Consider the following 104,706-nt stretch of genomic DNA (forward strand, 5'->3'; position numbering starts at 1 on the left):
CGAATTTTTTTGAGGTTGCATGATAGATTTCAAATCTCCCAATATTTCACACAATCCAACTTCAAACTTCAGAACATTCAAACTGAGATTGTAGTCTTTCTAAGCTTTTGAGATATCTGAATTACTAACAATATCTTATTTAAAACCAAATTTCCATAAACCATACACCAATAAACATAAAATAGATCAATCATAGAAATTCAAGTAACCAAATACAACTAGTTGTGAATTAGTTAGATGTTTGTCTTTCCTTTCTTCAGACAAACCATGTATCATAACTCGGTATATTTCAATGTTTCAAATTGGAAGGGCATAAAAAGAACAATAATCGGATGATAGATAAATTGTTAGAGCTAAATAATTATTCTTACTGATTTGACACGTGATCATCGTAAAGATTTGAGTTGCACTCGATCATACATTATAACTTTTGGGGTAGCAACTAATTGATCTATTTATTTAAAATACGAGTATTATAATCCTGGTCATTTTCCACAATGTTGTTTGACCATTCAGTTAATTCCCCCGTATCTGAACACCGAGCCGTTGTTGGTAGATCACAAGTGTCCGTGCAGAATGTCATCGTAGCATGCCATCTACTCAAACAGTACCGTGCCCAGAAACAATTAAGCGCATGCCCTGCTTCTTTTAATTACTAAATATTACAAGTAACCAATATTTTCTTAATCGGATCGATGATTCGAGTGAAGGGGCGTACATAACGGTGCGCATGTCGATATAATGGGAAATGTCTCTTCGTTCGAGGACGTACTCCGTATGGCAGCCGGGACATCCGGTGTGGAGCTGGGAGGGGATAGGATCTACTAAGATATTATGAAAATGTCGGAGAGGATAAATATTCGGGTTTCATTCGGAACAAAACTACTTGTGTATGATGGAGAAGATGAGGAATCTTACAGTTGCCAGGTGGATGATGCTTGAGGAATCTTGAATAATATGCAATTTGACAAAAAGAAAGTTTGGCTAAGAGACATGAAAACATTCTTAACAATGAGTTGATGGGGTTACTCGCTTTCATGAGAGCGTGCAAGTTTCTAATTGTTAATGCAATAATAGTCTCAAATCTCGTAATACAATGGAATAAAATGTTTTGCTCTATTTTAAGAAATTCCATATATTTTATTTTGTTGTATTTTATATATAAAAAAATGGGCCTTGCCAGAATGAAAACAAAAAATTCAAGAAATACCTAATTATTTTTTACTGTGACTATCTTAAAGGGCATTCATGAATATGTGTTTCACTACATTAAAGTATTCATGAATGTGTTTGAAAATAATGAGAAGAAATTGAGTGGATTAACCAGAAAACGGGAGTCAGTGTCGGAGTCATAAGTGGAGTTGATCTTGACCTTGATGAAAAATTACCAAAAAAAAAATAGTTTGACGGAGAGATTTCAATTCTCGATATTTATATCTGAAGCAAAATGAGTGAAATTCAGATGTACCCGTTCAGGGCGGAACAAATTGAACTTAGAGTCAGTGGTGGAGATCTGGGCGGCAATAGCGAGTCACCGGTGGAGTGGATCTTGACCGAGAAATAAAAAAAAATGATTTATCGAGAGATTTCAATTATGTTTAGATCTGAATTATCCCTCAACCATGCTTGTGTTTGAGAGAGAGGGAAGATTAATCACATCTCAGCGGTTTGAGTAAATATTCACTCATAACTTAAGTGAATCAATAAATTTATTTACACAAACCCCCCCCCCCCCCCCCCCCCCACCCCACCCCACCCCAAGAACATTCTTGAGATATCCGTATCTCCTACTCTGTCCACTTCTAATATTGCATTAATTTTATTGATGTAAATGAACTTATTTCGCAATTTGTGATTCTAGAACAATTTTTTTATGTAAATATTTATGGTATTTATTAGAAATTCATTTTGCGTTTTATTGATTAACCACTTATTTTGGGCCTACTTTTACCTTCACAATTCAATTATTATGGGCTTTAAACAACATTCAATCCCCCATCCAATTTTATTTTTTCCATGTTGGGCTGTTGGGCTTTAAACAACATTCCCCCATCGTTCTGATTCGATTCCATCCTTCACTGTTCAGCCCTAAACCAATGTCTAATGCGGAATTCATCAGGAAATTGTTGGAGGCTGCGGCGGCAGCAAGAGGAAAGAATGCGAAGGAAGCCGCTGGGAACATGTTGAAGAAGGAGGCGGCCACGTTCCAGTCGGCTGCGAATCTATTTGTGAGTATTCATCATTCTTCAATATATTAGCTACTGATATAAAGAACTTCGAACAGATCACATAAGCATCTCCATATCAGGGACGGAGCCACCCCAAAGGCTCGGGTGGGCTCCAGCCCTTGCTAAAAAAAAATTATGCCACGATCAGTGACTCATAAGAACATTGCTGTGATATTTTCGGAAGCGCCTGTGGTCCAAATCTTCTAATTACTCCATTTCTTTAATGAAACAAAATTGTGACTATTTGAATGACATGTACATATATTTTATAATATATATTCTCTATCCAAATTTATTCTGATTGAATACACTGAATATAATCAATTCATTTTCGAAGAAATATATATCTCTAATATATAATATATATATATATATATATATAAACCATGTGATCTATAATCGTTCGCAGAAGCCTCCTAGTATAATCTATCATTAATTTTTGTTACACAAGGTTATACGTATAAGAATAAGAATACGCTGTTGTATAAAAATTAAGGGTCGATTAAATAGTGTAATAAGAATTATAGCATGTAGTGGACTTGGTTCTATTCATGACAAATTAAGTCTTGAATGATTGTAAATTTCTCACGTATATGTATAACAGTCTCGCTCAGCTACCGCACTAAATTACTATCAATTCAAGAATCACAATATTCGTACGACATCACCACGTCTAAAATACGAGAATCTAAACGGCTAAATCCAAGATTATCGAAGCTGTGATTTGATAAACTCGACGCTACACCACAACTAAAATTTCACACGGCTAAGCGGCGAAAAATAGAAAAGCATTCCGCAACGCCGAGAAATGGGCGTCACATGTTAAAGAGACATCGCAAGAACTTTGATACGTGAGATCATACCTACTCTTAAAGAAAAAGTAGGAAGTACACCTATTTTGTACAAAACTCCCTTGAATCCAATTAATTTTTTAAAATTTATTATTTCTATTATCTTTGAAAATAAAAAATATCATAATGTGTGTAACATGGCTAATTAATTTTAAATTACTGAAGTTCTTGTGTACATAAGTAGTTCCGTTGTCTTGCTGTAGATCTGGTTTATTCAATTGCAAAGGAATCAGTTTGATTGTCAAACTTATGATTTCTAAAGACTTTTTGACTTTTGATACATCTGAATCCAACTCTTAAACAAGCAACCCTTGTTTTGTGAAGTTGTCTGTGTACAAAAGTAGTTCCGTTTTGCTGCTTTTGACCTCATGTTATACAAGTATCGCCGATGATAAGATTTTATGAACTAGATTAGGTCTCGTCCACCTCTTCAATTGAAATTGGCACCTAGTTTGAATTTTAAGAACGAATTATAAGCAGAAAACAAGGAAGAAGATGTCGAACATGATTCGAGCTAGCAACCATGGTTTGCCAAGCATGTAGAGTCGTCGCCCTTCACTTATATTAGTTAAATAAATAGAGGTTGGATGGATGCACTTCTTGCTAGCTTTGTTCATTAAATTTTGGTTACGGGTAACACTATTCTTGCACATACAAGTGGTTGTAAAAAACTTGACTAACAGCTTATTACATGTAATAATTCATCCCACAAAAAGGTTTACATGCATAAAGATCCTAGGGATTGATTTTGGATTGAAGACTAAAATTAGTAAAAGAAGATATACGTCTATTTCAAAACTATATCTTTTTTATCCTATCTCCTACTCTCTCCACTTCTAATATTGCATTAATTGTATTGATGTAAATGAACTTATTTTGCATTGTGATTCTAGAACAATTTTTTATGTAAATAATTATGGTAATGATTAGAAATTTATTTTGCGTTTTATTGATTAACCACTTATTTTGAGCCTACTTTTACCTTCACAATTCAATTATTATGGGCTTTAAACAACATTCAATCCCTCATCCAATTTTATTTTTTCCATGTTGGTGGGCTTTAAACAACATTCCCCCATCGTTCTGATTCGATTCCATCATTCACTGTTCAGTCCTAAACCAATGTATAATGCAGAATTCATCATGAAATTGTTGGCGGCTGCGGCAGCAAGAGGAAAGAGTGCGAAGGAAGCCGCTGGGAACATGTTGAAGAAGGAGGCGGCCACGTTCCAGTCGGCTGCGAATATATTTGTGAGTATTCATCATTCTTCAATATATTAGCTACTTATACAAAGAACTTCGAACAGATCACATAATCATCTCCATATCAAGGATGGAGCCACCCCAAAGGCTGGGGTGGGCTCCAGCCCTGGCTAAAAAAAAATTATGTTGTGCATATTTACATTTTTAAAATATATTTTTCTACATTATGGCATTGAAATATAATTTTAAAAGGTTATTCGAGTTGCGATCTAGGAACGGAGACCGAGGGCTGAAAAATAAAAAATATTTTTATTAAATAGTTTTTTTAATTATTAAATCCAAACTCGCCAGCACTTCCCTCCACCGACCACCCCCGTCGCCCGCCGCCGACCAACGCCGATAACCCCCTCCGACCCCCGCCGCAGACCACTGTCGGCTGTCCCCCGACCACCCCTGCCGCCCGCTGTCGACCACCGCCGGCCGTCGCCTGACGTCGATCACCCCCTCCGACCACCCCATTCTCCTGCGCCGCGGCCGCGACCGATTACCCCCTCCTCCTACCGCCGCCGACCGGCAATCACACCGCTTGCCGACAACCACCGCCACAAAAGTGGAAGTGCAATTTCTTCAATCCACCGACCACCCCGGCCGCCCGCCGCAGACTCCGCCAGCCACACGAACGAGGAGAATCAGTCCGAATCACCATCTCCAAACACGCGCATGCAAGCACTCTTGAGAGACTCCTTAGATGATGCAAATGAGGATGCTTACATTTATAGACAATAATAAGCAACAAACAATGGAAAAACTTCATGCACTTTCGGCCAGGCAGCGAGGATGCAGCATCATAATTTCAATTGCTCATAAACTGAGATGACACAAATTTAATCAATAAAAACAAAAACCTTATTTCTCAAACCGGTAAAAGCAGCACCAACCACAAATGCACCTCCTACGTCATTAATAATGTCTCTTTTCATCATGTATTTCTCGAGTAACTGCTCCGCCCCAACAAAGAGTCCACCCGTTCCATCACATAGCAACCATTTTCTTCCAGTTATCTTCGATATGCGAATCAGACCAGAAAAATTCATCTGTTCAGCAGCCAAGAGAACCCATAAAATTCCAGGAACTAGACAGTAGGTTGCCCCCTTAATCGATTTCGTTATAAAAGTCCATTCGTCTTCAGTTCGCCTGTGTTTCCTAGGATCCATAACGCTACAACGTTTCCAAAGAACGTATAACGAACACAAATCAATCCATAGATTCTCAATTAAATTTAAAGGTCAACACGAACCACATGCACGCAAATTATTAAATTCTCTTGTATTTTAATTACACAAATTTAATCAATAAAAACAAAAACCTTAATTCTCAAACCGGTAAAAGCAGCACCAACCACAAATGCACCTCCTACGTCATTAATAATGTCTCTTTTCATCATGTATTTCTCGAGTAACTGCTCCGCCCCAACAAAGAGTCCACCCGTTCCAGCACATAGCAACCATTTTCTTCCAGTTATCTTCAATATGCGAATCAGACCAGAAAAATTCATCTGTTCAGAAGCCAAGAGAACCCATAAAATTCCAGGAACTAGACAGTAGGTTGCCCCCTTAATCGATTTCGTTATAAAAGTCCATTCGTCTTCAGTTCGCCTGTGTTTCCTAGGATCCATAACGCTACAACGTTTCCAAAGAACGTATAACGAACACAAATCAATCCATAGATTCTCAATTAAATTTAAAGGTCAACACGAACCACATGCACGCAAATTATTAAATTCTCTTGTATTTTAATTACACAAATTTAATCAATAAAAACAAAAACCTTACTTCTCAAACCGGTAAAAGCAGCACCAACCACAAATTCACCTCCTACGTCATTAATAATGTCTCTTTTCATCATGTATTTCTCGAGTAACTGCTCCGCCCCAACAAAGAGTCCACCCGTTCCAGCACGTAGCAACCATTTTCTTCCAGTTATCTTCAATATGCGAATCAGACAAGAAAAATTCATCTGTTCAGCAGCCAAGAGAACCCATAAAATTCCAGGAACTAGACAGTAGGTTGCCCCCTTAATCGATTTCGTTATAAAAGTCCATTCGTCTTCAGTTCGCCTGTGTTTCCTAGGATCCATAACGCTACAACGTTTCCAAAGAACGTATAACGAACACAAATCAATCCATAGATTCTCAATTAAATTTAAAGGTCAACACGAACCACATGCACGCAAATTATTAAATTCTCTTGTATTTTAATTACACAAATTTAATCAATAAAAACAAAAACCTTACTTCTCAAACCGGTAAAAGCAGCACCAACCACAAATGCACCTCCTACGTCATTAATAATGTCTCTTTTCATCATGTATTTCTCGAGTAACTGCTCCGCCCCAACAAAGAGTCCACCCGTTCCAGCACGTAGCAACCATTTTCTTCCAGTTATCTTCAATATGCGAATCAGACAAGAAAAATTCATCTGTTCAGCAGCCAAGAGAACCCATAAAATTCCATGAACTAGACAGTAGGTTGCCCCCTTAATCGATTTCGTTATAAAAGTCCATTCGTCTTCAGTTCGCCCGTGTTTCCTAGGATCCATAACGCTACAACGTTTCCAAAGAACGTATAACGAACACAAATCAATCCATAGATTCTCAATTAAATTTAAAGGTCAACACGAACCACATGCACGTAAATTATTAAATTCTCTTGTATTTTAATTACACAAATTTAATCAATAAAAACAAAAACCTTACTTCTCAAACCGGTAAAAGCAGCACCAACCACAAATTCACCTCTTATGTCATTAATAATGTCTCTTTTCATCATGTATTTCTCGAGTAACTGCTCCGCCCCAACAAAGAGTCCACCCGTTCCAGCACGTAGCAACCATTTTCTTCCAGTTATCTTCGATATGCGAATCAGACCAGAAAATTCATCTGTTCAGCAGCCAAGAGAACCCATAAAATTCCATGAACTAGACAGTAGGTTGCCCCCTTAATCGATTTCGTTATAAAAGTTCATTCGTCTTCAGTTCGCCCGTGTTTCCTAGGATCCATAACGCTACAACGTTTCCAAAGAACGTATAACGAACACAAATCAATCCATAGATTCTCAATTAAATTTAAAGGTCAACACGAACCACATGCACGCAAATTATTAAATTCTCTTGTATTTTAATTACACAAATTTAATCAATAAAAACAAAAACCTTACTTCTCAAACCGGTAAAAGCAGCACCAACCACAAATGCACCTCCTACGTCATTAATAATGTCTCTTTTCATCATGTATTTCTCGAGTAACTGCTCCGCCCCAACAAAGAGTCCACCCGTTCCAGCACATAGCAACCATTTTCTTCCAGTTATCTTCAATATGCGAATCAGACCAGAAAAATTAATCTGTTCAGCAGCCAAGAGAACCCATAAAATTCTAGGAACTAGACAGTAGGTTGCCCCCTTAATCGATTTCGTTATAAAAGTCCACTCGTCTTCAGTTCGCCCGTGTTTCCTAGGATCCTTAATGCTACAACGTTTCCAAAGAACGTATAACGAACACAAATCAATCCATAGATTCTCAATTAAATTTACAAGTCAACACCAACCACATGCACGCAAATTATTAAATTCTCTTGTATTTTAATTAACTGTTTTTAATTGCATTAATTAATTATGTTGTGCATATTTACATGTTTAAAATATATTTTTCTACATGATGGCATTGAAATATAATTTTAAATGGTTATTCGAGTTGCAATCGAGGAACGGAGACCGATGGCTGAAAAATAAAAAATATTTTTATTAAATAGTTTTTTTAATTATTAAATCCAAACTCGCCAGCACTTCCCTCCACCGACCACCCTCGTCGCCCGCTGCCGACCAACGCCGATAACCCCCTCCGACCCCCGCCGCAGACCACTGTCGATCGTCCCTCGACCGTCCACCGACCACCCCTGCCGCCCGCTGCCGACCACCGTCGGCCGTCGCCTGACGTCGATCACCCCCTCCGACCACCCCATTCTCCTGCGCCGCGGCCGCAGCCGATTACCCCCTCCTCCTACCGCCGACAACCACCGCCACAAAAGTGGAAGAGCAATTTCTTCAATCCACCGACCACCCACGCCGCCCGCCGCATGACGCCGCAGACTCCGCCAGCCACACGAACGAGGAGAATCAGTCCGAATCACCGTCTCCAAACACGCGCATGCAAGCACTCCTGAGAGACTCCTTAGATGATGCAAATGAGGATGCTTACATTTATAGACAATAATAAGCAACAAACAATCAAAAAACTTCATGCACTTTCGGCCAGGCAGCGAGGATGCAGCATCATAATTCCAATTGCTCATAAACTGAGATGACACAAATTTAATCAATAAAAACAAACACGAGATGGCACAAATTTAATCAATAAAAACAAAAACCTTACTTCTCAAACCGGTAAAAGCAGCACCAACCACAAATGCACCTCCTACGTCATTAATAATGTCTCTTTTCATCATGTATTTCTCGAGTAACTGCTCCGCGCCAACAAAGAGTCCACCCGTTCCAGCACATAGCAACCATTTTCTTCCAGTTATCTTCAATATGCGAATCAGACCAGAAAAATTCTTCTGTTCAACAGCCAAGAGAACCCATAAAATTCCAGGAACTAGACAGTAGGTTGCCCCCTCAATCGATTTCGTTATAAAAGTCCACTTGTCTTCAGTTCGCCCGTGTTTCCTAGGATCCATAACGCTACAACGTTTCCAAAGAACGTATAACGAACACAAATCAATCCATAGATTCTCAATTAAATTTAAAAGTCAACACCAACCACATGCACGCAAATTATTAAATTCTGTTGTATTTTAATTAACTATTTTTAATTGGATTAATTAATTATGTTGTGCATATTTACATGTTTAAAATATATTTTTCTACATGATGGCATTAAAATATAATTTTAAAAGGTTATTCGAGTTGCGATCGAGGAACGGAGACCGATGGCTGAAAATTAGAAAATATTTTTATTAAATATTTTTTTAATTATTTAAAATGTGGATGATGCTTTTTCTTATTTTTGAAAATAAGGGTTTTGAGGTGATTTTATACGCCGGGACGTAAATTTTATCGGTGTTGGTTTTTCAGCAAATATACGAGCTTTTTGACAACTCGGCTAATAAATTTACAAACTTATTTTCAAAACTATTTTAATATCTTAATTAAATTCTAATTAAGACTAATGGACCTAATTGGTAGGCATATTAGGCTTAAGCCTTGATTAGTAAATTAATTAGTATATATGATATGAAACCCCCCCCCCCCCCCCCAATCTACATCATAAACACACGGCCACACACTCCAATCAAACTCAAACTCTCCCCACCCCCTTATACACGATACACACACATATTGGTTGAGAGGACAAAATAGAGAGCTTCAAGGATTTATCAAACTTACGCCCTCCTCTTCGTCGTTTTTTTCTTCAACTTTTATTCGTGCGTAAAATACGCAAAAGCACGCCATATTCTCCTTTTACTCATCATCACACCATAGTATTTGTTTATGCATGATTTTTGAGAAAAATATAGCACACAAGATAAATTTTCGTAACTACATGCTTATGGGTTCTAAATTAGTGTTTTAAATTTCCAAATTCATGTTTTATATATGTTAAAGGGGTTGTCATTATCAGGACATGATTAGACATTGTTTTACATGAATATAGAGTCCTAGAAACACACAAAAATGTGGGAAATCATGAAACATGAAAGCTAGAACCACACTTGGCCTGTTGTGTCTTGTTGGTTCACGGTTTTGGGAGTACAAAGCCTGGGCTGGTTTGGTTGGTTCCAAGGATTAGCCAAGGTCACAAGGGAGTCAAGGAAAGAGTCCTAGCCATGCTAGGACTCGAGCTAAGGGGGTGGGATGAGTCCTTGACAGCAAGGACTCCTACCCGAGAGAAGCTAAGGGGGGGCACGCAAGTTCTGAATTTTGTGCAGGCTTGTGGCTCGGTCCAGGGGGCCTGGGCTGGTCTAGGTTAGGTCCTTAAGGTCCTAGAAGGGTGCTAGAATGGTTGGTTCAGGGCCTGGTTGGGTTGGCTAGGTCTTATCAACAGAAACATGGAGTCCATGCTAGGTGGGTTTCTCGGCCATTCTTGCTGCTGCTGGTGGAACTTCGGTTTTGGGGCTTGGGGTTGGCCTGGGCTTGGTATGGGCGTGTTCCAGGGTGGTTAGGGTCAGGTTGGATCGAGGGTTAACCAGTTGGAGGTGTCCTAGTTGGCTAGGAGTATTGGGGAAGGGAAGGGAGTCACGCTCACACGGGTGCAGAATGTTGGGCCAAGTTTCAGAAGTGTTTTGGGCAGGCCAAGGCTGGTTTTTCGAGCTGAGATTGCACAGTAGGGTTCGTAGGTGGGTTGGCTCGGGTTTGGCTCAAGGTGGCTTGGGCGTGGCTCGAGTAAATTAGGAGATGGCTCGGTGCGTTCGTCGATGTGTCAAAAACGAAAATTAAAAGACTAAAATTGAATCCATTGGTCCACGGGTGTGGCTCATGATTTGGAAGGGTAGAATAAATAATAAAAATGCTATGTTTAAAATTTGGGATTAAAATAACGAGTTTTGGATTTAATCGTCTCACGAAACGCTAATTAACGAGTTAATTGAAACACCTAGTTTTAAGCTTTATAAAATTATGAAAAATTAGATTTAAGCTTAAATAATTATTATAAGTCTAAGGTTTCAATTTGGGAATTTTATATTAAGGTTTGGTTTAATTCGGGATTAAAACACATTAATACATCACATTTAAAGATTAATTTAAAAGTCCTCGATTTAGTCTAAATAAAAATATGAGAAAATTCATGTAGGCTTAAATAATTATTTGGGACATGTTAAAGCCAATGAAATTAAGAAAAAATTAAAAATGTGAAATTTTACGTTCAGGGGTAAAACGATCATTTTACACCTACAAATTTGTAAACGTCATGGCAGTGACCTGAATGCTGTTTTATGTGCTAATATAATTATTTTCAATGGTTATGAATGTTTATGGGATTTTATATGTTAAAATGATTATTTTAAATGTTGTTGGAATTTTATATATTTAGGGATTTTTATGACGAAAGATTTATTTTAAATGTTTACGGTTTAAAATGTCAAAATGTTATGTTTATGATGTTGAAATGTTTGTTTAAAATTTTTATGAATTTTTATATGTTAAAATGTTATTTTTAAAACGTTTATGGATTTTGTGTTTGATGATGGACATTTAAAAGACATGTTGCATGTTTGGTTTAAATGAAAAACTTTACATGCATGTTTAAATTTTATAAAGTCATGATAATATGAAACGTTGAAGGAAATGAAGTAATTGTGGCTAATACGATGATATGTTGGAGATATCGTGACGGTTATGGTCTCAGTGGGAGCCCGACGATCGTGTTTTCTTGGATACGGATATGAATATGTATATGTATACGATGATATATTGATATGTTAATACGTAAGTCCAATGCCCAGTTGACTGGTGAGATGTTGCTGGTGTCCCCGCCGCCCAGTACTGTGGTTACCTGTAGATGGATCCATCGCCCAACACGTAGACGTAAACGTAAATGAACACGAAAGTTACAATTAACGATCTGAATTCAACGAAAAGAAAAAAAGAGTATGTATATGTTGATGATAATATGTATATGAATATGTTGAGGATGATATGAATATGTTTATGAAAAAGGATCATGAAAATGTTTTAAAATTTATGCATCATTGATACCCCCGGATTGAGGATGGGATCGGCCCGCTCTCAGTAGCCCATCTAATTGAGAACTCGGCATTCAGAGAAGCGCGGGAGGTCATCTGGGAGGTCATCCCAGCCGACCTCCCACAACAGCAGTTCCGTCGATCGGGGAGGTACGCCGAGCTCCCATGCCGACCTCCCAAGGTCATCCCAGCCGACCTCCCATAACAGCAGTTCCGTCGATCGGGGAGGTCAGCCGACCTCCCACGCCGAGCTCCCTGGCCGACCTCCCAAGCCGAGCCGACCTCCAAGAAGGTAATATCGGGGCGATTGGAGATCCTCTGCCGAGCTCCCGAGCCGAGCTCCCATAAGGTCCTGGCTTCAGGCGGGCTCATACCTACGAGAGCTCTTACTCAGATATTAAGCGCGTAGCCCACAGAGATCAAAGCCCAGAAAGGTAAAGCCCATTAAAGATCTAATTAAATCTGGCACGATATCTAAATCAAATCTGGGCAAGATCTAATCAAATCTTCCGAAGATTCTGAAGATCCTAATCTGCCAAACTAGGACTCTATTGTTCTCCTATAAATACCAGGTTCCGTTCATTGTTTTATTCAATTCATATATTCACATTCTCTCTGCACACACATTACTCTCTCTCAGTTTTCTGTTCTCTGACTTGAGCGTCGGAGGGGCTACGCCGGAACAACCTTCCGGCCCCCTTCTAACACTCTTGTTTGTGTTTCTTGATTTCGAGGTGTTTGATCCGAGCTCCCAAAGTGAAGATCCGACCTCCCAACCACCCTTCGAAGGTTTGAACCGAGCTCCACCAGTGAAATCCGACCTCCCAATGAACATCACCGATTTCAGCAACATCAATTGGCGCCGTCTGTGGGAAGATTGAGCAAAGACGTAGACGTGAGAATGCAAAAGGAAATTGGGTGGAAGAGCTCCCAAGCATGCTATGGTCGTACATAACCACTCCGAAGATTGGCATCAGGGAGACGCTTTTCAGCTTAGTTTATGGAAATGAGGCAGTGCTCCCGGCAGAGATGACGAAGAGACCTCCCGAGTAATATTCTATGATGAACGAAACAGTGAGAGGCGAGCAGCGGACTTAGATTTCTTGGAAGAAAAGAGGGAAGCCGCGGCCATAAGGATGGAAGCTTACAAGAGACGCACAGCCCAATCGTACAATAGGAAGGTCATTCAGAGGAGCTTTCAAGTGGGAGACTTAGTTTGGAAGAAGGTTCAAGATGTGGACGTGGGAAAGTTAGATCCAAGATGGGAAGGACCATTCAAGTTGATGGATAAGCTTAGCTCGGGTGCCTACTACTTCGAAGATCTGGCAGAGAAGAAATTGAGGAGGCCATGAAATGCTTACAACCTCCACAAATAACATCACATAGATATTACATCTTTAATTTCTTTTATTCTGTCAGTTACTTTTGTAGAAAGGACCTAAATATTTGATGCTATATTCAGTTACATTATTAAAATTACATTTTTTTCTTTCAAAATTATTGAAGCTTACACGGGTTTTCACCCTGTCTTACAGGAGCCCATAGCTCACCTCATCTTGGTTACGCCAAGTTTACAAGGGTTTTCACCCCCAGTCAGTTCAGGAGCCCAGAGCTCAGCTCATCTTGGTTACGCCAAGTTTGAATAGGGTTTTCACCCTCATGAAAATGTTTACGAAAATGTTTATGTTTAAAGTTTATGCATCTTCATGTAAACGATATTTTAAGTACAAGTATTTTTCACTGTTGTATGTTATCTTTATATGTAGTACTCGTTATCAAAAATATAATGTGTTGAGTCTTTAGACTCACTAGGTGTGATTGATGCTGGTGATTATGATAATAATGTTTTTATGGAGGTCTTGATGGTTGACTTCGCTGGATTGAAGGTGCACATAACCCGAGGAGCGACGTTAATTTTCCGCACTAGTTATGATTCTTGATTTTAAGTTATGTTAAAGATATTTTTACGATTTTTATTTATGTTATGAGAGATTTTTGAGAGGTTATAGTATGAGCTATACTTTTCAAATAATGTTTTTAGGTTGGTAAAACGTTGACGATTTTATGCTTTAAAATATTTTCCTTTGGATTTTTAAATGTTAGTTGGATGTTTATTTTTAAAATTGTGCAAAAATATTTTATGCATTGTGTAAGTGGTTGGCCAAATTTTATGAGGGTTTAAAAAAAATTTCTAACACGTTTTAAGAAAACGAATAACAGATGTTTCATAAAATATTGACAGACTTGCAAATTAGAGACCTGCATCAGTATATTACTTACAAGCAAACTACGGCCTCAGCACATCTAAAATATTTTCGATAACAAAGAGAACGATAATTACAGCGGCTGAATCCAAATCACACTAATCCTTTTAAAAAACGCAGAATCACTCCGCAATGACCGACCGATATCATTTCACAGTGCCATGAAAATGTCGTCAAACGTTAAAAAACTAGCAAATAATGGAAAAAAATCTGAGCGTAACAATATTTTCTCGCAGTATACTAGCAACAAATTCCGCAACACCAAATCTAAAATACGAGAAAATCAAAGGTTAAATCCAAGAATATCAAAATTGTGATTCGATAAACTCGGTTGATCAGTTCCTGCAAACCATGAATTTCACAAGGTAGGAAAAGGAAGGACGCTCACCCGTTTTCCACCCGGAATCCCTGATCGATTGTGACTTGTGAAAGAAGAAAAGGCCGGATATATTTTGATGCAAAGTGTGGAAAATCCACGAATAAAAAAATAGTACAGATCGGATTAAACCCCTGTTCCAAGCATCATCTGAGTGTTATCCGAAATGACATAAATATTTTTTAAAATAATAATTATATTCATACTATTTAAAATTTAAATATATTCATTTAATTATATCAATTAATTTTAAATAATTATCCACACACTTATATTGATTAATTCTAATCATTAATTATATAAAATAATATTTCATACATAGCACATGTGAGATGCTTGATTTTGCAAGACATATATCAGATCCGATCCATGAAAAAATATTATTTTTTTTATGTCAAGAGTATTACGTTTTACTGTCCGTATAGACTGAGTCGATATGTCTCACATATATATTATTATTTTTTATGTCAAGAGTATTACGTTTTACTATCCGTATAGACTGGGTCGATATATCTCACATATAGATATATGTGGTCAGTGGTGATGTGACGTTTGTGTGTATAGTGTTATAATATCATCATTTCTAATGAAATTGATTAAAATTATCACATATAAAAAAATTGTAAAACTGAATATTTAATAATATAAATAATTAAAATCATAAAATATAAAAATTAGATTTTAAAAAATATTAATTTTTTCGCATTGAAACTGAAAAAGTAAGTTTTAAAAAATAAACCACATAATAGACTCTAAACTAATTTTTTAAAAATGAAATGTAAAAAATGACACATTTAAAAAGAGAAACGGAAAAAGATATATTATGATTTTTTTAAGTTAAAATTTAATTTTGCAGTAGCAACACACATACCAAGTCTGAAGAGCGACTCCCACTGGAAATTGACAGATTCGACACCAATGCACACTGCCGTCACTCAACATGTGGTAAAGGGTCCGTCCTTTGATACATGAATATTATAACTATCTGATTTAGTTATCATATCTTGATTAAATATAACTATATTAACCTTGATAATTTATCTGAATCGGGTATAGCAAAACTATGTTACATTAGTAGGGTAATGCACAAACCGACATAGCTTGTTCATCGAGAAAGATATAAATCATCATTAATCTAGTTTTACACACATTTTTTCAAATAAAACGGAACACTCACTATTTAATATCTCCCTCACAGTAAACTCAATTGCAAACATGCTTAATCATGTATTAATTATTGTTTCCTCAAAGAATTAAAAACCTCAAAAAAGTGACCGACGTGTTTGTGTTCAAATTTTAAATTATAATTGTTGCATCATTGACAGCTCTCATCGCTCACTTGAATAAATCATATGATGAAAATAAAATCTACTCAAGTAATTTCACAACATAAAAAGATCCAAAAACATAAGCGGCCAGGAAGGAGTTAATCCGGTGTCTTGAAACAAAAAGTAAAAAAACGAGAGTAAATTAAGTACGACGATCATAAAACCAAAAGTGAAGAGGGAATGGATCTCAACACGACTATAAAATAATTTCAAGCTTCTAAGCATCAATCTAAAATTTCAACATGATTCTCACATCAGAACTAGAGATGACAATGAATCGCATCTGAGTAAGATTTAATCTCCCTCAGCAACTAGAGATGACAATGAATCACATCTGAGTAAGATTTCATAGTCAGAACTAGTTAACATCGGGACTATCTTGGAGATATCAGCCTATCGATGAAAACAACAGCCGTAGCAAATGTAATTCCTCCAGTTATTCCCATTGAAATGCTCCTGTCTAGACCGCATAACGTCATATCAGCCAAAATATACAAAAATTCAGTATCGCTTGTTTGATATAATTAAAGGAAGGAAAACGGCATATTCCAGAAATTCTTATTGAAACAAACGAAACTCGTTGATGAAAATAAATTTCAGCAGCTGAAGGACATCCTCACATACAAGCCTTCACACACACATATTGCACAAGATGTTGATTTGGTAATACATAGGTTGCAATCTGGCTACCGAGATAAGTAAACTCAAGAGCAAATCCTATGCTTTTTAAACTGTAAAATCGTGAAATGTATGTGATCACCAAATAAGAGAGGCTTGGTCAAGTGTTTTAAAGCTAGCTAAGAAAATAAAATCCATCAGAAACAACACCAAAAACAAAGGTGTGTTTGTCTGTGATAGCTGATGGGAAAATTAGGTTCGTTAACGTAAAGAAGTCACAGATGAAGCTACAAGAAACACACCATGCCTGATTGCCTTAGTCTTTCATAACATTTAAAATGCTTTCATTTTAATTTTTACACTACAATGAATACGGAGTGCACACTCACTAAAGTCATGTGTGCATAAGTATCAATTCCAAATAACCAAAAATTCATAAAGCCACACGAACGAGGAGAATTAGTCCGAATTCATTGTCTCCAGACACGTTCATGCAAGACTCCTGAGAGACTCCTTAGATGATGCAAATGAGGATGCTTACATTTATAGACGATAATAAGCAACAAACAATCGAAAAACTCCATGCACTTTTGGCCAGGCAGCGAGGATGCAGCATCATAATTTCAATTGCTCGTAAACTGAGATGACACAAATTTAATCAATAAAAACAAAAACCTTACTCATCAAACCGGTAAAAGCAGCACCAACCACAAATCCACTTCCTACTTCATTAATAATGTCTCTTTTCATCCTGTATTTCTCGAGTAACTGCCACGCCCCAACATAGAGTCCACCCGTTGCAGCACACAACAACCCTCTTCTTCCAGTTATCTTCAATGTGCGAATCAGACCAGGAGAATTCATCTGTTCAGCATCCAAGAGACCCCATAAAATTCCAGGAACTAGAAAGTGGGTTGCCCCCTCCATCGATTTCATTATAATAGTCCCTCCGTCTTCAGTTCGCATGTGTTTCCTAGGATCCATAACGCTACAACGTTTACAAAAAACGTATAACAAACACAAATCAGTCCCTAGATTCTCAATTAAATCTTCCATGCTAGGATAAAATATTGACAGACTTGCAAATTAAATTAGAGACCTGCAGCAGTATACACTACAAAAAAACGCTCCATTTGACGACGGTTTCATTCAAATAGTCGCTAATTTAGCGACGGTTTTTCTTTAACCGTCGCTATATAGCGACGGTTGTTTAAATAACCGTCGCTAATTGGATTAGGCGATGGTTTATTTAAAACCGTCGTTTAACTAACGACGGTTTTAAGTGAACCGTCTCTATTTATAGCGACGCTTTTACACATACTGTCGCCAGAAATAACGACGGCTTTTCACAAACCGTCGCTTACTTTGATAAGCGACGGATGACGAAAAGCCGTCGTTATTTGTGGCGACGGTAGGAAAAAATACCGTAGCTATATATAACGTCGGTTAATATAAACCGTCGTTAAAACCGAAAATAGCAACGCTTATAATAAAACTGTCGCCATGTTTTGCGACCGTCAAATTTAAACCGTCGCCTATTTAGATCGGCGGCGGTTACACATGAAACGTCGCTACTAGCGACGTTTTATTAAATCAAAGCGACGGTTTTAAAATAACCGTCGCTATTAACAAAAATTCTCTATAAATTGCCGCGTCTTCGGACACTTTTCTTCACACCTCTCCTCTCCCTTCACTCACATTTGCAGAATTTCTGCTCTACTTATTTAAGTTTTTTAGGAAAAATATTAAAGTTACTTTTTTTTTCCTGGTTATAGATTTCTCCCAGATAATAACAGTGTCTCGAGATTCATATCACGACAGTTCAAACTTCAGACATGTGACACCGGCTATTCGTGGAAATACGTGACACTTGAGCAGCGCCAGTGGTACTGGGAGCAGTTTTGCGTAAGTTTTACAATCACATTTTTCAATTTGCGTAAGTTTTACAATCACATTTTTCAATTTTTATTAAATTAATAACTTACTTAGATAATAAATATTGCAGTTGAGGTATAGATGGTCGGAGGCCATTGACGCTCAGGTACGGGCGTTGTGGACCCATAACATTGCCATCATATACCGACGGACCATTCATGGCTGGAGGAGCAAGAACAGGTATCCACAGTCGGTCCCGCAGGAGAGATGGGCTTCTTGGAATGCTGCATGGCAGCAGGAGGATTGGCAGAGCAGAGCCGCGAAAAACAAGGCGAATAGGAACAGCGAGCCTGCAGGGACTGGTACAGGGACGTCGAAGCACATTGTAGGTGCGAAGACGTACAGCGCGCACGGGCAGGATCTGGTATTTCTTCTAGTTTAATTATTCTCAGTTGTATATGATCATATATATATATATATATATGTGTGTGTGTGTATATTTAGATCTCATTACTTATAAATGTTAATGTTTTACAATTATTGAATTTATTTTAGCGAGACCGTCATGGCAGAGATCCAACTTCATGGGAGTTATACGTTCACACACATCGACATGCAGATGGATCTTTCGTCGACACACGATCCTGCATGATCCACGTAAGTTATTTAAATTTACTTATACTCGTTAATGCAACAATATATAAATTCGATTTGATTCATTTCTATTCATCATCACAGGAGGAGATGGAGCGGTTCATGGCTGAGTCGGTCACTCCCTTCGATGGATCAGAGCCTGAAGTCCCCAGCCCGCAGTCGGTAAACGACATGTTCAAGAGTGTGGTTGGGGGGAAGAAGAAGGGGAGGATGTACGGGTGTGGGTCCATGGCCAACACCTTCTATCCCGACGAGATGGCTCCGGGGCGACGTGGTGGGTCGTCGGGTGTCGATCGATCGTCCGATTCTCAGGAGATGGCAGACATTCGCCAGGCTCTAGACCGGTCGTTACATCGTAACGATGAGCTTTGCGATACGGTGCAGACTATATCGGCGGAGAACGTCATGCTGAGAGATCGCATGACGTCACTAGAGGAGCAGGTCCGAGTCCTAGTTGCAGGCATGTCACAGGCAGCTACTGGGCATACGTCAGGAACTCGGGCGTCTGTACCCGACACTTCTCACAGGGGTCGATCCCGAGCCCGTGGCGCGTCAGTTGGTCAGTCTTCTCGTAGGTACAAATTTTCACAGACTTATATTCCTCCGACGCAGGGGTACGGGGAAGACGACGACGACGAAGACGACGACGACGAAGACGACGACGACGAGACGCAGTCACCTTAGATACTGTTTTTTGTGATTTATTATTATGACAGATGTACAAAACAATTTCTTCTTATTTTTGTTCTAATAATATGATTATGTTTTTTAAATTTTGTTTTCAATAGTTTTTAAATTAAACATCACAATGTATATATTTTATTTAATTTAAAAAAAATTGTAAAATAGCGACGGATTCTTTTGAACCGTCGCTTTATATAGCGACGGTGTTGACAATACCGTCGCTAAATAAAGCGACGGGTTGTAAAGCACCGTCGCTATATTAAGCGACGGTTGAAATCCTAAACCGTCGCTATAGGAAGCAACGGTTTACACATAACCGTCGCTTAATATAGCGACTGTTGGAAATAACCGTCGCTTAAAATAACGATGGTTAAAATTACACCGTCGTTATAATTATAGCGACGGGTTTTTTAATTTCATCGTCGCCCAAAATGGCGACGGTAATCATAATGAAAACCGTTCGCCATAATGGTCACGGTTTCTCAGATTGCAGTCGCTTAAAAAGGCGACGCGGCCCCAGGTTACGGTAACCGAACCGACGCAAAACCGTCGCTATAACCAATTGGCGACGGTTTTAGCGACGGTTTTTGACCGTCGCGCTAACCTCCGCGTTTTTTTGTAGTGATATTACTTACAGCGGCTAAATCCAAATCACACTAATCCCTTTTAAAAAACGCAGAATCACTCCCGCAATGACCGACCCATATCATTTCACAGTGCCATGAAAATCTCTCAGACGTCAAAAAAACTAGCAAATAATGACAAAGAATGGAAAAATCCGAGCGTAAAAATATTTTCTCGCAGTATAACTAGCAACAAAATACAGCAACACCAATCAAAGGCTAAATCCAAGAATATCAAAGCTGTGATTCGATAACCTCGGCGCTACACAACAATATTTCGAGCCGAAATGAAAATCATATGTTAAAGAAAAAATGCCGAAACTTTGATCCGTTCCAGCAAACCATGAATTTCACCTGGTAGGAAAAGGAAGGACGCTCACCCGTTTTCCACGCTGATCGATTGTGGCTTGTGAAAGAAGAAAAGGCCGGATATATTTGATGCAAAGTGTGGAGAATGGATCGAGAGTCGAGACTATTGGGCTTTTGGTTGTGTGTTTTATTTTTGCCTAAATTTAATAAGCTAAAAGAAAAACTAACTAAAAAGTAATGCACGGGTAAATTCTATATATCGAATGAATTACATGAATTACATATTCATAGATACAAAAAAATTTTGAATATGGTCGATATGATATACAAGAATTGATGTGATCACAATTTTCCACCATCACTCAAATATTTGATATGATTTCCTCTGATCGCCCAAATTGCAGACATCTATGATATTGCAATGCTCTCATTTGAACGTCATTTGACGTTTGTCGTTTGTTAAAACCTTACTAAAAAAAATCTAATAAACTAAAATCCTAATGAAGGACAATAATACGACTTCCCTTGATGTTGCTTAAGTGTCTCATTAAAAATCTTGTCATGAAGAACCACGTGTGAAAATTCACGAATAAAAAAAATAGTACAAATCGGATTAACCACCCTTGTTCCAAGCATCATTTGAGTGTTATCCGAAATGACATAATTTTTTTTAAATACTAATTATATTCGTAATATTTGAAATTTAAATATATTCATTTAATTATATCAATTAATTTTAATTAATTATCCACACATTATATTTATTAATAATTCTAATCATTATTATATAAAATAATTTTTTGTTAATCGCACATGTGAGATACTTGATTTCGCAAGACGAATATCAGATCCGACTTACGTTTTACTGTCCGTATAGACTGAGTCGATATGTCTCACATATATATTATTATTTTTTATGTCAAGAAAATTATGTTTTACTATCCGTATAGACTGAGTCGATATATCTCACATATAGATATATGTGATCAGTGGTGATGTGATGTTTGTGTGTATAGTGTTATAATGTCATCATTTCTAATAAAATTTATTAAAATTATCACATATAAAAAATTGTAAAACTGAAATTTAATAATATAAATAATTAAAATTATAAAATATAAAAATTAGATTTTAAAAAATATAAATTTTCTAATAAAAATTAAGTTGTGATAAAATATAACTTGGTTCTTGACTTTGAACTTTCTCGGTCACGGTTAAGAACTTTCCTTCAACTTTAAGAATGATATAAGCTAATCCGTACACGCGTATGTTTTTGGATGATATTTTTTCCAAATGTTTTTATAAAAAAACAAAAACCATATATCATAAATATAACGAAAAGGATGAATATATAGAATGAAGATTTCAAAATATTGATTGGGACTTTGTTGTATTGTTTTATCTCTGTCCTTTCTTTTATTTGTCTCGATTTTATTTCTTCTATTTATATTAATTAATTATTGAAAATTGCACAAATAAATTTATTGAAAAATAGATTAAATTTTAATATGTATATATATATATGTATATGTATATATATATATGTATATGTATATATATATATATATATATATATATATATATATATATATATATATATATAAATATATGTATATATTAACTTCTCAACACCAACGTTTTCAATTTTTTTTAAAAAAAGTTGGAATTTGAGCATACACATTGGCCTACTGTGGAGATAAAATAAAATATCAAATTTTTCACTATAAAGTGAAAGCTTTCATTTTTTCCAAAATTGAATAAATAAATTAGATGACACCACAGACAGCACCATATGTGATTTTTAATTCTATCTGACCAATTCCCGTTGAACGACATTGTTTATAAATATTTTTGGGATCCGATTGGGAAAGAAAAGAACTTAACTGCGTTTGAATTTTAAAATGATTACGTGGATTGCTGACATAAAAATTATTAAGTCAAAGATTCGATACAATTAGTATAGATTAGACTGACGTTGATATCAATTTTAAGATCAAATACTTGTTGTTTTACCAAAATATATAGCTGGTAACAATGATGAAATTCAAATATTTTACAATGTATAGTAACTCAAACACCACATTTCGATCGCTCTACCAATCAAGAACAATTATTACACTCAATAAAGATAGTTTAATTTTGAGAGACGATTATCATTTCTCATATTAAAAATCGATGGGAATAAAATGGTACTTTGCTTTCGAGTAAAGTTTATAGCTAATTGTACCATACCCTGTATAAATAATAATAAAGACACTAAAGTAATATAAATAGACCAAAGTGTCATGTATATTTTTCAAAAATCAAGTTCGTTTATTCCTTTTATAAAGAAATTCAACAAATATACTATTCCTATTTACTAGGGGTTTTGTACTCGATTTTTTCTCGGTTTTTTCCGATACATAGGATTTTAAATACGAGTAATTTTAAATAAGATTTTTTTTTCGAATTTTTATTGGAGAATGTTCATGCAATTTACACTGTAAATGACAGATTAATGATTGTAACTTTCTACCAAAAACGATTCCTTGGAATCATACATTTATTAATGCAATTAATTGTCTGCCACATTTTGCATTCAATTTTTGAATTTCCTATTTTTAAAACTAGGTTTGTTTTATTTCATATTTATGAAACTTATGATTTATAGTAGTATTATCACAAGTTAAAAATCGTTGTATTTTGAGAGACGATTGTCATTTCCTGTAAACATCATGTACGAGGTATATTTATTTTAAAAACAAAGAGTTTTTTCTTGCATCGACTTCAAATTTTTGAACATGTACTCATTAGTTTAACTATCTTTGGATTGTGTTTCAAATTAAAGTGTTAAAATGCCCCGCGAATTTCTGTTTGTCGAGTTGTTAAAGGGATTGCTTGGAGTACTTGTATCAGAATACTTCGATGATGAGTTTTAATTTTCGAGCAAGTGATGGCTAATAATATTACCGAGAGAAAACAAGACTATCTAGGTTGATATATACAATATAAATAAAATATAGACCACTAAAATAACTGAATTCGAATTGATTTGACATGCCTTATCTATATTTATGAGGAACAAACTCGACCGTGTTCCTTTAAAAACACAAAACAATATACTTATAGAAGGAAGAGACAGACATGAAACCTCGGATTCCAACTAAAAATATAAACAGTACAATGCTTTTTAAAAAAGCAAATAGGAACATAGTTACAAAATTCAAAAGTTGATAGTGAAATGTCACTAACTAAAGTTGATAGTGATATTCCACCAACTCCACTAGCATCTAATCATATTTGATATTATCTTTTCTTGAATTTGTTAAATTTTCGAAAATATCACTAATATGAGAAAAATTAAGAATATATTCCTCTGTTTCTTGTGCATCCTGCATGTGCATTAAGTGAATGAATTGATTTTCACTTGAATCAGACCCCATAGATTTATCTGATTTGGAATCTGAACATCCAATATTCTTATAAAGATCCGTCTTCATTTCTTCAATGTAGACTTCAATCATTTTATCTTTAGAATAGATATCAGAATATTTCTGAGTCAAAATTTTGAAGGGACTCATTGAGTCTTGTTGCTTATTAAAATCTTTCTGATTTACATAAATTAAATATAATAATATATTTGATATGATTTTTTAGAGGATGAGTATTAAGCCACAATAGTTCGGTTATTAAAATATTGAACACCGAAAATAGATTTTCAAAGCAAACGGGTGACGCAAAAAATAATATATTGTAATAATCGATCGAACATTTTGAAAATCATTTAAAAGATATGCAAGTTTAATGTGTAAAACATATTTTTTGAATAATTTTATCAAAAAACTTGATGTGCGGTATTTTGGGTATTTGAAGAATAAATAAAATATTTTAATAATATATCTTAAAACATTAGAAATAATTAAATGTAACAAATAAATAGATATGAATTTGTTTATGGATGTTTGGATATTAACAACTTATACTTCAAGTCCTGCTATGAAGGATTCACTACAATACTTTGATTTGTACAACTATTTGTACAAACACATTTCAACTTATGATTTATCTATTGTCTAATTGAAACTCCTACCACACTCGATTGTAAGCCGCAACCTCACAATCCGCATAATATTTATAGTCTCTTATGACAATACTACAAACACAATATTTAATGTCTTCGTATGAATACTGACTCATTTAGACTTTGAAACTCAACTATCATGTATATGTGAGAGTGACTGTGTGCGATGAATTTTTGCCGTATATATCAAATGTATCATCATACATGAATTTTCTTTCAATCTAGTTAATTTCTCCATGTATGATTAATATGCTTTGAATCTACTTTCAAAGCTTGTGTTCGATCTTCGATATGTTGTATTATAACCCACAATAACGATATAGGTAATAGATACAATAATATGATCGTTTGAAAAGGTTGTGTACGGATCATGACATTACAACGATCAAATTCGTGTTTCTGGCCATTTTCTGAAATTGAGCCAATAACTGTGTTGATCTGATGGGTTGATCTGGTATGTTATGAGCTTGAGATGTTTGCTTGATCTAAGCAATTCCAAGCGAGTTGTTGCCAAGCTAGTACAAGTTGATATGTTGATTTTGCTTTGTTATAATTCTTGATTCATCGATTTTTGGATAAAATAATAAACATGAAAGTTTTAGCCTTTTTTCTCATCTTTTCATGGAATCAAGAATCACTCAATTTCAATTTCGTATGAGAAAAATATGCTTAACGGGTCATGCTATTAGCAATCTGAAATTTTATATATTTTATGTGTAGAACCAGGAATTTCATCGTGATTTATCATCTTCTTAATATTCGGTTAAGACTGTGACTTACGAAGATGATCTGTTGATCTTTATCTTAGGTTTGTAACACATATTTAAGCATTCTATTTGAATAACCAAGCTGAGAGTTATGATCATAATACCATAATCCTTCTATCCAAGCTTATAGTTGTTTTCGTTTCCATCATCAAGATCATGCCACTAATATTTAGTCTAGTTAACATTTGAACCAATTGAGATGTTGAAAAATATGACTCGTGTAAATTAGAATTTTCTATTCAATCATTTCGGCGGCTTATCATTATATCATCGAGGTGTGAGATCTAATTGAAAACTCCAGTTCGCCAGATTTTCAGTTTGACTGATTTTGAGTTTCAACTTCCGACTTGAGATAAAAACTTCATAATTTAGTAAAATATGTTTAGAAAGACGAAAAAAATTAGTTATCATCAAAATCAAGATTGCTTTTGTTTCTCTATCCAATAGTATTTATCTATTTTTAAATTTTTATATTAATATATCATTATTAAAAAAACCATTAATTTATAAATAAAATATATCATAATCAGATAATTACTTGCAATCGATAATAAATCTAAGTTACATTTAAATATAAAGAATAATTTAAATTTAAAAACGTTTGAAAATCTTTGGGTTTGAAATGATTTATTATTGTTATTATTATTATTATTTTAAATCCACAACTTCCATATATTAATATGAACAATCGAAAGAGGCATCACAAAAAAAATGTGAAAAAAATAGATTGCATCCACCCACAGAAGAGTATTCTTAACACTAGACTTTTGTTTGAGAGGAAAAGAAGGGAAAGGAAAGGAAATTTAAAAAAATTATGGGTCCGGTAGATTTTATTATTTTAATGTAAGTTAAAAAAAGGAAAATTTGTTATTTAGAACAAAAATTTCCAGAAGGAAAACTAATTATTTTTAGGCAAAAACTTGTGTGAGACGGTCTCACGAGTATTATTTGTGAGACGGATCTCTTATTTGGGTCACTCATGAAAAAGTATCACTTTTTATGCTAAGAGTATTACTTTTTATTGTGAATATGGGTAGGGTTGACCCGTCTCACAGATTATGATCCGTGAGACGGTCTCACATGAGACTCACTTTTATTTTTATCCTCCATTATGTTCGATTTCCAAACTAAGTTTAGAGATACTGACAGCAACTGTATCAGAATCAAAGTTAGCCGACCGCAGAGTTAATTAAAAGTCTTTTCCATCAGTTTTTTTTTAAATGAATTGGTGGATAATATAGAATTAAATTTCTTGCAGCAAACGTAGATTTGAATTGACATAAAAACAATTATGAAATATTTTTACGTATTAATTTTGTGATAAAAATATTTTATTTCAATAAATCATTAAAATTATTAATTTTTATATTAAAAACTTTATTTTTTATAAAAATAAATAAATTTATTTTATTTTATGAATAAAATCGAAACAAAACCTAGCGGCCAAACAACCTTTAGGGAGTGTTTGGTTTGGTGGATTAGGTGAGTTTATTTTTTTAACCCATCTTATCTTTCGTTTGATACGCATGATTAATTAACTAAGTTAATACCTCCTATTGTACGACAATTTATTTAATTTTATTTTTTGAACTGAGGTATATATTTTTAATTAATTTTATTTTTTGAACTGAGAAATATATACTAGGTAGGACAAAATTTATTAATTTTTTTTTTTGAACTGAGGTAGTACAGTTTTTAGTGTGCAAGAAGAATGTTAAAACAAAATACTTGAAACAAAACCTAGCAGGCTAAGCAACTTGCAAAAAGTAAGGGTAAAATAGTCCAACCACTTGAAACTGTACCCCATCGTTCGCCGTTTCATGTCCGTTTATTCTGCATATGGTGCAGTGAACCGCTTATCGTACGCAATCATTACTATATCCGGTAGTATAATAATATATTTCAAATATTTTTAACCCTATTTCACACACGCTTTTCCTATGCCGGGTAAAAATCTAACCCAAGACCTTTTGCCTGCAGTTGCTTCAGTTCTTTGAAAACGCGCTAGTGGTAGTGAATAGTGGCGGATTGTGTAACACGATTTATCATGTAACTGCACGACCGCATAATTCGTACCCTACATCCGCTTCCCACTCCCACGCGACTCCACTCTTCCCCGCGCATCTATAAATACACAAATACTCTCACTCGGCAGTTTCTATACGACATCCTTCGAATTTATTGCGTCTAAAAAGCAGAAAAAAAGCGAAAATGTCGGGAAGAGGGCGAGGCGGCGGTGGCAGCGGAAGAGGAGCGCAGACTTATCGCGGCGGAGGCGGCGCAGGTGGAGGTGGAAGAGGAAGGCAGCCTTCTAGTGGCGGCGGTCAAGGCCGCGGTTCTTATGGTCCTCCGCCGCCATCGGTAGCATCCTCGTCTGTTCTACCTTTTGAATCAGTTCCGCTATCTCCGACGCCGCCTGTCGTGGCAGCGTTGAGCCACGATGTGGAGCAGAAGTTGGCGGTTGCGCCACCCGCTTCGGCTGAAGTTCAGCCTCAGCCAGTGGAGCATGATCTGGCGGTAGAGAATCCGCGAGGGCAGCAGCGGTTGACTCCGATGTCTTCGAAGGCGCTAGCACAACCGGCGCGGCCAGGTTACGGGACCGTGGGGCAGAAGGTTATAGTGAGGGCCAATCACTTTCTGGTTCAAGTGGCCGACCGCGATCTGCATCAATATGACGTATGTGATTTTCCTGTTTCGTACGAATCACTTGCTCCCTGTCTCACCAGTGCGTAGTTGTAGTGCAAAGTCTCTCGAATGTGTTAATCGTTTTCTTATTCTGTGGAACGTGATCTAATCTTGCATAGTTCATCTTCTGTTTGTACTGGGAAATCCTTACAATGCAACATGTGATTCGATCTTTTTCTTCCCTGGGGATCTATCCATGTTGACACGCGATATTGATTTCAATCTCTCTGTACGTTTGTGGTGTGCCGGTTTTACCATCTTTCGTTGACAGTTGGTCTGATTTGCGATGCATGTGCATGTATGATTGCAAAGTCATTACCCTTTGTGATAATCCGCTTGACTTTATGTATGCGAGTAATGTTGCTTCACAGAATTCAGGCTTAGTCTCGCACGACATGCGCCTTGATTCGTGATCATATTGTATTTTTGCCCATATTCTTGACACGGCCTTTTTCTATATTTGATTCGATAGTTTTGTCCATCGACCATAGTTTGTTTGTACAATTGTTCATTCATGTACTTTGGTTTTTCTTTTTTGTGGGTTTGTCTTTTCATTTTTTTAGAATTTAAAATCTGGTAAGTTCATTTTTCATGTTGAAATGTGAATGTTCCTTCGTTAAACCTTTTGTTTTAACTGATGATTTCTTCAGGTTTCGATAACCCCGGAAGTAACCTCAAAGAGAGTATGTCGGCTTATTATGAAGGAGCTTGTCAATTGTTATCATACATCCCACCTGGGGAAGCGAATGTTGGCTTATGATGGGAGAAAAAGTGCCTACACGGCAGGGCAACTGCCCTTTGCCTCTAAAGACTTTGTTGTTAAGCTTGTTGATGAAGATAGAGCAGACAGGTTAATGCTATAAACTGTCTTGACACTTGCAAGATTTGGTTGTTAATTCAAGTGGACCCTTTTTGTTTTTGTTTATTGCTTGTTGCAATTGCGTTCTTAAGTTACCTTTTGTTTTGTTTAGTAGAGTAATCTGATGTTACAGAGTATGATGTAACGGCTATCAGTGATGGAGCCAATGCGCCCACCCTCCCCCTCAATTTTTTAATCTTATTGTCTAGGGGCCTAAAATAATTATAATTGTTTCACTTTCCTTCTTGATATTTGCTCTTGAACACCCTAAAATTTTAAAGTTTTTCCCCCCATCCATTTTCTGGCTCCATCCCCGACCAATACAGTCCGGTGCAGATTCTGCAGAGGTCTTATAATGCCTTCAGGGTAATAAAATAGTGTATTATTCTCAGATTAACAACAAATTAATGTTATATTTTTATTCTCATGTTTTGGACACTTTTTGTTTATTGTTTATATGCAATTGCGTTTTTAAATTATTGCTAAGTAGAGTAATTTGATGTTGAAGGGTATGATGTAATTGTTCTAGGAATATAACAGATTAATGTTATATTTTTATTTCCATGTTTTATGACAGTTGAGCTGAGCTACTGAAAAATCGTGAAATTCTGGTTCCCATTCAGTGCATTCACTTGGCTAAAATGTTTTGGTGCTTTATGCAGGAGGGAACGAGAGTTCAAGGTTTCCATAAAATTTGCCTCGAAGGCCGATCTTCATCATCTTCAGCAATTCTTACAGGGCAGACAACTCGATATTCCGCAAGAAACATTACAATGTCTTGATGTGGTTCTTAGGGAGAATCCATCCAATAGGTTCCCTTTTTTAGTGTTCCTACTTTAATGTTTATATCAATATTCAGTTTGCATCTAATTATGTGTGTGTATGTGCAAAAGCATATACTATTTTAATACATGTTTTGGTTTCCTCTCTTTCAATTTCAGATTTGAGGTTGTTGGGAGGTCATTTTTCTCTCCTCAGTTAGGTCAGAAAGGGGTGCTCGGTGATGGTCTGGAATATTGGAAAGGTTTTTACCAGAGTCTTCGCCCGACCCAGATGGGTCTCTCACTCAACATAAGTATTAATTCTTTGACATTCTTTTCGTTTGCTATTTTTTGGTTGCTGCTCTGAGGGTACCGCTTAGCGTTCCTCTCACACCATCATTAGTCGGCTCGGTGGTGGTAGAACAACCGCATTTTTGTCATTTTAGGTCACGACAAACTTATATACGATCGTTAAATTGTGGCATTGCAGATATGTCAGCTAGAGCCTTTTTTGAACCTGTTTTGGTTTCTGAATATGTTGCGAAGTACTTCAACAGGAACTTAACAAGGCCATTGTCTGACCAAGACCGCATTAAGGTTCTCTTGTAGCTTATTCCATGCAGCTGTGCCTATAAAATTGCATCCTCCTACTTTTATATTAATTTTAATTTGAATTATTTGAAATTTGATTTTACTAGGAAGATTGTGGTTGTACTAGTTTACAACTAGTTTACACTCCATCAGTCAATGAATGAAATGTATTCTGTCTGCCGTGGGCATTGTATTGAGGCAGTCATTTGACATGTGGTCAATGAACTGTTGGAGTTAGTGTTTACAATTAGTTTACACTCCATCAGTCAACTTTGCTTTTTTTTTTATATATATATATATCTATTTCCAATTTGAGCCATGTTGAAGAGTAAAGAGAAATCTCTTCATGTTAATTTAGGTGAAAAAGAATTTAAAAGGAGTTAAAGTGGAGCTTAATCATCAGCAGTATATCAAGCGATACAAGATAACAGGGATATCAACTCAACCTGCACAACAGCTGATGTAAGATCTTCCGAGTTACCTTTACTTGGCATCATATCGGGATTTATTTAGCAATACTCTTTTCCTACTTTATGTGGTGGTATCAATGGTCTCGTGGCACCGATCATCTATTGTTGTGAGAAATTTTAAAATTTTAGATGTTTAGTTGTTTTTAGGCAAGCTTTGCCTCAATCTTGGGCTTTTACATCACAACACTCACCCTCCTTATCACACAATGAGACTTGGTTTATTCATTTTCGTTATGATATTCATACTACCGTTCAGTGTACTGGATATCTTTTGACTATTGGCTGGTGAAATTATATCTGTGGTGTTGTATCTTGAATGTAATGTGTCATTGTGGATAAATCAGATCGAAGCTTTCTTTGTCGCAGTCGCACTCTCTTTGATATATTGCTAGCTAAATCTTGACTGATTTTCTCTGATGATTAGATCTTTCAAAATTGAGATATTTCTTAACTTGCAGGTTTCCTGTTGATGAGTCTGGAGAAAAGATATCTGTTGTACGGTACTTTCGTCAGAAGTATAATATCACGCTTCAATATCCGTTTTTGCCTGCTGTTCAAGCTGGAAGTGATTCAAAACCCATTTACCTCCCTATGGAGGTAACTTGTTTCATACCTTGTTATTTCGTTTTCCTGCCTCGCTCTTGTGTCAATGCTGTAAAATTGCCTTACCACATCCTGTTCTTTCTCAAAGCTATGCAAAATTGTTGATGGTCAAAGATACTCCAAGAGACTGAATGAAAGACAAGTTTCTGAGCTTTTGAAAGCTACTTGTCAACGTCCAAAAGAGAGAGAGAAAAGCATTATCGAGGCATGTGTTTATAGCATTTATCCTCTTGTTTCTTTATGACGTTGCCTTTGATAAATCATGATTAGTTGATGCTAACATCTGAATACCTTTGACCTTAATCTGTAGATGGTTCGTTGTAACAACTACAATGGTAATAAACTTGTCAGTGAGGAGTTTGGCATTCAAGTTAAACCTGATTTTACTTCCATCGAAGCACGTGTTTTGCCTGCTCCCATGGTACAATTCTCTGCTTGTTGAGTTGCGTGCTATTTTTTGCACGGTTTTTTATTAACTCGCCTAATTTTGAATTGCCAGCTGAAATATCATGGGACTGGAAGGGAGTCCACTATAGCCCCTAGGGTTGGGCAGTGGAACATGATTAATAAGGTGAACTGTTTTTTTTTTCCAAACAAGCCCTTAATTAGAAATTAAATTCGCTATCTAATAAATGCCTGTATGAGTCTGCATTGATTCCTTTATACTTCTAATTTAGTGAAATAAAATTGTGTCCGAACTGTCGGAAGAATACTGCTATTTTATATCCGTGTTGATGGTGAGGATATTTCTAAACTTGTTACTTTGGGATACATCAACCATTTGTTCAGAAAATGGTGAATGGTGGAAGAGTGGAGTTCTGGACCTGTATCAGCTTTTCCCGTAATGTAGATCCAAGCATGTTCTGCCATGAATTAATCAGCATGTGTTGCAACAAGGGGATGGTGGGTCTTAATTGCTTAAACAAGTACTGTTTTATTCATAAATCTCATGGACACGCTAAAAGTTCAGATTGTACTTATAATGGTCTGATTTTTTTCAGGAATTTAATTCGGAACCATTGATTCATATTCGTTCAGCTAATCCCAGTCAGATGGAGAAGGCTCTCGTTGATATTCACACTGAATCTGCTTCGAGACTGGGTGGTAAACAACTTCAGTTACTGATTGTGATTTTGCCTGACATCAGTGGGTCTTATGGTATGCAGCTCTCTTTGGATACTGTAGTCTAATTTATTGTTGCTATATGCTTAAAGTACCCCCCCCTCTCTCCCCCTCCAAAAAAAAAAACCCCAACAGGGAAGATCAAGAGAATTTGTGAGACTGAATTGGGAATAGTCACCCAATGTTGTAACCCTAAGAAGGCATCAAGAATCAGTGGACAATATTTGGAGAATGTCTCTCTAAAAATAAATGTGAAGGTTTGATTGAACATATTCTGTTTTGGTGTTTCCGTTCACGATTCTTCTCCTTGATATTTATAACCTGGCACATTCTCGTGGTCATGGTTTGATGTAGGTTGGAGGAAGGAACACTGTTCTCGAGCAGGCTTTGTCCAGAGGAATTCCTTTTCTAACTGAACGCCCAACTATAATCTTTGGTGCTGATGTTACCCATCCTCCATCAGGAGAAGATTCCAGCCCTTCTATAGCCGCGGTACATGATGAGCATTTATCATTGTTTTCTTAGCAGTTTGTACACTTGACATGACCTATCTTGATATCTGCAGGTGGTGGCTTCAATGGATTGGCCAGAAGTTACGAAGTATCGAGGGTTGGTTTCTGCGCAGTCACACAGGGAAGAAATAATTCAGGATCTTTACACAGTAAAACAAGACCCTAAAAAAGGCACAGTTCATGGTGGAATGATTAGGTTAGAATTTTACCACTGGACGCATTGCATTATTATTCTTTGCTCCTTATCATTCATTTTTAAGTGCAGAGAACTTATGATTGCCTTCTACAAGTCCACGGGGCAGAAGCCGCACAGGATTATATTCTACAGGTTTGATCGTTTTTTCTTAGGAAGAGTAGGGATGTGAAAGTACTTAACTAAATACTTCATAGCTAACATGTTCGGAAGTAACTTATTTGAACAAAAGGAGATTTATGTTTGGGTGTGATGCTTGTAAAAAAGACATTTTTAATACTTTTTTGAAGAGAAGTGGAAGTGAAGTTCTGAAGTGCTGCATTTTGTGGCTCATTATTTCAGGTTTTTAAATGGTTATAATTATAATTTTGTGAAAACTGCATTTTTTGTCATATGCTTGTTTGCGATTTTGGTCCGCTTTGTTGTCAAATTTTAGTTTAGTCTTATATCTTTCAATATATTTGCAATTTCAGCCCTTTTTAATTGAAAGTGCCACGTCAGCACCATGTGCCGCATCAATGACGCATCAGAAAAATGTCAAATTGCACAAAAAAATAAAAATAAAGTTAGCAGACTAAAAATGAAAAATTTGACAACATAAGATACCAAAATCGTAAAACGGTAAAAATGTAGGACAAAAAATGTAGTTTTCTCTATAATTTAGAATTTAAGATTATAAATGCCTGACCAAACAATTTTTTTTCCCAAAAAAGGAAAAAGTAATTATGGTATTATTTGTGGGAAAATTGCCATTCTTGGTTTTTTGGTTATGTTTCTTTACCCCAACTTACTCTTAGTGTGATTATACTTGCACTATCTTATGTGGTAATGTACTTAATAGATTCTAAAATGGCAGGGATGGCGTTAGTGAGGGACAATTTAACCAAGTTCTTCTGGAAGAAATGGATGCAATCAGAAAGGTACAGTGACTTTGTGATTTTTATACTTATTTTTTGAACCAAAAAAGTTTACACTGGACATTTCAATGAGGGACACGCTCATCTATTTTCAGGCATGTGTTTCTATAGAAGAAAGGTATCTACCTAGAGTTACTTTTGTGGTGGTGCAAAAGAGGCACCACACTCGCCTCTTTGCTGAAAATCATTCTGATCGTAATACAACAGACAAGAGTGGCAACATTCTGCCTGGTACCAAATTTTTTAATGCATGTTAGGAGCCCTGTGTTAGTTTCTGGTATCCACCTACTGCGTGTAACCCACCGATGCTTTAAACATTTAGGTACTGTAGTCGATACTCATATCTGTCATCCCCATGAGTTTGACTTTTACCTCTGTAGCCATGCCGGAATCCAAGTAAGCTTCTGTTGTGATTTGGCTCTTTTCATTTACATCTTTTTGTTTTTTCTATATGTTGTAAATACCGCTTCGTGCACAGTGGATACATAATATTTAGATGCCTTTTTGGTAATTATTATGATCTGTTTCAATCCTTGTCGAGCAGGGTACGAGTCGTCCAACGCATTACCATGTATTGTATGATGAAAACAATTTCACTGCTGATGGTCTGCAGTTGTTGACTAACAACCTGTGCTACACGTATGTGGCCTTCATTACTTTTGACTATGGGCTTTCCATAAATAATAATAACTAGTAAATTATGTGTGTAAAATTATAATAATAATTTATATATAATTTTTTTATTACATGTGAGGCAGTACGGTCAATTTGAAACGAAAAATATTGACCAGTAGTTGCAATTGAACTTCGAGAAAAAATGTGGTTGTAAATTCTTAAATTTTATGTTTAATTTAATAGTAATTGATGGAAATAGTAGGGGTCATTATGCGATTCGAGAGAAGTAATATTGAAAATATGTTGTAATGACAATTTTGAGAAAAAAATGTTGGTGTAAATGTAATTTGAGAAACAAAAGGTGGTGTCTTCTAGATGAAATTTTTTATATATAATATAATATTATATTATAGAATATAAATATATATAGTATAAATAATAATGGAACTACTAATCCTTGCAGGTATGCGAGGTGCACTCGATCAGTCTCCATAGGTTAGTCCCGTGCTTGTTATCTTCCAGCTGGTTATTTGTACTTTTATCCATCTTAAATTAAATATTTCAAGGTAAATTATATTGACAATTCATGAAATTGCATCAAATAAGAAGTTCTTCCCCTGGCTTGCTTTTAAGGGTGTGCATGGGAATAGGCATACAAACCAAGCTGGTGAAAGCTCGACTCACTTAGCAATAAAATATTACTACTTGATCCAATATGAATATTCATAATTTTGCTCGATTCCAAGGTACTCACTCAGACCTGTTTTCATGAAAATGTTGGTTATAATTTCCGACTCCTTGTGCAGTTCCGCCTGCATACTATGCCCATTTGGCGGCATTTCGTGCTCGTTACTACATCGAAGGAACTGACACATCAGACAGTGGGTCAACCTCCGGAGGTGTTGGTGCCACGAGGGAGAGGAATATACAGGTCCGGGCCTTGCCTTTAATTAAAGATAACGTGAAGGATGTTATGTTCTATTGCTGATGCACGTTGGTACTAGGAATGGATATATACGATTTAATCTAGGTTCTTTTGGGGATATTTGGAGCCTAGTTTCTTTTGGCTGATTGCACATGAGCAAGCTAAGAAATGTTTTTGGGTTTTTTGGGAACTATTCAGAATTTGTTTTTGGTTATGTTTGTCAAAGTTCTTTACATATTATAAATTTTTGGATGAATGGTATTATTTATTGCTGTATTTTGATTTCTGATATGAAGGTTAATCTCACCATTGACACATTAGCACAAGCTCTCTAAAATAATAAAAATCGAATCGAATTGTTTGAATTTTTACCGTTTGAAAATTAAGAAAAATAATTCCCGTAAAAGGTATAAGAACCCACATTCTCTCACGCTCTACAAGGTCAGAAGCCGGGTATAAAGTACTCATATAGTGTTTGATATTTTGCTTCCAAAAAGTGTCGCAAAATTTTCTGAAGCTCAATTTTTTTTTATATATAAGTAATCTCGAAGTCAGAATATTTTGTGAAGAAAAAGCTCAGAGAATTTTTTTGGAAGCAATCTCAAACGCTATTTGGGAAAATTCGATGCTGCCCGTGCAGGCAGTGCCTGCACGGGCAGATCCAAGGGCCAGAAAATTTTTGGCCCATTTTATTTTATTTTTTTAAAATAATTTCACCCCCCATGATCGAATCTTGACCCTTGATTGGGTGTAGGGGCAGTGCCCCCACACCCAGGATCGACTTTACCCGCTATTTGGGTCCTTGACTTTCAAATCAGTCAGAAAAAGATCGGAGAAAAAAAAAGTACGTAAACATTATATGATTTATTATATCCAAGTTTTGTCTCGGAATACTTGGAATCGTCGAGTGTATATGTCATTGGCTCTGGTCTCTCATGTGCCAGATAGGCCAAATCGAGTCTTGCCACCTGGGGTAGGGTACCTCCTCCCCGGGGTTACACTTGAGATGTAATGAGACTGGACTTATTATAATTACATGAAAACGATAACCTTCTCTCCTTTTTTTTCGTCTGAAAAGAATACTCTCTTTCTTTTTCCTTACTTTAAATCATTTCGTTTCTTTCGGCCATCAGGCCATAGATGAAATTTTTTCGAAATTTGATAATTGAAATTTTTGGATAGGTTTTGTGATTGTTCATGGATAATAATTACATAAGGACTTTTCAACAACACTGTTTAAAAGAAAGTTTTAGTCAACATTTTTTGGATTCTAGTTGAAAGAAAATGTTTTTGAGTATATTCACAATTTTTAACTAAAAGTGAGAAGTAAGATTGCGATGTTTTTTTTATATATATATTTTTTGTTTTTGTTAATGATTTAAAATTATTTTGACATTTATATCCTTAGAAATCTATCATATTTCACAATTGTTCTCAATTTTTTATAAATATTTTTTGAATTTTGATAATTGAAAATTTTTGATTGATTTTGTGATCGCCAATGAATACGAATTACTTGGAGTATTTCCAACCTTTACACCAAAATAGTGTTTTTTGGTGCAAATATTTGTTTCAATGGCCAAAATGGCGCAACGTCCACCTCTGCGCTTTTTTTTGTAATTTTGTAAATTTTTTTGTTTTAATTATTTATTATTTATTTTTAAACCTAAATATTATTTAAATAATAATAAAATATTTATTTAATAATGAGATATCTAAACATAAAATTTTAAAATAATAATTATTGATTTTTAAAATATGTACTTATTTATGTTAATTATTAATAAATAATGAATAAATTGATTTAATAATTTATAAATAATATAGTTTAAAACAAATGCAAAAAATTAATATAACAATACAATTCATAACTAAATTGAAACATATAATTGAAATACAAAAGTAACTTGAAATACATAATTCAAATACAAATACAATATTAATTCATATTATATAATTAAATTATAAACTTAAATTTTTATTTAAATTTATTAATAATAAAATATTCATATATAATATAAACATTAGTCATAATTAAAAATATATTAAATAAAAAAATAATTAATATATATAAAATAAAAAATATTCCGAAATTTTTTTTTTTTGGTATAAGATCTGAAGTAAATGAATTAAAGATGAATGTTGTATTTAGTGTAGAAATCGCACAATTTTAGTGTAAAATTTACACAAAAGTAGATTTTATTGTTGGAGATGACTTAAAGACCTTTCAGCAACTCCATTTAAAACATGGTTTGAGATCTTTTAAAATATTAAATTTTATTTATATATGATATGAGTTTTGAATGATATTCATAAAATTCAAATAATATTTTATTAAAACTATTTATTTTTTAAAAATATCTTGTATTTTTTATAATTTTCATCTCCATATTTTGTTTTACATTTTTTGTCCATTTGTACAAATTTTATTTTATTTTTTTATTTTTATTAATCATAAGACATAAATTTTCAAGAATTCATATTATAACAAGAGAAATTAATTTAATACAAATATTAGAAATATAATAATAATTATATAAATATGTTGTAAAGGGTGTTCTTACCCAAATATAGATGATTAAAAGAGATAAATGTTATATAAGTTAAACAAATCATTGTTATTTTACAAAATTATGTTTGTAATTAATTTTTTTTTCAAACGCTCAAACTTTAACTTGTATTAGTTTTAAACTTTTGTTTCCAAACACACTTGACCTTTATTTCTCATCCACTTTTTTATAATATGTAAAAGAATCACGTTAAAATAAGTAGAAACTCTTCCAATCACTCCTTCATTATTGAATAGCTGACTAGAAAAGCAACGAAAACCATATTTTTTTACACAGATGTTTTTTTTTTAAAAAAAAAAACTTAAATATATGGGAGATCGCGGCATAATGATTGGTTTGGAATGGAGATGATGGTCAAGGATAATCAAGTAACGTGACCATTCTGCTAAAAAAACAACAACCAATAATCTAAGTGGAACACAGTTGCTTTTGAGGCATACAAAATACACATTTCCTGTCTCTGAAATGAATTAAGACTGCAAACTAAAAGTAATTACAAAGAAACAAGTTACAAAAATGGTAAAACACTAAAGAATGGTACATATAACAATAAAACTATAATCACACTTATTATTATATGCTTGTAAGGATCCTCAAAATGTGCTGAATTAGCTTCACCAAGTTGTCCCGCATTGACAAATTCGGTTTTATCTGTACTACTGGTGGATACGTTTACAGACGACAAACCTATTACAAGATACGATGCAGTTAGGTTCGCAGATTCTGGCGATTGATCGAAGTTTGAGATTTAGAAACATGGTGTCATGAAACTTACAGTCATAATTAGCCCATCCGATCCTCTGACCGGCTAAATCATATACAACGACCTTATCTTTTAGGACAAGATCTGCCATTGATACAAATCTGTATTAGTTCTCATTTCAATGAATAGCTGAGAAAATGAGAGAAAAACAAGGATTATAAATATTCACATATATATCTCAATCCTAAGATAGGAGGTCTCTTAAAGACCAGGAAAATGTGAGTCAAGATTTAGCTGAACTAACTGTGAGAGTGAAAAGAAGAACTCATGCAAAATTGTACCAGAAAACAAACATCACTGAACACGCTCGAGTGAGATTTCATAATATTGTGGACAAACAAGTTTAAGTTCCAAGCCAGTCAAAATCGATTGCGAGACTGGAAAAAGGAGGGTTGAGATATTTCTCAAAATGATGAAATAAAACAGATCTTTTTACTTCTTTCTTTCTTACACACATTCCCTCGAAAACCGGGTAATATCATATTTTCATTGGTGCTCGAGACTACAAAAAAAAAAAATATATATTCCAAATACACCAGATTCCCGACTTAAAATTTATGAGCACAATAAGTCGTAACACCTAACTAGTAAGTAGTAACATATGAGAGCTAAAGAAACAGTGTAATATACACTTCATACCTCCTAAAATTGTAATTCCTTGACCCTGAAACTTCTGAATGCCAATGCACCACATGGCTGCACCAGCCTACACAGACAAACACGACACATTCCATGTTACATTTTGCTTCCTGACATATCTTCTCTTACATTAAAGAAAGGGTGTAATTTTCAAAAACGCAAAATGCCTGATGAGCTTACAGTAACTCAAGATTTCAAGATTCATGTAAGTGATTTTATCTTTCGTTAAATCGCCAAAATGTTACTTGAATAAGTCTAAACTCTGTAAGGACAACTAATATTCGCACAGCCGCAAACATGGTTGAGATATGTCAAAATTCCAGGAGTTCCAAATGATACGATTTGTAGACTTACGATAGAATCCTGCTTCAAAAGGTAGTCTGGAGGGTTTAGTATCATTGATGCACCACCAGCAAAGTTAAAACTAACTGTAGGGAAGATTTCCGAGACACTATAGAAAGGAATGTATATACAAGAATAAGCAATGGCAACTAACACAAAAGATATGTGACGATGACGAGGTTGAAAGAAAAACCTGGAGACAGCTAAATAGCACTGGTTTCCCTTTGAAAGAATAGGACGAACAGACTGTGAAACATATTGCGTAATCTGTAAAAGATAAGAGATGCTGTATTCTGAGTATCATGTGATGTAAATTATTACATAAACATTCTTGAAAATGACAAATTCAAGGTTCGTGATATGTGAATACCTAGTAGTATTCATTTCATAAACAAACAGAAATAACATACAGCGGCAATAAAAGGATCATATGCCTCTTGTGCAAGGTAGGTCAATGTTGTTCCTGAGTCGACTATGGTTCCTCGGTTTTCGGATGTTGCAAATACGGACGGATTAATAGATAATGTCTGCCCATTTACAGCAATGCTTTGTAGATTTACGTTGTAATGTGGCCTGAGAATTTTAACATGGAAACAGTACTTCAAAATGCAGCGAGAAGGTGGCACATCTAACTTAATAAATTGATGAAAAGTCGATGACATAATGCATTAGTGAACATTTATCAGAATTTTTATGCTCAATTCACTTTAAATCACCCCTTTAACGTAGAGATCTATTTTCTGTCGGAACTTAAACTGACTACATTTGAAGGCGTTGACCATGGAATAAAGGATTTATGGTGTCAAATATGAATCCTAATAATCTGATGTTCATCAAATCTAACAATACGAATGAAGAAAACTGATCAATCACATCATTCTCCATGAATGACAACGAGTAGAACTATGAGATCACTCCTTTCATTCTCAGGTGATGGTGGGATCCACTGTTCAAGCCTTTTTCCTGTTTTTCCCAGGGGTCTGGAGAAATTTGCAATCCGTGGGATTTCCCTAATCCTCCCTTCCCAAAAGGAAGAGTCGACAAGCTTTTGTGAGAAATCAAATATAAAATCCTGGGATCATACATCACATTACATATAATTTTATTGAGATTTACTGAATGGCTTCCTCTAACATGTTTGTCTAAATGTTTATTTCTATATGGATTTTTCTGGTAGACCTTGTCAAAATGAACTCGTAAATCCGGTGCATTTTCCTGTTTCTTCTCACCACATTCTCAACATTTAAAATTTAACAGTTAAAGTAGGAATAATATACTAACTGTGACGGAACAAGAGGAGTGTAAACGAGATTAGGGTCCACGATCTGACCGAGCACCAATATACCGCCCCCACCATTTCCTCCTTTCAAGCAATGGGAAAACGAATTTGGGGTAACTCCCTTTGAAGAAAGTTGTGAAACTATAGATAAACCATTCCTTCCAAATCCAAATATTCCATCGACTGCCCTATCCGGCTTCGTTAGATCCCCAGTCTGTGATGTGCTACACCTATTCAAAAAACAATAAAAATCAACGCAACTTAGTCAACCAAAATATAAAACTATGCAGGGATTGTGTTATCTGAAACAACCCCGCGGGTCCAACTGCTTTTGGTAATATTGGTGAAATTAACGTAATTATACTATGTCATGCACAATTTTGGTAATATCCATGTAATTATACTATGCTATATACGTAAGGCATCTCTTGTAATAGTATCAGAACTTTCATTAGAATAAAATAGGATTCTCCATTTGGCAGTAGTTTTTCTTCTGATTTTATAATGGTTTTCCACTTAAATATGTGTGTCTCCGTTTGTTTGTTTTACCTTTCAACACTTTTGTTTGATGTTCCGAACAGAATATAATAGCGTCTATCAACAAGATCTCACCCAAAAACAACAAGAGCTGAAGCATTTGAAGTCAAAGAATTCCCGACTACCGTGTCTAAATACATAGAATCTTGTATAAAATATCCCGACGTCCCACTACCATCACCGTACTGAAACTTGTATCCGCAGCGATTCTGATCCAAACACAAAGAATCAGAAGATTGTGCTCCCAAAGTACACCTTTGGTCCGAGCATGAGATCGGCTTCGCGGTTGATGAGCTGGAAGGATCGAAAAACTCGAGCTGAATCTGTTGATAAGCACTTAATATCAGTGAAATTACATCCTCCGGACTATGCTTCCACAGTAACACAAACAAACATAGTAAAGTTCAAGAAAAACTAAATTGATAAAGAATTTCAAAGCAAAGGAGAATCTTTACCGGGAGTCCACTCGATGTGGGGCAACCAGTACAGGGCTTGCAACTGACCCATAACACATCACTCCCAGTGTCTATCTGCACATAGAATTCTTTAGGAGGATTCCCCAACTTAACTTTAGTAAAGTATAACCTACAAAAAAGAAAGATTCACCGTCCCAATATTGAAGATTAATATTAACAGACAAGAATCTGATAGGGCTACTTCAAGAAATGTATGAATCATTTCAAATCAGAATAAAGTTGGCACAAAAATCAAATCTTTTTTTGAACATTATCATTCACTAAATCATTAACCTCAAATACACTATACTATATCATCTTATACAGAAATGAAGAAAAGATAAAACCTTAAATTTTAAAAGAACAAGGATTAAAACCCATAAATCCATGAACAGTGCAAACATCAACGACAACAAAATTTAAGCAATTCTTTTTCTTTTTCTGTTTTTCAAGCTATTATGCACAATTACAAAGTTTGACCAACTATCCCTGCAAATACTCGTGTACACACATCTTCAAAAGAAAGAAAAAAAATGAGAATCTAGGTACATACCCAACAAGAAAAGGATCGTAGGTTCCTCCAACATGAAAATCAACGACAACTAGAGATTGTTGCTGCAAGAATCTGCCATGTCTGATTCGATCACTGTCTCTGAGTTGACCCAGCTCAATCCCTCTGTGGCTCGCCCTCTCCAGGGTCAACTTCACGCTATTCCATTCACCACCAACCGCCGTTACCGCCACAAAAATGGACACAGCCACCGCCACAAAAATCCTTTCCGCCGACATTTCCTGCAAACCCTTCTCTTTATTCCCTTTGTCAAATCAATACAACGGCTGTAAATCCATTTATACAAATATATATTTAGTGAAAATGCTGTAAGAAAACAGGAGGAGTGTGAGCTAGCGTATATATACGTGGGTGTGCCTCTGTGTGTATATACCATATGTTGGCATTCTTCCAAAGCAAAAAAAGTTAGTGCGCATGTATATACATAGATACATATGTGTATGTGTGTGTGTGTGTGTGTTTATACTATATATTTCACAAATTTGTGAGTGTATTCTTGTGTGGTTGTGTGTGAAATGTGAATTTAGACAGATGAACGAGGAGCTGGACAGCACGGCCTACCGAACTTAGCTGTCTGCTGAGTAAGTTCGGTAATTGAAGGCAATTTTTTAGAATAAGATAAATAAATAATACAAACTCAAAAATAAATAATATTTATTTGAAAAAAAAAGACATTTTTAATCATAAACTTATATCGTTTGACTCGTAGAATAAACGGGTTATATATATATCTAAATCCATTTTATTGAACAACCCCTAACTTAAGTCTGAGAACAAAAATATGAAAGAATAGCATAGTAATCTAGGAGCAGTACTAAAATATTAACAATTCTAATATACCAAAAATCCTAAGAGAAGTTCATACAAGAATTTGACCTTATTTTTCAAATAACAAAGTTAATCCGTTAGATTATGAAACCTATGTGGAGAGTCTAGCCAGGGACAATCGAGGCGAGTCGAATCAAACTCTTGAATGTTTGAACTTAGACTCATTTATAATTGAAATAAGCTCGAGTTTTATTTAACGAATATATTCATAGGTTATGAACTTATTCAAGATTTTATCGAACTTAATAAATATAAATTATATATTTAAATCTTCATTAAATTTATTAAAAAAGTAAATTATATAATTAGAAAAAAAAATTTAACATTCTTATTAAAATACATAAATTTAATAGATTTTTCTACATCTTTAACAAGTAATGTACAAAATCAATAAATCAAATATCAAAACTATTATTTTTAAATCTAAGAGATGACTCATGAACTTATCAATGAATATGTTTACAAGTTAACGAGCAAAATATTGTAAATTTTGAACTTTGTTCATTTAACTTAACACCCTCATTAAACGAGCTCAAACGAACTTTAATTTAATCGAGTTTCAAATAACTCATAAACAATCTGATTCATTTACAAGAGAGTCCATGACCTAGGTTGAAATACCTGCGAGCAAATATATAGATAAGCCTAATAATATAAAAATGAATTCCATGGAGTTATTAAAAGTCCATAGGAAAATTTGAATACCTGTAAACTTTTATAGAGTTTATAAAAATCAATGTTGAATATCACTTGACTTTTTAAAACTCCATGAAAGTCTATTTTGAATACCACAAGACTTCTATAGAGTATACAAAAGTCTTGATTGAATAACTCTATATTTTTAAAATCTACAAAAATAATTAAAAGTCAATAAATTCTAAGATGAATACACCCTTAAGAATTTGAACAGATGGTATCGATTTTGTTTTGCAAACCTTAACAACACTCAGAAATTCGTTTTTGGCCTTTGAAATGGAGTCAAGGCTGTTCTCAGACACTCTGCACCTGTTCCCATCCTTCTCCAAACCCCAGCTCCTCCCAACCCCCATTACTGGAAACCCTAATTTACCTATCTATTCAATCCACCGCCGTTCCTTCTCGCCAGTCGCCGCCGTGAAGATGGATTCCAAGGAAGCCAAGCTCTGGGGAGGGCGATTTGAGGGCAGCGTCACCGACGCTGTAGAGAAATTCACGGAGTCAATATCCTTCGATAAAGACCTTTACAAGCATGACATTATGGGCAGCCGCGCTCACGCGTCAATGCTTGCTCGTCAGGTTCTTTTTCATCTTCATTAACTGCAAATGAATGTATTAGTGTATTACAGTTGCTTCCTGTCGAGTACCACTTCAAAATCGATTTTTTTTTTTGTTTTACTGTAACACGATTATTTTGTACAAATGTTGCTTTGGTTGTCTTATTGTATGATGTCGTTGCAGGGATTAATTACGGAAGACGACAAGAACTGCATTTTGAAAGGTCTTGTTGAGATTGAGGGACAGATTGAGAGAGGAGAGTTTGTGTGGAGGACGGACAGAGAGGATGTCCACATGAACATCGAAGCTGCGCTTACTGATTTGGTCGGGGAACCTGCAAAGAAGCTTCACACTGCTCGCAGTAGAAATGATCAAGTTTGCACTGACTTTCGCCTCTGGTGTCGTGATGCGATTGATAATGTTGTTATGCGTGTTAAGCGCCTTCAGGTTGGGTGACTTTTTGGCTCATTTTACTATATCACAACTGCATCAACTTTAATGAGATTCCCATTGATAGTGCTCTGTTGAGAATTCAAACTAAAACTGTCTTATTAAGGCACGCCATTTAGAATCAAATCTGTTATTCACCTAAATGATTTGTGCTACACCAGTATTTAGTACAGCTTACTTTTCCTGACGGAAGTTTTAGTTGACATTGCTGTTGCAGTTTTTTTTAAAGACCAGTTGTTAATTTTGGCGTATCATTTAAACAGTTGTAGCATGTGATTACTCATCAGGGATCACCTGTCAATGTTTGTTTAGTTTTTATTAATCTGGCATGCCTACAGTGTAATCAATTTTCACTCCTCTCTCTCGGATACATTTCTGTAAAATCTTCAGGTTGCGCTGGTGAAGCTAGCTCTGAAAAACGAGGGATTGATAGTTCCTGGTTATACTCATTTGCAACGGGCACAACCTGTTTTACTGCAACACCTTCTTCTCGCATATGTCGAGCAGGTTAGTTGCTTCATTTGTGGAGAACTCGGCCATTCTATCATTTCAAACATCATTGTTCCTGAAAAACTTCCTTTCTATTTCATTATTTTTTATTTCACTTCGAGGTTAACTTTTATTTTTAACTTGTACATGTTGGCCTTTTTTTAATTTTGTTCTTACCCCAGGACAATTTTTTAGTTAGAATTCAATTTTGACTGTTTATGAGTATGTATATGTCGCCTGGGAATATTGGTTATAATTAATAGATTGTGGGACAAATGAAATTCTTTTGTAAACTAGCCAAGTTTTCATGCCTCGGGTGTTTGGTTCCATTTTCCTATTGTTCTCGCATTCCTGGATATTTCCTACCTTTGTGCTCTGTGCATATTTCCATAAGTTTGCCTCTTTATTTCATAAGTATGTAGTTTTTTTTGTGGCTGAGAGGATAGTAGATATATTTATCTGTAATATATGCTCTAATCTCATGCTCAACTGACATGATGCTAATCATTTGTGAAACAATTATGTTGCAGCTTGAACGAGACGTAGGCCGTTTGCTGGATTGTCGAGAGAGAATGAATTTCTGTCCCCTGGGTGCATGTGCATTAGCTGGTACTGGCTTGCCCATTGATAGATTTATGACTTCTGAGGCTCTGGGTTTCATTGCCCCCTTGAGAAACAGGTATGGGCCATATCTCATGGGTGCTTATTAAATATACATTCAGGTCATGTCCCTGTACAGGATGTCTTGAGTGCCTGTACATGCTCCATATTTGTGATTTCATTCTTTGCTAGGTTTTGAGAAGCCAGGTTTAGTTCAAAGTTCAAACTAATTGAGATGCCTTATTGGTACTGAAATGGCCTTCTAAAGCTGCCATGTGCAATTACACAAAATATTGGCTTTATAAAATAAGTAATAAGTTAAAAATTCTTCGGCTAATGTTACCAGTTTGAGAGATGCTATAGAATCTACTTCTCCCTGATTGTTTGGGGTGTAAACCTTTTGTTTTCATTGATTGGGTCAAAAATATTTTCCAGAATTTCTCGTGAGCTATGATCAAGAGCTCAATTTTCTCACGTGAACAACATATCAGTCATAATTTGTGAAAATAAATTGTATGTATAAGTTATGATGTAATCTTCCCTTCATCCCTTTTGAAAGTCATTTTAAATATACCTGTGATTTGTTTGTTGAGCTATGGTTAGTCAACTTGGCTAAACTTTCTTAGTTGGTGAACAAAGATAATCTATCTTCATTGGTACATCTATGGTTCAAAGGTAAAATGATCCAAAGCCAAACTCATGGAGCGAAAAGAATTGCCTTCAGGCAGTTGTTCCAATGTAGTGAATACCCTTCTCCGGTTCTTTTACTTCTTTTGGCTCCATTTCAAATCAGTACAATTTACGGAAAGTCTGTGAGCCAACTAATCATTTACTCACTTGCATTGGCCAATTTGATCCATGGTTAGTATGTAGTGTATTCCAATTTGTACCTTTTCTTATCCTAGCGAGCCCAAACTTTTTGTTTGTGATTATTTCCATTGATGCAATTTAAGTTTTAACATTTTGTTTTGGAGTTCCATTTATGTCCTTGTATGACCCCCTTAAGTATTTGGGTTTCCAAAATTATTGGTGACATTTTCATATTAAATAGCATCGATGCAGTTTCAGATCGAGATTTTGTTATGGAGTTCCTTTCTGCCAATTCTATCACAGCCACCCATCTGTCTCGGCTTGGTGAAGAATGGGTATTGTGGGCATCAGAAGAATTTGGTTTTCTTACTCCTAGTGACTCAGTTTCAACTGGAAGTAGTATAATGCCTCAGAAGAAGAACCCTGACCCAATGGAACTCGTCCGAGGAAAATCTGCCAGAGTTATAGGAGACCTGGTTTCACTTCTTGTGTTGTGCAAGGGTCTTCCTCATGCATACAACCGGGATTTACAGGTTAGAAATCTAACAACTCAATTACCCAAAATGAAGTATTACTCGTCCAGCTCGACTGCTTTCTCGAATCTCAGCTTGTCACCTCTTTCGAATTACAATCTCTCTCTTGAACATCAATGTTAACTGTTTCTCATGTCGTTGGTTTCTTTAATGTCATTTTTCCATCATCATGTTTTTTTAAAAATAAATTTCAAATGGTTTCTAGTACCGCTTCATTACTGGTGATTAGAAGTCTGACGTGCTATTTCAATTTATTTTTATTTTTATTATAATCCTGTGAGGAATTTTTTTTGGAGAACGACCCACCCTCTCAAAACTAATTATTAAATATAAGACATTCTCAAAACAATTCTGTATATACACTTTTTCTTGAGGAAGTTCATGAATTGGAAAAAAAATCAAATCATAAAGTTGAACTTTTAACTATGCCGATCCTATAATTTTAGAGACAGCCTAAATGTTTATTCTTTAAACCAGGAAGACAAAGAACCTGTATTTGACAGTGTCAAAGCCATAGTGGGAATGCTTGAAGTGTCGGCAGAGTTTGCGCAGAACATCACCTTTAATCATGAGAGAATTCGGAAAGCTTTACCTGCTGGTCATCTTGATGCCACAACACTTGCAGACTACCTTGTCAAAAAGGTACGTGACACATCATTTGATTTGATCCTTGCTGAATATCGTCAATCGTCATTAATATCCAACATTGATGAAATTGTCACATTGGTCGAGGATACAAGGAAAAAGCTATATTTTGGAGCTGGAAACTAATGTATTCTATGATTTCAGCAACCTGAAAACTTGAAAACGTCTGGTGGATAGGAATGCTACTCATGATTTGTTGATCAAAATGACCAAAACTTGCTCATCTCGTCGTCTATTTTATTGTTGTGATCTAACATTTACTTTATAGGAGGTCGTGCACCGGATGAATTTTTGGTACCTTCAGTAAGCCTGATATTTGAAATCCATTTTAACAATAATATCAACCAAGCAGGGAATACCTTTCCGAACTTCTCATGATATAGTTGGAAGGTCCGTCGCCTGGTGTGTTTCGAGAAATTGCCAGCTTTCGGACATGAGTCTCGATGAGCTAAGAAGCATAAGCCCATCATTTGATGAGGATGTCTACGATTTTCTCGGTGTCGAAAATGCAATAAAAAATTTCAGTTCTTATGGTTCCACTGGCTCAGAATGTGTGTCTATTCAACTCACATATTGGGTCGACAAACTCAGCATGAGCAACAAAGAGAAGTAGTGTTTGCCCACAAGGAAAAAGAATCAAGAACTTGATTGTGTCGCAGGTGGATGCCGGAAGGTAATTTTGCAACAGGTGGTTGTAAAATTGTCTGATGAGAATAGTATACATTCTGGAGCTTTATTTATGCTATTGTTGGAAATTTTATTTTTATATTTTGACTATTAATATATGGTAGTATTAATGTTTCCACTACTTTATTCTTATGGCTTACGGTTGAAACTTAAAAGTAGATAAAAATGCTTTTTTTTTTCTTTTCAATCACATGAAAAAATGGCTCAAATCTAAGACGATCTCAAGAGAGAGCATCATTTTTCCAAATTTTATCAGCTAATTAACTAAATCCTACGGCTTCCGCTCCTCACAAGTCCTCCGCCACAGCAAAAATAACAATAAAAGGAAATAGTAAACATGATCAAGAATTAAACCACTTGGTGTAAATTTCTTTCGACAAGGCATTGACATTTATTTATTTAAAAGTCTCGGCAAAAGAAAAAATCAACGCTGAGATAGTGAAATGTAACAAGAAATTAACAATTGTTCACACGTTTATGTCGTTCAACTCGAGCATAACCGGTTTATGATTGTTTGATTTGCGTATGTGCAGGAAGAAGGGATAACAATTCTTCTTGTTTTGCTGAACCAAAACCTTGCCATCTAATCCTACCCATTTTGTCAATCAAGAATATGTACCTGCACAACATCAGTCACAGTTAATTATAACTAAAATATACTTCAAAATTATTTGATTTATGCAATCAGGCGAGAACGCTTCGAAAACAGATATGATGAAAGAACAAGTAAAATTCCACGTACCCAGTAAGAAGGTTTAATATTCTAAGCTCTTTTCTGAAGTAATAGTGATCACCAAATGAATAATAAACTATCTGCCTTTGCAAAAGGTCTTTCGTTCCTCCAGGTTTTGGCTTCCTCATGATTTTCAGCAGTAGTTTCTTGATAGGATTACGACTCAATAGCCATGAATCTATAAAGGAGATCTGCAACAGAGAAGTTATAATCATAAAAAGATAGGAATCACTCCTCAGATGACATTTGGCTAGAAAAAAAAATTACGGGTTTATGGTACCAAAGTGTCATACTGCCAAACATGAGAGATTTCATGGGGTGAGAGATACGACCATGCCATTCAATATTTACAGCAAAATAATAAAACAGTAAACATGATAATCACACAGTACATCTATCCCTTCTGCAAGACTATTGAAGACAAATAACTTCACACCATGCATCACATTTCCATTTTCATGTAAAGATTGAGGAAACAGGTAACTTAGAAAACGGCAAAAAAGTCTAGTAGGCAATGCTGGGCACCTCAGAATGAATTATTAAAGTGTTTGGACGTTCTATTACTTCGAACTTTTGAAACTACTTTAACAAATTCTTTTTTATGTGCGTACTTAAAAAAGAATTTTTGGAAGTTGATGAGATATTTTGATTCTAGACACTGGTTTGTATGGTTTTTGATGTATGATGGATCTTTCAATATTTGAACATATGATTGTGGGTCTATATTTTTGGGAACAATATAGTGACAGTGACAGAAATATAATTTTTAAAGCAGATTAAGTTGATTAATCGTTGATGGTTGATAAAAACATAGTGCTAATCGGTTTTCAAGTGGATAAATTTCCAATTAAAAACCCAAACACAGAGACTATAAGCTTCTGTCAGACAGAGATGGTTCAAAGCAATGATTTTATGCATGGCACAGCCTCACATAGCATGATAAAGCACCAGATTAATAACCAAAGTTTTCCTGTTATTTTCCGAAAGAAGATAGGCAAAAAAGCAAGTAACATTCATTAAACAAATGAGAGAGTTAAATTACAAATTTAGTGGAAAAATATTTTTCTTCGCTTTAACATTTGATTCTTTGACAATCAAAAGTATCAAAAGATTAACAGTAATACCTCGTATAACTGAACATCACCAGAATGACCAAAAGTATCAAGAAAAGACAAGCTCCAAGAATCTATCATAGGCTGTCCAAACCCAAGAGAGAAATGAAATAAATAACAAAAAAAAGAAGAAGCTGCGTCCTTGTAAATCTAATCTCAATATATTGTCACAAAACTTTAACGATCGCAAAGGAAAAGTTTTTCTCACAGCTATACAAGTTTAATCTTCTACTAGCTTCATTTTTTCTGAACGTAATGTTTTTTTTCCTTTTCTTCAGACAACTGAAAACTAACTATTCAGAGAGTCAAAATCACGATCTATTAACTTCTCTAATCCAGTTCCATTTTATTGCAGTTGCTCAATTCGTAAATAGGAGCCAGGACCACATACTAACTTCAGAAATAACATGCATTTCAAAAGTCAAATAGCAGGTTACACTTGAATTCATTCCAATTTAGAAAGCATCAAGCAGAAATATGAATACAAGAAATTATTCCAGGCATTTCACATTTTCTGCTCTTCTTTTAGTGGCTAGACTCAGCTATAGTTTGACTCTTTATTTGCACATCAAGAACAATAAATATGTACCACGACAGTTGATAACTGTAACAGATATAACATATTTATATATAATTAAAATCTTCCAGCTGAAGAGGATGGCTCAACGGAATCCATCTAATGTTCTCTCACCTGTGAGCTGGAACGAAATGACAAACACAATAATGTCACTTTAGCTACATTCAACTTGGGTGTATTCGCATCATTCCCAGCAGAGGTTATAGGCAGCTTAAGGCTAGAACCATCGGAGTAGTTCACGTCCAACATAGGAAATTTTGCAGCTGCACTTGCTGGAATTATAATCTTATTTGCCATTGCTATCTGCATGACACGACGCATAACATTTCACCAAGCTATCCAACCTCGTAAGCATTAATTCTTCAACTCTTTCTCCTAAAAGTTATTCATCAACAATATAACCAACACCAATATCCAATAATAAATACCATACCTTCCCACCATGCTGCTTCATCTCAGCCATGTCCGCAAAGTACCCTCTATTCATCTCATCTTTACTGTACTAAATTACAAATAAAATCGTTCACACTTAACCAAATGCAGCTTCACAACACATGAATTTTCAAATTACTCACAGCCGAGCACGTTCTTTCTCAATTGCCATTTGCCTCCTTACTTCCGATCTGTGGTCCAAATAACCAAAAGTGGATACTCCTTAAACAACATCAATATAATTCCATCAATAAAATCGCTCGAAACAGATTCAAAACCAATCCCTCTAATCGTGTGAATTCATGGGACAAAACCAAATCTTGAAGGCGAATCTGTATGGTTTCAACTGACCTGATAAATGTCGAGGGAGCTCCATTGAGATGGATTCTGTAAAGGGAGAACCGGGAATAGCTTACTTTCTTCTTTGTTACAGTTTCTAGCATACATTTTTACCGGTGATGAACACAGCAGTCTCTTCGACCTCAGCATCGTCGATGTTTTTTTTCTCCTGTAAACGAATTCTTCCCAAGCGAGCTTCGGAAAGAGAGAACAGATTAATGAGTGGGGCTTGTAGACTGAAGTAGCCCAGACATTTCAAAACTGTGAACGAACCGAAAAACGAATTTTTTAAAATTTGAAACCATAACCGGTCGAAAATCCGATAAAATCAAACAATTTAAACCGAATTTTTCGGTCCGATCGGTTATTTCGATTTTAACCAAAATATGTCCACGCCTACCCATAAGTGTTGAAATAGATTAGTACAGGTGCCCTGACTAAAAAAAAGTCAACCAATAGATAAATAATATAAAAGATTAGGAAGATCCTTAATATTTAATATGCATAAAATTAATGTGAGATGATCATACAAATAAATTTTATTTAAATCGTTCATGAAAAATATTATTTTTCACATAAAATATTATTTTTATTAGCCGTTTCTCACAAAAACCTAATTTGTTGATATATTATATAAAATCATATCCTTTTTTTAATTATAAGTAACTATTTTTTTTTTTTGAAAAGAATTATAAGTAACTTTTATTATTATGTAAACACAACTTTTTTTACCAGTCTTGTTGATGCTACAGCCCATTTATAACGTGATTATTTTCTCCTCGTCCATGTGACTTCCAAACTAGAGTATTGAATCTCAATACCTAATCGATAAAGTCTCCACAATCCGATCGGAGTAAACCCCCGCGGAAATTCCATCTACCATTGATCGAGCTGAATTTTGTACACCTCCGATCTGATCTGGTGATAATGCGGCGGTGCGATTCGGCAATCCGCGGCGGCAGCGGGCAGTAACTGAAATGCAGCGGAACACGGATTTACAAGCACTGCCATTTCCTCTGAGTCCGTTTCTGCTGCTAAATGCCGTTGGCGGCGTTGGGGATTTAGGAGAGGGAGGGTTTGAATTGTCGAGGTATCTGTTTCTGGGATCGCTGCTCTTCTCCAGAGAAGGAGGCGGTATGGACTTCTCCAAGGTCGGAGAAAAGATCTTTAGCTCTGTTCGCTCTGCTCGTTCTCTCGGTCTTCTTCCATCTCCATCGGATCGCCCCGAGGTACTCAGATTTTAGTGTGCCGTAGAAGGGTAGAACTGACGACACAAAGTTCTAATTGAGTATGACGATTCTTTATGCACGTGATGAATTACTTTTGGTGGGTTAAATAAGTTATGATGATGGCTGGAGGGAGGGTGTAATATAGTTATGAGAATTATTTATAGTTTCCGTGAGTGCTCTTCTTGAATGATGATCGTGCGTGCTTTGCTGGGGCTGCCGGTTCCTATATTCTTGAAGTGACTCTTTGTTTGATATGCTTGAATATGTAGGTAATGGTAAAATATTGTGATACTTGAGTAGTCAAGAAAATGCCTGATCACTTTTTTGAGATTTTAAGTACCACTAATATCACCGGGTAGATAAAATCTTGTGCATCCATGAAATTTGGTTTATTTACATGGTTTATGAAGTGCTCTATATCTCATCAAATGTTAGATTGACATTTAGGATTTGAAGTTGTTCAATGGAGATATTGGCTATAGACGTAACATCTTATTTAAATGATTACATGTCCTCAATTATTGGTACCAATAAAAATGCCCATGTTTATTTGATTCAACTTGGGAATGTTGGCGTGTGAGCTAGATTTTAAACTTCACTGAGTTTTCTCTTTGTAGTTTGATTTTTGTGGCCCCAAATTTGTCTTCAAAAAGAGTGTCACCCATTTGAAGACATCTAGACTTTAAAATTTTACCGATAAAGCTAATTACTTGCTAGCATATGCAAAGGCTGCTAACATTGACTAAGGTGCTTATGACCATGATTATGCCTCATTTCTTAAGTTAAGGAAAAAAATCGGCAGAGAATTTCTCGAGCAAGTTCCATCCAAACATATCATAGATCTTAGTCGATTAGGATAATTAATATATTTTCGGAGAGATATTTCATTCCAGGGTTCTGCCTCACTGTGATAAGGTGTCCTTGAATATTTTAAAATGATTACATGTTTTTGGTTGATACATAGACTCAAATAGAGCTTAACCTATTAGTCGTGGAGGGATCATGTTGTCTTTGTTCCAAGTTCTCAGTATATTTGTTGATGGTCCCTTTATAAAAAAGTGTATGAGTATATTGTTGACTGAAGTACGTAGGGTAATCTGAGATTCATTTATTCCTGACTTGATACATTTGAAAAATATTGTGTTCAGGTTCCAGCACGAGCCGCCGCCGCCGCAGCTGTAGCCCGGGTTCTTGCTGGACTACCTCCACATCAGAGGCATGCTTTATCCTTGAGCTCGGAAGAGTTAAGTTCTATATATGGATGCAGACCTCAAGCCGTGGATGAGCTTGAGGAAGAATTCTTCAAGGAGGTTATCAAATATTGTTTATTTGCCTTTTTTGATTGACTTAAACTACTATTTAAATAAGGCAAGATCTATCACTAGAATAGATCATCTTAATGAGATGTTATATGTATTTTTTAGATACAAAAAATACTAACAACGCCATCTGTGACTTTTCATGCATTAAAAGATTTCAGTCATAAGAAGACGCAAACTGTCAATATTTTTGTGTGCCTGGGACAGTTTAGATAAAGATCTGATCCTGGGTGACATGTAAAAATAGACTAGTATTATGAGTTATCTTTGAAGCACTTTTGCCCAATGATACAAACGTTTCTTGTAAATTGCTTCTATATTTGACATTACCTGTGAAACTGTATGATGCTGTAGTTAGTTTCATGAATATATTATAGCTGATATTTAATTCAATGGAGAAAACTGTTTTGAGCATGATGTTGGAGGTATGATGCCTTACTTGTTAAAATGAAAATGATATGGTTGATGATTTCTTTTATGGAAGGACATGCAAAACATCTGTTAAGTTTTTCTTTTTTAGTTTTGATGTTGAATGTCCACTTTCATGACTGGTACTCATGTTTTACATAGATTACAGTTTTTGTGGTATGCGTGTTTTCCTTGAATATGTTTCACAATTATTTCCTACTCAAGCCATTCCATTGATAAATATGTTGTATTTGTTTTAGGAGTTTGATCCTGTTAAATATATCTTGGAACAAATTCCCTCTGAAGAGATTGGACCTTCGTATTTTGAGGAAAAGGTATCCGTCTTTGCTGCATTCATGTCTTGCCTACATACCATTTACTGTGATTGGTACCTGACTTGGTTTGCTTAATGATGTTGTGAATGGGGATGGATTCTTTTATATTATATTTTATTTTATTTTTTCTTGTCCATGTTGCATTTGTGACCTCTATTACTCCGAGCTTGCTTTATACATGTTACTTATTTTAAGGGTCTCTTCTCCGGGTGGGTTCGTGTGCCCTGAACATACTTATCTGGTTGGTTAGCGTTTATCTGTTTATACTGGCTTGTCGTGTACCAATCAATACTTGAATTTATCTTTGAAAAGTGGTTGCAGCACATGGATAGATGCATCTAAGCCATTTATCCTCCATTTCTGTTGTCTCTATTTATAGGGTATGTATGTTTTTACGTATGCGTGCATCTTTATTTGACTACCAGTACGCTCTCAAGTCTCTAAAATAAGACCAACTGTGTGCTAACTGAATGATATTGTAAAATGTTTTAAGGACGTAGTGTTTTCTTTAATGCTGCATCATTGGACCATGTATTAACTAGTGAAAGTTTAACAGGCAGAAAATTCTCTATCTTTTAAAAAAAACTGAATCAAGCTTGCGAATGTAGGGTAATCTCACCTTGAAATGTGACAAATTCAGTTTTGTTGGCATTTATAACTGCTTGATCGTGGTAGTTTTTCTCCTTGATAAATCAGAAAGAAGTTTAAGAGGATCAGTACATATATGCTAAGTAACAGACGATGTCTGAAGAAGTTTATCATAAATGAGGCTCTATTGAATTTTTTGATAGTTTGTGCTGTTTGTCCCTTAGTTAAGGCTCTATTGAATTTTTTGATAGTTTGTGCTGTTTGTCCCTTAGTGGATTCGATTCATGGTGTTATGGTTGATTGGATGTATGATAATAATTACCATATATTTTCTACAATTGGTAAACAAATTAGTCGAATCGATTCAATTATCAGCGACATTTTTAAGCTCGATCCTAATGAAGTAAATTGAATTTGAGTCAATGTTATTAGGCTCGAGCTCAGCTCACCCATTGTGCGCAATTGAGTTTTGCTGGTTGATTTGAGTTTTAAATTGAGCAAACACAATAAACACCACCATCTTTTTAGATTTTAGAAAAATGAAAGAAGCTGCAATAGAGACAAATCGTAAAAGAGGAGGGCAGATATTAATTCTCTCCCAAAAAAAAGCGTTAATCTCACTTATATAGCTAATAATTCACAAATCCCCACTTAAGATCGAAGCAGTGATTCTTAAAGTTTGGGGAAAAAATATCCAAAAAGAGAGGATCATGAAATTTTTTGAGATTCAAAGAAGTTCATGTCTGCTTGACTATCCTGCACCTCTGAAGAACCACTTATGGTTTAATGTATCGGTCGGGTTACAATGAATTTCGATCGTTTTGCTCTATAATTTGCGGAAGTTGAGTGGAGGCAAAAACTAGAAAATCACATGAATCGTGATGGGACGGGGCACACTCACTGGAGAATCTTAGATCTTACAGTGTCCTACACTTCCCGGAGATGGAGATTTTATGGGTTCATGTAAGACACGATTATAGACTTTTACATATAATCCCAAGAAAAAATGTGGATGTTATATTTATCATGGTTAGCGATCACGACTTGACCGTATCAGATATAGGAGGATAGATTTTAAAATGTACTAAAGTTTTTATTGAAAGCAGTTATTAGAAATTATGAAGAAGCGAACATTGCAAACTAACAATTTCCATTGTTGCTTTGAATCCATTAATAATATGATTTGCTTTAGATTGCAAACATCTTTTTTCATGAACCACATTTATAATCTATTTATCTGTTTAATAAGTTTAACCCTTAATTCAGCCAATTTAATAGCTTATTAATATTGAAACAATTCTATATGAAGAATACGGTATTTTGATTTAAATTCTTATAATGTTTGCAACTAGCACATTATGCATTGATTCGTGAATGCACCCAAATTGTAATTTATGGTGTTGCATATATGCTTGATACTAATAATTAATGTAATTGAATTATTTTAGTTGTCGATACAATTATATATAGTTATATAATTGTAAATATGTGTATGTACATATACATGTTATAGTTATATAATTGTAAATATGTGTATGTACATGTACATGTGCACATATATCACATTCGTATAATCCTATGTCAAGTCAGTTTTTCTGTTCAAACACATATCTGAATCTGTGGAACATAAATGAAAAGGACTGGAGAATTACATAGAAAATGTAAAATCTTCATTACTTATTGTTACTGGAAACGTAAGCATGTGCTAATGTGTGACTCATGAGCTACCGAACAAGGAAAATGAGGCTATAGTTCAATTCGACAAAAGTTAATCCAACTTGAGCTTTGTTTGAGTTCAAATTTAATTATCATTTGAACCACTGGATTTGTCTGCATGCCTATTCATTGATTCGATTCAATTTATTTTACTGAAATGCATGTCCAAGGTTCATTGGCTCTATTTAAGTCCATGTTCTTAGCATTTTTCATGATTGCAGTATGAATTATGGTACTTGTGACAACATGACAGTAATTCTAGTTGTTTGTGCCTTACATTATTTTAACTTTACCAATTTTCTAGCTTACCCTTGGCTGAATTGTAAAGGATTGACTGCGATTTTTCTTCGTTTAGACTTTAGTAACTATTTTTCTATTTGTCGGGCAAAATATTTAAATGAGATGCATTATGCTTCACATGCTTTTACAGGCCACTCTTCGCCTAGCGCAACTGGATAAAATTTCCGAGCGCCTATCACGTCATGTCATGGATCATCACGAAGAAATGGGTGGGTTTCATCTTTCGAACCCATATGTTCTGGACAATATGAGAGCTCTTATTGCATTTTTATCGGTGTTTTTATGGTTTATTTGGCATTGTTACCAGTTCATGCATTTTTGTCTGGTAACTTAAGCATACATTTATAAAGTCCATGCATTGTTGTCTGGTAATGCAAAGGTGCTCCCTCGCTTGGGTCTTCTTCTTTTTTCCCTAGAGCTTGGAACCATGAATCATAACTCGGGCATATGTTTATAAAGTCATTTTCGTGATGGTTGTGGCTGATAATTTTAGATCTGGTTGGTAGCATGTAATGATAGATGTGATTCCTATCCTCCTATAATTATGAACGAGTTTTATGAGACTATTTTCACTCTGTTTTTTCTTTGCTTTGAGCATGGAGTTGACTGGATGCTCACTGTTTTGATTCCAATCACATTCTTGTCTTGATGATGGAAGGAGTTTACTTATTTTTATTTCACCTTCATATCCTTAGTCTGGGAACTTGGCAGAATTATTTTTTGTCTTGTTTATTTTCATTACTTCTAATGCATGGGATTGATTGGCTGCATTTCATTTCCCATTGCATATCAGACACCATTCCGGGTCTTCTAATAATGAATTAGCACTACCTTATGAAACTTCTTCTTAGACTATTGTATCAAATAGATACTTGTTTCAGTGAAGGGTATGAATCTGGTGAGGGAACTAGAGAAGGACCTGAAGATTGCAAATGTTATTTGCATGGTAAGCAGGTGACTCTTTTGCCTTTCAGCAATGAACATTCACATGTACTTGTGTTCCCTATGTTTTCCCCAATTATTGGAAGGTCTGATAACAGACAACTTATTATCTTTTCCGAATATGAATTCCAAAACAGAAAATTGGACCTAAAGTCCATCACATATTCTATCAAATAATCAAAATTTATTTTTCTTGTTTCACATTCTTCTCTTTCTTTACCTTTTAGTTTCCACTTTTCACAATAAACTAGTAAGAACAAAATAGAGTGACCAATACCAGGTATCATGTGAGATATTTTGATACCTCTGAACGTGTTTTTAGTTAAATGCTTGTACCAAATGGGAGTGATCAAGGGGGAGGTAATATTCTATTTGGTTGGGTTTTTTAGTGGAGATTTCAAAGAGCCCTCCACATGTTTGTTCTAGAAACTTTTGAATTAAATATCTTCTTTTCAAGGTTTTTTTTATTAAATACATCATTTAGGTTTCACATTCATTAGACAAACTATATCTGTTTTGTGCTCTAAAGTTTCTGCCTGTTTCTAGTTTGTTTGCTTTTTTGGAAGGACTACTTCTGATTCTTCAAAAACTTCCAAACTCACTCGTTCAACCAGTTACTGTACTTTTGTTCTATGCAGAATGGGCGAAGACATCTTACCTCTTCAAGGAATGAAGTGTCTAGGGATCTCATTGTGACAACAAATTCCAAAAAGAAACAAACACTTCTGGTAATATCTCTCCTGAGAGTTTAGACAAGTTATCATCCTTTCAGCTTATTGTTTCTTCTCCTGCCCATGAAAGCATCATTACAGTCTGATGCACACAGATTATATTTTAAGATAGATTGACCTAGTTTGATTTCACTGTTCCTTATTTGTTTATTTGAAATTTGTTCATCATTGACATTTAGGATTTTTATAATCTAGATTCGCAGTAATTTTTGATTTTCTTCAGGCCCTTGTGTTATACTAATTCAGTGTTTAAAATAAGATATTTTAATCCAAAATTTCTCGATTGAGTTCTTGAAGAAACTACAAGGAAAACAAAATACGGTTGTTCAAGTGCGATTTGGTTCGATTTTTAATGAAAGTTAAGATGAAATCAAATTTAGCGGTTTTTTTTTTTGATAGGAAACTTATCTTTATTATAATAAACTTTAGATTACAAAATCAGTGGATGAGTGGTCCACAAAACATCTCCGTGATTAAAAACAAATTTCTAGCAAAAGATAAAACTCCAATACCTGACTAGGTCCGATATAAGCATATGCTGAAACTGCGGTATGTTGAGGGTCCAACTCGCGACTCTGAATCTGATTTTTTCCCATAGCTCCTCCCATGAATCCTCTTTGTCCCGGAAGATCCTACTGTTTCGCTCAATCCATACTGACCAAAAAATGCCATGAATCATTATCTTCCAAAAATCCTTGAGACCCTTCCCCTTTATGAATCCCGGTTCACTGAGCATCATGTCTTGAGATCTGCATGGGAAAGTCCAATGGAAGCCCAATTGCTGCAAAACTCTGTTCCATATTTTAGTCGTAAAAGAACAATGTAACAATTTAGCGGTTTTATCAAGTAACAAACCAAACCAAGAGTTTTATTTTGATTCGGTTTGGATGGTCAATAAGTTTTGTGTTTTTTTATTCCAAATTAAATATTTTGATTATTGTTAAGCATAATTTAGATCCTCATTTAACCATGATTAATATAGACAAATCTAACTACCATTACGAAATTTAGTAATATATTGTTTAACATTATATATATAAGTTTAACATTAAAAATATGAGTGTTCAAATGAATTGACTTTCTCTCTAAAAAAGTCCACCGTCATCTGTTGTTAGTCATTACATATATCATATAAATATCTATTAGAAAGAATAAAGAAATAGTTTTGAAAAGCAATAAAGTCAATTACAACAATTGTATTTTTACATGATAATCAAACATGTAGGATTGCCATTTTAACCACATTTTACTGTTACTTTTGATGGTCAATCAAACAAATCCGTCGCTATAAAAACATTTGTGACAAGTAATATTTCTCGCAACATTTACACATGTAATTAAAAGATAAAACTTACTGTAATTATATTAATAATCGGTTTGGTTTGGATTTTTTTATCTTCTAAATCTGGAACTAATATCCATACTTTGATTGACAAAATCTTCACCTCTGATCTCATTTTAAACTAGGTGACACATTGAGCAATGTTGTATTACTGGTTTAATTATCGAGCTACAAAGTTTGTATTTTAGTTATCTACATTATTGTTTGTAAATTGCAGGACTTACTCCCCATTCTAAATGAGATTGGCCATGCAGTGGACATGCAAGAGGCTCTTGAAACTCTTGTTGAGGAAGGAAATTTTTCCAAGGTATTATTTCACCTTGCTGGTTCCTTTATTTTTTATTCTTCAAGAAGATTTTTATGCTTTCACTTCAATTCTGTATGTGTATGGATATTTAAACTTTTTTTTGCTGAAAATGTGACTCGTCCATTTCAGGCATTCCAAATACTATCTGAATATTTGCAGCTTCTTGATGGTTTGTCTGGCCTTTCGGTAGTGAAAGAGATGACAAGCGGTGTTGAGGTGAATTAAGCAATTACATTTTGTTTTAAACCTACATAAAAGCAATGAGTTCTCCTGTTTCCTATTTGCCGTGCTTGTGATCTGCTCCTTCCATGTATAAACATATAGATTTGGCTACAGTTTGGTTGGGTTTGTGTTATTTTACCTATTGCCTTTTCATCTCTACTTCTGTCATAGATCATATTGCTCATTTTCTTTTCTTTTTTTGTTTCAATTTAATGCAGGTATGGTTGGGAAAAACTCTTCAGAAGCTGGATTCACTTCTATTAAAAGTGTGCCAGGACTTCAAAGAGGGTGACTATATAACTGTTAGTGCCACATTTGCTTTATATAAATAATTTAGAATTGAAATGCATAAAGTGCAATTTATTGGTTGGCCAACTGTTTTGTTTCAAGTATCTACTTCCTCTTCATTTAACACGATCAATAGTTGGGATTGGTTAGTCTTATAACTCGTGTTTTACTTAATGATTGATTTTATACTTGTGTGTACATCATGTTATGTTTGATGAATGCCCACATCTTTTTTTTTTTTTTTGATAAGAAACTACTATTACTCCTCTCTTGTTTTTACTTTCTTTCGAATCTCATTTGTCAATCTTAAATCCATGCATGGTATGAGGTTACAATAGATGAACTTTTGTCGAGTTTTGGCTATAGTAAGACTAGGAGATAACAAGGTATTCAAAAACACTAAGCTAGTAAATTTAGTTTTTTTTTTTTTATATAGGAAACGATATTATTTTATTTAATATAACTTGCTGAAAAGTACATCAGTGGACTAGAAGTTCACTGTCTTAGAGTTGCAACAAATGGTAAACTAGTTCAGTGATACACATATTCCCAATGTCTTATCAAATCTAAAGCTGATACATTCGAGAAATCTTTATGGTTTCCAATCCACATGGCAACGTTAATCTTGATCTTCTCCCAACAACTGTCGGTCTTGTCCTCAATGTCTTCAAAGATTCTTCTGTTTCTTTCCAACCAAACAGTCCAGCAAACACAAAGAACCGCGACTTGCCAAAAAGTTCTACCTCTAGTCCCAGTAAGCCGTCCCAAATCCATTTGTAATAAATCCTTCGTTGACCTCGGTATAACCCAAACCAATTGAAGTTCTTGTAACGCTCGAGCCCATAAATTTGTCGTGAATGAGCAGTGGATGAAGATGTGGTCTTGAGTTTCTACTTCATTTCTGCATAAGGCACAGCGGCTGGGGCAAAGTGCAATGCCTGGGCATCTTTTTTGAATCATCTCCGAGGTCGGAAGCTTACCCAAAGAAGCTGTCCAAGAGAATATCTTAATCTTGATTGGGACCGGTGTTTTCCAGATAGAATCATACAGGGAGAAAGTAGGAAATAAGGTATGAGGAAACAAAGAATCGTAAAATGAACGGACAGAAAATACCCGAAGAATCCCCAGACCACTCAATCGAATCATCTACCCCTTCCACTAACCTCACCGATTCTAAGATACCTAATAGCTCCGACATCTGATCAATCTCTACATCTCTCAGCCCTCTTCTAAACTGGAAATCCCAAGAATGATTTAATGAGATTGGATCGAAAATGGTAAAATATGAAATTGGCAAATTGTGTATCTGTGAAAGCTGAAACAAAGCAGGAAAACAATCTTTAAACGAGGAATCCCCCCACCATCTATCCTCCCAGAATCTCACCTTATTCCCTCCTCTAACTCTAATAGAGACCTTCTGTTTAAAAGTCGGGTATATTCTGGAAATAAACCTCCACGGGCATCTAAAAGTCACATTTCTTGCTAACCCCGCATCCCAACCATTCTCTTGTAACCCATATCTGCTAACAATTACTCTCCTCCACAATGTTCCTTCTTCATGGAAAAATCTCCACCACCATTTCCCAAGCAAGGCCTTATTTTTTAAACCAATTTTGCCCACTCCCAAACCCCCTTTCTCCTTCGGTCGGCAGACCTGTTCCCATGAAACTAAATGCATGTGATCATCTCCATCCGCTCCATCCCAAAGAAAATTCCTCGAGATCTTATCCATTGAATCGGCTATACTTTTGGGGATCTTAAATAAAGACATATAGTATATCGGAATGGAATTCAAAACCGACAAAATCAATGTCAATCTTCCCCCTTTTGACAGAAAAGCTTTCTTCCACGAACTCAATTTGTTTTTCATCTTAGCAACAACGGGTTCCCAAAACGATGCTCTCAACGGATTTCCACCCAACGGTACTCCCAGGTAAATAATTGGCCAGTTTTCCTCACTGCACCCTAGGTGTTGTGCCAATCTTTCAACTTCTCTTTGGTCACGATTGATTCCTAACAACGCACTTTTCTCCCAATTGATTTTTAGTCCGGACATTTCACAAAAAGAATTAACCACTTGAACCATGAACTCTATGTGATCATCTTCCTTTCCGAAGAATAGTGTGTCATCAGCAAATTGGATGTGTGAGATCTCGATCCTTTCGGTACCAACCTCTATTCCCCTTACAAGATTACACTCTCTGGCTTTGTCAATCAGCCTTGCTAACACATCGACGACCAAATTGAAAAGAAAAGGAGATAGAGGATCTCCTTGACGTATGCCCTTGGAAGCCCTTATTTTTCCTCTCGGCCGCCCATTAATCATGATCGAGAATGTTACATTCGAAATACAGCCTTGCATCCATGATCTCCATCTTCTTCCAAATCCTTTTTTCAGCAAAACGAAGTCCAAGAATTCCCAACTCACATTGTCATATGCCTTCTCAAAATCCAATTTCAACACCCATCCTTTTTTCCTCTTTTTCCTCCCTTCTTCTAACAGCTCATTAGCAATTAATCCGCAGTCTAGAATCTGCCTGCCTTCAACAAATGCATTTTGTGAATTCGATATTGTATCAGCTATCACCTTCTTCAATCTAGCTGTCAAGACTTTTGCAATAATCTTGTATAAACTGGTTATAAGACTTATCGGCCTGTAATCCTTGACTTTAAATGAATCAGCTTTCTTCCTAATCAAGCAAATGTAAGTCTCATTCGTTGCTCCATTTATAATCCCACTTTGGAAGAAATCCTCAAATACCATCATAAGATCCATCTTAATGGAGTCCCAACACTCCTGAAAGAACGCTAAAGTAAATCCATCCGGCCCCGGACTCTTTCCTCCATCGCATTGAAAAACTGCTTTCTTGACTTCTTCCTCCGTGAATTTTATTTCTAACTCTCTACTCATCTCTTCTTCAATTGGGCACCATTCCACTCCTTCAATTCCCCAACTTGCATGTGCCGAGCAACTGTACAATTTGGTGAAGTAATCTAAGATGATTGAAACAATTTCTTCCTCGCTTGTTGTAATGGAACCATCATTGCGTTCCATTTTTTCAATGGTGCATTTGCTTTTACGGTAGCTTAGTAAAGAATGGAAAAATTTTGTATTTTGGTCCCCTTCTTTAATCCATTTGATCTTACTTTTTTGATAATGCATTTGATTCATCCGACTTATCCCCTTTTCTAACATCATCCTTGTTTCTTTTCTTTCAGTGATCACGTCCTCCGAACTCCTCCCCTCACTCTCCATTTTGTCAATTCTGCTGATTTTATTTGACAATTCTGCTACATTCATATCCACCCTGCCAAACACCTCTTTGTTCCATTTTTTAACTTCTCCCTTGATTGATTTTAGTTTCATCATGAAGCTGTAGCCTGGCCAGCCTTGAGAAATTGCATTTGACCACCACAATTGTGCCGATTGTTTGAATCTCGAATCTGTTAACCACACGTTTTCAAATCTGAATGGTGTTGGTCCCCATTTTGATTTTGTCAAATCAAGAACGAGGGGAAAATGATCTGATGTCATTCTCGGCAAAATTGATTGTCTGTAGTTTGGGAATATCTCCATCCACCCCGATGTAAACATGAATCTGTCCAGCCTGCAACAAATTGGAGGATTCCGAAGGTTGGACCAAGTGATTTTTCCATTCAGCAAAGGCGGATCGCATAATTCCAGTTCCTGTATCAAATTATCGAAGCAGGCCATACTCGACGTGGTTGAAAAGCTATTGATTTTGTCTCCTGTTGATCTTACTACATTGAAGTCTCCCCCCAAGCACCATCTATGACCGCAAATGACACTCAGGCCAGCAAGTTCATCCCAAAAATCTGATCTAAATTTTGGTTGACATTGTCCATATATAGCTGTGAACCACCTTCTGATTGAGTTTCCTTTTGAATAAGAATTGAAACCGAGAACTCACCGATCAAATTATCCTTAACCGCAATAACCCTTGGATCCCACATAATCAAAATACCCCCAGACCGACCATTCCACAAATCTTGATTTCCAAATACTTGAAATAAATCTCCTATCCACCGTTAATCTTTTAATCTCCTGGAGTAGGATTAAATCTGGTTTTTCCTTGGTTAGTACGGCTCGAATTAACCCTCTCCTTGCTGCCGACCCACTCCCTCTTATATTCCATGAGAGAACTTTCATCGATTCACTTCAACTTCCCTGGGATTCTCTTTACCACTATCAACATGGCCTACCAACCTTATATCAGGCATAACCGACTCTTTTAAACCCACCTTCTCTACACCCATCCTTTCCAAGCACTCATTTTGTAATGCGTTTTTTGACTCCAAAATCCCCAGCCCCACATCTTTCTCTCCTTCAACCCCTCCCTCAAGATGCCCTAAGAATTTATTTCCAGATACACCCAACTTATGACCCACTGAAGAATCTCTCTGCCCAAACTTAACCTCTAACCCTCCCCCCAACCCAAGTAACGAATCTGAAACGTTAATAGAATGGGAAGAACAGTGGTGAGAAGAAGGAATGTAGGGTAATTTGCAAACCTTACTCGGAGATTCTTCAAAAAATTCGCCCAAATCATCGAATTCCAATGAATGCCTTGTCAGCTTATCCGATTGATCTGAGATATGACTTCCCGCGTCGCTGAACTCTCCACCTTCGTCTGAAATATCATCCCTCATTCGTTGATTAAGATTCTCCACCCAATATTCGTTCCCCGCAAGAATCGAATCTTTCTCGACATCTTCAATTGATCTCTTTGATGCTTCACCATTTTGCAAGCGATGTTTTCTGCTGTAAACGAAATCAAACTGCCTATCAGTTGAGCATATGTCCGTGACTCGTGCCTGAGGGCTTGACGTTGGTGATACGGAGCTTTCTGTAGTTTCAATCTTCCCCTTCGTGAATTCAATCGCGTCTTTCGGCTTTATCTTTTTGAGAATCTTTAAATGTTTCCCTTGCTACCATGGTTCTGATGTGCAATTCCGTCCCTCGGAAATATCACCCCTGTCAGCACTCTGATGATCCTCTTTAAGTTTATTGTTGCAATTCTTCATCACTACACATTCCTTAGCAATCGTTGCAACTCTTTCTTTGGTTTGTGCTTGTATGAGAGTACTGTTGTTCATCCTTCTTGGGTGAATGTCATGAGTTTCTTCAGCTCCTGTTTCTTTATCTTTTAATGTTGTCCCCCTACCCCATCCTGGCATAACTCGATCTCCGTTCACCACCGCTTGTGCATACGATCTCTTTTCGTGATGAGCATACGCTTCAATATTGACCGAGTCCACTAAGATCCGAATATTCAACGGGCCTCTAACAGTTTCAATAAGAAGATTTCTATTGATGAAACCTCCTTCCATTCCCATCACCTTAATCTTTGCTGCCGACAAGTCTTTGAGTAGGATGGTATCTTGGCTGATATTCAACAACCCTCCACATTGCTGACCAATGTTTTTGAAAAGCTCTGTTGACCATAGATCCCAAGGTATTCCCAGTAGGCGCACCCAGCTGTTGCAACATTCGTAAACTTCCTCCTCGGTGTTGCTATGCTGATTCCACCTCTCGAAAGACAATGTGACTCTGTTTTCAAGAAAAGACTTTTTCATTCGCAAATAGAACGACGCATCTGTTGCAACATTCGTAAACTTCCTCCTCGGTGTTGCTATGCTGATTCCACCTCTCGAAAGACAATGTGACTCTGTTTTCAAGAAAAGACTTTTTCATTCGCAAATAGAACGACGCATCCTCTTCATTCTGTGGCCACCACACTGCTTTATTGGCTTGGAACGGAAATACTTCGATCTTTCTTTTAACTGCCTTCCCTAGTGCGTTGGTCACCATTTCCCATGATATATTGACGCAATCCTTTGTAATGATGATAGCTTTCCTCCATTCCTTAGACTTGCATTCTGGTAATTGATCCATACCTATGTCATCTGGAACTCCCGAGTCCTTGGCATTCTGCCTCAAGTGTCCACGCTGCTGTGTTTGTGTCGTAGTCTTCCTACCATCTTTAAAGCTCGATTTGTTATCCCATCGGTTTGTCGAAATTTGAGACAGAGTATTAGCCATCCATTTCCATCCCTCATTTAGTCGTCCACTTGGTATGATAATGCGTTGTGTCTTTCCTTTCCATACTATCTTAGAAATTTCTAAATAATTCCCTCGACCATTGACAAATTTCTGCATAGACATTACTGCTTCTCTACCTCTGAATCTATTGAACATGGTACCTGATTGTGGTTTGTTGATGTATTCCCATAGCTTCGCCAATGTCCAGTGAAAACTGTCGATATCCATTTCCAGAACATAACTTGCGTTCCTAGTCCTCTCTGTTATCAAGACCGTATTGCCCCTCCTTCCCAAACAGATTAAGAAGAGTTTTTGTTCTATTTTGATCTCACAACTGGGCTTGAAATAATTTCTGCTAATCTTTCGGTACATTTCGAAGATTTTGCAAGGTTCAGGGATATAGTACGGTGCGAAAAGGCTTAAGATAGTATTTGAAGGTAATCGGCTAGGTTAAAAATTAAAGGTGGTCGATTTAGTAAAGGTAGGCGATGGGTGGATTAAAGGGAAGTCTGAAAAAATGAAGGTGAATGGTCGTCGCCGACGGCCGATGGCCGGCGCCGGAGACGAAGGTAAAATCGATCGATGCTACTCAATGTTTGGCTGAGATGATTGGTTGGTTGGAAGACCCGGTAATTTGAATTTTGGGAAAGGACGGGAGCATTTTTGAATATTTCTCTCTCTACCTCTTTATTTTCCACTCCTGACTCCCTAGTAAATTTAGTTGAACCTCAAACCAATCAAGGGGTTCCTTTGGGTGCAGTATATACTTACTCTAAATAAGAAAATAATGAAAACATCACTAGATAACTACAGATCAAGATAAAAAAAGTTGTATTATATGCTTCTATTTGATGGGACAATACCTACACTTTACTTATCTGATTAACTGGTGAACTTCATCGTATTGTGTTGAAGTTTTACTCATAAACTTTGACAACTGTGATGGGGCTTGTTGGATTGAAGTAGAACTTTCTACCACTGTAACAATATATTTATTTCATGGTATCTATCTATTAATAAATCCATTGGGTCACATCATGTTTAATGTAGTATTTTGGCCTTGATATTTCCACTCAAGAATGTAGAGGATATATCCTAATAGCACGGGTGTGGATTTGGTTTCAATCTTTTCACATTTTCCTGTGAGATAAGTGCTCTATCCTTGGTTGATTTCTTGTCAGAAATTAGTCTTACGAACAGAGAGTAAACAAGAAAGATGGAGAAATATTTTCTGTGTATTATTCCAATGAACAAGGCAAGAGTATGTATGCAAGAGTTGAGTACAGCTGTCAAAACTAACTGAAAAATTAACTAAGCTACTTATAAGCGACTAAATTAACAAATATACACAGGTGTTTAATAATTAGTAAAGGTTTCTTCATCATATTAAGGGTAAAAAAGTTATCAGCCCACAAATGAAGTTTCGTACCCTTTCTTTTCTTCTACTTTGACTGTGTCTGGTTCAAGCAAACATGCTGCATGGATCAGATCAGATATAATATTGATCCATGTTTTCTTCTTGTATGCAGGTGATCGATGCATATGCATTAATTGGTGATGTCTCTGGTTTAGCTGAAAAGATACAAAGTTTTTTTATGCAGGAGGCCCTAACTGAAAGCCACTCTGCTTTGAGGGTCATTGTGCAGGTGGTACGTTTTACAACATATCATTTATTCAAGCACCTATGATTTGTCGAAGATAGTTATGGTTTTAATTTGGAACGATTGAAGTGCAAAACTCAAGAAAGAAATTTATCATATCATCATTTACCCAGTGGACATCGTCATCAAACACTACTACATTCATGAAACTATTGAGTCAAAATGTAGCTCATGAGTTGGATTTCTGGAGAACCCGCTGGGTTAATAAACAACTACAATCTGCTGTACCTAAAGTCGTTGGAAATGTTCCCAACTTGCTCTCTGTAACCCACAGGATTGATTAACAACTATATTTTTTATGTACCCGAATTATGTAAAAACTTCCCCTACTTCCTCTCCATCTCTATGAGTAATTATTTCATGAAGTTGTTGCATATGACATATTGTGGCGACAATGATGATTAACTTCATTTTTGTACCATCCTTTTGGAGATACACCTCTATCATTAGCATCCTGCACTAAAACATGTTCAGTGTTTGTGTCGGATAATTTTTCTTACACTGTTCTTTCCTCCTTCTGCTACCTCCAGTGTCATTGTTGGTCTACTTGGGTTATTCGTTCTGTCATCTCCCCTTCTCTCACCACTTACAAAGAAGCACATTCGGTCTTTCTGTCCTGGATATCTCTGTATGTGTGATTATTGTGGAACTTGTCTCTGATGTACAAGAACACCTCCAGGAATGATTTCAATGATTTTTTTACGTACTGGCATGTTAGGGACACACCAGATGCATGTTAAAGACTCGTTGAAGGATTTGTGTATTGAATATGTAGTTCTTAATGCAAGAAAATAGGTGCATGTACATTTGACAACCTAAGGTTCATGAAAAGAAAAATAGGAAAAATATTGGGATGAGCTAAAGAAGAAAGCAACCAGACTGGTCACTTAAAGCTCATGTAAATCCACTCATGTAAATCCAAAAATATCTGTCACAGTTCTATATTTTTGTTTGTCACGTGCTTTATTGAAGACCATGCGAAAATACTTGAGTAAACTGGATAAATGATGTAAACGAAGTAATCAATCACTTAATGCTTACAAAAATAAATTGATTCGGTCATTGTTTAGCAAGGTCACTTATGATGTGTTTAGCTGAACCCCGTTGGACACTCCATTATTTTCTTTCATCTTAACTAATATGGCAGATGTTATTTACTCTCAACATATGTTTATAAGTTTGTAATCTTAAAGGTTTCTTAATGGTGTGTAATAATTGTATTTTTTGTTACTTATTTGCTTAAACACAATGTGGATATCACATTTTTTTGTTTTGGACTTATTTAGGATGGAGAGAGAGTTTAGTGGGTATGTGGGATCCATGCTAGATTATTTTTTTGTTATGGATGTCCAAAAATAATCTTTAACTCCTTGCATCGACTGTCTTGGTTGTGGATGTTATGTTCATGCTAGCAGCTAACAGTTTGACTTACTGCAGGATGTGGAAGATTCCAACATGCAGAATATGAGGTATAAGCTGTTTTTGTCTATTATTTGGCAAAGCACTAATATTGACCATATTATTCGGGACGCCTCTCTTTTCTCTTATTTTATGTTTGTGAGATATTCTTTTTAAGGTTTGTGAGAGATTCCTTTAGCCTATAAAGTAGCAGTTGTGATTGGATGCATTTCATGTTTTTTTGTTTCTCAATCCTGGCCAGGCTCACGTACAGTGATTTGTGTTTACGGATACCTGAATCCAAGTTCAGACAGTGTTTGCTAGCAACTCTATCTGTTCTCTTTAAGCAGATGTGTTCATATTATTCGATAATGAGCTTCCAACTAGACGAGAATGTAAGTTTTTTTGTTATATGATGTCGTCTTTTTGTCCATTCCTTTCTTCTCCTTTGTTGAGTATGTATTCTGGCAAGAAATCAAATTATTACTAATGGTTTTTGGAACTACGATGTATTTATCATATTTGATGAATATCTTTGGCATAATGCATCACAACCTTTATCATATATATTCATCTTATATGCATTGACTCTTCGAAGCTACAACCTAATTTGGAGAAATCTATTCTCTATATGTCTTGTCATTCTTTTTGTTTGTTTATTACGTCTCTAAACTACAACATCTTGGATGATATTTCTCATACTTCCTTTCAGAATATTCTGATGCAGACGGTTATATCTTTCTTATGGACTTCTTGCCTTAAAAAATCTTATTTGTAAATCTAACAGGAGTCGCAATGTGACTTGATGTGAATTACTTGTGACTGAGAGCGTCAATTTTCAATACATGCTCTAACAGGTTTCATCCTTCCACTCTCCGGGTGTGAAGCAACATAGTAACTTATCTGGGATATCGCAGGATTCTAAGAGGGAAGCTTCTTCCACTTTTCCAGCAGAAGAAGGTTCACTCGTTTCAACTGCAAGAGGAATTTCTTTAACATCAACTGACGAGCCACCTGAATATTCTGCATCTTGTTCTGATGGTTCCAAGTCTGTAGATCATCCCAATGATGAGGGACGAGATAATGGAAGTGCGGCATCAAGTAGTGGATCCCCATGGTTTCTCCTGCGAAAAGATGCTACACTGATTGTTTCACATACCATACAGAGGGGCCGGAAGAACCTGTGGCAACTTACTACAAGCCGGATAGCAGTTTTGCTTTCTTCTTCCGCTGCTACTTCAAGTAGCATTCATCAATTTTTAAGAAATTATGAAGACCTAAGTATCTTCATTCTGGCCGGGGAAGCTTTTTGCGGGATAGAAGCTGTTGAATTCCGACATAAACTCAAATCCATTTGTGAATGTTATTTTGTTGCTTTCCATCGACAGAATATTAATGTAAGTCTCAAAATTGCGGTCTTTTGCTTTGAACAAAGCATCCTTACAATAACTTCTTGGTAGCAATATGTATTTCTATGTTTTGTTTGTCCGCTTCATCTCCTTTTATGATTGTGTGCATAAATAACTACATCTTTTATGTGACTTGATTCATGAACTCATTCAAAATATATACATTTCCTAATCATTGGATTCCATAGTCTAAACAATGAGATTCAGGCACAAATTGTTACCGAGAAATTGCTATATGAAATAGAAGAATAATGGAGAAAATTTGAAAAACAAAATAGATTAGATGAAGAAATTTTGAGACGTATCACATGTGTTCCCACCCATTCACTCCAAATTTTCCTTACCCTTACAGCCTTACTATTCACTCCTTGCAACATGAAAATTCAGTGCTGCCCTTGAATACACCAGAAAGCTATGTGAAGGAATTAAGATGTATCTCTTATTCATTTGCTAACTAAATTTCAATATCTCATGAAATTAAGAGTTCTAACCTGAGGTTTGCACGTGTGCATGCCTTGATGCCTATGTTTGAGACTTCAGGAAGTTCAAGATTGACTGAACAAACTTTTCATTATTGTTCTTACCCAATTAAGATTCAGGAAGGAAACTTTCTGACTGGTGTCTTGACCTATGGCTATTTGGGTTTTAACTAGAAGTTTGACATCTTTCTGTGCATATGTGCATGCACTTGACAAAAACAGTTGCCATTAGCTTGGGTGACAATGATGTTCCTGAGTGATAATCTCTGGGGAGCTGGGATGATTATAGGTGTATTGAATTGGGATATTAACTGTGAATATTGGCATGCTAGGGTTTTTAAAAATGTTGATGAAGGTGGAAAGGGAGCGGGGAGCCGGGGAGGGCCCGTAGAAGCTGGTGAAATGGCATAGTAGTTTGTGAAAGGTTGGTGGTTGTGTCAATGGAAAGATGACGGCCATAATTTTTTGTCTGGAGAGCACCATGGTAATGTTTGAGAAGCACTGCTGTGATATCTGAGAACGAAGAATTGTTGGGTTTCGGGGATATCTGTTCTAATACTTGAGTTTTTTTTAAATCTTCTGAAGGTTATAGAAACTTCAGCTATAAAACCCCTTATAACCATGATAATTTTTCGTTGCAATAAATGATTTATGTTTGTCCAAATATTGATACTTTTATTCTATCCCTGAAAAAACAATCATTAAATAAAAAAATGATAAATTTCTCTCTCAAATGTATTTCTATTCAGTACATTCATCTAATATAACATTAAGATAATCATTTGGCTTCCAGGCTTTGAAAATGGTGATGGAAAAGGAGAACTGGCAGATAATGCCTCCTGAAACAGTTCAAGTAGTGAGTTTTGCGGGACTTGTTGGTGATGGAGCTGCCCTCATTATTTCACCCGATAGTTCTCCCAGTGCGAGAGTACTTCATGCCAATCGATCAGTTGGTTCAGTTGTAAGTGGATCAAAGAGGAGCGGATTTTCATATTGGCTTGAGTGCGGAAACCCGTTCTTGTTGAAACAGAATGTTAATTCCCTGGAGTATTCTGATTCCTTTCACCTTAATGGCGTAGCTACTCATGGAGAATCTGGAAATGTCAGTGGGAAGCTCCGGCATATTAAATTTTCTCCAGAAAGTGGTGATGCAAACTATATTAATGGGAGTCCTATTTCAGAAGATGAAAATGATGATCTCCATGCAGATTTTATTGACGAAGACAGTCAGCTTCCTAGTCGTATCTCAAGACCAAATCGTTCAAGGCATCAATCGTCTCATGGGAATGACGAAGATTCAATCGCGCAAACAGGATCATCACTTAGTCTGTTGAGGTATCCGTAGGGTCTTATATTCTAATTGAATAACAGATCGTGCATGTTCATTAAAGTCATTCAGCTTTGTTGCTGTTCATTCATCAGGTTGATGGACAAGTATGCACGATTGATGCAGAAATTAGAGATCATCAATGTTGAGTTTTTTAAGGTAGGCCGGTTACTATCTCGGTTAGACGCTTTTTGTTTTTCTCCCCCTCCCTAATATCATGTTGCGCCTCTATATTTGCATTCTTATCTTTTCTCCCTTTACGTTATAACTGAATAATCCCCTTTTAACAGGGAACCTGCCAGTTGTTTGGTATCTTTTTCCACTTTGTATTTGAGACATTCTGCCAGCATGGTATCCCCCCTGGTGGAAAGGGCTTTAATCACAGCTCTTCCTTGTATGTTTTGTTTATCCCTTGATTCATATTTTATATTGTTTGTTTACCCCTTGAAGCATTATGGGATATCATGGTTCTGTCGTCTTCAATATGGTGAATACATTGTTTTTGGAGTAAGATGGTTATCTGATCACCATTTTCTGTGTGTTCATCAGACAAGCTAAAGACTGCACTGTCGAGGATCACACAAGACTGTGATCAATGGGTAAAACCTCAGTCTTCACCAATTTCTTCTTCATCCCCAACGTCCTTGACTTCATTATCTCATAAAGATGTCACTCCTACCAGTCCTCCCACTCACTTGAATAGCATATCTTCTGGTTTGAAGGTACTTACGCTGAAGAAGTAATTCTGCTATTAATTTGTGAATATTTGATTCTCGACTAACATCAGTTTCTCTAGGATAATTACACTACTGTTTATTTTCTATTCATTTAGTTAACTGATAACAAGGATATATAATTTACATTTATATGATTGCTCTAGAATTTACGAGCATGTTACATTGTGTGTTTTCTTACGATCTGAACTAGGAAACATATATAGAGTATGTAATTCTTGAGAAGTTTTGCCTTTTTCCTGTTGGTGCATGCTTTGCCTTACCTTGGCCATGAAGTCTATAGATTACATTGCAAAGGGTCATATTTCCGAATCCGACCATCTTTTGATATTTAATTTGTGTGTGGAGTATGGATTTGGTACGGGAATATTCCATTTTTGTCTGAGGTTTGAACAAAGAAAATTTTTCCTCAAGTTCTGGCAACTTCTACGTTAATCTTATGTGTCATAGTCTTTCCTATTGTGGTCATCAATATCAAATTACTATAGAGCGTTCAGCGAATATATATTGACTTATTAATCTAAATTAAAGGAGTTATTAAATTGATGTTGTCTTAACATATGGTTCCCTTTTCATCCGGTGTTAGATTTTCTTCCCCACTCTCAGCTGTTCCTTTTATTACTCTGTATTACCTCTAGCTGGTATGTAATGCATGATGGTTTTTACTCCATCAGATTGATTCTGATAATGTGTGGATCCAGTCTGTATGTATCTTCCAGCATCCCTTTTTGTGATTTGTCCACTTTTTCTTCCTTTTCCGATGATCAGGATCAACACACCTCACTATGCGTAAATTATCTATGTTTATTGGCATTAATAGAATGTGCTGAAAAATCTCATTTTGACTTGGGAAGTTTTATATTATGTGATGCTGCCTAGTTGTTCTGACTTGGGGGTAACAGTTTGACTTTTATATGAGTGATTTGGATTAACATTATGCTGCAGGAAAGATGTGCTGGTGCTGACACGCTATCTCTTGTTGCTAAATTGTTGCATAGATCTAAAGCCCATCTTCAATCAAGGCTTCTGCAGAATAATGGAGCTGTAGTTGAGGACTTTTATGTGAATTTGGTATGTCCTGCAACTACATTTAGGCCAGCATGTTGCATTACAGACACATTTATTCAAGTAGTTCATTAACTGAGTGAGAAGAATTGTCTGGTCGGATACTTGGATTTCATTTCTTCAAACTGGTTGCAATTTCTAACTCGTGGATCTGCAAATACATACTGCTCAGATCATAGAATCTGACATAAAACTTTATCAGTTTGGTAAAGTTATCTACAGTTCTCAATGATATGTAATCATCAACATTACATTCAAATCATAGAAGTTGACACAAGACTTTATCATTTTGACAGAGTTGTATATGATTCTAGTGATTTTTGTAATTATTGGTTCATCTAATAGTTGGAATTACTTTTTCCTTGCTGATCATTGCTTGTTAACCATCGTTGCGCTAATACCGTCTCACACATTCTTGAGACAATTATGATACGTTAGTTGAGTTGACTTTATTAGGTATTTTTTTCCTGAGTGAATCTTGCAGCTATTTTATGTGGAATTCAATTATAGGTGGATGCTGTTCCAGAACTTACTCAGCAAATTCACAGGACTACTGCGAGATTGCTACTTCATGTTGATGGGTGAGATATGATGAGATATTATTCAATCAATCATCGGTCGTACATTCCTTTGGTTGTGAAAAATTTCCATAAGTAGATGTATGCACTTAAAAGTTGGTCAATTATTATGTGTAACATTTCCCAGACAACCCGAGGTACAGGAGATAACTTTTAAGTGCCACAATTTCAGAACCATTAATGCTCAATAGGTAAAAGGAAAGCAAGTTACTAGATATCGAATCCGTGAGAAAATCCTCGACCAGCTGCTCATCATGGACCTTTCAACCTTGGAATCTTCAGTTTATCTGACATCATGTAGCCTGAAACCCTATTTTTCAATAAACACAACTCCTGCATTTCTCACTTTAAATTGCCATATAAGTGAAGATCAATCATCTCACTGTGGACATTAATCTAGTCGTTTCCATCATATGTGTTGAAATCAAGTTATCACTCACTTCGGTTTCTTCCGTTATCTGATAGGAGCAACTGCTTGGATGGGTTTTTGTCTTTTGTTTCGTGACATATTTTTTTGGTGGGTTATTTAGAGTTCGGAGTCTGACTGAAAATAGGCAGATATACAGTTCAATTGACGGTTGCTTTTGGCATTTTTAATTTAGCAGCAGTAAATTGTTAATGGCATATCATGTTTTCCTTCTTGCAGTGTCTTTTCTAATTGCTTAGCCATATTGTTGTGGTATTGACTGGAAAAAATTGAGCAGATATGTTGATCGGATTGCCAATGCTAAATGGGAGGTGAAGGAACTCGGGTTAGAGCATAATGGGTAGGTTCCCTATCCTTTTTAACATGTTCATCACATCGAAGAAGTACTTTTTTTATATTGCGTTTGGATCGATAAATTTCAAACCATTTATTTCATTTAACTTGCTTGAATGTACAAAATTTAAGTGAATTTCAAATATACGCGATATCAAGTTAAGCAATTCCAATAGCAAATACTTCCAAAATAGATGTCATCTGAAGTTCATTTCTCAAATCAAATAGCTTTCTCCAAATCAAATTCATTGATCCAAGTGCAATCTTAATGGCATCATATAAAAGCATTAATTAGAAAAAAAGAATGTAGTCTACAAAAAATGAATTATCAAGACCTTAGATCATATAACAATATTCGATGGATCAAATTTATTTAGTTACTTCTCCTTGTTCGTAAACAAAAAAGATTTGAAATGTAAAGGAAGTATGACTGCTGAAGAATATTGAGATTTGGAGTCCATATGTGTTTAATAAGCATGAAGCAGAAATTTGGAAGTCTGAAGGTGTTTTGTAAAATTTAATGTTTGCTCTTTGAAAATTAAGATTGAAAGTGGTTCGAAAAGAACAAGTTTGTGATATGGTTTTGGTATGTTGAGTTTGAAAAGGAATGAACAAATTTTTGAAACACAATCGCAATGCATTGCAAACTTGTTATTTTTCATTTCTTGGTTTTCGGAGCCTTTACCTCTTCTATAAGCTTCGACCCTCGTCATACAGCTCCCATACAATTTAGTGAATTTATTACGGATCTTCAACCTAGGTTGTAATGTCTCAACTTGTCTCCTCTGAGTCCAAGATTTACGTATTTCATGCATTGGCTACTTTGTGCATTACTTCGTGTGAATAGAATATATATATCATTATTTGTTGCTGGAGGATTTAAGGACACATATAATTGTTTTAACAGGTATGTTGATTTATTGCTGGGAGAATTTAAACACTACAAAACAAGGCTTGCTCATGGGGGTATCCGAAAGGAGGTAAAGATTGCTCTAAGATACTCATATATGCTTACAACTTGGATTCTAATGAGAATTTTATATAATGTGAAACTATGGGATTCTTGTTGGCTGGTCGACATTCTCAACGGCCCAGCGAATTTTGCTATAGGGTTGTGAAATAGTGGTGGTAGGTGGGCGGTTTTAGTTTTTCAGTAACTTTTCACTTGAATGTGCTAGGCGCTGTTGTTTGCCGGCTATGAGTGTATGCTGCAGCAAATTCCCTTCTATGCTTTTTGACCATGTAGATGGCGATTTTCTCTTCATTGATACAATTATATTACACTCATGTCTATTATTTAATTATCCTACAAAAGAAAAATAGGAACTTGTCAGGTCTCGTGATTTATGGGATATCAAAATTAATCAAATCAGTCTGATTCTAGTGATACAGATTTTTACAGAAATCTTCTAATTAGCTGACATACATATATACAAGCTATTATTTTATTTCCCCATACTCCCCCTCAAAGCTAGAAAACATATGTTCCATTCCCAGGAGACAATATTCTGAAGATGTACCACTTTACACTTTGATGAGTACATTCTCAAGTTGCCCATGTGTAGACACATACAGGTCTTCAATTTCCCTTGGACAAAGTGACCATCAATTTTAAAAAGTGTGATTCGACCATGTTTCCTGCATTTATTTATTGGGCCTGATTAAGTTTTTGGTCAAGCAGTCATTATCAAAGTTAATGGTATATATATTTCTGCTCCCTACTGTTTACTTGATTCCAGGTTCAAGATCTCCTCTTAGAATATGGACTTGAAAATATTGCTGAAAGCCTCATTGAAGGTCTATCTAGAGTGAAACGATGTACAGATGAAGGGAGAGCACTTATGTCACTGGATCTTCAGGTTTTTCTTTTCTTGTGCTTGAATGATGTTTTTTCTTTCCCCTCTGTTTACTTTTCCTTCTGGATTTCATTGAGCCTTCCTGTTCTCAGGTTTTAATAAATGGCCTAAAGCACTTCGTCTCAATTGAAGTTGGACCCAAATTGCAGGTGGTTGAAACTTTTATCAAGGTAATACTGCATGTAGTGACTTTTCAAATGGGTAAAAACTTGCTGATTTTCACACTCGAAACCTGGCTTTACACGCCAAGTGTGTCTGTAAACGTATAGATCAGCATCCCAGCAGCAACCATCTGATGTTTACACCGTTTTTGTTGTCACTTGTAAACAGGCCTTCTACCTTCCAGAAACTGAATATGTTCACTGGTCACGCGCTCATCCAGTATGAAAATTAGACTTAAGTCAGCCAAATAATATTATTTTGGAACATCCACCGCTTTGTTTTTGAATTGTGACATGCCTTCTTCATTTGCAGGAATATAGTAAGACCCAAATTATTGGGTTGATCAACCTGGTCGCAACAATGAAAGGCTGGAAAAGGAAAACCAGGTTGGAAGTGTTGGAAAAAATAGAATGACCCCATGCTTTTACAGCTTAAGGACTTGAAATAAGTTCTGTGAGTCCATTTTTCTCCCGTTTCTTCTATATTTATAAAATACGTATCACCATCTGTGTAAATTGGATCCTTGCTTCCATTTTTTAAAAGGTGTCTCACTTGTAATCTGTCATATTCCTATAAAATAGTAAAATGTCATTGGCTGTATCTTTTCGAATCAGTTTTATATCGATGAATAATTGAGATTTTGTAACGAATAAAGTTCTCTCTATCTGCATTTCTTCCATTTTGTGAACTGATATTTGAGTGAAGTCACATGTCTCCCATAACTTGCATATAAATTTCCTACCATGACGTATACATTCGAAAATAAATGCAAGAACCGATATATTCATAATCATTAGATGGTTTCATGAGTGATTGAACGACCATACGTGAATCAGGAAAAACATGAACTTGGAGAAATCCTCTCGCAAACCAGCTGTACCCCTATTTTTTCTATTATTTCAAGTCAAATTTATAGTCCTAAAATTATTTCTTTAATTTGTATAGACGACGAACTGTGAGGAATTTTTTTAAAATTATAGGATAGCCTCTATATGTATACAAACGAGACTAGGGCTAGGTCATAGGCCCTTGGTCACGGAACTGTGATGATTTTTACCTTCCAGAGTTTGATCTTTTAATTAAGATTAAATCGAAAGACTTAGACATGTGTCTCCACCTGGCAACCTTCACCGCATGAATTCTTGAAAGTTTTATAAAACTGTAAAAAGATTAATACAATTACATTCATGTAGATGTAAAAAATTATTATCAGTTAAATAAAAAGGATAAAAGAATGGCTTGCTCCTTTTATAGATATTAATGATAGGGATGAGTATCTGGTTAAAATCGAATTGAACTTTTTAAACTTGAATTAGCTGAATTTATTTTCGACGAACTGAATCAGACGAACTTTATTACGAAAACCAAATAAAACAAATCGAAAAAATCAATTATTTTTGTCAATAATCGAATTAAAAGAACTTTTATCTATGTTTTTTTTTTTAAAAATCGAGTTTTAATAAAATATATAATATAAAAATCGAATTAAATAATTTAAACTTTATTTATTAAAATAACTTGATTAGAAAATTTAATAATGTATTAATTTTTTTTTAATAAAAGTTCGGTTTGTTGAGCTAACTGAAGTTTTATATTAAAAATCAAAATTGAACCGAATCGATCTAACCGATGTTTTAAAAAACTAAAATCGAACTTTCAAATAAAACGAAATGATTTTTCAAATTAATTAAGTTTCGTCAATTATTTTTGTTGAAAGCGATATTTTTCTTACCCTTGAACTGGATTGTATTTATCCTTATCTTTTGTTGGTCCAAAAACTTATATTTATTTTCACGATATCCCAACACTTACGAGATGTGACACATATAACTCAAATAGTTGATTTTCCCTAATGTCCTTGCTTGAACGATGGACCAGGGAATTGGTTCCTAATTTTGATATTAACACGTCTTTTTTAGAGCCTTTAAGCATTACTTTATTTCTAGAAACCCCTCGAGGCCTGCACCCTGATTAGGAATTGGTTCCTAATTTTGATAGCAAAAGCCACATTGTTGCAAGGCGTTTGAGATGAAGGATCTGCAGGGAACTCCCCCCCTGCCACTCTGGGAAAGCCTTTCTTAAGCCTGCTGAGCGGCATGTGCTTCCTCCGAATTCGCCCGTACTCCGGGGTCTAGTACATATGATTTTGAATAGAAGATTAGGTTGGCCCGATCCTCTCCTATTCCTATCTGAGCTCAACTCAAATAGCAATACTCAGATTTGTTTGTGTAACTACTAGTGTTGTCAAGCCTCGAATCTCAATTAAGTAGCTTGATAGTGACAATACTCGAGCTCTGCTTATGCTTTAGAGCAAATAAAATAAAATATCGTTGCAAGATAAAATTAATGGTTTATATATATAAACATACATAACCAAAAACATATATAAATAAATTTTCTAAAAAACTTCAAAAATAAATTCATTTTTAAGAGAACATTATAATGATTTATGATACTCAGTCAAATACATGTTTGCGACAAGCAACCTTCTCAAACACTTTAGACGAAGAAAGTGGCACCTTCAAACCCTTACAATGAATAGTAAGCCCGCGATGAATCCTGAAACCCCCGAACTCCATCATCATCTTCGACCACAATCTCAAATCCAATGCAACATCCCCGGACTCAAACTCCGCGTTCAAATCCCGAGCCACGGTCCTGTTAATCCGCACATCTTTCGCCACCAAATCAAATCTCACATGCGTGATGTTTCTGCTCGGCTGGTGGAATGTAGGGACAGTGCTGTTATCGGACAGCGTCGTGCCCTCGTACGACACTGAAACATTCACTCCCTTGTAATATATTGCGAACCCGCTGTTCGGATTGTTTGCTTGGAGTAGGAAGTGGAAGTTCGCGTTGAGCGTATCGTTCTTGAAGCTGTAGCCGGAGATGGAGCCCTGCTCGATCGAGTATTTCATATACTTAGGTAGAAATGAGAGCCAAATGATGGTGGCTACTAGACAGATGAAGATGATGGAGATCAGCGAAACAATGGCGATACATAACCCTTGCTTGGAATACATCGTATCCCACCACTGTGTCGGTATCTGCAGTGACCGTATCTTCTGCCAAAATCGTGGCTGTGGCTGTGGCTGTGGCTGTGATTGTGGTTGTGTCTGCAGGGACAGCATCATCGGCCAACATCGTGGCTGTGGCTGTGGCTGTGGCTGTTGTGGTGTATGCAGGGACAGCATCTTCGGCCAACATCGTTGCTGTTGCTGTTGCTGTTGCTGTGCTGTGGCTGTGGCTGTGGCTGTGGCTGTGGCTGTTGTTGTGTATGCAGGGACAGCATCTTCGGCCAACATCGTTGCTGTGGTGGTGTCTGCGGTGACGGAATCTTCGGCCAACATCGTACCTGAGGCGGAGGTTGCTCCATATATGTGAGGGAGGGATTACGTATGTTTTATGCATGTAAAGTTGAGGAAATATATATGTATATAATAGCTTTTGTGCTGCATGAATGAGTACGTGTGTTGAGCTTCTTTTAATTTGTAAAATTGATTTTTAAATATTTAATAAAAACAAAGATGGTTAAAAATTGAATAGATTATGTATTAAACACCGGTCAATCAAAGGTTAATTTTTTCAAATGTTGACATGTATTTTGTTCGGATTTAAAATTGATAAAATGATTTCACATTTTTAACATATTTTATATGCTTTGGAAATCCAAATAATTATTTTAAAAATCTCACATTTAACGATCACAAAAACTCTTGCGAGACAGTTTCATGAATCAATTTTATAACACAGATATTTTATTTAAGTCATCTATGAAAAAGTAGTATTTTTCTATTGTAAATAAAAAGAGCTTTGGTTTAGTTTTAAATATTCTTGTCTTGTGGAGATCGAGTAAGTCGGCTTTTTTTCTTTTTTCCTTTCCTTTTTTGAATGGATGTTTTGGAATCTTATTCTTCAACAATTACTATTTTGCTTAGATATCAAGTGATTCCAAACTATCTTTGTGATATTGTATGAGACACATTTTTGGTCATCTATATATGAAATATATAAAAATAAATGTCATTCTTTGAATTTAATAATAGTATTTTTTTTTAAAAAAAACGTTCTTTTATTTAATTTTCGATTAAAATCAACATTGACCCGAGTTGGGTGGCGGGTCTACTATTCAGTTTGCTTAAAAATCAATTAAAATATTCTTAAAAAATTCAATTAAAATACCAACTTAATTGGCCCAATATATTAATTAGGTTGAGCCTAAAAATGATTATATTTTCACTTGGGATTAAAATATATGGTGATGAGTTGGGCCGAAAACCAATAATATCAAAATGTAGACGGGCCCAAATTCGCTAAACCACTAGTCCACTTCTCTCAAACCCTAAAACGCGAAAGCTAAATCCATATTCAGTTTCCACGCCATGCGACATTTTACTCGAGTAATTGTGATCCAAATGATTAATTGAACAATGGAGCTTGTTGGCGGAGAGTTTGAATGTTGCTGAGCATCGTCGCCCGATTTGGAGAGGAGATTTGAGTTGAAGCCAAGGGAAGAAGGTAGGATTTTGAATTTGTAGCATTTGATTTGATGTCATGGATAGAAATGACGTAGCGGGAGTTTAACAGGGAGAAATCGTAATTGTGCATTGTTCTCATACTACCAAGGAATTTGGAGAAAGAAGGCATGTCAGGAAAGCCAAGCTCTACGGCGGCAACGTATTCGCCGTCGCCGACGAATTTTAGGAAGAAGAAGACCTTGAATGTCTCGGGTTCTGATTGGGTACGCTCCGACGGCCGCCGCATCCATCAGTGCCGCCCTGCATGTAAGTGTTGGATATACATGCTCTCTAGCTGTAAAAAGTGGGTTTTCGCCTGTGTGCATGTTGTCTCTGTATGTGAGTTTCATTTTGGATTAATTTTAAGGGGTGCGCTGTGATATTGTTCATAGTTTGTGTTGCTATTTGGAGCTTTTGTATTTTGTTAATTAATTGTTAATTCTTCGCTCTATTCATCGTGTTTTCTGATATTTTAACAGTTTAGACATCGATGTTGTTTTAGCTGCTAGATACCATTTTTGGGGGGTTTGGGTTTTTAAACGCGTGTCGAGTTGTTAACTGAGTAACTTATATGAAGTTATAAATTTAGGACTAATATTTTATTTTTCTTTCTCCCATGCTTGGTGCTAGTATAGATTTAAATTATCGCGCATACTTCAAAATTGCATCATATTTTAGTTCGAATTCTGCAGTACTAAGGACAGGTGCGGTGAGTTCTGCCTCAGGGTCTGCTTATGCAGAGTTTGGAAACACCAAGGTCATTGTTTCTGTGTGAGTACATGATTTCATAGATTTTCCATAACATGTTTTGTTTAATGCCAGCATCCATCCCCATTAAATTATTTGTTGATAGAATTAATGTTTCTGCATAAAACATTTTATGCTTGTGGCATTGTTGGTTAGAATCTTAGAGAGAAGGGAAAATGTTATCTAGAGAGGTGGGAGAAATCTTTGAAATATCCTCTCGATCTCGTTTATCAATGTAGGAAACTTTCCCTCTCCATATATGCTCTCTCTTATGTAGTAGGTTTCTTTTCTGTGCTCAAACGTATGAAGAGGCAAACACAAATTCTATAATAATATCACTTCTTTTTTTTTTGCCTTTCTCTTACTGCTCTATCTTTACAAACGAAAGACATTGAGTTGATTTTCTTCTTTTATGAACTTCTTAGTAAATATGCTTTAAGGAAACATAGAAAATCCGAGTCACTAAACCTTTTTTTTTCGGTTTGGATGGTATAACATTTGAATTATATTGGTGTATGTGTCTTGGTACTGGAATCTAAAAAAATCGCATGAATAAAGTATTCGATTACGAAAATGGTTTTCTGTTTCTTGAATGACCAAATGAGGTATTAGTTATAGATGCTTCATTTTCTACCTCCTACATACATGCAAGGTAGCTTGTGCCTAAGCTTTCCTATTCGTTTTTGTATGTTCAGATTTGGTCGTAGAGAAAGTAAGAAAGCAATGATGTACAGTGACAGGGGGAGACTGATTTGTAATGTTCAGATTTGGTCCTAAGCTTTCCTATTTGTTTTTGCATGTCCAGATTTGGCCCTAGAGAAAGTAAGAAAGCAATGATATACAGTGACACAGGGAGACTAAATTGTAATGTCAGTTATACAACTTTCGCTACACCCATTCATGGCCAGGTGCTATTTTTATATTCTTCTCATCCTTACACTTTTCTTGTATTCCATGATTACCATTTACTGCTTAATTTTAAATCAATATTTTATTATCCTTTATTAGTTTTCCACCCTGTGTTTGTCAGGCACATGAAACTAAAGATCTGTCGTCAACACTCCACAAAGCTCTTGAGGGTGCTATTATATTGAAATCTTTCCCCAAGACAACTGTTGATGTTTTTGCATTGGTATTGGAATCCGGAGGAAGTAAGTCATGTTTAAGTTTCTGTTGATCAACGATTGGGCCATGCAATTGTCATCGATGAATTAAAATTATGGGAATCAAAATCTAATGTGGTAGTTCATTTTCTAGGAATGTGCATGTCTTTACCCTCGACAGGTTATATAATTGGTAAATCTTTCAGAGGCTTTTAATCTGTGAATTTTTTTGAAGTAGAGTATACAAATACTTAAGAAGCTACTATTGGTACGTACATCTAGATTGGGGTTTCATTGAGCTTCATGGAAAAAAGAATTAGTGTGCCAAGCCATCGAACTATGTTAATCATTTGCATCACAATTTGAAGCTGGTGTCTTTCAGATTCTTAAAATTTACTGCTTTTTTACTTACGGAGTCATTGAATTGTTGCAGGCGATCTCCCAGTAGTAATATCGTGTGCCAGTCTTGCTCTAGCAGATGCTGGCATCATGTTATATGACATGGTTACCTCTGTATCAGTGGTATTGATCTCATGTTTGTTCATTACCTTGTCTTGGAATATCATGTGGCATGGGTCATGATACATTCAGATTAGTAAAGATAATATGCGAAGCTATCTTCTTCATTCCTAATTGATTTGAATCCAATCTGAGAACGCAAGTTTTACCATTGGACAATTTTCCCTGAAAATATTCATGTTGCCTTAAAACAAAACCTCAGACACATTACACTGAAATATATTTAATTTGGCGTATTAATGAGTGTTTCATAAGTCTTTATAATTAATATCTCTTCATGTTCAGTCATTATTTGGCAAGGACTTTCTTATCGATCCTATATCAGAAGAGGAGAGTTACCAAGATGGCAGTCTAATGATTACATTCATGCCATCGCGTAATGAGGTTACTCAAATGACTGTCACAGGAGAATGGTCGACATCAAAGATCCACGAGGTATGAAAAGCATATCGTTGTACTACTGGTTTTTCTGTGTTAGAAAGTTGTAGAACTATAGTCTATAGCCTCTGCCTGCATGGCTTCATGTGTGCACGTCCACCGCCAAAGTTCTTATTTAAAACATTGATCTTTGTCATGAAAATTAACTGTGCGCTGTACTGGTTGTCATGTAGGCAATGCAGTTATGCCTTGATGCTTGCTCCAAGCTAGGGAAGATAATGAGGTCTTGTCTAAAAGAAGCTGCTTCTGGTACACAGGATTAGGAACCCTGTCGATCCATCTTGCTTGTATTTTTCAAAATTTTTTGTTCCGAGCCCTTTTTCTTTTCCGCTCTTCTTCTTCGTCCTTTTTTATAAAGAACCCCCCCCCCCCCCCCCCCCCCCCCCCTCCCCCCCCAAAGAAGGGAGGGATTTCATTAGACAAAAGAAACATATATGATGCAGATGAGGAGGACTAGCCCCAAAGAAGGGAGGGATTTCATTAGACAAAAGAAACATATATGATGCAGATGAGGAGGACTAGGCTAAGACTTTCGGTAGCACGTTATATAATACGTGATCAATTTTGCATGAAATTTTTATTAATTGAATCGAATTAAAATTGAAATTGAACTCACTGATACCAATAACCAAAAAAATCGAATATTTGGAAACAAAAATTCGTTCCTAAAACACGTTTTAGGTTTGAATGATTTATTTTTTTAAAAAAATAACAGAATAAAATATTTGAATGAATTAATTGATATTTACATGTTTCAATTTAATAATAATCCATTAGTCCAAATGATTGAAGTCAGTTATTCAATGGAATGTGTGTCGAAACGAAAATTGTTTCAATGAATTTATTTTTAGTGATTTTCCTGAAAAAAAATATAATCTTGTTAAAATCATGTAATGCGTTTTGATACAAATTAAAAAACATTGAATTTAGAAAATCCCCATGTTTCCTAAATGCAAAAACATTTTTGGGAAGCTCTTATTTTGGTTAAACTAGAACATATTATTTAAATAAGTTAGATATAAGGTTACATGTATTTTATTTAAATAAATTTAACATTCATGTATAAATTTGTTTTATCACAAAATATAAGTCAATTAAAAATAGAGGCAACTAAAATAAATAAATATATTTTTAGTGTTGCATTTTTTTCATTACTGCTTATTTGATATAAATAAATAACTAATATTAGTTTTTTTTCTCAATTCCTTCTTGTTTGAACAACTCTATTCTATTTAATTGATAAATGTAATATATTTTTAAAAGGCTGAATCATATTTTCTCAGATGTCATATTATTCATACATTACATTGATATTTCATTTAATTCATTAATATGGTTTTTGAAACAGAGACAAAAATCCAGTCAAACATTCAACATGCGTTTCAAACAGAAATAATAATAATAATAATAATAATAATAATAATAATAATGAGAACAACTAGTCAACATAATAAATTCAATTAAAGTTTATAATTATTATTACTCGACAACGATGGACGTGTACATAAAATCTTGACACATGAAATTCTTCACAAAATATTCCACAACGTTCGGTACAACTGAAAGTGACCCTCCTCTTGGGTATAAAATGTGATAACTTTTTTTGTAAAATTTCCTTTAAAATATGGTAGTTTAATTTAAATATTTTTTTTTCCGGATTAAATAACAATAGTAAATATTCATTTCTCATTGATTATAAATTGAGAAATAATTCTCATGAAATAATAATTATTATTCTTATGAATCAAAACATAATATTCGAATGACTTAAAATATTGAATTATATTATTTTTTAAGTAAAATGTTGGCCATGGCATAAATTTTGTCAAGAAATGTAATATATTTTATTAAAGCTACTCAAAACATACATGTTACCATTTTTGAAGCTCTCATTTCCAGTCAAGGATTGGTGTATAGACAGCATACATCCATCAAGAACACGCTAACGATTTTCGTCCATTTCCTGAAAGCGGCAGGTGAGAAATTGAAAGATTCGCTAATTTGTAATTTCAATTTCCTGCAGTACCATGATTTTAAATTTTTATTATTCAAAACTGTTCTGTTTGCATTCTTTTTTAAAAAAAAAAATACAATCTTGCGTTTGGCGACTGTGACGATCGATCCTTCGGAGAGGATATGGAATTATAAATGTTTATTTTGTTTAATCTGAAAAGTTCAGATTGTGAATTAACAGCGTAAGCTTGATTCTGACGCTGCATATCGATGATTTTTGTCCACTTGTTAACTCTGTTTTATGATTTTTACATGTGTTACTCGCTGTTTGTTTTCCATGTTTTTGGCATGTCGATGAATAAGGTATTTTAAAAAGATTATATAATTTTTTCAGGAAATCACTAAAAATTGATAAGAATGGTTGCTTACATGATAATTGAATTTCTGCTATATTCTGAATTTGGTTACGTATTATGGATATCTTTGATAAGTAAGTGTAAAATGATTATTGTACGAGTTGGCTTTATACTTCGTACAAGAAAGCTGTCTTGATTTCACAAAAAAAAAAGGAAAGCCTTCTTGATTGCTTTTAATAATTAATGGAGCTCATCTTATTCAATCATTGATTGAACAATGAGGATGCGATGTTTGAGTAACGTAGAGGTCGTTTTGCTCTAAAAAGAATGTCTTTTATTGTGTTCTACAGGGCATTTTTTGTACTGCGGAGTAAATTTATGATAGTGATTGCAATATAGAGTTGTTTTATGCCATGCGAAGTAAAGTTTTGAAAGTGACAGATGCGTGGTGGAGTTTTTCATGTAATTGATCTGTTCCTAGTCTGTGATCTTTGAAGTAGAGCAGCTTTTCTTTATCCTGATGGGAACCCCGCATCGCAGGTTTGCAAGCTCTCTTTTGATTCAAGTAAAGTGAATTATTGCTGATAGGCTGGCAGTTTACGTACCTTTTATTTTCATTATCTTCAATATCTATGTGCAGTGGGTTTGCGAAGAAGTCAACTAGTAGTTCAAGGCTCGTGATAACAACCATAATGGGAATGGTGCTTGGATATTTTGTTGGTGTTTCATTTCCATCAATTTCTTTATCGAAGGTATGCCTCAGGTCCTTCATAACTAATCTCTAAGGAGGATGTTTATCATGATTTCTATTTTTTGCTGGCAGATTAATCTCCCATCAAGTTTAAGGTCATCTATTGATATAGCGCTTGGTGATCATTATTCTGCCACTCGTAGTTTTCCCAAAAATCTTGGTACTACTCCTTTAACACCCAAGGTACTGCTTTTTCTCGTGCATGTTGCTGTTGTAAAAGTTTTCCATAATTTCCACCATCAATCAAATTATCTGTGGTGCACTTGTTGTGATATGAATGTTGAAGAATGGACACCGGGAGCATCGTATTTTGTGATATGAATGCTAAAGAATGTATGTCAGGAGCATGATCTATTAGTTTCTTTTTGAGAAAGGAAGTAAATATCTTCATTCTTCAACACTTAACGCTTATTTCGTTGGTATTGTATATGATAGTTATTTAGCAACCGTCACTGTTTTTGTTTGCACGGGTGAGGAAAGAATGGGACTGAATACTTCACTTCTTTAATTTTCAATTGATTCTTTTTTTTTTCTTGAAACAATGTAGTTGCTAGATATTTTGTCTAATTTTATATTTCAAATTAACTTAGGAAGAACACAATTTAGGCATAAACATGAATGATGAACTAATAAGTGGATATGCAGGAGTACTTGGTTGTACAATTGTTGGATTTTAGCCAATTACATGCATGAGTCTAGAATTAGGAAGAAGCCCCAAATACCGTCTTGCTGGGAGGAATCATGTAGTTAATAAAGTGGTCAAACCTATTTGATGGATGGAAGAGAGCAGTTATTTTACGCTCAAGATCCTTTGTGGTGTGTAAGCTAAACTAAAAAAATGAGGTCTTTCTTTATGGAAGTTACAATGAGTCAAAATGTAGCAATTTAGTTGATTAGAGAGAAGATTGAAAGCTAGAGAAAAAGAGACATGGTTATTGTGGATTTGGAGGCTTGTGATAAGTAACTACTTTGCAAATGGTTGTGGAGATTTCCCTTGGAGGATAAATAATTATGACATAGGGTGCAGTTGGATAAATACGGGAGTGATGTCTGGAGATCAGAGTCTGGACAAAGCCAAAGAGTATCTTCTAAGTGCCTGTGGAAAGTGGGCAACGGGAGTAGGTTAAGGTTTTGGGAGGATGATTGGGAGGGGAGGGGTCTTCTCTTTTTTTTTTCCTTCTGTTTTTTGACTATCATCTTTAAATAACTATCAAAATGCAGATTTATTTATTCCATGATGTTTCGTTTTGGATTGTGGAATATTTGCTATGGAGGAACGTTGACTTTAAGAGAAGAGAAGAGGAGGAGATAGAGTTCTTGTTAATTTGGTTTTAGCATGCTATGTTGAGAGTCTGGTGACAAATCTCACCTGACCATGCATTTTATGTAAATGTCGTGATGGATTTAGAAATCATATTTTTCTCTGTGTTCATTGAAGGACTTTGGTTTCAATTGGGCGTGGCAAAAAAATAGGAGACTCATGAGAACGATATATATTTGAATGAGATAGCATCTAGAAAATTTTGAAAGTTAGTGGTAATGGAAATTATTTGTGAGCTTTGGAGAGAGAAACAGACAGATTTTTGAAAGAGTATAATAAGACACATCTCAATTCTCAACTATTTGAAAATATCAAATAATGGATTGCATTTTAGGCATAATTCGATGAAAACCTCAAAACAAACTCCATTCAGTTGTCCACTTGGTAATTGGGTGGCAGTCTATATTAGCTTGAACAAAAAATTATATAATTTGTGTTGACATGACATATTTTGATTGAGATATGATGTATAAGATTGATAAGAATATATTTTCATCAAGTACCAAGCTCCATGTCGCGACTGTTCCAAATGCTGTAATGACTATGTTCCAAGTATTTGCCCGGATTGGTGGCCCTATTACAATTGCAGCACCTAATATACTGGATTATTTGTTGGATTTTGTTTGATGTGAGTTACAGTCATGCGTTAATTGTACCCGTCTTTTTTCATGTTTTTGGTATTTCAGATCCACATTCCTACAAATCCTCGTGGTGCGGAGTCCTTACCACCGGGAATTGTTGTCTCGGAATCAGACTTTTATCTGAGAAGATTATGGGGTGACCCTAGTAAGGTATGGTTTGAAGAATGTTGAAATGGTTATAGCTCTGGGACCGACAAAAGATTATCTCTAGAGAATAACATCTCTCTATGCTGTATCAATTTTTGCAGTACTATGTTAATGCTAGATCTGATTCATCCATGCTCGTTTGTAGGTTGATTTTGAGTTAATTGTGAAATTACTTCATTATAATGGTTTCGTGCTCGTAGCATATGTTGTTATTGGTTGGTTGGAATCACTCTTTTCATCCTTTGTGTTTCTGTGAATATGTTCATTATCATTTATAAACATCATTATAGAAGTTTGCATATATTGGACAGCCAAAGGCTCTAGTCTACAGAAATTTTAATGGAGTTTATGTTATTGGGCTTTGCTTATTGGTACAATCTGGAACTTTCAGGATCTGAAAAGGAAGCCAAAGTACCTAGTAACTTTTACAGTTGGTTTGAATCAAATGAACAATATAGATGCAGCTGTGAAAAAGGTTAAGACTGATTATAATTCTGTTAACGTGTAAAGAGATTTTCTTTCTTGAAGTTTCATTGCACTGATATTTATTTAACTTATTTTGTAGTTTTCTGAGGATTTTCAGATTTTACTTTTCCATTATGATGGCCATACAAGTGAATGGGATCAATTTGAGTGGTCACGAAATGCCATACATGTCAGTGTTAGAAAACAAACAAAATGGTAATGTTCGGTTATCCTTATCAGCGACGAGCCATCTTTGATTTTCTATTCCTTAACAAGAGCTGAGAAGCCATGATGCTTCGTGATTGAAAACTTCTTATGTTGATTGTGACGGTCACAAACCATAACTAGAATATTAGGGCATATACCTGTTAACCTTTCATGTACTATTTGTTCTTCATTCGTTTGTTCCTTTTGGTCAGACTCGAGGGAAAAAAACAATGACCAGGACCATTCCATGCATAATGTAGATGAGAGAATTAAGAGACAAATTAGAGATGAATGGACTTCTGGACTGGAAATGAGAGTAAAAAGTATCCACAGCTATTGCTAAAATATCATTAATATTTAGGTTAAATTTTGGCAATCAGTGAGGGTAGAAGTATTTAGAGCTTGATCTTTTGGCTTCATTCTGACATAGGAGCAGTGTAATTGGGGATCCTGTAGCACATATGAACCTCAGGGGAGATGGTTTACTGCTTGGAAACTTCAAAGAAACTATTCTTTTTAACTTGATTTCTCAAGAACCAAACAACACTACCATAATGAGCTAATACTCAATATCATATTAATATAACCCCAATAAAAGCATCATCCTTCAAATGAATATTGGTCTCAACTTGTGAGTGATCATATTTTTGCAGAGTAAATTTATTTCCTTGTTTGATGACTTGTCCTTGTTGCTGGTTTCGTAGGTGGTATGCAAAGAGATTTTTGCAGCCAGATGTTGTACTTGCTTATGATTACATTTTCATTTGGGATGAAGATCTTGGAGTTGAACACTTCAATGCTGAGAAGTAATATCTGTTCTTTAGCCACTGATATTTTCCAAATTCTGTATTTGTTTAGTATATCACTTATTTCTCCTCAACTGCTTCGGGCTTTCTTTGCATGGCAGGTATATCGAACTTGTTAAGAAACATGGTTTGGAAATTTCTCAACCTGGTCTCGAGCCCAATAATGGACTGACATGGCAAATGACAAAGAGAAGAGGTGATGGAGAAGTACACAAGTAGGTTTATTGGCTGACTATCGTAAGACATACTACCCCCGCCCACACCCATTTCATTTGTAAATTTGAGTTGTAAATAAGAAATGGGTTGATACTGATAAGCAGGGATGCAGACGAGAAACCAGGCTGGTGTAGTGATCCATATTTGCCTCCATGCGCAGCGTAAAATCTCTTTTCTAATTTAGAGATTTTCATTTTGTGTGGGTTAGTATATTTAAATTTGTAATAATCTTTATGAAGTTAGATATTATTCCAATGTATAATATTTGATTTCTTATTACTGCCTCTCAATTTAGACATGAACCTTGAATAATAAAAATCTCGAAATCATATCCAAACTTCAGGTAAATAGCTAATAAATACAGATTGTATGTCAATTTTCTGTTGAGTGTGATTTGTCCACCGAAGGGTGGACAAAAAACGATTATCATGATGGACAATAATAATGGAGATGTCAACCTGTTTTTTTGGTGACAGACAGCTAGAGGTATGATATTCAACAGATTGGAGACAATGATGAGTCAGATAAACCTTCATCAATTTTTGGCTCTAGTATCATTTTAAATTTTATAGTATTTAAAAAAAGGAGAACGAAGAGACGAACACAATATTCTTGTTGATTGACTTCAGGGACTATATCTACAAGATTGATTTCCAAAAAGGAAATAGTCTTCTTATTCTATCAAAGCAATCAACCTCCTTCACAACCTTGTTGTGAGGTTCTATAATATAGAAAATCAATGTTAGGGACCGTGGGCCTGCAAAGTTCTTCTGAGAGTTAATTTCCTCTAGATTGTTTCATAAACACTCGCATACGAATCTTAATATTTATGGTAAATCTGATTTAGTTCCTCTCTCCTGCCTAGCGCACAGTAATTGTTTCCTCTTCTGTTTGGTTTGGCTCAGCTTTGTGGAAATTATGGCTCCCGTGTTTTCTCGTAAAGCTTGGAGATGTGTTTGGCATATGATTCAGGTATCTGTCTCATTTTGCTTTACTGTGTCTTCCTCACGAGTTGCTTCATTTATTGACTTCACTACTCTGTTGCTTTCCTTGTTATTTATGTTTGAACCTATTGTTCATCCATGACTCTTTTTTAATTATTTACTTGCAGAATGATTTAGTTCATGGATGGGGATTGGACTTTGCATTAAGAAGATGCGTGGAAGTCAGTGTCTCTCTCCCTCTCACATGCCAACTCCCCACCCCAACCCAACCCTCCAAACTCCATGATGGCATGCATGAGTCTGTGTGCCTCAAAAACATTGAGGAGCAGTTAGTTAGAGGAAAAGAATGTCATTTCAACTTTTCATAACATATTACTTATTTATTACTAGTTCTTGGAGACCCATTGTCATTGGGGTACTTCTAATCATCGGTGTTTGTTTGTCGCTGTAGCCTTCGCATGAAAAAATTGGGGTTGTTGATGCGCAGTGGATTGTACACCAAACTATTCCATCACTTGGAAGTCAGGTTAGTGATGCTGCATAACGTTTTTCTCGTAGTTTTCTGAATTCATGTTTCATTGAACTTTAGTCGTGCTACATGTTGCTCATTTTGTTGTGGGCTTGGGGATTGTAACCTAGGTTTTTTGACTTTATTTGCGCATAAGATTATTGAAATAAAAAAGCACACCCATGAAGCTTTTAGTCACGTTCAGTTTAAGGACTAAATCTTCATCTGTCTTGGTATTATTTCTTGGATTGTCAGATTCTGATGAAGATCAACAATAGATAAGGGGGCCATCTTTTGGTGGAGTGATAGAATGGATTAATAGGTGTAAAACCCAAAATTTCTCTTTTTGAGAGAGGTGCTAGTTCGCTTGCTCAATTTACTCTTGATACTAGGGCTCTGTTGCTGTTTGATGGCCATAGGATTGTCTACCATGTAATTTGTTTATCCTAATGGCGAATAATTTTCCTTTGAGTAGAATTTTTTCCTTTCATTTTTTTGCTGATTAGAACTTACCATGGCGTATCTGGCTCCCTATTTCTATTAATTCAATCCAAAATTCAATTTCCAATGTGGTTATTTATGGCATGGACTCAATGTACAGCATCACAATGTCCTCAAATTCTCTGAAGCCTGCCCTGTGCCCAGATTATTGAAACCAATTGATTTCCTTTGTCCCTTTGGTGCCATATGGCTTCCCACTATAATTCATAATTCATGCCATTCACGAGGAATGGTAGTTTCTATCCTGCCAGATTCAAGCACAGCAGGCAACAATGTTCCTTTTTTATTTCATAGTTATTGTCATCTTGAAACATCCATTGATTTTTTTTTTAAAAAGCTCTTTTGATCATGTATTCTTCTTTTTGGGAGGTTAGATAGTGATATTTTCTTTCAATTTTTTTGTTTATTTTTCCTGCCAAGTTTTTGCTCTGATGTCTAGTACCATGTTATACCTCAATCTTCTCGTAACATCTTCCTTTTTGTTTTGTTCGACAAATGTAGACGACATTATGTCATGGAATTATATTACGCATAATATTTTGTTTTCTTTCCTTTTTATGTGTTACTGTTTTCATTCATGTTTCTTTCATTTTCACTTTTCGCTTGTTCATCCTGTGAGCTAAATTTTCTACTAAAAGTTTTTACTAAATCCAAACTTCCTCTTAAATGCTCAGGGAAAGTCTGATCATGGGAAAGCTCCATGGCAAGGGGTATGTATATCCTGAACTATGACTTATCTTTGTCTATGTTATTTTTTTAATTTTCCTCTTAACTATGTTGCTTAGCAAGACTCTAGCTCATCTACTGTCATAATAACATTATAAGTTAGTAACATGTAACCTTGTCTATAATCCTTGAACTTTTGAAAACTCGTTTGTCCATTTGAAACCTCCTACATATAGCAGTCTAAAAAACACAGGAAACATGTTGATTTTGGTTTCGGGTATAGATTTATATATCTTGGCTGATATATTTGTCTTTTTCGGAGGTACGAGAGAGATGCAAGAAGGAATGGGCTTTGTTTCAAGATCGCCTTGCTAATGCGGAGAAGGCATACTTTGCATACCGTGAAAAAATTTAAATTATGGTCTGATAGTAATTTTTCTTTGTACACGTTTCTTGGTCCATCCGCGTCCTACTTCTTTTTCCAATTTCCTCGTATTGGCTCGAGCGGCAATTAGGCTCTATCTAGGTCAGTTCAGTTTACAAGTAGCGTAAAAATGCAGTTATATTCTACCGTACGTAGGTTTTTGTTAGGAAAATAGGTACAGCTTCAGTCAGGTTTTGTGTTCCCTAATGAACATAATCTAATTAGTTTTTCCCCATTTTTTGGTTCCTTTCACATAGTTGTACGTCTTCAAATTCAGATGCCAGAATTTTTAGTTGAAGTTATGCATTATAATACCTTCAGCTTAATTTTTTAGATCTGTATCCTATCGCAGACTATTTCATATTGATTATTACTGTTCAGTATAACAATTTAAAATCTGTGAATATAACCCGTAATTTGGCATATGACTTTGGGTGGATCTTTTGGATTTATAATTGATCTCAAATTGCATTTTCTATTGAATATTATATTCTGATTTTATATTTAGCATTTCAATGCTTGCAATACACCGTTACTGTTTTGTCTATAGATAGATTCCATCGTTGAAAGCTTATCGATTCACCCTGCTGATCAACAAAGAACACGCGCGCGCGCGCGGGGGCTACTTGCATACAAAAAACACATTACACACGAAGTGCTAGCACCGACCTTTGGCATACCCCTGAATACATGTACACGGTTTGTGGTTATACGAGCCAACTCAAGAAACAGTGCAATAGACTTGAGTCACTTCCGTGGAGAGATCGTGGGGCGGGCTACGACATGCATACGCCTCAAAGCATGGATCCCACACGCTTGCATGCATGGTATATGCGATGTTAAAACTAGACGAACACAGCAAACATCACCGCGGATACTAGCTACTTCAATAGGTATTCTGATGTCAGACACCCAAAAATGCTGCTGGATAAGCCACTCGAGAATCGTGGCATACACAGGCTTGACCCATATCCTAATTTTGCTCAAAATTCTCGAATCTGAAAATTCACGTGAAAAGCCGTGAGTTTTTGTAAAGTATTTTTAAAATTCAATACAATATGAATAAAATTTCACTGGAATATTTTTTGGCTTTAAAAATTTATCATAAATATAATGAGCTAATGATAAAAAGTTGCTCGTTCTTCTTTACCACATCTGTAACTCTTATAAATCATTAAAGTCTTGCAAATAAATTTAAAATATTTTATTGTAAGAGCAATTTTTCAGTTAGAATTTGTAATATGAACAAAACTATTGATTCACAGACACTTGGTGGAGTTTATGCATCCAGCAACAGAAACAAGATTACGTAACGGCTTACAAAAGCAAAGCCAATCAAATCTTTGGGTTGGTCGTTGGATGATGATGTTTTTTCGTAAATTTGTTCGTTCCAAAAAAATCTCAAGGGTCGGTCCCACTAGAATCAATCACCCGGTGCAAGCAGACAAATATATCTATCTATCTAATAATATAAAAATGTAGGAAATAATTGGAAGAGCGTTGAAATTAATCTGCAGCCATGGATGCTCTTCGTTTGCTCTTCGTTTCATTCATTATCACTGCATCTTTTTCATCTGGGTTTGCGTCGAAGGTGAAGCTCGAGCTCTACTATGAGTCCCTTTGCCCCTACTGTTCCAATTTGATCGTTAATTACTTGTACGAGGTTTTTGAGTCCGACCTTGCTTCAATCACCGATCTGAAGCTCATCCCATATGGCAACGCTAAAATCAGTTCTAATGGAACCATCATTTGCCAGGTTTTCGTTCTTTACTTTGAAGATTATGAAATATCCTTATGATCTCAGTATTATAATTTTCGGGCGGTCTCTTTTTCTGTTAATTTGATCTTGTTTTTGTTATTATGGTTATGTTTTTTCGGTTATGTTATCGTTTTATCGAAGAGTTAGACAGCCAAGTTGGATACTTGATAGGAAGGATTGCGTTTGGTTTCCCTTTTCATTTCTTTGTTTTAGACTTCTAGTGAATTTGATTAAAATTATGCCCTTTGTTTCCTGTCATGCATCAATTATCAACCAAACAGCTGGAAGAACCGCCTGATGTTTCTTGCCTTCGATAAATGAACCGAATTTTTTTTTATCAAGGTCCACGGAGAACCGTGGAAGCTAGCTTTCATTGGACAGCGTCTTGTATATGACTTATACACTTTACTGACATCGAGTTTTTCGTGTTTGCAGCATGGAATAAATGAATGCATACTGAATACTGTGGAGGCATGCGCAATCGATGCCTGGCCAGATGTGGTTAGTGATGCTTGGTCGAGATTTAGAACCTCTTATTATGTTTGCTGATCTTTAATTGACCATGGCGAGGCTCTATGATTTTTTGTCTTCAAAATGTATTAGGATTTTGATATCTTGTTTCCATATTTCCATCTCCTGATGCAGAAAGATCATTTTCCATTTATCTACTGTGTGGAGAGTCTGGTGTACCACAAAAATTACACCCATTGGGAAACATGTTTCCAGAAATTGAATTTGGATTCCTCTGCTGTGGCTTCTTGTTATGTCAGCGAGCGCGGGAAAGAGGTTAGCTCTCCTGCTTGCAGGATCTGAATAGTCGCTCAGGTTGCTTTTATTTTGTGACAGATTTGATTTGAAGTGGAGGTCAAGAATTCTGTCTTTTAAAAATTTTACGTTTAAGATTCATGGTTTTGAAAAGTAGATAATTTGACTATGAAATCTAGTAAATCAGAGTTTCTCAGAGTTCTTGGATGATGACAGGATGATTTATGGTTTATATACCAGGATTTTGGTTGGAGTCAATTTCTTAAAGAAATTTAATGTGAAAATCTTGAAACTCATCAATGATTTTGGTTGAACTATTGAATTAGTGGCAAAGACGTCAAAGCACTTTTGATGTGCGAGACTTAGAAGTTATTGGCAGTATGTCTATATCCTCAATCTGTCTTTAGTATTACTGAGATATATAGTTGTGATGCCCCGCCTCTATCAAAATCCCAGAAATAGTGGTGATAGGATGGTCCATATCACTAGAGTCTTACACGTTTTGTCGAGCTTAGCATGCGGTAACAAATAAATTGATAACCAGGATTTTTATGCACAACTCCCAAAATGTCACAATTAATCACGCTCAAGTTTGATGTATATTTAGAAGAATATAAACCTTTTAACGGAATTGAACCTACATAATTCAGAGATCTTCTCTGCCAGATGAGCGGTATTGCTTACCATATCTTAGACCACCAAAATTTCCTTTGAACGTCTCAGGGCCGACTTATGTCATAAAGCTTTAGTTAACTATTATATTCTGTAAGAAAGTGAAATATTAATTAAACGATTGATCCCTTAATATAGTAAAAATGTACTCTCATTTTTGTTATTAAACACAATTTCACCATCACTTGCTTACCAGTAATCCTATTATATCTTAACAATTTTTTTTGTGCTTACAAAAAAATAGGAGGCAGTGGAAATTGTGGTGCATTTGTGATGTAATTGATTAGCAAATGGCTGATGCGTGCCCGTGACATTACTCCTCGTTTTCTCACTTTGCATGCCTGCGAATTATCCTTTTATATCTGAGCATATTTTACGGTGCTTACGGAAAAAAATTTGGAGTCAGTGGAAATTGTGGTGTGTTTTTATGATGTCCATGACGTGACACATTTTTCACTCCACGTCTCTTCCAGATTCTATCTCTACCATTGTCTACCACATACATTATTTCTACCAGATGTATTGTCTCTACCGGTTGTTTGTCTTTACCATATTGTTTGCTTTATCTCTACTGAATATGTAGTTTTCTTTTGTTTAATCTTCTTCCGCATCAGTGCATTATTCTTCTTTTCTGGACTCTTCCGCCTCAGCGAATTCCTACTGCTTACTATATTTTTTCTGGTTGATCGATTTGAAAAATTATGAGGTCCTTACAATTTTTGAGGGATCCTGTATGTTAATTTTGCTCTTATTCGAGTTTAATGTGCCATTAGTTTAACTTTTTTTCTCATTTTTGGAAATCTCTAGTAGATGCCATATGTTTCCTCAGCAGCTACTTTCATTGCATGGTAAATTTATGGGGATGGTCTTGTATAATTAATTGACACACTGATTGAAATATTCATCTTCTTTCTTTTCAATTAAGTGCCTCACAAACTATGTTTCTTGCTTTGTGTTGAGAAAATTTTAGCAGCATCTTGATTGCATCTAGGAGACATGTTTTACCCAGTTAATTATGGCAGATACCTATATTTGTGTATTCCCTCCAGCGTAGATAACCGTGTACATTACTGTATTTTTATTATTTCATAAAAGTTACAGTGGGAACTTCCTCTTTGAGTAAAATCGCTGAGTGCAAAAGCTTAGAAAAAAATTGTCGGAGATAATTTGGCCAGATGTGGTTAGTGCTGCTTGCTCTTTATTCCGATACAGCAAAACCCTATTAGGTTGGATTATATTTGAAACATGACATTCTTTTGATGATTGAGGTGGATATCCAAAATCGATGGACTGTTTCTGATATATTTTTTTTGTTAACAGTGTAGTTGAAAACTTATGAGTACAGATGCATGGTTTGAATTTCAATTTTTACCGTTCCATTCATTCTAGAATTTATACACGTGCTTCTTACCGATTTCCTTGCTTTTCTGTATCAGGCATATATTTGTTTAATTGTTCCTTGATTGAGCATTTTTTATGCTGACGTTATTTGAATAAAAATTTATCATTTTATTGCAGCTTGAACTAGCATATGCAGCTGAAACAAGTGCACTTCAACCACCTCATAAATATGTACCATGGGTTACCGTAGATGGGCAGCCGCTCTATGATGTAATTATCCTTTAAATTCATTCCAAATTATGCCAACATGATTTAAAACGAGTTGACAAAGTTACGAAAACAAAAAGTTTCCAACTGAAGATGTTTGATGCTGCTTGATATTGATTATTGCTACATGGGATGATGAGATTGTACTATTGTTGTGTTTATTTCCTACATTTTACGTTCTCTGTGTTGCTGCAGGACTATCGAAACTTTATCAGCTACATTTGCAATGCATATAAAGGAACTACCAAGCCATCTGCTTGCAGTGAATCATCAATGAGAAGAAGCATTCGAAAGGTGATGATGGACTCAATGGCATCCCTCTATACAGAAGTCACATACAAGTCAAAGATGTCTCAAATCAGGCAATATATACTGAAATGGTTGGACCAAGTAATACAATAATGCTAGCTTCATCGCCAGCGTTACAATGATTAGTATTACTACTTGGTTGATGTTTTTGGTCTGAACATGATCATATAGTTTAAAGACCAACTCTTATCATCTGTTGTGTTCAAGCTTGCTCATTATGTTAAGTTTTGTGCTGTATATGTGCGCATACATATATACATTAATACATAACTATTTATATACAACTTTGTAGTCGATATTTTAATTTATTGTGTTTCTGGGATTCGTCATAGGCCCTTTTAATCACTTTCTTTGTTGCAGATTGAATGAGATTGAAACTAGAGAAGGGTATATATGAAACTAAATTAGGGACACAATGTACAGATTCAACTTGCCCATGATTTCTGAATAACGATAGAAAGGAATAATTTTTAATTCAAAACTATATGTGAGCTACCAAATGTGAGCCATTATACATGTTTTCTTGAAAGAGAAGAGTTTCATTCCCAATCAAACTGAATGGTTAGAAAAGGAGAATTGTTATTTGATCATCAAAAATTAGCTCGAGGAATGGCACAAGAAGCTCCCCAGGAGAATGCAAACTGCAAATTAAATTGTTATGGTCTCAGATCACTTGTCATGAAAATGGTGCCGATTAAAGTTCAAGCTACTAGAAATGGAGTTTTGGGCATACTCAGAAGTCCACCAAAAGACGAGCGATGATGGCGTTCGTTCCCGCCTTTGGTGAATGCTGTCTCCGCTTAGCTTGCCAGTTTTGCATCAAAACAGCCAACTGATTGCTCATGACTAGAAGCTGTGGTATTTTGATGTAGGTTTTACCAAGATAATGTCTTCTTAAGCCTTTGTCCAAGGAAAACAACCATTTTTCACAGCCACCACTCACTTCTTTTATTCCAGTAATCATATAAAAATCTTGCATGTGAATACGGTGTAATCATATTATGCGTATATATACACACACACATACATATACATATATAATTCTCAAAAAATATATTTATAGAAATTAGAATTATAGAAATGAAAGAAAATTTCTATGAAAAATATACAAGTCGGTAGAGACAAAGGTCAATTTTATAATGGCAAAAACTTGTGTGAGACGGTCTCACGGGTCGTATTTTATGAGACGGATTTTTATTTGGATAATTCATGAAAAAATATTACTTTTTATGCTAAGAGTATTACTTTTTATTGTGAATATGGGTAGGATTGACCCGTCTCACAGATTATGATCCGTGAGACGGTCTCACATGAGACCTACTCTTTTATAATTTGTTCGTATCTATTTTTATTTATTTTTAAAAAAAATCGAGTGGGGCTTTGGATAATCAAGTTGTTATTTTTGACCTGGTGTAATTAATACGAGCGGATAAAAATTAATGCGATTGTAATAACTAAATAGCGTACAGACCGAAAGTTAGTTGTAAATTTAATTGAAATCTTCATTTATTTATTTAATAAAGTAGCCATATAAATGACGAATATAGACAATAAAAGTAAATAATATAAACAAATGGTTTATCTGGTATGATTTATCTCATTAACGTGTTTTCAGACTACTATATTAATCCGAAATTTATCTATTATATTCTGAAAAATAACAAATATGAGTTTCATCATCGTCAAATAATAATAATAATAATACAAACACTTTTTTTTATTACCCCGAAGTAATATATAAAATCAATGCAACTGGTAACAAAATATCGAGACAGGAATTTCTGTAAGAGCTGGTAGTGAGAAAATAATAACATGTAAAGTGATTTTTTTTATAAGTAATGTCAAAAAATCAATCATAAAAGATATCTCATCTTTTAAAAAATTTAAGACTTTAATATATCCATAACTTGGACTAGGCTAACTTCAAGTGTCAAGATAACATAATATAATTATCTTCAGAAAAAAATAGGATATAAATATTTTAAATTTTTTTCCATAAAATAAATATTAATAAAAAGGACTGGACTCTTCACTTTTTCACTCTCCAGTCAATATTAGATTTATGCTATAAAGTCTTGGCTTTTTCTGCTTTAGTCCTAAAGCCCAACCTAAAAATAGAAACATGAAAAATAGAAGACAAATTCAATTATGTCTTTTCAGTGTATCTTTTAATTAATTTGATTAAAATCGAAATTTTACACTATTTTACAATGTCATTTTAATGTATATTAGATTACAAATTATGAAAATAATGTGATGTAGCAATAAGTGAAAATTATGACTACATATTAATTAAAATTTCGACAAATCGTATATATATATATATACACACACAAATAAATTGAAATTGTATACTAATCGGTAGAAAAAGGTGAAAAATAATGTTTTATTATTTGTTTGGAATAATAGCTGGTGAAAAGATATGTTAATTAAAATTTCGACAAATTTTATTTTAGTTTAAATGATCGTTTTAATTATTTTTTTCTCAGAATTGTGATTGGACTTGTAAGTCGAGAAATTTTACTCACCAAGCAAAAATGGTTTGTTTGTTTTTTGTTTTTTTTTTTTTTTAGAGCACTATATATTAATGTATAGTTTATGTTATTTGATGATAAAGTAACCTAAATGGATGTCTTATTTTTTAAGATGAAGTTTATGTTTTTGTTGTCT

At 35.4% G+C, this 104,706-nt stretch overlaps 12 protein-coding genes and 1 long non-coding RNA gene across 32 annotated transcripts; 8 read left to right on the top strand and 5 right to left on the bottom strand.

Annotated features, from left to right (window-relative positions):
* Positions 1–6,337: 6,337 nt before the first annotated feature.
* On the top strand, positions 6,338–20,787 carry LOC140803561 (uncharacterized). 2 transcript variants are annotated; one of them, XR_012111903.1, is made up of 3 exons: positions 6,338–6,429; positions 14,345–14,570; positions 20,658–20,787. It is a non-coding gene; the product is annotated as an uncharacterized lncRNA (long non-coding RNA). The 2 variants fall into 2 exon arrangements; XR_012111902.1 differs by lacking the exon at positions 6,338–6,429 and adding an exon at positions 8,917–9,022.
* Positions 16,301–20,904, bottom strand: LOC140803560 (outer envelope pore protein 16-3, chloroplastic/mitochondrial-like). Its single transcript, XM_073159470.1, has 3 exons — positions 20,820–20,904; positions 17,284–17,591; positions 16,301–16,445 (listed from the first exon to the last, which is right to left on the bottom strand). The coding sequence occupies exons 2-3, from the start codon at positions 17,585–17,587 to the stop codon at positions 16,360–16,362; spliced, it is 390 nt and encodes a 129-aa protein (XP_073015571.1). The 5' UTR covers positions 17,588–17,591; positions 20,820–20,904; the 3' UTR covers positions 16,301–16,359.
* On the top strand, positions 17,983–19,919 carry LOC140803220 (uncharacterized). The gene is made up of 5 exons (XM_073158961.1): positions 17,983–18,014; positions 18,379–18,508; positions 18,609–18,902; positions 19,034–19,135; positions 19,217–19,919. Exons 1-5 carry the CDS (start codon positions 17,983–17,985, stop codon positions 19,814–19,816), a joined length of 1,158 nt encoding a protein of 385 aa, XP_073015062.1. The 3' UTR covers positions 19,817–19,919.
* Positions 20,905–27,713: 6,809 nt separating the features above from the next.
* On the top strand, positions 27,714–36,104 carry LOC140842400 (protein argonaute MEL1). Its single transcript, XM_073210264.1, has 22 exons — positions 27,714–28,251; positions 28,911–29,110; positions 29,782–29,931; positions 30,061–30,194; positions 30,371–30,477; positions 30,830–30,933; positions 31,400–31,538; positions 31,633–31,749; positions 31,855–31,965; positions 32,044–32,115; positions 32,334–32,447; positions 32,546–32,702; positions 32,802–32,923; positions 33,021–33,158; positions 33,232–33,374; positions 33,444–33,506; positions 34,228–34,291; positions 34,384–34,519; positions 34,611–34,684; positions 34,833–34,927; positions 35,367–35,398; positions 35,710–36,104. The coding sequence occupies exons 1-22, from the start codon at positions 27,787–27,789 to the stop codon at positions 35,889–35,891; spliced, it is 2,919 nt and encodes a 972-aa protein (XP_073066365.1). The 5' UTR covers positions 27,714–27,786; the 3' UTR covers positions 35,892–36,104.
* A 2,661-nt stretch (positions 36,105–38,765) lies between these two features.
* Positions 38,766–43,550, bottom strand: LOC140842401 (aspartic proteinase 36-like). Of its 3 annotated transcripts, XM_073210267.1 has the most exons (11): positions 43,358–43,550; positions 42,967–43,250; positions 42,414–42,543; positions 42,034–42,281; positions 41,424–41,651; positions 40,553–40,715; positions 40,336–40,409; positions 40,155–40,251; positions 39,801–39,867; positions 39,174–39,245; positions 38,766–39,085 (listed from the first exon to the last, which is right to left on the bottom strand). In XM_073210267.1, the coding sequence occupies exons 2-11, from the start codon at positions 43,200–43,202 to the stop codon at positions 38,907–38,909; spliced, it is 1,494 nt and encodes a 497-aa protein (XP_073066368.1). In that variant the 5' UTR covers positions 43,203–43,250; positions 43,358–43,550; the 3' UTR covers positions 38,766–38,906. The 3 variants fall into 3 exon arrangements, with proteins under 3 accessions (XP_073066368.1, XP_073066366.1, XP_073066369.1); XM_073210265.1 differs by having other exon boundaries at positions 38,767–39,085; positions 42,967–43,550; XM_073210268.1 differs by lacking the exons at positions 38,766–39,085; positions 39,174–39,245 and having other exon boundaries at positions 40,046–40,251; positions 42,967–43,550.
* A 1,165-nt stretch (positions 43,551–44,715) lies between these two features.
* LOC140842402 (argininosuccinate lyase, chloroplastic) lies at positions 44,716–49,394 on the top strand. Of its 5 annotated transcripts, XM_073210272.1 has the most exons (8): positions 44,716–45,087; positions 45,250–45,513; positions 45,907–46,023; positions 46,536–46,684; positions 47,657–47,948; positions 48,426–48,590; positions 48,689–48,757; positions 48,946–49,181. In XM_073210272.1, exons 1-7 carry the CDS (start codon positions 44,785–44,787, stop codon positions 48,743–48,745), a joined length of 1,347 nt encoding a protein of 448 aa, XP_073066373.1. In that variant the 5' UTR covers positions 44,716–44,784; the 3' UTR covers positions 48,746–48,757; positions 48,946–49,181. The 5 variants fall into 5 exon arrangements, with proteins under 5 accessions (XP_073066373.1, XP_073066370.1, XP_073066372.1 ...); XM_073210269.1 differs by lacking the exon at positions 48,689–48,757 and having other exon boundaries at positions 48,946–49,394; XM_073210271.1 differs by having other exon boundaries at positions 48,689–49,187.
* Positions 49,395–49,630: 236 nt separating this feature from the next.
* Positions 49,631–52,681, bottom strand: LOC140842403 (uncharacterized). 6 transcript variants are annotated; one of them, XM_073210274.1, is made up of 7 exons: positions 52,486–52,681; positions 52,278–52,325; positions 52,136–52,199; positions 51,817–52,005; positions 51,138–51,209; positions 50,023–50,204; positions 49,631–49,899 (listed from the first exon to the last, which is right to left on the bottom strand). In XM_073210274.1, the coding sequence occupies exons 1-7, from the start codon at positions 52,575–52,577 to the stop codon at positions 49,785–49,787; spliced, it is 762 nt and encodes a 253-aa protein (XP_073066375.1). In that variant the 5' UTR covers positions 52,578–52,681; the 3' UTR covers positions 49,631–49,784. The 6 variants fall into 6 exon arrangements, with proteins under 6 accessions (XP_073066375.1, XP_073066376.1, XP_073066381.1 ...); XM_073210275.1 differs by having other exon boundaries at positions 52,278–52,356; positions 52,486–52,679; XM_073210280.1 differs by having other exon boundaries at positions 52,136–52,204; positions 52,486–52,644.
* Positions 52,682–53,213: 532 nt separating this feature from the next.
* LOC140842404 (uncharacterized) lies at positions 53,214–80,293 on the top strand. 2 transcript variants are annotated; one of them, XM_073210282.1, is made up of 25 exons: positions 53,214–53,702; positions 54,851–55,012; positions 55,690–55,764; positions 58,499–58,577; positions 59,250–59,314; positions 59,949–60,038; positions 61,601–61,690; positions 61,820–61,906; positions 62,131–62,214; positions 69,794–69,910; positions 71,363–71,394; positions 71,586–71,718; positions 72,241–72,720; positions 74,005–74,546; positions 74,634–74,697; positions 74,829–74,936; positions 75,093–75,260; positions 76,218–76,343; positions 76,848–76,918; positions 77,620–77,682; positions 78,583–78,655; positions 79,415–79,534; positions 79,624–79,701; positions 79,862–79,912; positions 80,006–80,293. In XM_073210282.1, exons 1-25 carry the CDS (start codon positions 53,451–53,453, stop codon positions 80,105–80,107), a joined length of 3,312 nt encoding a protein of 1,103 aa, XP_073066383.1. In that variant the 5' UTR covers positions 53,214–53,450; the 3' UTR covers positions 80,108–80,293. The 2 variants fall into 2 exon arrangements, with proteins under 2 accessions (XP_073066383.1, XP_073066382.1); XM_073210281.1 differs by having other exon boundaries at positions 53,215–53,702; positions 72,181–72,720.
* On the bottom strand, positions 66,368–68,940 carry LOC140803614 (uncharacterized). Its single transcript, XM_073159517.1, has 3 exons — positions 67,870–68,940; positions 67,155–67,751; positions 66,368–66,983 (listed from the first exon to the last, which is right to left on the bottom strand). The coding sequence occupies exons 1-3, from the start codon at positions 68,634–68,636 to the stop codon at positions 66,368–66,370; spliced, it is 1,980 nt and encodes a 659-aa protein (XP_073015618.1). The 5' UTR covers positions 68,637–68,940.
* Positions 80,294–82,149: 1,856 nt separating the features above from the next.
* On the bottom strand, positions 82,150–82,611 carry LOC140803664 (uncharacterized protein At1g08160-like). The gene has a single exon (XM_073159564.1). It carries the CDS (start codon positions 82,609–82,611, stop codon positions 82,150–82,152), a length of 462 nt encoding a protein of 153 aa, XP_073015665.1.
* A 1,411-nt stretch (positions 82,612–84,022) lies between these two features.
* On the top strand, positions 84,023–87,591 carry LOC140842405 (exosome complex component RRP41-like). 2 transcript variants are annotated; one of them, XM_073210284.1, is made up of 8 exons: positions 84,023–84,211; positions 84,320–84,477; positions 84,903–84,981; positions 85,763–85,865; positions 85,988–86,108; positions 86,494–86,582; positions 86,865–87,014; positions 87,191–87,591. In XM_073210284.1, exons 2-8 carry the CDS (start codon positions 84,339–84,341, stop codon positions 87,278–87,280), a joined length of 771 nt encoding a protein of 256 aa, XP_073066385.1. In that variant the 5' UTR covers positions 84,023–84,211; positions 84,320–84,338; the 3' UTR covers positions 87,281–87,591. The 2 variants fall into 2 exon arrangements, with proteins under 2 accessions (XP_073066385.1, XP_073066384.1); XM_073210283.1 differs by having other exon boundaries at positions 84,025–84,211; positions 84,281–84,477.
* A 1,292-nt stretch (positions 87,592–88,883) lies between these two features.
* Positions 88,884–97,989, top strand: LOC140842406 (uncharacterized). 6 transcript variants are annotated; one of them, XM_073210289.1, is made up of 16 exons: positions 88,884–88,993; positions 89,677–89,866; positions 89,967–90,078; positions 90,150–90,260; positions 92,085–92,189; positions 92,578–92,661; positions 92,752–92,867; positions 93,563–93,664; positions 93,766–93,879; positions 93,985–94,041; positions 94,786–94,852; positions 94,992–95,045; positions 95,276–95,350; positions 96,508–96,543; positions 96,822–96,920; positions 97,474–97,989. In XM_073210289.1, exons 2-15 carry the CDS (start codon positions 89,847–89,849, stop codon positions 96,912–96,914), a joined length of 1,146 nt encoding a protein of 381 aa, XP_073066390.1. In that variant the 5' UTR covers positions 88,884–88,993; positions 89,677–89,846; the 3' UTR covers positions 96,915–96,920; positions 97,474–97,989. The 6 variants fall into 6 exon arrangements, with proteins under 6 accessions (XP_073066390.1, XP_073066387.1, XP_073066391.1 ...); XM_073210286.1 differs by lacking the exon at positions 97,474–97,989 and having other exon boundaries at positions 96,822–97,156; XM_073210290.1 differs by lacking the exon at positions 97,474–97,989 and having other exon boundaries at positions 88,891–88,993; positions 89,746–89,866; positions 96,822–97,156.
* A 401-nt stretch (positions 97,990–98,390) lies between these two features.
* Positions 98,391–102,360, top strand: LOC140842409 (gamma-interferon-responsive lysosomal thiol protein-like). The gene is made up of 5 exons (XM_073210294.1): positions 98,391–98,679; positions 99,118–99,183; positions 99,328–99,468; positions 101,638–101,730; positions 101,923–102,360. Exons 1-5 carry the CDS (start codon positions 98,443–98,445, stop codon positions 102,127–102,129), a joined length of 744 nt encoding a protein of 247 aa, XP_073066395.1. The 5' UTR covers positions 98,391–98,442; the 3' UTR covers positions 102,130–102,360.
* Positions 102,361–104,706: the final 2,346 nt, after the last annotated feature.

This window comes from Primulina eburnea, chromosome 10 (genome assembly GCF_022965805.1).
Source record: "Primulina eburnea isolate SZY01 chromosome 10, ASM2296580v1, whole genome shotgun sequence".
Lineage (NCBI taxonomy): Eukaryota > Viridiplantae > Streptophyta > Magnoliopsida > Lamiales > Gesneriaceae > Primulina > Primulina eburnea.

Bases quoted from the DNA above. Each gene is read 5' to 3' on its own strand.
- LOC140803560 (XM_073159470.1), bottom strand. From the start codon at position 17,587: ATGGATCCTAGGAAACACATGCGAACTGAAGACGGAGGGACTATTATA. The intron at 16,446-17,283 runs GTAAGGTTTTTG...TATGCGGTCTAG, and splicing joins TGCTTTTACCGGTTTGATGA to ACAGGAGCATTTCAATGGGA.
- LOC140803220 (XM_073158961.1), top strand. From the start codon at position 17,983: ATGACGAAAAGCCGTCGTTATTTGTGGCGACG. The intron at 18,509-18,608 runs GTAAGTTTTACA...TAAATATTGCAG, and splicing joins GGTACTGGGAGCAGTTTTGC to TTGAGGTATAGATGGTCGGA. The intron at 19,136-19,216 runs GTAAGTTATTTA...TCATCATCACAG, and splicing joins CACGATCCTGCATGATCCAC to GAGGAGATGGAGCGGTTCAT.
- LOC140842400 (XM_073210264.1), top strand. From the start codon at position 27,787: ATGTCGGGAAGAGGGCGAGGCGGCGGTGGCAGCGGAAGAGGAGCGCAG. The intron at 29,111-29,781 runs GTTAATGCTATA...TGCTTTATGCAG, and splicing joins GATGAAGATAGAGCAGACAG to GAGGGAACGAGAGTTCAAGG. The intron at 32,703-32,801 runs GTATGCAGCTCT...AAACCCCAACAG, and splicing joins TGACATCAGTGGGTCTTATG to GGAAGATCAAGAGAATTTGT.
- LOC140842401 (XM_073210267.1), bottom strand. From the start codon at position 43,202: ATGTCGGCGGAAAGGATTTTTGTGGCGGTGGCTGTGTCCATTTTTGTG. The intron at 41,652-42,033 runs GTGAGATCTTGT...TTTTTTGAATAG, and splicing joins TCAGCTCTTGTTGTTTTTGG to GTGTAGCACATCACAGACTG. The intron at 39,868-40,154 runs GTAAGTCTACAA...TTGTCTGTGTAG, and splicing joins TTTTGAAGCAGGATTCTATC to GCTGGTGCAGCCATGTGGTG.
- LOC140842402 (XM_073210269.1), top strand. From the start codon at position 44,785: ATGGAGTCAAGGCTGTTCTCAGACACTCTGCACCTGTTCCCATCCTTC. The intron at 46,024-46,535 runs GTTAGTTGCTTC...ATTATGTTGCAG, and splicing joins TTCTCGCATATGTCGAGCAG to CTTGAACGAGACGTAGGCCG. The intron at 46,685-47,656 runs GTATGGGCCATA...CATATTAAATAG, and splicing joins ATTGCCCCCTTGAGAAACAG to CATCGATGCAGTTTCAGATC.
- LOC140842403 (XM_073210274.1), bottom strand. From the start codon at position 52,577: ATGCTAGAAACTGTAACAAAGAAGAAAGTAAGCTATTCCCGGTTCTCC. The intron at 52,326-52,485 runs GTCAGTTGAAAC...TTTGGACCACAG, and splicing joins GCTCCCTCGACATTTATCAG to ATCGGAAGTAAGGAGGCAAA. The intron at 52,006-52,135 runs GTATGGTATTTA...CGTGTCATGCAG, and splicing joins TGAAGCAGCATGGTGGGAAG to ATAGCAATGGCAAATAAGAT.
- LOC140842404 (XM_073210281.1), top strand. From the start codon at position 53,451: ATGCAGCGGAACACGGATTTACAAGCACTGCCATTTCCTCTGAGTCCG. The intron at 53,703-54,850 runs GTACTCAGATTT...TATTGTGTTCAG, and splicing joins CTCCATCGGATCGCCCCGAG to GTTCCAGCACGAGCCGCCGC. The intron at 62,215-69,793 runs GTTAGTGCCACA...TCTTGTATGCAG, and splicing joins AAGAGGGTGACTATATAACT to GTGATCGATGCATATGCATT.
- LOC140803614 (XM_073159517.1), bottom strand. From the start codon at position 68,636: ATGTACCGAAAGATTAGCAGAAATTATTTCAAGCCCAGTTGTGAGATC. The intron at 67,752-67,869 runs GTGGAATCAGCA...GTCTTTCGAGAG, and splicing joins GTCACATTGTCTTTCGAGAG to GTGGAATCAGCATAGCAACA. The intron at 66,984-67,154 runs GTAGCAAGGGAA...TTTCGTTTACAG, and splicing joins AATTGCACATCAGAACCATG to CAGAAAACATCGCTTGCAAA.
- LOC140803664 (XM_073159564.1), bottom strand. From the start codon at position 82,611: ATGAAATACTCGATCGAGCAGGGCTCCATCTCCGGCTACAGCTTCAAG.
- LOC140842405 (XM_073210284.1), top strand. From the start codon at position 84,339: ATGTCAGGAAAGCCAAGCTCTACGGCGGCAACGTATTCGCCGTCGCCG. The intron at 84,478-84,902 runs GTAAGTGTTGGA...CGAATTCTGCAG, and splicing joins CCATCAGTGCCGCCCTGCAT to TACTAAGGACAGGTGCGGTG. The intron at 86,109-86,493 runs GTAAGTCATGTT...GAATTGTTGCAG, and splicing joins GGTATTGGAATCCGGAGGAA to GCGATCTCCCAGTAGTAATA.
- LOC140842406 (XM_073210289.1), top strand. From the start codon at position 89,847: ATGGGAACCCCGCATCGCAG. The intron at 92,190-92,577 runs GTATGGTTTGAA...TGGAACTTTCAG, and splicing joins TATGGGGTGACCCTAGTAAG to GATCTGAAAAGGAAGCCAAA. The intron at 95,351-96,507 runs GTTAGTGATGCT...TTAAATGCTCAG, and splicing joins TTCCATCACTTGGAAGTCAG to GGAAAGTCTGATCATGGGAA.
- LOC140842409 (XM_073210294.1), top strand. From the start codon at position 98,443: ATGGATGCTCTTCGTTTGCTCTTCGTTTCATTCATTATCACTGCATCT. The intron at 99,184-99,327 runs GTTAGTGATGCT...CTCCTGATGCAG, and splicing joins TCGATGCCTGGCCAGATGTG to AAAGATCATTTTCCATTTAT. The intron at 101,731-101,922 runs GTAATTATCCTT...GTGTTGCTGCAG, and splicing joins ATGGGCAGCCGCTCTATGAT to GACTATCGAAACTTTATCAG.